The sequence below is a fragment of the Anolis sagrei genome, chromosome 1, assembly GCF_037176765.1.
Source record: "Anolis sagrei isolate rAnoSag1 chromosome 1, rAnoSag1.mat, whole genome shotgun sequence".
Classification (NCBI taxonomy): domain Eukaryota; kingdom Metazoa; phylum Chordata; class Lepidosauria; order Squamata; family Dactyloidae; genus Anolis; species Anolis sagrei.
Genome location: NC_090021.1, coordinates 23,230,573 through 23,362,470, shown reverse-complemented (window position 1 = coordinate 23,362,470; position 131,898 = coordinate 23,230,573). Strand labels below are relative to the sequence as shown.

At 40.5% G+C, this 131,898-nt stretch overlaps 1 protein-coding gene and 1 long non-coding RNA gene across 2 annotated transcripts; both read right to left on the bottom strand.

Annotated features, from left to right (window-relative positions):
- Positions 1-19,530: 19,530 nt before the first annotated feature.
- On the bottom strand, positions 19,531-75,659 carry MRPS5 (mitochondrial ribosomal protein S5). The gene is made up of 11 exons (XM_060754488.2): positions 75,446-75,659; positions 63,525-63,662; positions 60,343-60,468; positions 59,041-59,274; positions 54,153-54,187; positions 35,638-35,728; positions 33,248-33,294; positions 32,624-32,681; positions 29,668-29,730; positions 23,734-23,870; positions 19,531-20,081 (listed from the first exon to the last, which is right to left on the bottom strand). The coding sequence occupies exons 1-11, from the start codon at positions 75,513-75,515 to the stop codon at positions 19,857-19,859; spliced, it is 1,224 nt and encodes a 407-aa protein (XP_060610471.2). The 5' UTR covers positions 75,516-75,659; the 3' UTR covers positions 19,531-19,856.
- A 49,855-nt stretch (positions 75,660-125,514) lies between these two features.
- LOC137095988 (uncharacterized) lies at positions 125,515-126,120 on the bottom strand. The gene is made up of 2 exons (XR_010909118.1): positions 126,039-126,120; positions 125,515-125,808 (listed from the first exon to the last, which is right to left on the bottom strand). It is a non-coding gene; the product is annotated as an uncharacterized lncRNA (long non-coding RNA).
- Positions 126,121-131,898: the final 5,778 nt, after the last annotated feature.

The window sequence follows — 131,898 nt, the reverse complement described above, 5'->3', positions numbered from 1 at the left end:
TTCGAACTGCTAGGTTGGCAGAAGCTGGGCTGAAAGCGGAAGCTCACGCCGCTCCCCGGAATCGAACCTGCGACCTTTCGATCAACAAAATCAGCAGCTCAGTGCTTTAACCCACTGCGCCACCGGGGGCTCCAAGCCACCCCATACAGTATGTATAAACTACAAGGACTCTAATATCTATGGACAAATAATGCCTGAACTTTTAATGAACCAAGATCGGGAGGACCCTTTCTATACATTCCCTCACTTATTAAATGGCTGTCTAGTTACAGATTCATGCAATAAATTCTTACAGAACAAGTGGAACAAAAGATAATCTGGTATCTCGATCTGAGGAGAAGGCCTTGCCCCCCAAAGAGCAGAGCCCAATAAACGATGTGTGCTTTAGCCCCACTTCTGTCAAACAATGAGAAATATGTAGCAAAACTGCTTCGGGGAGAAAATTCTTAGTCAGACCTGGTACCTGTCATGTACACAGTCTGCAGAATGGCAGGTTATTAGAATGTGATGGATGGCTCCTCAGTAAGGTGTGGCCAGGGCTGGCTGAGTGCTTTAAGAGCCAGTTTGAACCAGGAAAAATACAGTTCTCTTGAATTAATCCCGAAATAGCTATAAAAGCATCATTTACTACAAATAGGAAGGATATAAAAAAAGAAATTAAAGCTGGAAAGTTTCTTCACTTACAATGTCAAGGCAATGTCATTTTCTAGCTCTATAGTATATACACAATTATTTGAACTATAATAAGGTGGGTATTATTATTATTATTATTATTATTATTATTATTATTATCAACATCACCCCCCACTTGGATGGTAGTGCAAACTTGTACAGGTTGAGCATAATTTTGAAATCTGAAGTCCTCCAAAATACTATATTCCTAAGATGCCATTGATTGTAATATACACAATAATTTCAGTACCATTAACAGAAAAAAGCTATATTTATATAATAAAGGTTTCCCCTTGACATTAAGTGTAGGTGTGTCCGACTCTGGGGTGTGGTGCTCATCTCTATTTCTAAGCCAAAAAGCTGATGTTGTCCACAGACACCTCCAAGGTCATGTGGCCAGCATGACTGTATGGAGTGCCGTTACTTTCCCGCAGAAGCAGTACCTATTGATCTACTCACATTTGCATGTTTTCAAACTGCTCAGTTGGCAGAAGCTGGACCTAAGAGCAGGAGCTCATCCCACTCCCCGGATTCATACCACCAACCTTTCGGTCAGCAAGTTCAGCAGCCAGAGGCAGCCCTAGGTTATTTTCAACTGTAAGCAAACAGTATTTTGCCCCCCCCCCCCCCAACCAACCAATATATATTTTCTGTTTGTCATGGTAGTTCTGTGTGCCATATTTGGTTCAATTCCATCACTGGTGGAGTTAAGAATGCTCTTTGATTGTAGGTGAACTATGCATCCCAGTAACTACAACTCGCATATGTCAAGGTCTATTTCCCCTCAAGAGTGCCTCAAGAGCGCCCCTGGGCAAGATCAACTATACTGCAAATGCTTACTTTGCTTAATGGGTTGAGCCACCCCTGTGAGCAGCTAAGTGGTTTAACTCACTGCATCACCAGAGGGCCCTTTGTACATGTATTTGTACATATATAAAATCACCTGCCATTCTAAGATGCTCCCCAGTTTTAGTGATGTTTATATTGGGGGGGGGGGGGGGATTGTTTTAGAATCAAAGAGAAAAAGTCACCTATTTAATGAATTTGTAAAATGTATACATTACATTTCTCCCAGAGTGGGACCCAAGGTAGCTTCCAAAAAAAGGTTAAATGTATTTACCACACAATCTAAAAATAATAAAAATTATATCTTAACACATTGTAAAATAAATTAAAAATATTAAAAAGTTTTTAAACGATTTGTAAAACATGCCCAATAAAAAAGGCATCCCTGCTTATGCATTAAAAGCTTGCTTAAAGAAACATGTCTTTGCCAGCTGGCTACAGGATAGTGCCTACTATGATTTCCAATGTATCTACTTAAGCCAGTGGTTTCCAACCTGTGATCCGCAGACCACCAGTGGTCCCCATGAACTAAAATATGGCTCAATACTATGGAGTCATGAGATTTGTAGTTTGGTGAGACACTTTGGCAGAGAAGGTTAAAGATCTTCTAAAACTACAATTCCCATGATACCATAGTACTGTGCCTTGGCAGTTTAAGTGGTGTCAATCTCCATTAATTCTACACTGTAGATCAGGCATGGGCAAACTTCGGCCCTCACTGGCTTTAGGAATTGTGGGATTTGAAGTCCAAAACACCTGGAAGGCCCAAGTTTGCCCATGCCTGTTGTAGATGCATTCTCAGATGTTACTTTACCTCATATGTTCCAGTTTTTTCCTAATTTTTTGTGTCAGGATCAACTTGAGAAACTGCATTTCCTATGTAAAATGCTGAAAGGGATGCCAGCCAAAGATGCTTGCATTGAGGTGACCAATGTGGTAGACCCAGGCCAGTTATCAGCAATTGTATCATTGGATAACTTGATTTTACACTTAATGTTCTACTACAGAGATTCCCTTTTGAGATTTCATTTTACTTCCTTGATTTAATATACCCCCCAACAGAATAACATTTCTTGCTTCAAATGTCTTGTGCCCATACCTCCTTCTGGCAGTAATAATTTTCATTCTACTTAAAAATAAAATAAAATGTGGAGTTACACCATGGGGACTATATTGCTCTTTCATCTAATTGGGCTTCTGGTGCTCTGCTCCACACAGTGCCACTCTGATCCAACTTGCCTGCCAATCTGGACTTAAATCGCAGCTCCCTGGCTTGGAAATAATGGTTGTCAACTAGTGATGCGTTCTGCTCATGTGCTAAACATTAGCAAACTTTAGTGCTATCAAGCTACAGTACCCCCCCACCCTTGAGATTTATAGTTCACCAAGGTCTTAGAAATAAACATATCGGAATTTCTCCTTTAAAAAAAAGACCCTTTCCAGATTCAAAGCATCAGAAGTTCAAGACCAATAAAATAGTGAAGAGTAGAGACATCACACCGGCAAAGAAGGTCAGCATAGTTAAAGCAATGGTATTCCCCATAGTCACCTCTGGATGCGAGAGCTGGACTGTAAGGAAGGCTGGGCGAAGGAAGAACTGTGGTGTTGGAGGAAAATTCAGAGAGCGCCTTGGACTGCAAGAAGATTTAACCAGTCCTCACACCAGGAAACAATGCCCAGCTGCTCACTGGAGGGAAGGATATTAGAGGCAAAGATGAAATACTTTGGCTACATAACTTTAATTTTAACTTTAGCTCTAAATTTGACTACATTCGTTTGAAAAAAGTGTTATTATTCTATGTGCTTGAAAAAAGATTATGCGACACATTTGCCTGACTTATAATTTCTTTCTTGCTGTCTTCTTATCATCACTATACTACTACTAAGATGCTTCAAGGAATTAGCCGCCTTGATTCCCATCTTAAGAAAATTCTAATTCAATCAATCACAGTTTGATTTAAACCAGTCTTCTTCATGCTGAGCATCAAGAGCAACTGGGTGTCACAGTATATACCAGTTTTTAAAAGGCAAATCCTAATTTCCCAGAGAGCAGAAAATTACACTAGTTTTTTTCAGGGTTATGGTTACTTTCCCAGTGGGATAACACCTTATTAGAGTTGCATTTTGAGCTGCATGTAAGGGAATATTTTTTTAGCATCAGCAACTTTTGCATATTATTCTTTGGGAGTTAAGGCATAGCATATGTTTGTTGGAACTTTCTGTTTTTTCAGTTTTCCTCTGCATCACTACCTTCTGCATCACTCTAACCCAGGCATGGGCAAACTTGGCAATCCAGGTGTTTTGTACTTCAACTCCCACAATTGCTAACAGAGTCAGCCCCCTTAAGCGGCTGAGGGGGAAAAGAAAAGGGTCTGAGGCTGTTAGGAATTGTGGGAGTTGAAGTACAAAACACCTGGAGGACCCAAGTTTGCCCATGTCTGCTCTAACCTGTCGACATTTTCTTCTTCGCTCCACAAGGGTGTGCATTTGTTGATTGGCAAGTTCTTGTAAGTAAAGCTGTTTTTATAACCAGCCTCCCACATTCACTGGGACTAGGGGAACAGAACCTCTACGAAAGTGGAAAAACACAAATAAAAATGTTTTTTTTTTAGCCTGAGAGAACAAGATTTTAGGAATCTCTGAGTCCCCCAGCATGATTCCATCTTTTGTCTGCGTAGTCATGGAACCAATTAATGTCTAGCTACTGCCTTGTCAATTTGATAACTCTCCTTGAGTTTGAGCATTGGACTATGATTCTGGACATCAGAATTCAGATCCCTACTCAGCCATGGAGACCCAGTGGGCGACCTTAGGCAAATCACACTTTCTCAGCCTCACTTTGAAGAAATCCTGTCATGGAAACCTTATGATAGGATCACCTTAGGGTCACCATACCTTGGAACCCACTTGAAGACATACAACAACAACAACAACAACAACAACAGCATGGTTATCTTTGGCTTAATAAATCTAAAATTGAAAAAAAATTCAACAATCATTTTATTAGAACAGCCCTACTCAAGACTTGGGAAAAATATAAGCCCAGACTCTACAATAAGACCCCAATGTGGCTATCGCCAATGGAAGCCAGATATAAAAGAGATATGGGAGAAAGAACTTGGTTGACCTACAAGCAAATACTTAAAAAATCTACAAGAGGAGAGCTCACCCTAAAATCCTTCGAAGAAATCAAGCTTATGGATAAGAATCTAACATGGCTCCAATATATACAACTTCAACAAAACTTCAGGGAGGATAACAAATCTGGCTTCTGCCAAGAAGAAAACTTCTGGGACTCAGTATTGCAAAAAGAGAAAAAGCTGATTAAAATCATATACAAAAAATTGTCAGGATGGTTTACGGAAGATGAACAAGTCAAAAATTGCCAAATTCAGTGGGCAAAAGACATAGGCCACAGCATATCGTCGGAACAGTGGGAAACAATCTGGAATAAAAAATTAAAATACACAGTGGCAAACGATATAAAAGAGAACTGGTACAAGATGTTTCACCGCTGGTATTATACCCCCGAAAAATTATCTAAATTTAATAGAGGGATATCGAATTTATGCTGGAAATGCAAGAAAGAAATAGGAACTTTTATACACACATGGTGGACCTGTAAACAAATAAAAAAATACTGGAATGAAATTCACAAAAGATGCCAAACAATTTTAAAAACCAAATTCCCACTAAAACCAGAAACCTATCTATTAGGAATATCAGATGCAAGTCTATCCAAAAACCAAGACAAAATGCTATTTCTGCTCAGCACAACAGCAAGGCTTCAAATTGCAAAAATGTGGAAACGAGAAGAGACACCGACTGCAGACGACTGGACAATTAAAGTTTTTGATATAATACAAATGGACAGTTTAACACAGAGACTGAATAATGCCTGAGAAAAAACTGACTGGTCAGGCTTCAGAGACTTCACCAACAAGAGGAAGATTCCATTCCTAATAGACTTGTCCACCCTCTGAAATCAGAACCCAACGTGAATTCGAGAGGACCTGGGCGAACCCTATATAACCGAGGAAAAATGTTTCATTCCTTTCTCTAATCCTTAGTAGACTTTGGGAAGTTTCAACCATTTTAAGAATTGTGTTGGAGAGGGGGTGGGAACCACCTGTGGTGTCAGGACCTGACACAGGTGCCATGCTAGAAGACTGTACATCTGCATCTCCCACCTACCCCCCCAAATCACCCCTCCCCCATCCTTTTCCCCAATCCCCTCCCCTATACCCCCCCCCATGTACCTCTTGTTTGTATGTATATATGAAAAACTCATAATAAATATATATATATATAAAAAAAACAACAACAACAGCTTGAGGGGAGATCTGGTATCATACCTGGCATTTTCCAATCAATATGACTTGAGTGTATTGCAAAAAGGGACTGTGTAAAACTCATGACAATCATATGCACACCATTGTTTCATTCTTTGTTTCTTAATACTTATGTTGGCGAGAAGTCAGATGGGATCATCCCCTGCATGAACATTTCTCTGTCTTGGTTACCTTCTCTGAGCTCTGCGTGACTTGCCATGACGTCATCACATTTCACTTGGCTAGGTGACCTTCCACCGTTCTCCACCCTTCCTGCAAGAGGACCCTCCTAGGGATGATGCAGCCGGGCCCAGGATGACAACCACAAAGGAATGCTGCTCCTCAGGCACAGAAGTCAAAGTGAGGGTAGCAACTGCAATACTGTCTTTTCCTTACTGAGCATGACATCTCAGGTTTTGTGTGACTCTATCATATAGATAATTGTACGTTGCTCCATAAGAACCATCTCTTACTAAGTCATATTGCGACACAACAAGGGGAACACCTTGCAATGCTTCAACCACCTTCTAGCTGTGAAACAGCTCTGAATGTGAGGACACCACTCAGAACCAACCATCTCTTGTCAATGAAAATCGAACATAATCAAGCTGGTTGATGAGACACTATTGCTGTTAGGTTTGGAACAGAAACGAAGTTCCAAAAGGAATGTCTGGTGGTTGTAGTCTAGCCATATCTCTTTGACAGGTCATGGCAAAGTTACTTTTTGGAACGTATCTCCCAGAATCCCACAGCCACAACATAAGTAAGAAATGACTAGAACTCACTGCACTTCATTGTTGTTGCAGTGAACTTATAGCAACTTATAGCAAATTTAAGGCAATCTATTCCTCAGGGTTTTTTTTTTTTGCAAGATTTTGGTCACAAGAGATTTTGCTTTTGCCTTTCTCTGAGGCTGAGAGAATGTAATTCGCCAATGGTCACCCAGTGGTTTCCATGGCTGAATGCTATAGCTATTAATACAGGAACAACATATGTATATCATCTAATAAGCCGAGTCCTCCACAATGGATTAATTTGAACCTGTAGTCTGCATCAATAGGAGTACAGTGTCTAGATCAGGCATGGGCAAACTTGTTCAGCAGTGGAACTCTCTGCCCTGGAATGTGATGGAGTCTCTTTCTTTGGAGGCTTTTAAATAGAGGCTGGATGGCCATCTGTTGGGGGCACTTTGAATGTGATTTTCCTGCTTCTTGGCAGGAAGTTGGACTGGATGGCTCGCAAGGTCTCTTCCAACTCTAGGATTCTATGATGCCTTACAGACTACAGCAACCATAATTCCAGATCAGTGTTAGCTAAACGATGAGAAGTGTAACAGCAAAGAATACATTTAAAAAATCATCCCAGTAGTCTATCTGTCCCTGTACACTGCCCATTCTGTTTCAAACAAAGCTTTTATCACAGCACTTCTCTGCCTCATTCAATGAACTTCACACAAATATCAGTTGATGCCATCATCTGTTTTTACTTTTTCCACCACTTTCCCCTTGTTTTGTAAAATCCATTCAAGGAAACCAGGTGAAATGGCTTCACAGTGTTTTCTAATTGCTAATTTTACTGGAAAATACCAGAAGCGATGATTTAATAATAATAATAATAATAATAATAATAATAATACAACAACTCATTAAGGAACAGGGTCATAAAATAGACCTTCATACAGGTGGGGAAATATACTCTGGGGACAAATATACTCTTGGGGATTTCATGGAGAACATGGATTTTTCTTTAGGAAAGTGTGGATATTGGTGGAAATTCTACATCACCAATACATCCTGACATTATCTTTCTCTGCCCCAATGGCCAGCTGGACGGACCTCTTTTGCCCAATCTGTCTGCTGAACTGGTCAAATATGTTTGGGAGAGTTCTCTCAATTGAAGTACTAGTGCATTTGTCGTGACAATACATAGTCAGCCCTCTGTATTAATGGATTGAATTATGCATGACTTGAAAATATTGGGTTGTTGTGAGTTTTCCGGGCTGTATAGCCATGCTTCAGAAGCATTCTCTCCTGATGTTCTGCCCACATCTATGGTAGGCATCCTCAGAGGTTGAGAGGTCTGCTGATGTTGTTTCCAATATACCCCTGAACCTCTGAGGATGCCTGTCATAGATGTGGGAGAAACATCAGGAGAGAATGCTTCTGGAACATGGCCATAAAGCCCGGAAAACTCACAGCAACCTAGTGATTCTGGCCATGAAAGCCTTCAACAACACCTTGAAAATATTGTTAAAAATCTAAAAAGCAAACCTTGTTTTTGCCGTTTTATATAAAGCACACAATTTTATTATTCCATTGTATAATAGGATTCCATTATCCATATATTTTAGTATCCACAGGGGTTCCTGGAACCAAACTTCACAAGATTTCAAAAGCCTACTGTGTTTGTGAATATGGATTAGTTACTGATTTGTAAATTAAGGTTGCTCAATCCTAAATTCCAGCCATTTATTCCAAATGTGTGGGAGACAGAGAGGGACAAGATGATTCTAATTTGGATTTCAGTTTGCAGGATGGTTCAGTTTCTGAAAATGCCAATTCAGAAATGCCATTTGGGCTTTTCAGGCTTAACAACTTTTTTTTGCATTTTGATCCTAGTAGACTGGGTGGTCCTCCCTCCCTCCCTTTGATTCTCTCTGGGATCAAAGTCTGAAATGCCCATTATTTCTTTCAGGTTGAGCCTGGAAAATGTTATGTTTCTGGGTGCTTCTCTGACAAAATACTTTGATGCGGATCCTTCTTTTGATGAAGAAAAACAGACGGTGTTCCTGAAGGGGGATCTGTTCTGGCACTTAATTGTCAAGAGACCCCCCTCCCCTTCCCTTCCCTGCCTCTAGATGTTATAGCGGTAGCCGGACCCCAAGGGCCATGACAGAATGGCTCAGTAAACTTCTAACAAGCCCTATTGATATGCCTCGAGGCAAATCTGAAATAGCAAGTTCCCTCATTCTTTAAGCCTGAAGCAGGAAAGAGGTTTGCTATGTGACAAAAGCCAAAATAGGGCATCTTTGTCTCACAAATGATGATATGGGATGGAAGGGGCATGGAAGGGGCACAGATGAAAAATATACACTCATTGAAAGTGAAGCTGAATGTCGCCTTGTGGGAAGAGACTTGAAACTAATGAAGTCCCCCTCTCGCCTCTTTGTGCAACCATTGTCCCTGCCAGATTTGATGTTGTACAACTTCCTTTTCTTTTTGCACCAAATATTAAGAAAGGCAACGGGCTGCTTGGATAGAAATGGTCTGGACTCAACCTATAAACAACTGGCTTTGCATCCATGTTCTCTACACCAATGTAGAGTCAAAGGGGAGTGACATATATACAGACTTAGACGGAATTGACAGAAACTACTCCTGGTACCTTCCTCCTTACCACCTGCCACTTGAGGTGTTTGCTTCAGTTTCCTTCATGGTAAAAGTAGCCCTGCACCAGTACCACCATCAACCTGGATCATGACAGTTAATCTTTAGGTATACATCTTTTGATTAACTGTTCAAAAGAGTAGGAGAACCCAATGTAGACTTGCCATATTGTGGGAAACCAAAAATACCTATATTCTGACAAGGTGTAATCATATGCTGCAGAAATGGGGATGAACCTGGGTCCTCTTGTCATGTAATACTGCCAGCTGGTAGTTAAATGTATACGCTCTTGGAACATGGAAACTGCATTATCAAAATGGAGAGCATTTAACACTTCCCTCCATTTGTTGGGCTAGCAGATGTCTAAATTATTACATCTAAATTTCTGTTCGCAGCTAGAATAGATCCATAGACTCAGGTCAGAGTTTTCCAGATGTATCATGATGGTAACACACGTTTTGGAGATATATCATTTTGCGTCACAGTAATTAGGTTTTATTAATTCTTGTAGTTTGAAACCATTGTTCCGCATCTAGGGAAGCAGAAAACAAGCTTGCTCCCTCCTCCCTGTGGCTTCCTCTCACATATTTATACATGGCTATCATATCTCCTCTCAGCCTTCTCTTCTTCAGGCTAAACATGCCCAGCTCCTTAAGCCGCTCCTCATAGGGCTTGTTCTCCAGACCCTTGATCATTTTAGTCGCCCTCCTCTGGACACATTCCAGCTTGTCTCTCTCTCTTGAATTGTGGTGCCCAGAATTGGACACATACATAAACACGTAATTGTGAAATGTATGGGGACACAAAATATCTCATAAAATCATTCCCCCCTCTCTATATATATATTATTTGTAAGATAATAATGTACATTTCCATGATATGTTTCATTTCTCATTACATCCATGTGCCATATTTACATTCTTTCAGACAACACATTAATGTGTCATGATACACACTTTGGAAAACTCTGACATAAGTAATTTGAGCTTTCTCCAGCTGTGATTTAGGCCCATTTACACAAGGTAGGGTGGGAGTGAACTGACTTTGTGACAGCCATATGGTGCACAAGGCCAATTCACCCAAACGCTAAGCAAGGTCACTTTATGCGGCTTTGGTCCACATTGCTCTGGAGCTTCCTATCACTTTGGATACGTGTAACCAGTTGGTTTTGAGTTGGAACCCTCTGTGGGCATTTCACAGCTATCCTACTTTCCCTAGGAATGGCGGGGGGGGGGGGGGGGGGCAGGGGATGGCACTTACTGTCCCCCTCTTGTCCTTGGATTAGCAGCATCCACTGGACACTGGTGGTCACCAATAATCACATGTACTGGTGCTGGCCAGGGTCATCAAAGAAGGGAAGGAGAAAAGTAGGGGTGATTCGTCCGTTCCTCCCTTCATTATTCCATGTCACTCTGGCACTCCTGCGAGTGTCAGTACTGTCAGTACATGCAGCAATTTTGTGTCTGGTGGTTGCTGCTAAGCAGGGACATAATTGTAACTGCAGAGTGGGATTTACTATATAGCATTACAACTATGCTGTTTTGGCATATGTAAATCCCCAAAAGGGGAAAATCACACCGTATCTATCATTACAAACTGAACTGAAAATCTAAATTAGTGATTGTGTATGTTGCTGGATATGAGAAATTTCAGACAGAAATTAGTTCCTTAATTCTCAGTTCTTTGTGTGACACTCCGAAACAAAGCCACACCATACATACAAACAAAGTCATGGGGTGTTTATACTGCCCAACATTTCAGGGGTAAAATCTTGGGATATGTGTAGGCGAGCAACATCATAGTGTGATCAAGATGGCAAGTGTTATTAATGAGGAAGGATAACAAGCAAGGAGGCTTGCAGCAGTTTGCTTTTGCTAGCGGCCACTGGGAAGGGGAGATTTCCATCTCCTCTCCTTTTTCTCTATCTGAATAAAAAGCAAACTATTTTCCACTCTGAAATCAGTCTGCAGTCAATGAAGTAAGAAGAGGGCAAAGGGGGGCAATTGGAAGAGGAGAATGAAACAAGGACTTATTTAAAAACATCTGAAAAATGGGTTGAAGGAGGATAAATCAGGACTATTCCTACTGAATTGGTACCATTGTAAGATAAGTGAAGTTCGAATTCCCTGCATCCCAAATCCAGTTTTTAAATCCCCCTTGTTGCATATTGCCATAATCAGGAAACTGGGAATTGGGGGAAAACTTTAGTCATGAATGAGGAACCAACTTTTGCTTCAGTGGGTAGAAATCCATGACCTTACAAATATCGGAGTGCCTGAATAACAAACTGGCTAATCAGCAGCGAAGGAACGGATTGCAAAGGGAGCACCTCTTGCACCAATTGTTCTTAATTATTTCTTGAGATCCAATTAGTTATTCCCTTACCTTTACTGTGGGAGGATAACATTTAAAATGCTTTGCAATGAAAATTAAAATTGAGTCTAAATTCTGCTTTATCACTAATTTGTTGGAACTAATTAGCTGAACATAACATAGCTGTTTCCTCTTTTAAAATCCCAGGAATAGTGACTTTACCTGAACTCTGTAAAATGTTTTTCCTTAATGCTGTCTTTCATTCTGTTGAGACTCATTTTCCATGAAAATCTTGTTTAATGCTTCCAATCACCTTAATGGAACAAGCTAGATGGGTTCCTAATAAGAGATGCGAACAACAAATCTTTGAGTCATTCTAGGTGAGGATGTGCCGGTAAAACACCCATTAAAAACAATTAGAATTAATTCCCTTTCTGGTTTGCTTGAGTGGAAATGCAAAGTCCAATTTAGGGCACATCCAAACTGAAGACCAGAAAGTCCTAGATTGTGTTTCTTTTCTTTCTGATTATATTAGGGATATCTGTACATGTTTGGTTTATCCCAGAATATTTTCTGTCCGCTCCAGATACAATCATATACATTTTGGACCAGCTCTCTAAACAATTTGAAGGAAGGGAGGAACGTAGGTGGGTTTAGGCATCAGTTCCTATAGAATAATTTTTCTGTTGAAAAAAATTCTATAGCTAATCACAAAATGACACAAAACAATTTAAAAGTATGCTGTGAAGCTTTCAAAGGCATTCCATTTAAATTACATTATTTTCCACATTCAAAATAATTGTGTAAAGTCAATAACATAGGCTAGACATGCAACTTGAAGGCACACAAACACACAAAATAAATATACAAGTCATTCTGCTATAACAGTCTGAACAGTTAGTAAAATTTAATGAGATATGCAAACTCTCAGCACATTTGTGAAGAAGCTTCCCACTTAAAATTCCTTCAAATATGTCACTCTCACAAGCAAGAGTACTAAATTTGCCTCTCTGTGATTACCGAATATCTATATGCTGCCGGCACGTCTGTCAAAGTTGAGAATGAATTTTCACACATGGTTATAGATGTGGCAAATCAGAGGCTTGAAGCATACAAAGATTCATAGACAGATAAGCTTCCTTGTCATGTACAATATTTTAGTAACTTAGTGAAATGCTAGTATTGGAGGTTTTTTTTTTTTTGCAGGTTTCTACCATATTCTTTCCATCAGAAACCTAAATGGTATCTCTTTAACCTCAGCAGCCTGAAAGCCAAAAGCAAGGTAAGAACAACTTGTTTTATAGAACTTCAGTATGCTGATGATAATGTAGTCTGAGCCCATTCAGAGGAAGACCTACAAGCCAGCTTCAACATCTTCACAGAAGCATACATAAAGCTTGGTCTGTCACTGAACATCAAGAAAACCAAAGTGCTCTACCAGAAGGTACCAACCAATCAGGGGCGGCTCAAGCATTACGCGAAGTAAGCCCTTGCGGAACACTTTATTTTGCCCTGGGGCGCCGCGAGCGAGGGACGCGGGAAGCTAGCAGAGGCCAGAGAGCCTGCTGCTCCTCCTCCTCCTCCCATCCTCCTCCTTCTCCGCCTCCACTAGCAGCAGCAGCAGCAGCAGGGTCCCTCTTCCTCCCCGCCCCCACCGAGCGGCGCAGCCTGCTGCTCTTGCCCTGGCTGCTCTTGCCCTGCCCCTGTGGATGGCCCCTCTCACTGCCGGCGCCCCCTGTCACTCCAGGCTTGAGAGGGAGACAGGGGCGGGGACAGCTCAGCTGGCCACCACCCCCGCCAGTCTCCCTGGTCATGGGGCCTTCCGTTCCTCCTCCCCGCCCCCCCCCCCCCCCATCCTCTGTCCCTTTCTCTTCCTCCTCCTCCTCAGGCCGCTCCGCTCAAAGATGCCGAGGGCGAGGGGGGAGGAAGAGGAGGAGGAGCGGCAGGCTCGGTTATCAGGGAGACCGGTGGGGTGGTGGCCAGCTGAGCTGTCCCTGCCCCCGGCTCCCTCTCAAGCTTGGAGTGACTGGGCAGCGGCGGCAGGAGGGCCCATCCATGGGGGCGGGGCAAGAGCAGCCGAGGGCGACCTCTCCCACCGACCTCCTCACTCCACTCCCAGCCACCCACTCCCCGTGAGTATATGGCAGTGTAGAAGGAGGTTTAGGGCCCTTCTGCACACCTACATAATCCAGAATATCAATGGCAGGGGTTTGGGGGGTGGGGCCTGCAAAAACCCCAGAGTTGAGTTTTTTTTCTTATTTTCTTTTTCATATTATCTGCTTTGAACTGGATTGTCACAGGGCCCTTCCAGGCAGACCTTATATCTCAGGATCTGATCCCAGGTTGTCAGTTTATCCCAGATTATCTGGCAGTGCAGACTCATATAATCCAGTTCAAAGCAGAAAATCTGGGATCAGATCCTAGGATATAGGACCTGTCAGTGACCTTCCACACAAACATATAACCCAGAATATCAAGGCAGAAATCCCAAAATATCTGCTTTGAACTGGGTTATCTGAGTCCACACTCAGATAATGTGGGTTTTTCTGCCTTGATATTCTGAGATATGGGGCTATGTGGAAGGGCCCTGAGTCTACAGTGCCATATAATTCGGTTCAAAGCAGAGAATCTGGATACAGCTGTGTAGAAGGGGTTTTGGACCTACACTGCCCTATAACCCAGGATCTAAACCCAGATTATTTTCTTATCCCACATTAATAAATAAAGCTTATTATTATTATTATTATTATTATTATTATCATCTGGCAGTGTTTAAACCAGTTTAAAGCAAATAATGTCAGTTCAGATCCCAGGGTATAAGGCAGTGTAGAAAGGGTTTTCAGCCCCTTCTATGCTGCCATATAAAATACAGATAGAATCATAGAATCCAAGAGTTGGAAGAGACCTCCTGGGCCATCATCCAGTCCAACCCCATCCTGCCAAGAAGCAGGAATATTGCATTCAAATCACCCCTGACAGATGGCCATCCAGCCTCTGTTTCAAAGCTTCCAGAGAAGGAGCCTCCACCACACTCCCTCCGGGGCAGAGAGTTCCACTGCTGAACGGCTCTCACAGTCAGGAAGTTCTTCCTCATGTTCAGATGGAATCTCCTCTCTTGGAGTTTGAAGCCATTGTTCCATTGCATCCTAGTCTCCAGGGAAGCAGAAAACAAGCTTGCTCCCTCCTCCTCCCTGTGGCTTCCTCTCACATATTTATACATGGCTCTCATCATATCTCCTCTCAGCCTTCTCTTCTTCAGGCTAAATATGCCCAGCTCCTTAAGCCGTTCCTCATAGGGTTTGTTCTCCAGACCCCTGATCATTTTAGTCACCCTCCTCTGGACACATTCCAGCTTAGAGTCAATATCTCTCTTGAATTGTGGTGCCCAGAATTGGACACAATATTCCAGGTGTGGTCTAACCAAAGCAGAATAGAGCATGGGGAGCATGACTTCCTTAGATCTAGACACTAGGCTCCTCTTGATGCAGCCCAAAATCCCATTGGCTTTTTTTGCTGCCACATCACATTGTTGGCTCAAGTTTAACTTCCTCCCCACGAGGACTCCAAGATCTTTTTCACACGTACTGTTCTCGAGCCAGGCATTGCCCCCCATTTTGTATCTTTGCATTTCGTTTTTCCTGCCTAAGTGGAGTCTCTTGCATTTGTCACTGTTAAACTTCATTTTATTAATTTTGGCCATTCATCTCTCTAATCTGTCAAGATCGTTTTGAATTCTGCTCCTGTCCTCTGGACTATTGGCTCTCCCTCCCAATTTGGTGTCGTCTGCAAACTTGATGATCCTGCCTTCTAGCCCTTCATCTGAGTCATTAATAGAGATCCTGAACAGGACTGGGCCCAGGATGGAACCCTGCTGATGGCCCTCCGCTTGTCACTTCTTTCCAGGATGAAGAGGAGGAAGCCTTGGGGAGAATCACCCTCTGGGTTCGTCCTTTTAACCAATTCCAGATCCACCTCACCGTAGTTTTGCCTAGCCCACATTGGACTAGTTTCCTTGCCAGAAGGTCATGGGGGACCTTGTCGAAGGCCTTCCTGAAATCCATTCTCTGCTTTGAACTGGATTATATGGCAGTGTGAACTCAGATAACCCAGTTCAAAGAAGATAATGTGGATTATCTGCCTTGCTATTCTGGGTTACATGGCAATGTTGAAGGGCCCTTTGATACTTGATGAATTGCACTTTGTTATGTTTGCCTTAGGGTACCCATAAATTGGAAATGACTTGAGGGCACACAACAACAACAACAATTTAAAACACTTTAATCTGATCAGAGGATAACCTTGTTAGTCAGATAATGTAACAGAGCTGCTTATTTGTGCTCCAGCTGCATTTACTTAGATGATTGTTAGTTAGGAAATTCTGCCTCAAATGGATATTTTTGTACTGCATGGCCATCCAGACCAACTCCCTTCACCAGAGCAAGAAAACATAATCAAAGCCCTCCTGACAAAGAGCCATCCAGCCATAGATATAGATCTATATGATTCTCTCTCACACACACACATATGGAAGATGTAATATCATAGATTTGAAAGGGATCCCTAAAGAAGAACAATGATATGTTGCATGTTCCAGAGTAGGCAAACCAGACAATCTCCATATCAACACTGACAAAGAAACAAGAAATACTGTTTACCCACAAGCAGAAAGGCATTACATAGATTAGAAACCAACTTTCTCATTACTTTCTTTTCAAGATCACCAGACTGGATCACAGCAACATGTGGCAGGGGACGGCTAGTGTGTGTGTGTGTGTGTGTGTGTGTGTGTGTATGGATGGCATAGGCCAACTTTGGCCCTCCATGTGTTTTGGACTTCAACTCCCACAAATCCAAACAGCCAGTAGGAAGTCCAAAATACCCGGAGGGCCAAAATTTGTCCATGCCCATATGTGTGTGTGTGTGTGTGTGTGTGTGTGTATCGCAGTGATTGGTTTGGGGGGGGGGGGCGCCAAAATATTCTTTGCTTACCATTGAAAATTACCTAGGGCCGCCTCTGCAACCAATCCCTTTGCAATGCCAGCAATAAAACTTAATGGTGTAACGCTAGAAAATGTTAACCACTTCTACTATCTAGGCCACAACTGCTTTACAATTGTTGACATTGACACCAAAATACAACACCATCTGAGCACCAGCATCAAAGCTATGATTCTCTGCCATCAACTTCGCTGGACTGGCCACGTTGTCCAAATGCCCAATCACCTTTCTCCCAAAGAAGTTACTCTACTCTCAGCTCAAGAACATAAAAAGGAATGTCAGTGGACAACAACGGAAATTTAAAGGCAGGCTTAGAAGTAACCTAAAAAATGTGGAATAAACACCAAGAAGTGGGAAGCCTTGGCCTTTGAGCGTTCTGTCAGCTGTTACCCACATTGCTATGGATTTTGAAGAGGCACAAATAGAGGATGAAAAGAAGAAACATGCCAAGAGGAAGGTGTATGTCAAGTAAACCCTTGTTGTGACCACATTCTATCTGGAAATCGATGTCCTCACTGTGAAAGACCATGTGGATCTATCGGTAGTGGTGGTGCAGAATTCTTCTTTGGAAAAAAATGTTCTCATGTCCTTTTCTTTTCTTTTTTTGTGCCATGCAACCAACCCTCTGCTTTTCATATGTGGATGTATAGACATCCAACCTGATCACTTTTGTGCTTCTCAAGATGGACAAGAGTGCCATTAACAATTTAAATTTGAAATGCAAGTCTTTTCTCACATCCTGTCTGGGACCTGGCATTAATGCACAGATTCCCGGTGTTTATGCATACGCTGAATATTAACTGAGTGTTAGCAATCATCTTGGGCAAACTGATTTATGCAAATTCAACTCCCTCCTTTCCTCCATTAACAACTGTCTTTTAATTCACTTTATCACACATCAGGTTGACTTAAATTACTTTGGAAACAGGCAAAAGCATTGAGGGGATTAGTATGCAAAGCGGGCACCTCTGTCTGCAGCCCAGTTCTAGCATAAACATTTATCCTGGCTTCTCCAGAAATGTTCCTTTAGAAATCCGAGCATTGAGAGGACTGCATAAAGGGCAAAGCACACATTGTGCAGTCCTGTCCATAACTGTGACAGCAAGAAGACAGTTGTGCATGTGTGAGTTGGAGTTAAGGACATGGGCATTTCAAACTCAATGACTGAAACAATTTCAGAAGGTGGCTAGTCTTGATATTTTACAGCCCAAACCTGAAACTACCCATGGTGATATCACACAGATGAGCCCTAATGATATCAGTCAGTATGATATATGAAGTTTGATTGCATTGACTATTTGACACTAGTCAAATAAAAAAAAACCAAGTCTAACAAATGAGACAACGGAGCAAGAGGAGGACAGGAGGCTTTTGGAGAAGTTGCAGCAGCTTCAAATTAACCCACAGTAGTGACAGTCAGCAGACATTAAACACATTTTAAAGGCTGGTCTGTCCTGCTAAAATTCCTCTCTTTGTCCTGAGGTAGAAATGAAAAAGCACAGCCAGGTTCTGAGACCTGGGCATGCTAGATTAGTAAAGGAATAAATCAGCATGCAAGAAAAGCTGTGTCCCATTGTGACCTGGTCCTGGAGACCATGCTCAACAATGGAGCCACGAAACTGCTCCAGATGTTGAAATGTTTTGTGAATGCAGCTGTCTATGTTTTGGTCTAAAGGGCTTCTTCCAACTCTATTGTTCCATGAAATTAAATTCTGTACTGGGAAAAGAAAACCCTTTTCCATTCTAAGAGCAAAGTTATATAGCATGTTTTTTCTCCAAATTGCAAGATCGCATCACAGAATATCACTACTGTGGAAGACTGTAAATCCCAGGATTCCAATCCACTTCCTTAAGGAGAGTGGAGGTTACAAGTCAATTATACACATCTAGCTCAATTAATTTTGATGATTGTAATTTGAGAACTAGAACCCATGCCTGTCAATTAGGTCAAGACAGCAAAGGAGAAGAGCACCCCCTGGTGTCTGTAGCAGTAATACTGACTATGTGGTCCTCATGAGCCAGAATTCCTTGGGGTGGAAGTTGCATCCTTCTCAGTGTTGTTATTAAAACCATCAGAAGAGTTATAATCTCTCACAAAATCATAATGATTGAAAGAAGCCCTATGAGCCATCAGTTCCAAGCCACTGCTCGATGCATAATTTCCAATGAAAGCAAGCCTAAACAATTTTGGATTAGAAAGTAACCGAAACTAATTTTCAGTTTCCTACTTACCCATTCTTTTTCTCTATCTCCCTTCCTTCATTTTCTCCCTTCCTCCTTCCCTCCCTCCCAGGGTCATGTGGTGCCAGAAGAAGGCACACAGCAAACGTGTTGGGTGTGCAGTGGTGGCGGGGAGTGTGTGTAGCAGCAACGGTGATGGCGGTGGGCATATATCCTGCAGGATAGAACTAAAACACCCCCAGCAAGTAGATGTTTACCTTCTTTTTGAAGACATTCAAAGGAGACCCCATCACCTCTCTAGGCAATTGTTTCCACTGCTGAATTGCTCTCCTTGTCAAGATGTACCTTCTGTTGAACATCTTGCTAACTCTTTTGTAAGTCGTTATTGTTGTTTGCCTTCTAGTTATTTCCAGCTTATGTTAAGAGGGGGATTGTCGTTGCCTTCCTTAGAGCATGAGTAACTCGTTTTGCCCCATTGAGTTTCTACAGCTGAGTGTGAATTTGGTCTTCAGTCACAGTCCAACACTCAAACCATTACACCGCAAATCAGAGGCTGAAGCAAAAATTATGTTGTGGTCATAGACCAATACATTTAGACTGGTGGCAGCGAAGTGATATCGTCATGTAATTGGCAATCAGCGGGTGAGTTTGACCATTGTACATACCAAGAATGTCAAGGCACCTATTGGCACAAGTCTGTGTAGGTGGGGCCTAACGTCAATGCACAAAACTACCTTTTTTCCTTGGAGTGTATAAAAGGCAGTTTCAAATCGGAACCTATAGAAAGAAACTGAGGCAAAAGGTATTTTATTACAACTTTATTTCTGTCACGTTGTTTGACAGTCTCTCCATGTTATGTATTTATTTATTTTATTTATTTCTTGCATTTGTTAGCCGCCGCTCTCAGCCCTAGGGCGACTGAAAAAAGACCTGCTCATGACGGATTTCTTTTCCTCAGCAGCAAGGAAACCTTCTCCCCAACGCAGCCTATGGGCATATCTGTCATTTGTGTTTTGAACAGAATTGTCAAATGAAGAAGGATGGCTAAGTCATTTTGAGCTCCAATTATTTCTGTATCATGGGATTATGTTGTAGTACTTTTTAAACTGTGTCCACATAAACACCGAGCCTAGCAAACTGTTCTTCTGACATTGGCCCAGACACTTTTCTTCATTCCTTGGGCTGCTTTCACTTCATCCCATTCCAGTTTGATATCAGGAACTTCATCCACAGGTTCGGGATCTTCTCTCACCACCCCATCAGGCTTTGCCACAATGATGGGCAACGGGCCACACTCATCGCGATATTCTACGACATAGAGGCCCTTCTTATTTGCTAGATTTTGGTGAGTTTCCTGTTCAGAAGAAATACAAAGTTAGAATTAATGTAATTTCAAGCCTATCACTTCCAAGGATTGCAAACATTCATTATTGTATTTACAAATTTGTAACCTATAGTTACCAATTTGTAAATGTTCCATATTTAGTGAGAGTATATGGCGTTGCTATCAGACTGAATATATGCCACCCCAGCCCAACTTAAGAACCAGCAGCCAAATCAGGCAAAGGAGGTCTTTTCTGATTTTGATTGTGGTGGAAGGAGGATGTGGTTTCCACTCCCTTCTCACTATGAAATGATGCTGTGACAAACATAAGCAGGACCCTGGTAAGAAGTCCTTGTTGCAGCCTGGCTTGCTGATGGTAGGAATACGGAAACTAAACAGACCTCTCTTGGATAGGAAATTGAACTAACTTCCTTGAGTCCTTATATTGGGAGAATGGTGGGATAAAATAAAAGGAAATAAATAAATGAATATTATGAATAATACAAATAAAATAAGCAAGTAAGAAAGTAAATAAAACTCTTTATTATTTATTTATTTACTTCACTTATATACTGCTTTTCTCATCCAGGAAAAAGGGGGGGGGGGCGGACGACTCAAAGCAGTTTCCAACATATTTATGGCAAAATTTAATGCCTCATATACATATGAAATCTATCATAAAACAACAATAATATATAACTATCAAAATGATCATTAAAATGTAATAACATTTGGACATAAAACGTGGAGTTAAAAACATACTAATATAAACATTAAAATCACATAATTCAAAAATCATAGTCCAGGCCATTCCAAATATCAACTGCACATAATCCCTGATCATTCCTTGTATTGCTTACTGCCCAAAGGCTTGGTTCCATAGCCAATATTTGCTTTTTTCTGGAGGCCAGGAGGGAGGGTGCTGATCTAATTTTGTTGGGGTGGGAGTTCCATAGCCGAGAAGTCATCATCAAGAAGGCCCTGTCTCTTGTCACCACCAGTTGCATCTGCGAGTGAGGTGGGACTGAGAGCAGGACCTCCCCGGACGAACTTAACCTCTGAAGTGGGTCATAGAGGGAGATGTGTTTGGACAGGTAAGCTAGGCTGGAACCGTTTGGGGCTTTATAGGCTAAAGCCAGCACTTTGAATTGTGCTCGGGAGCAGACTGGCAGCCAGAGGAGCTGGTGTAACAGGGGGGTTGTGTGCTCCCTGTACACCGCTTCAGTGAGCAATTTGGCTGCCATCCATTGGACCAATGGAAGCTTCTGAACAGTCTTCAAAGGCAACCCCACAGAGAGCACGTTGCTGTATTCTACTTGGGAAGTAACCAGAGTGTGGACTAATTGTGGGCTTTGCCAAGACTCAGCTTCTGGCTCTTAAGATGGGTTGGGGACCACAATTAGTCCACACTCTGGTCCAGGAGACATTACTGGTCAACACATATGTAACTAAGTAGTTGATGAAGAATATCAGCAAAGTTTTAACAAACGTAGTAAAACAGATATGGCCCCTCCCTAAAAAATGCAAACCATTACTAATTTCCTTGTTTACACATAAATCTATTGCACCAGATTTTAGAATAGTCTGTTTAATGTGTTCAGTGAAAAATATTCTAGACTGCTTTTAATTAAATCTGTATGTTTAGCCAGTAGGACAATTGTAAGGGCTGGAAACCATTTTCAAAAGTAGACGTTTGATTCCAGGGAAGTCTCTACCAGATTGGTTAGTAGTTTTGTGCGTATGTGCAAACCTCAGAACACACCAGTCATTTTCATGCTTCATTGCTTCTAATGGCTGTGTTTTTAAAATTATGACTGAATGCATTCCTTTCTCGTCCATCTGCTTTGCTAACTTGCCATCACCACACAACAGCAGTGCAAATAAAATAAAGAGCAGATTTCCAAAGAACCACAGAAAGGCCTGATTCTCAGTCAGGACTCGAGTCTATAGCCTAATGATTCCAAACATCAAAAATTTATCTTCACAACACTGTCACAATTTGTATGAAAAGCTCCTAGTGTTCTTTCCATCATCGCAAGCCTTCCCTGAATGAACACTGGAGAGAAGGTCACATGAAGATTAGCCTATATCTCAGGCATATTAGAATGCTAATAATGAAAGCAAACAATCTATTCAGTACAGCAACTATACAGAGCACAAATGAGGCAAAGGAAAATGAAGCAACATAATCAAATTTATGGCATTTTAAAATATCCTTGTATTATGAAAAGAGATGAGGGAGGAGTTCAATGGTAGAGCACAGGCTTTGCATGCAGAAAGTCCCGGCTCATAACATATATTGACAGCTTCAGTTAGAATAATCATGAATGGAAAAAAATATTTGACTGCCAAGCTGGAGAGAGATTGCATGTCAGAGGAGAAAACATTGGGCAGAATGGAGGCAAGTCAGATACGAAAAAAGTCAGTTTTAGGTTTTTCCTCCCCCCCCCCCCCCCGCCAGCTCTGGCCGAAGGTGTGAGTAGGTCTCATATCTAACAGTGCTCTTGATTGGTCACCTTGGTGGATGACCTACGAAGACAGGTTGACAGGGGAAGCGTGTCCTGGACCTCTCAGCCGCTTTCGATACCATCGACCATGGTATCTTTCTGGGCTGCCTCTCTGGGATGGGGCTTGGGGGTAATGTTTTGCAGTGGCTCCAGTCCTTCTTGGAGGGACAGACTGAGATGGTGGAGCTGGGGGCCTCCTGTTCGACTCCCTGCTTGTCGGGTCCCTCTGGGTTCAATTCTGCTCCCCATAATGTTTAACATGAAACTGCTGGGAGAGATCATTCGGAGTTTTGGAGTTCGGTGTCAGATTTATGTGGATGACACCCAACTTTCTTACTCCTTTTCACCAAATGCCAAGGATGCCGTTCTGGTCTTGAACTAAATCCTGAACTAAATCCAGACAAGACAGAGGTACTCCTTCACACATCCCATGCTTCAAAATGTAAGTGCTTGTGCTGAGCACGTGGAGCTTTGCTCTGATATTTCAACAACAAATTTTGGGGAATATCTTAGTTGTTTGGAATGGTGACAATGCAGTTTCACCGCCCCTAGCATTTGCGCACCCTTGGACCAATGTGACATGCAGCCTTAACTGGCTGTTCTCATCCAGGTGGAAGGACTGTAATTTAGAGAGAAAAAGGCATTATACTCTTGCCTCTATTTGGCAAGGTCTGCTTTCTGCAGTTGTCTGCCAATCAAACAACCAAATCCAACTGGCAACAGGAAGTGGTAATTCAACAGTACTGGAACTGCCACTGAAATGGGCAACCTGCTGCTCTTTTCTGCTCCCATAATCCTTTTCCAGCCATCTCACTTTGGGCTAGTAAGCCAGCAAATCTTAGATTGGTGCCATGCAGATCTGGTGTCTGTCTGATCACAATAATATTCTTTTATGAAGAAATACAATTTTGGAACCAAGACTTTTAACTACAATCTTGGAGAAAACAGCATCTCCAAGTAGGCCTTCCTTCCTGAATACTTTGCATGATACTTATGGTTGCATAATTCTAGCTGTTTCAATCTATTTTGTATTTTCAATATTTTACATATTTATATCTTCATAATTCCCTACCTCCATCGGTTTCCTTACTATCCCCAAATACTCCCATTTTATTCTGAATTCCCTTTCAACAACTGCCCAGAGGTACTCTGCATTCACCTGCTGTATATTTTACCTGATTTGCCAATCCCTTGAAGACTCCTCGGGTGAGATTCAGTAAATTCCCGGATCCATAAACCTTAGCGTACATGTCTTTAATTCCGATCAGCTTGCAGATGGTAATAATAGCTCGGTGACAGCGAAGGCCATATCCTGGGGAAAGTCATTGGTAAATGTTAAAACAATTTAGAATAATAAATGCTGTAAGCAATTGCTATGAACATGGAATGAGAATAGCAGCTTCAGTAGCATGGAAGCCTACACTCTCAACCCCAGAAAACCCTATGATAACTGTGCTCACTGGCATCCTATGGGGAATATTAATTGTTGTTTATTCATTCAGTCATTTCCAACTCTTCATGATGCCAGTCCATGTCAGAGCTCCCTATTGGCCGTTGCTACCCTCATCTCCTTCAAGGTCAAGCTACTAATTTCAAAGATAACATCTATCCATTTTGACCTTGGTTGGCCTCTCTTCCTTTTTTCTTCCATTTCACCCAATATCATCATATTCTCTAAGCTTTTCATTATGTGGCCAAAGTACAGTAGAATCTTGCTTATCCAACCCCAAATATCAGTTGGTAAAGCATATCTTAACCTATGCTTGGGGTCATAGCAAATCAATTTCAAATCTTCTTAGATGACCCTTTCCTAAAAATCAGAGTGCTATACAATAATCAAAGTTGTTATGGGATTGTAATGTTGAGCAGACTGGAAAGCCTAACACTTCCCTAAGACCCAACTTATTTTTAATTCATGTGATTGATCTGACTTTTTGCCTGTCAGAAGCTACTGGTATGATGCACCTTGTGGCATATGCTGCTGATGCTGATAAGAGTTGATGCCAAAAGATCTCAAAGGTTTAGGTGCGACAATGTGAAACCTCACTCAGATATTGCAAAGAATGGAATTTAACTGTACAGCATAATCTTCTCTTTGTAATTTGTACCAACTGAAGTCTGTGAGATTTACAATGCAGTTTTATAAGCTTCTGATTAAGGGCACTACTCAAAGTCATCAGCCATTTGGAATTCAAAAGGAGGTTTGCCCTTTTGAAATAATTGAGTTTGGGTGGAAGAAACATTCCCATTAAGGAGATCTCTGCAAGAGCCTGAATAGAAGAATGCTGCAGACTCTTCAGGTTGTGAAGAGAGATCAGAGCTTTCAGGAAGCTAAAGAGGTGCCAGGCATCTGACTGACCCTTGTTCCCAGAGTTTGGCATAGAGAAGAAGGTTTCTTACAGGGAAAAGGCAACAGAATCTTGAAAGCAGTGGTTGTTGCTAAGCAAACCTCTGCACTGCTTCCTTTGCCATTGAGATATGCCACTCTCCATCAAGGTTTTTGAAAATTCATTTTGCTAGACATTCAAGCGTACATCTACCTCCATGAATCTGAGAAAGCAGATTATTATTCAGAAAAACCCATGCCATGGAAGATCTGTTGGCCTTGAAGGCATTACATGACTAGATTGTTTTGCTACCACAGCCCAACACCTGTCTCTCTTGGGAAACTGTCCATTAAAAGCATTCCACAAAACAAACAAACAAACAAACAAAAAAACAACAACAACAAAGGATACACATGCATCATGGAACCTTCTGGGTGCATCTATATTATAGAATTTATACAGATTGACACCACTTCAGCGGGGTCACACTCCAAGGAGGTAAAAAAATAATAATAATCCTGGGTTTGGATCAATCCACAATCAGAAAATCTGTGTGGATTGTGTTGCATTTTCCAGCCAGTTCCTGGGATTTCTGTATATGCACTCAGAAACAAATTGAATCTCTATAATTCACAATCTGATCCAAATTACATGACTATGTCAAAACAACCATAGGGCTAATTTTCAAGGATGATCACTGAGTCTGGCTCTATGCTGTAGAACTAATGGAGTTTGACCACACTTTTATCATGGTTCAATGAGATGGAATCCTTGAATTTGAAGTTTGGAGAGATATCAGTACTTTTGGTTAAATACCTTGTAAAACTACACCTTCCATGTTTCCATAGCACTGAGCAAGAGCAATTAAAGTGGTTTCTGTTAGGGAAAACTACTCTAAAATAAGGCAGAGTATCCAAACACAAACAAGAAAGAAAAGTTGGGCATCAGCTCATTAGCAAGCAGAACGTGAAGTGTTGTGTGATGTGGTTGTAAAGTATTAAGAGCTCAGGCAGGCAAAGATGCAGAGTCTAACCTTAAAAATCTCAAAAGGTTTATTTACAATAATAAGAAACAACTGCATTTCTTAATAATCAAGAACTAGGTCTGAGCTACTCTAACACCAATCTCTTCTAAAGTTTCAAAGAGAGGGGAAAAAACACCAATCACTACATCTCTCTGACACACATGCAGAGAGACCTCAAAGCACCACAGCACATACACTGGTGTAAGAAACAAGTCAGATTGCAGTAGAAAAGTATGCATTTCAACAACCAATCAGAATGAGAGCAGAAACAGAGAAAGAGAGAGAGAGAGAACAAAATAGATACATCCCCAACTATCATACATGAGACATGGGGGAAGGAAAACCCTTAATCTATACTGAACTAACTAAACTGTTCCTCATTGAGGACTTGAGACTTGGGCAATGTGGGGTTGAATTCCAAAAGGTCCAAACTATAATAATTCTGTGCAATAAATAAGTTCACACTGCATTCTCCTTGTTCTCTATCATAGCATATTCAGAATACAAAACAGGAAGCCATGCTACAACAGCCCAACACCTGTCTCTCTTGGGAAACTCTCCTTTAAAAGCATTCCACATATTGGTATTGTTTTAGGTCTTCTTGTATGTTTCCACAAACTGCCCCATCACCTTTTTCGCCCATGTCCAGCATTATTTTTAATTTTAATTACATTTGGCTTACCCATAGATTTTAAAGTGTGTTGTCCTATTTGATAATGCTTATGTTATTGTTTTGTTGTTTTAAATTGCTTCTATTGTTGTTGTTATTGCTTGTATTGTTGTATTTTGGGCTTGGCCTCATGTAAGCCGCACCGAGACCCTTGGGGAGATGGTAGCGGGGTATAAATAAATTATTATTATTATTATTATTATTATTATTATTATTATGCTGGCACATTCTAAGTGTTTTTAAGCTAACAAAACAGAAAAGCCGGCATTTGCATGAAGATTTTTTATTGAAATCAACAATAGAAAAAGCAGGAACATCTCAAAAAAGCTGAGGAGATGGTTGTTTATTATGTGAAAATACCCATTTTACCAAATAAAAGACCATCTTGATTCCTTTGCTTTACATGGTGCCTTTTTCTCTCCCACATTTTCAATGGATGCTTCCCTAGGTTCTGGTTTTTATTTCTACTAAAGCTACCATTTAATGTAATGCAGCTTTCTTTGGAGGCGAAGAAAGGTCTTCCTCCAACCATGAACTACACTTCTGTCTCTCGGTGGGTACAACACCCCAATTACTTCTATTCACATTCCAAAGAATAAAATAAAAAATCCAGGGAAGCCACTGATTGTGTGGCATGAAAACTGAGCTATTTCCAGCCGTAGCGAACAGCCTGCAGAAATCCAGTCCATTCAGAGCAGAGCTGGAAAAAATGGCACTTCCAAAATGGGGCATATTAAGCTGTTAGCAAATGAAACCTTTGACAAATAGCCTTTCAGAGATCACTTATGTCAAAACCTGATCCTGTCTCACAGCATGAAATCAATACTTTTTCAAAATGGCAGAAGAAATAGTTTCAGATGGTTTTTACTGCTTTTTTAAAACTATAGCGGATGGTGTATTGAGGGAGAGGTAAGAAAGAGAGGCAATATTAGCACAGCAATGCCTATGGCCTCCTAATAGATTTCTTTCCATCCATTTACCCTGCACCAAGCCTGCCCAGCAGATTGGAATAATCCTGAAAAGCTGTTTTAATGGCTTTTTTTAATAAAATGCATTAGATCACATTTGAGGTTTTGGAAGATTTATAGGCCTGAGTTACACACAGCAATCTTTGTTGGGAAGCAGTTAAGACTGTTGTATTCTCAGTAAAAGGCCTAGTAAAATAGTTTTATTTAAATGAGTAACAGATTGTAATTCTGTTATTGGGGGGAAAAGATTCAATGTAATACTCTAGGAAGAGACCCACAATTGAATTTATATCCAACAAAGCTCAGTTTCATCAGACCCTTTCCCGCTTAACTAAGTTAGGCAGAAGCCTTCTTTTATCAGAGCGAAACATCCCAGCTTCTTAAGCCGTTCCTCATATACTTTGTTTTCCTTCTCTGGACACGTTCTAGCTTGCTGCTAGTCTTTCTGCAGCATGATCCAAGCATTATCCCTACATATAACCATGACAGTGGGGTAAGCTCCTGCTGTCAGCCCTAGCTTCTGCTTACCTAGCAGTTCAAAAAAGGCAATGTGAGTAGATAAATAGGTACCACTGTGGCAGGGAGGTAAAAGGTGCCCCTGAAAACATGCCAACAATTTGATCAGGAAAGCGTCCATGGACAGGCTATTCTTCCACCCCCCCCCCCTTTTATTGTTGTTTTTCCCACTCCCACCCTCCTCCTTTTACGTGCAATTTATACATCAAACTACAGAAGTTGTATTTGAGATATTAATCTCATTCTTAATTTTTCTACTCCACATCTTAACGCATTCTCTAAATAATTCCTAACTGGTTCCCACACCCTCTTAGTTATTGTAACCTTTTCAATTTTATCTATATTATTCCATTTGAAATTTGTTATTTCCACATTTAATATATTAACTATATACTTATACCAATTTAATCAATGTTCATTTAGTTTTATCTTTCCAACCCCTCACTAAAACAATTTGTGCACACGCTATTCATTTGCCAACCAATTTTTCTTTTTGTCTATTCTTCACTTCTGTTATCCGTGCATGTAGTACAATTCTATAAACTATTACTATTTGTAAATTTAACATTCTATTGATTTCTCCTTCAATCATTCTCTAGTATTTTTGCACTCAATCACATTCCCATATCATATGAATAAACACCCTTCTTTGTTCACAACCATGCCAACGCCTATCCTTTATCCCTGGTAAAAAACATTTATATTCCGCCTTTCTCAATCCAAAATGAGTGTTGACCCTCCCAGTAAGATCCATTCTTCTCACCCTGCGTCCCCCCCTCTTCACAACCTCCTCTCTCCCTTTTACTTTTCCCCCTCCCCCGCTCACCACTTCCTACTTTCCTATACACCCGACTGTATGTTTTACTGTATGTTAAAAAAAAATCCTAATAACAAATATTGAAAAAACAAACAAACATAAAAACAAAATGAGCGTTGACCAGTGAAATGCTGCATAAGACTGCCTCCACTGGAACCCCTTCCACAAAGAGAGGTTCTTTCATTTGTCAACACGTGGGTGCAGCAAACTGTAAACTGATCTAAACTCTGGACCTTCAGTATGCACATTTACCTGCCGAATTTAAATTCCGGGCTCTGTTTACCCTGCATCTTTGGCAATAATCAGCTTATATACCCCCAATGAATTTTGTCGGCTCTGGGAAATTGAAGCTTCTGTTTGATGTTTTGTTTTATGTTGATAGGTTATGTATTACCTTAATTTTAGATGTTAAGTTATAATTTGTTTTTACATGTTGGGTTATTATTTTTTGCTATTATGTGTGCATTGGCTGTCGTATTCAGGCATTGAATGTTTGCCTTTTTGTGACTGGAATTTGCCCTTAGTCCCTTTTGGGAGATAGGGTGGAATATAAATAAAGTTTATTATTATTATATTGTTGTTGTTGTTGGTGTTGTTGTTGTTGTTATTATTATTATTATTATTATTATTATTATTATTATTATTTTAATGGTGCATACTGGATTGCACTCTAAATTGAATGCACCCTATTCCCCATTACATGGGAGATTATGTTAAGCGAATACCGGCCAAACTGATTCTGAAGAAAATGTTTATAAGTTCTGCGTTTATCACTTGTTTCACTCACCTTTGTTCTGCTTCTTCATCCGAACAGTTGTTTTCTTAAATGAGGTTGCGATGTCATGATAAACTAGAAGGAGAAAGCATTAACAGAATATGGTTGCCAAATACAATAAGCTGTGTTTATTTTAGCCTGAAGTTATCACTGAGTTCACTTTACAAAACGTAAAGCCAGAATACAATTGATTCCAGTACAGTTTAATCCCACTCGCAGCCTCTTTGCCAGTACACATTTTTAAAGTGGTAAGTCTTTCAGATAAAGAAACAGAAATGTTTCCATTGCTACTGCTCACTGCTTTGAAACCACTCTGAATAGAAGATTATACGAAATGGTACAAATCTTTTAAAAATACAAAATGGGATAAAATAAAATGAATACACATCCTCTATTTTGCATCTGCTGCCTTCAAATTAAGAAATAGTAACAATAACAACCAACAGCATTAAAACATTTCCCGGAAAATAGGTTTTCTTCTGTCTGCAAGGCTATAATGTAGATAACAAGCAATCATCCAGGGAGGAAGATTTCTAACAATGTGCTACATGACCAAAGAGGTCCTCTTTCCAATTCAAGTTGTCATTTCTGTCTGAAAGAAAGTTCATCCATGCTGCTTTATTTGATATGGCTAGCTCACCACATGCTGCAGAGACTTAGCAAATGCCAGATTGGACGTAGGACTAAAGGAACGAGATGCAACAACATGGCTGAACTGGATTGTAGTTTAGATTATGTCAACAGATGGGAGAGGCGATTTCTCGAGGAACTTCCAAATATCCTGCCCTGATTTTCTGTGATGCCCGACTGCACAGCTCCAGCAGATATTTGGCTGTGTACCTTATTGAAATGGACAGCTAATTACAAACTCTAATGGACTTTGCTGAATGTGTGTGAAATGGTACTAACTTATTAACAGGGGTGCACTTAAGTCATTTACAGATTATGGGCAAGGAATTAATCAGCTGTGTAGACAATAATCAGAATGGACTGACAGATTAACCATATATGTGAGGTATTCATGGAGGTTTACTTGGCAGTCTCTGATCATTTCCTTAATGTTCAAAGTGAAATACAATTGATTGACTTCTAGGATAAAAAAACAAACAAAACCAAAATAGGATAAAAATGTAATAACTGCAGAGACATGGGTAACTGAACCAATCCTCAATGGCTTTCAAAAAATACCTGGCAAGAAATTCCAATGTATCAGGAAATACTGGTTTCCTGAAATGTAACTACATTTATCATCAGATTTAATATGTTCTCCTCTTCCTTTTTCAAACTTCTGAGATGAGAAGCCTGCCATATTGAATTGCAGTGCAGTTCATAATAGCCCTACTCAGTGCATGATGGGGAATGGTGATGGGAGCTGCAGTACCCAAAATGACAAATTTTGCTGTGCAAAGAATTGGGGATCAACAATGTTGGCATTCTGTGGCATTGTCACCTGAATTGTGTTTCAGCCACTTTCAATGCAGACTTTTTACATGCAAAACAGAGGAAACAAAAAAAAAATGTCCTGATCAATCTACCTGTCTGGGGACCTCTGAGGTCTCAACTTTCAAGCACCTTCCTCACTGTGTCAAGGAACAATAAGGAATGCCTAGTCCATATGTCAGTGTTATAGCAGCACTGGGGGCTTCTACCCAAACAGGCCTGTCTGCCAAAGCAGAGAACAACCTCAGTTGAGACGTGGTCATGGTCCGTACTGGCTTGATCTCATAGTCGGTCAGAGGCATAGGTGGCGGAGCCTCAACCACTTCTATGGGAGCTTCAACCTCTTCACTTTCAGAGTGTGGCTCATCTGTGTCAGGCCTTCTTTCCACATACGAAGTGGGAGGAATCACTTCAGGGGATGCATTCTGGGCTCCCAGTAACTTAGTGGCTAGAGATGCCTGAGATTATGCAAATGTGAGTAGATCAATAGGTACCGCTCCAGCGGGAAGGTAACGGCACTCCATGCACTCATGCTGGCCACATGACCTTGGAGGTGTCTACGGACAACACTGGCTGTTTGGCTTAGAAATGGAGATGAGCACCACACCCCAGAGTCGGACACGACTGGATTTAATTTCAGGGGAAAACCTTTACCTTTGCCTAACCTTGTTTTATGAAAATTCCCGCTTACAACCTAGTCTAGTATGGCCTCTACGACTCACTTAAAGTGGTGTGAGCAGTATGTGGGTCAACTCCCCAACATGGATGGACATTCTAAGTGCCTTCTTTGCTTAGGTGAAGGACATGCCATCCATTCACGCTTTCATTGCCTGGCCTTTATACCTCAGGCAAGGAAGAATCAGGAGGTGAGGCTAAAAAGGGTGATTTTCGAACTGCTAGGTTGGCAGAAGCTGGGACTGACAGCGGAAGCCCATGCTGCTCCCCGGATTCAAACCTGCGACCTTTTGGTCAACAAGTTCAGCAGCTCAGCGATTTAACCCACTGCGCCACCGGGGGTTCCAAAACAAGGTTGGAATGGATGAAATTCTCATTAGAGAGTAAAGCAGTCCAAATCATTGAAGATACAAGTAACTAGCAAAGTTTCCTGAACCAGATACAATACAGATGAAAGGAACTGAGAGGTTTTGGTGGCAACTGGGCCTTATATAGCCTTGGGATGGTGGACAGGATTACTGCCGAAGCTTTTCTGCCTAGCTCCTGAACAGTGCTCTGCTCAAATTACCGAATTGTGTGACTTACAGAGACCATGAAGAAGAAATCGATAATAATTATTATATTATTATTATTTATACTGACAAATTTCTAATCCTTTCTTTGTAATCACATCAAAGGAATTGAAAATGCATGAGAGTGCAGCATGCCACCAATGTCATAAGTAGTGGAAAATCATAATTTCTCATTAAATTAGGCTATTTTTTCATTTTGTTCCAGACAAAAAGCTTGAAGAAAGGAAGTAACTTGATGATTTTTTTTATTTTAAAAAGAAGTCTAGATATCTAATACTTACTTGTATGATCTTCGTATCTTTCAATATAATGTAAATAATGAACAGCTCTGTTCTTTGCCTGGGGAGGGACAGGAAGATGTTTAAAATTAAGAAATAATTGAGACAACGCACTATTTGAGCTTGACAGCCAAGTCACATTAAAAATCAAAGAAGGTTGGAAACAAGGCAAGTGGGGTTAATATATCTGTGGAATGTCCAGGGTGGGAGAAAGAACTCTTGTCTGTTGGAGGCAAGTGTGAATGTTGCAATATATCACCTTGATATGAACTGAATGGCCTTGCAGCTTCAAGGCTTGGCTGCTTCCTGCCTGGGGGAATCCCTTGTTGGGAGGTGATTAACTGGCCCTGATTGTTTCTTGTCTGGAATCCCCATTTTTGAGTGTTGTTCTTTATTTATTTACTGTCCTGATTTTAGAGTTTTTAAATACTGGTAGACAGATTTTGTTCATTTTCATGGTTTCTTATTTACTGTTGAAATTGTCCACATGCTTGTGGACCTCAATGGTTTCTCTGTGTGGTCTGACATGGTAATTGTTAGCATGGTCCAGCATTTCTGGGTTCTCAAATAATATGCTGTGTCGACAACACTCACACATTAATTACATTTAATTTTGGAGCTACATACTTTTCTTAGTGCCACCATCCTGTCAGAGGCTTTTCCAAGTGCAAAACCTGATAGATAAAAATAATTCAAGTTAGTGAAGGAACATTATAGATGACAACCTTTAAATATTTGCAATAAGTGGAGCCCTCCCCTTGTAAGTGTGTTATTGAGGAGGTCTTCACACTCAAATCTTCTCTCAGTGATCCTAGATCTATCAAGAGCTGCAGGTGTATCAAAGGAACTAGAAGGCACATGCAGGATCCTTAACCTCTTCTTTCCTTCCACGACAGAAAGACTAAAAAAATTTCAACAAGGGGGAGGAAAGCTTTCTGAGTATGTCCCTGACTTCTTGCTTCATTAAGCTTTCTGTTCAATAAAAGTCTAAAACAACACAATGTTTTACTTCCATGGAAGAGAGTGCCTCAGGCAACCACAGAATAATTAACAACAAAGGAATCTATATTAGATTATATTCTGAGATTATGGGTCATGATGTTGGCTTTGGAATGTCAGCAACTGCATTTGATTTTTCTTTGGAAACAAAATAAATTAGTGTTCGATGTGGAATTTTGGTGTAAGAGATAGACATTTCCTTCCTCCACCTTGTATTTAACAATATTTCAAGGGAAATTGCTGACACTTAACAAAAAGTCATCTTATCAGCAGCCTTTTCAAAAGGGCCTAGTCAACTCTGTCTGCTTCAAAGACCAAGAGTGTCTATTCAAGCCAAGAGGTCAAGACCCAGTCTACTACTCTAGGGCAAATGCTTTTCTCTAATCGACTCCTCAGCCTTTCTCAGCTTGAGGCAATGCTGTTTTCCCTTTCTACTTCTATCCTTGCAGAGAACATTTCTCTTTCTATTCCCTGAGTGATGAACATTGAAAATAAGTTGGGTATGATAGACAAAAAGTGAAAGCTAGATCACTCATTCAAGCTCACTACAGAAAGAAACTGAATGACAGCACAGTGCAAAAGCCAAACGGCGATACAAATAAAGGAAATAGAGGCACAGCTGGAATTGAGGCCCATAAAATCTTGAGTAGCAGACAAACAAGGATAGCTACAGATCGTATACACCTAAAGACACACAATTCATCTTTAACTGAGACACTTGTCTGATACAGTCACCATTAGAGTGGCCGTAAGGACCAATTTTTCCTCTTTCTGGAAACTCATGAAGTGAGGATTGTTATGGATTGATATTTCACGGGATGCTGCAAAACGCTCCAGCATCTCCTTATCCAGTTCACACACTTGTTAGGAACTGAATGAGGTTGAGCCCATTTAATAGGCACAAAGGCATAGTTCAATGTGTAGAGGATGGTAGCATCATATAGTCCCTGTAGAGTTCTCCATCTCATCTTGCCCAACACCCTATCAACAGCAGTGGTGCCCTGTTGAAGTCTGTTTTTCGCCCAAAGACATTGCTATATTTTTGATTGATTGAAAACATATAGACTAGGGATGCCAAACTTATTTTCACTGAGGGCCACATCAGCCTTATGGTTGCCTTCATAGGGCTGTTGAATCTATGGACGGAGAATCAATGGATACAGAGTGCCAACTACATTTTTTTATATAGTAGTCGGCGTTGTTTAGCTTTTACCCAGTTTTGATCCCCAAATGTTATTGAATGACAACACCCATCATTTCTGATTATCTGCCATGTGGGATAATGGGAATTGCAACCCAACCGCATTCGTGGCTCTGAAGTTGGCAAAAGGTAAAAGGTCAGACATTATATCCACAAACCTTGTATCTAAATTCAAACCCCACTGTTCTGACTGAAAAGAAACTTCCAGATGTTACTGTATCACAACTCCCATTAGCTCTTAATGCTAAATGATGAAAAAAAAAGTTGTAGTCCAGCATCTGGAGGGTAAAATAAAATGACATGGTGACTGCATTCAGCCTGCAGATCTTGAGTTTGACCTAAGACTTAACATTTACAGAAATGAACATATAATGAAAATTCCATAAAACATTTATAAATCATTTGTATTTCTCGTGTTCAAAGCACTCAATGCATATTGTGTCAGTCTCCCATATAATTTATGCCAACTTTTGCAAGGAAGCATGCATAGAAACATATAATTTTAGATTCTGATTTCAGATATTTGCTAATATAAACCCTTGTGTAGTTCAGAAACCTTGGAACTTATTTTTTGATGGCTGCCTGTGTTCCATTTCTAATAGATAAGAGGACTATAAATCCAAGAAATAAACCAGCTGCAGCATTCCTGGCATATGGTCATCTAGCCTCTCCCAAAATATCTCCAGTGAAGGAGAGCATACAGCTTCCCAAGGAAATTTTGTTCCATTATCAAACCTTAGGACATTTTTTCACAACGTCTAAACAAAATCTGTTTCCCTGGAATTTTTTTCATTTGAATTCAAGCAAACTTGCTTACCAGCAGCCCCTTTTCCATTCCCAACAACCACCAGAGCACTAACAGATCTTTTTCGTCCTTCCTTGGCTGTCATGTTAAATACACTTTTCAACTGAAAGAGAAAACAATGAACATTTAGATTAGCTGCTTCTTAAAAGAAGAAAAAAGAAGAAGTGAGGCAGACAGAAAATTAAAAAAGGTATTTCTTGGATTCATATTTGTACTTTTGTAGTAAGAGTTATCTGATGCAACCAGTTTGCAAATGAACTAAATATTTTAATGCTGTTGGCCTGATCAGCTTGTTCCAACAACTGGTTGTGTGTGGTGGTAAGAGGCGCTGGCAGGGAACACTATAACTCCTTTAGGAATAAATATTTCAGAACTTGTGAGAGTGGAATAAAAATCTATTTGGCATTTTATGTATTGTACTTTATTTCTGATAAGTTATTTATTTATTTCCCACATTTGTATTCTGCCCTTCACACCCAAAGGGACTCAGGGCGGCCTCACAACAGGCAGCAATTTGATGCCGACAATATACAATTCAAAAAATATCAATTGCAATTGAATCCACATAATTAAAACATCAATTATTGAAACATCAATTAAAGTTCAAACCCTAATCCAAGATCTGTCCATTTGTCAGTCACATTAAAATTACTCTCATCATTGCATTGCTAAAATTACTGCTCGAATGCTTGATCCCACAACCATGTCTTAAGTTTTTTTCGTAAAGGACAAGGAGGGAGCTGCTCTGATTTCATTGGAGAGGGAGTTTCACAGATGAAGGGGCGTCCTGTCCCCACCAAGCGTGTGCCTTGGATACTTTTTCTGGGGGAAAGTTGGAGAGTAAATCCAACAAACAAAAAATAATAAATTTGTATTTTTGGGTGCTTATTACACTAGCCCATTGTTTTGCTTTGTCCCATTCAAAAACAGCTTCACCCATACTCAAGAAGAGAAGTGAATGTTGTGCTGTATTTCACACCAAAGGTATATTTGCGCTTTAATAGTGCAACTTTCTTTTACACAATACAAGCTTTCATTTTTGTAATACTTAGTGTATATAATTATGGATGAGTAAAGAATTTTTTGACAAAACATGGTTGACCCCCCCCCCCCCCAAACAAACAAACAAAAAAACCAACCCTGGATCAACTTATCCACATATATAAATTCTGGAAACAGATTTATTTATTTATTTGCTGTATTTATTTCCTGCCCTTCTCAACCCCGAAGGGGACTCAGGGCGACACACACAGAGGCACAATCTGATGCCGTACATCAAGTACAATACAAATCCAGCAATATATATATATATATATATATATATATATATATACACACACACACACACACACACACACATTAAAACATCTGCTAAAAACATGTCAACATTAAAATTCTTAAAATCACATTATCCAATATAATCATCCAGGCCGTTTCATTTATCATTGCACCATTCCATGTTCACATATTGCACCAATCAAGTATCCAAATGCTTGGTCCCATATCCAAGTTTTCGGGTTTTTTCCTAAAGTTCAGGAGGGAGGGGGCTAATCTGGTGTCCCTTGGGAGGGAGTTCCACAGCTGAGGGGCTACCACTGAGAAGGCCCTGTCTCTCATCCCCACCAATCATACCTGTGAGGGAGGTGGGACCGAGAGCAGGGCCTCCCCAGAAGATCTTAATCTCAGAGATGATTCATACAGGGAGATATGTTTGGACAGGTAAGCTGGGCTGGAACTGTTTAGAGCTTTATAGGCTAAAGCTAGCACTTTGAATTCTGCTCGGTAGCAGACTGGAAGCCAGTGGAGCTGGTGTAACAGGGGGGTTGTATGCTTTCTGTACCCTGCTTCAGTGAGCAATCAGTTTGCTGCCTGTTGGATCACTTGAAGCTTCTGTACAGTCTTCAAAGGCAACCCCACATAGAGCACATTGCAGTAGTCTATTCAGATGACAATGATGACAGCTTCATGCTGCCTACCATTTTGGGAGCTTGAGGTGGAATGCAGCATGGCAGCAGCCATTTTTAATAGGTGGTTACTATAAAAACCATGCAAGGCCAGTTTCGTTATTTTTTATACTGTATAGGATCCCCCCACACTGCTGCTGAATACTTTTTGGGTTCAAATAGTTGAGGAAAGAGGGAGAGCTGTCTTTCTTTCTTACCCCAGTAAGCTAGCAGCACTTAAGCAACAACATTAGCTGGGATCACCATAAGGACACCCACCCCATCACATTTGTGCTTATGTGCCTCTATGTTTGAAGTGTGCCCCGAAGTTTTATCCTTGATTTACCCACAGTCATAGCAAAATCTGTCATTTTGTCCCCAAAACCTGTCTTCAATGTATATGTAAGGTTAACTTATACAAGAGTATATTTGGTAATGCTTCACACATCATTTCAGACATTCTGCTGAAGAAATATCACTATATACAAAATGAAGGGGCAGTGGAGTATCAAATGCATGTTTTATTTCACTTTGTATGTTGACAGGTTCATGCAATGTTCTTTGAGTGATGGGTTAATGCACTGAACTATTTGAAGCAGGAGATTTCAATGTATATATCATATTTTTCAGATAGTAGAACATATGGATCTCAACTCCTGCTCAAGTCAGCAATGGTCAGAACATGCTAAATACAAGTGAGGGGGCACAGAAAAAGCTGTCAGAATTACAGAGTATAAAAGTATTTCATCTAGAGAACAGAGCAAAGCAACTGAACAAAACACTGGGCACAGGATGAAGGGAAAACACAGTTTTGTGGAAGCACCAGTTTGGTTGCAAAACCCAGCTCAAGATGCTACAGCAAGTTGCTTCCATGTGGTTCTGTAGAATCTTGACTTCCTAAAGTTTGGGCAGCTAAATGGCAACAGATTACACCGTTGTTGCATGTTTTGAGTTACTGGTAATTCTAATTAATGGTATCTTTGTTGAGGTTTTCTTGGCAAGATTTATTCAGAGGGTTATGCCATTGCCTTTATCTAAGGCTGAATGTAAACAGTATAAGGCCACTCAATAGGGATTTGAACCCTTGTTCCACAAAAATTGCAACCCAACACTACATCACATGTCTTAACTACTATATCACGTTGTCTTTCAAACAGATTAGATACCTTAAATAAAGCACAGTAGATTTTTCTGCACTGCAGCCATTCCCTCCCTAGTCCTGTTTTTGTATGCTTGAAAAGGCACTGATCAAATAAAGGTTAAAATACCTAAATATATGTTAATTGGCTCATCAATGTTTGTGATAGTATTGAACTACTATTGTGAAAAACTACTGTTAAGTTTATGATCATTGTTTGGGCTCCTGCCTCCATTCCAGTTCCCTATGATCTTAATCATTCACCTCCCTTCCATTAAGCATGTGTTTAATAACATTCTGGAAACTGAGGCAACTCAGCATATGATGAAGCTAGCTTATAGCAAATAAAATGTACTTGTCTTTAAGCTGGCACAAGACTTTTGTTTGTGTTTTGATTTGGAAGCAGTGAGATGCATTCTTAATGTGGCATTTGCTTTATACTGCAAAAGTTTGAGGATACAAAAACAGGACTAGGGAGGAATGGCTACAATGCAGAAAAATCTACTGTGCTTTATTTAAGGTATCTAATCTGTTTGAAAGTCAACGTGATGTAGTAGTTAAGACATGTGATGTAGTGTTGGGTTGCAATTTTTGTGGAACAAGGGTTCAAATCCCTATTGAGTGACCTTATAAGATTCACAGTAGCAGGAAGCTAGGACAGTAGCAGGAAGCTAGTTACACTTACCAGTGGTTCTCAACCTGGGGTCCCCAGATATTTTTGGCCTACAACTCCCAGAAATCCTAGCCAGTTTACCAGCTGTTAGGATTTCTGAGAGTTGAAGACCAAACACATCTGGGGACCCCAGGTTGAGCACCACTGACTTAAACCAAGTTAACTAGGGGAAGGTAATATTGCAATTATGGTGCCACTGTAACTGTGGCATACAGCTTGTGTTACACCCTTCACTTTGGAGCCCTGATTGGTGTTAATGATAGCAATATTTCGTCATTAAGTAAAATATATTTTTGCTAGCACCTTTGGTGCCAGGTGATTTAATCTAAATCTGTATGAGTACATTATTTTTAGTTCTTATAGAATCACAGAGTTGGAAGAGACCACAAAGACCATTCAGTTCAACCCCCTGCCATGCAGGAAATTATGACTGAAACACTCCCAACAGGTCAAAGCACTCCCAATAGAGATTTGAAACGGTTTTAACTTATCATATAGTTTAATGTGCTTTAGAAAATTTAAATTACTAGCTTAAATGGTTTTGAACAGAACTGTTGGGTGCCCTCAGATCCTTGTGGATATGCTACAATGGATTTAGATACTTCTCTAGAACTTTCTTTGTGTGTGTGAGAGAGAATGTGCAATTGGTGGGGACAAGAGACAGGGCCTTCTTGGTGGTGGCCCCCTATCTATGGAACGCACTCCCCAATGAGATCTCCTTCAGAAAAAAAGCTTACATCTTGGCTTTGGGACCAAGCATTCGGACAGCTGACTGAGCAGCAATTGCAATGATTCATGAGAATCATCAATGAATAGATCTTGGATTGGAACTCTGGACTATGATTTGGATTTGCAGATTTAGGATTGACTACGTTTTAATATTTTAATGGCCAATATTTTAATGTATTTTATAATCTTGTCTTATTTAATGTTAATTGTTTGTTTTACGATTGTTTGTTTGTTGGTCAGTTTGTAAGCTGCCTCGAGTTTCCCCTCGGGAGTTGAGAAAGAAGGGATACAAATGCTCGAAATAATAAATAAATAAATGTGTCTATCCATCCATTCACCCATCCATCTCTTCCCCGCAGCTGAATTAGGTTCTTTTATTAAAGAAAGTTGAGGCAGTGGGGTAATTATGCATTTTTGTATGAAAGACCTATACTCTTTGGAGGATTCTAGGTGTTGTAGTCCCTTAATATAATCTTTACAAGTTCCAAATCAAAACGTCACTTTAAAAACACAGTGGGAGTCAGTAAACTTTCAATAAATCTCTTTATAGCACATTTTGGATAAAACCTCAGAGGGCTGCCAACAGTGCTTGATAAAACCGCCATGCAGACAAGCACAGGGCCAGAACTGGCCATCCATTTAGGTTTAAATAAAAGAAAGTTTCTTCTTTGAAGAGAGATAATAGTTCCACAGAATTGGGGAATACAAGGGTGGGATGGGCTGTTATAGACCATGGAGTTTGACCAGATGGCCCAGCGGTACCTTTCCAATTCCTAGGGAGTTCTGACAAGAGACTTCTTAATCATCTTTTGAATTTCCTGCACCTCCCACAGTGATCTCTGCCACCAACTGAAGTGATAATATTTTGAGTCTCTTGGAAAATGCCAGAGTCATCTATTTTCAAGTGCAGGGCAAGCGTTGTTCCCCACCTCTTCCAGACCTGAATGCTGTGCTCTTCAGAGACAGTAATGATAGCTGATTATCAGCAATACACAATGTCAAGATCAGAGTCTGCTCACAGCAACAGAAAGCTGTGAGCAATTACTCAATCGCTCAAATGACAAGGGCACGCTCTCGGTTTGAATTATACTGGTCAAAACCCCAGCTGTGTGCTGCAGCAACCATATCTGTAAGTTAACCACTCACCCTGGATACACACCCACACACAGAATACTATGTGATGCCAGGAGCTCATGCTTCTAAGCTTACCTAGATGCAATAAAAATATTGCACAATGCCTAAGCAAACACAAAGATACAAAATAGGTTATCTATGATTTTGTTTTAAGGAGGGAAAGAACTTTTAAAAAGAAAGAAGAAAGATCAACATGAGGGAGGTTCTCAGCAGATACTATCGGTTAATGGTTACGGGTGAAGTTCATTGCACAATTATTACTGTTTCAACAGCAGCACAGCTGAGTCAATAAACATACAATCTACATGAGAGACTTCATTCCATGTTCTCCAATAAGGTATTTGAACAACCCAGATCCATGGGAAGTCTAGGTTTTATTACTAAGATGGCATTCCTCTGTTATTTGCCAGAATTTACTAGTAGGTTTCAGAAGTTCAAATACTCATTTATGGGAAGAAAACAACCCTTGAAGACCAAAGGAAAAAGGTTTATTTAAAGGAAAAAAATTCTGCCTCTAAAGCAGTGGTTTCCAACCTTTTTTAGTCAAGGGACCATTTGACCAGGATCCACACTGACCAACATTAGTACCAAAATTGATCCACATTGACCAACATTAGTACCAAAATTCTCCAACATTAGTACCAAAAGGGTTACAAATCAGTTTTTGGTCAACTTTAGACTCAATTTGATTATGGGGTGCTGATTCAGAAAAGATCATGGCATAGACCACATCAGCGCTGACACAGAACATATGCCATCCAGTAGTCACCATCTGCTTGTCCACCGAAAACTATATTTAATAATCTAGAGCTGATGTGGCAGTAGTAATATTTTGTGTGTAGTCAGCCTCTCCCCTCCCAACATCCCCATTGCCTTGGCATGATAAGAGGGATTCGCGAGACCAGTTGCTTTTGTTGCCACATGGTTTCGAGGCAACAGTGTAGTAACAGTGAGGCTGCTGACCATATTTTCATTCTTGCAGACCACAGGTTGGAACCACTGCACTAGATGTCTCTTGGACAAAATAACCACACCCACAACCTTTTTTATCCCCAGTTTTTTGCCTTTTTCAGCGGCCCTGTAGCCCTAACCCTAGCGAATATGGAGGACTGGCTGTAATAGATTTCCAGTGCATATTCAGTTTGGCTATTTGGAGCACTGATTCAGAAAACTGCATTGGATAGACCACATCAGCTCTAGTTTCTGATACAGAACATATGCCATCCAGTAGTCAACATCTGCTCGCCCACAGAAAACCATCTTCAATAAGCCTTGGCACTATAAGAGGGTTTCACAAGACCAGTTGCTCTTGTTGCAATGGTGTAGTAATGACCATATTTTAGTTCTTGTGGACCACTGGTGGTCCACGGACTAGAGACTGGGAACCACTTCTCTGAAGATAATCTTCTCATATGATAGGAGGGGGAACAAGAAAAACATATTTTCATAAAGTCAAGAACAGACCACAGAACCATGAGCTCCACTGTAGTTAAACTGTAGTCTTAACTGTAGTTAAAACTTCTATCAAAATCAATGTTAATTGTGGTTAATTTCAGTCAGGTTGAAGTAAACCCTACTAAAGAAAAAATCTGGTCAATTGTGAGCTCAATTAAGGCAGATAAGGGAATTCATGTTACAGAAGGACCAGGAGCACACAATTCCATGGCCTGTTCTTGATCTCTTAATCATGGTTTAACCAGTCAATATGTGGCAGGCAACAACAACAATCTAACCAAGCTAAGCTATCCACCCTTTGAATGCCAAAATGATTAGATTTATAAGGGATAAAGATTTCCTTCTTCCAGAAGGTGGCAACAGCAGCACATGGAAGCAGGTCAGCCAAGAAGAGGAGATGCAAGAAAAAACAAAAGCCAGAAGTACCCTTGTCAGCTGTTTCTGTGCGGCTTTGAAGGGAAATGTGCCCAGTCACCCATCACAATCAGAGCTATCACAACTCCCTTTAAAACTTTGTAAAGGCCTTTCAAGCCTGATAATGTGCACAGGCAGCCGTGGACTGCTGCTACTTCAAGAGTCCTGACATCAAACAATGCATTTCCTTTTCACCTAGTGAGTCCTGGCAGTCATTTTCTCTCCCTCTCCCATGTGGGAAAAGAAGAAAGCAACTCAAATGCATAATTGCCTTGCAAAGTAATACAGAATTTGCAAATTCTGTAAATATGGAGTGATGTTTATTTGGCCTCTATTTTAAAATTCAATGCCACCAATTCAAACAAGACTTAGTGCTTGGTAAATTAGCCAAAGACTTCACCTTAAGAGGAGAGCAGAAAGGAAATTGCTTGAAATGTTAGAGCAAAACAAATGTCCACATAATGAGGATGCAATCCTGAGAAATGCAGTTGTTATTTAAGGGGGAGGAGCCCCCCGGTGTTGCAATGGGTTAAGCCAGCATTTCTCAACCTGGGGGTCAGAACTCCTGGGGGGGGGGGTTGTGAGGGGGTGTCAGAGGGGTTGCCAAAGACCATCAGAAAACACAGTATTTTCTGTTGGTCATGGGGGTTCTGTGTGGGAAGTTTGACCCAATTCTATCATTGGTGGGGTTCAGAATGCTCTCTGATTCAAAGTGAACTATAAATCCCAGCAATTACAACTCCCAAATGTCAACCAAACTCCACCAGTGTTCACATTTGAACATATCGAGTGTTTGTGCCAAGTTTGGTCCAGATCCATCAATTTTTGAGTCCACAGTGCTCTCTGGATGTAGGTGAACTATAACTCCAAAACTCAAAGTCAATGACCATCAAACCCTTCCAGTATTTTCTGTTGGTCATGGGAGTTCTGTGTGCCAAGTTTGGTTAAATTCCATCACTGGTGGAGTTCAGAATGCTCTTTGATTGTAGGTGAACTATAAATCCCAGTCACAACAACTCCCACATAACAAAATCAATCCCCCAAACCCCGCCAGTGTTCAAATTTGGCCGTATTATCTATTTGTGCCAAATTTGGTCCAGTGAATGAAAATACATCCTGCATTTCAGATTTTTACATTACGATTCATAACAGTAGCAAAATTACAGTTATGAAGTAGTAATGAAAATAATTTTATGGTTGGAGGTCACCACAACATGAAAAACTGTTTTAAAGGATCACGGCATTGGGAAGGTTGAAATCCACAGGGTTAAACCCTTGTGCTGGCAGGACTGCTGACTGAAAGGTTGGCGATTTGAATCTGGGGAGCAGGGTGAGCATCCGCCTGTCAGCTCCAGCTTCCCATGCAGGGACATGACAGAAGCTTCCCACAGGATGGTAAAACAGCCAGGCGTCCCCTGGGCAATGTCCTTGCAGATGGCCAATTCTCTCATACCAGAAGCGACTTGTAGTTTTTCAAGTTGCTCCTGACACGAAAAAATATTTTTTAAGGGGGAAACCAACCGGATTACATTTCTGTTAGGAAAGTTACTTCCTTCTATCACGAGCTTAACAAGAACACTTCATAGTATGGATGATGGAGCTTGTACTGTCTGCATATCTAATATGAAAATGCACCAGTGCCATCAAGGTTTTCTCTCTTGCTTTCTCTACAAAATGCTATATTTCTGCTGTCCATCCTGAACAGTGTGCATTTTCCACCCTGGGCAGACAAGAAGTAAAATGTGCTCATTCACATGTAGTGGGCAGATAAATGCTAGAATTAGTACTTCATCCTCCTGCTGACAATCCATTCACTCATCTATAGTGATCTAGTAAACAGTTATATAAAAAAAAGGATGGCTGACAACTCCCTCTTACTCCAGCTGCATGCTTACTCCAACATTCATGAGCAAAGGGTTCCTAAGATCATATCTACTTTGATCTTTAGCTGAATTTAGAGGCATGTATTGTGCATTCTTTCTCTGCGATGTGCACACCACTTGAGGTTGTTCTGCACATACAGGTCCTTGCTCTGTTGGCTTCTCCAGCATTTAATGCCTACAAAATTAGGGGTCAAATGAGATGAACTCCTTGGTCACTAAATAAGCAACTGCATCCAAAATTCCCCTTGCAATGGAGTAAGTTTCTCCTGGAGGAAGAAACCCCTTGGATGTGATCTAATTCTGTGGAAAAGCACTGGGACTCTGGGTTAGTTGCTACTTGTTATACTAGTTTTGATGGGTTTTGATGGGTATTAGTCATGGTAGGGGTGTGTGTATTTTAAACTATTGTAGATCAGGGATTTTCATGTCTTGCAAAGCAGTTGGGCTTTCATACATGATGAAAATTTCAGTTCTTTATGTAACTAGGTTTGAAAGGGTTAAAGATGGTTATATGGAAGGAGTTATAGGCAATACTGCCCAACAATTTGTTATCAGAAGGAAAAATGACAAGAACAAACTATTTTCTTCTTGGATTGCTGTCCTTTGGCAAGAGCTACAACAACAAAAAAGAGGGAAAATAAAACATATTAATACTGACACTTAAATCATGTTGCAACTGCTAGCCTGTCAACCCAAAAGAAAGAGACAGAAATTATTCCATTTCTATTTGACAGGGCAAGTTGTACATCGGGAAAAAACCGCAGGCTACATGCTATTTTATGTTATAAGTTTTGTCCGGCTCAAATCCCTGAAACTCTCAAAACCAGGGATATACAGAAAATCATTTTCAACATGTGCCATATCAGGACTGGACATATCAGGACATATTTCGGGGTATGGCTAAAGGAAATTTAAATAATAAATTTAAATAATACTACATGTTAAGAAGATAAGAGTGCACCTTGCCATTTTTGAGCCCATTCTTTACTGTGTAACTGAGAGTCAGTGAGGCATAGAGGTCTGAGGGTTAGACTATAACTTTGGAGTCCAGGATTCAAATCCCCACTTGGCCATGAAAAACACAGTCTGTGACCAAGTCACACTCAGCCTCAAAGGAAGGCAACAGCATTGACAATATGAAGTGATTGGGTCCAGGGGGAGGTAGCTCCCATCTTTATTTATTTTGAGGAGTTTATTTTGTGGATAATATGGTAAAACTGCTAAAAATACAAAATAATAATAATCACAATCTTGTAAATTTGATTCCATGTATTTGCTAGCTTGATTTATATTCTATTGTATTTTTTGTATTTTATCTGGATAATTTGTTTTATCATTGCATGGTACAGTTTTATATTGCATTATTCCTTCTACCCCTTAAAAATAAGATTTTTTAAAAAAGTCATGAAATAATCATGAAATAATTTTTTAAGGGAAGGAATTGCAACCCCCTCTGAACAAATCTTGTCATGAAAACCCTGTGACAAGTTCACCTTAAGGTTGCCATAAGTCGGAAATGACCTAAAGACACACGACAACAACAACAACAACAACAACAACATATAACTATGTCCTCAGAATGTCACTAACAGTAAACCATCACAGTATGGTGAAATCCAAGAAAAAAAATTCAAACATATAAGATGTTTATTAGAAAGGAACTTTCATTAAAGAGAATAACCTACAATCTCAAAACTAAGCCAAAAACAATAGAAATGGCATGTTTCCTCCATGTCTGATGGAACAGCTGAGGAAACCTGGGTGCCAAGGAATGTCAGCTTCAAGTCTGCCACTGGCAAGGGGATAGTCCTTCCATAGCACAGGCAGATCCTACTTTTTTAGGAAACTCCTTTCATCTGTCCTTGAACAAAATCCCCTGAGGCTTGTTAAAAGCTTTCATTCTACATTGGTTTACTCACTATTCATTAAGTCTGGCTCTCTCATTTGGCTGGTGTTTAAATTGCTCGCTCCGCAATTTTGTACACAGCTACTCAGCACAGTTTTACGATACAGGCGGAGAGGGTCAAAAAACATATTTTAGGGACTCAAGGGCAGGCCAAGTACTCTTGGCCATAAACCTCCTACACACAAAGAAAAGTCTACTGGTATAAAATTAGATCCAAGTTCGTAGAGCTATTAAAAATAAATATATACGGCCGCCCTAACAAGAAGAAATGAGTATCTTCTTGCATCAGCAAGACAAGCTAATCAGTGTTTACAGAATGATAGTATTAAAAGTCATTGTTTATAAAATGTTGCACTGGCATTTTTGTTCACAAAGGGGTTTCTCCTATAATGTAATTGTCAGGGAAATGCTGATTAACGTAGGCCAATATGAATGTATTCTTATACTATTCTTTTCCTTGCTAATAGAAAGGAAAACAAGTTGATGAAAGGAAAACACAGAGGGCTAATCACATCCAATACCACCCAGATGTGTTCTACTACATTTGCCATCACAATCTTCCAGTATTGCCAATGAGGACTGGGGAAGATGGCTATTGCAGTCCAATTTGGAGGGCGCCAGGAATGTAATTTTTCCCAAGAAACTTTGCTAGATCTCACGTAAATGAATTCCAAAATACTTGTTGTAGCTTGCAAATATCTTTTTGATACCAATATGATCTTGAAAAGGTGTTTTAATTTTCAATACCATAGACACTTATAGACAATCACATACCTCTTTCTTTGCTGAAAAGAATTGTGCTTATTTAAATCTAACGAAATTGCCACCCATTCCCAAATTGTGGGAGGGCATGGTGTAGTAACCATTATTACTGCTTCATATAATCCTTTTTGGTACTGAATTGCAAACTTAAAAGCTCAATTTTGTGCCATGTGTGAAGACGGAGTGATATTCTCACAGGTACACTTCACAACTAGGTAAGTACCAAACTCTTCCCTCCAAAAAAACCAGTTACTTACATAAAGGTTTTTCTTTAAAAAGCAAATTAACCCCACTAATGGAGGCTTAGCAGAAAGGTGTTTTCTCTGTTTTGATGCATTTTTTTCTTGCAGCTTTTATTTGGGGCAGGAATGGGGGACTTGAAGCTGAGGAAAAGTATTGCCACCCCAAGATTCTGGAACATCATCTGGAGATGTGATGTCCTGAAAACAACCCTGAAATCACTTCAAACTCATTTCCTGGCTGAAAATTAGTCCAAATTCAAGGAAATGACAAACAGAAGCAGACTTCCAGAACCGGTTTCTAGCCAACTGTTATCTGAAAATCAGGATGTACAACCTGCTGCAGAGGCATGTGGGTGAAAATTTACCCACTTCAGATTTAGGGCATGTGTTTATACTATAAATTCAGCCCTGTATAACTGCCAAGACTAACTGGTGCAGGAGTGGGTTGAAAGCAGATCAGGAAAACCTACTAATTTCCTGATGATTTTCAGTAAATGGGCAAAAGATTTTGTTTTGCAATTCCTTAAACACAGTAACAACCATCCCATCCAAATTGTATTTTACAATTTGGCAACTCGCAAGCATTTGGCAATTATCAATGACAAGAATGAGGCTTTTTTTAGATCCTTTGCTTTCTTAAATCAATTTTGAGCTGTTTTTCAACTCAATATTGCTTACATTTTTGTTTAACTGAGCTTTTGGCAGCACCATAATTTACTGTGCTTTTGGCAGTACTTATTTTTTTAATCTTGATTCACAGCTATAGGAGAAAAGCAGGGTATAAATCAAATAATAAATAGACATAATATTGACTAACTAGGACTGAATTTCCACGAAGAAGACCTGTGAACTCAGTTCATTGCCTTTGGTACTGGAAATAAATAACTGTGACAGAGATTTCCACAATTTCAATATATGGTTTTGAAAGGAACTTTCAGTAGGTGGATCTTGGGATTACTGAAGGAAAAAGCAGATCCCACACAGTTTACAGAAAACCTACACGCACAGTTAGATACATACATAAAAACTCCAACCATCACCCAAGTCAAAAAAGAAGCATCAAAGAACTGGTAGACCATGCAAAAAGAATCTATGAACCCCACCTCCAAGACGAACTGAACTACCTAAACTGGGCTTTACAGGCCAATGGATACTCCACCTCAGACATCAGAAGAGCTGCAAGACTGAGAACAAGCCATGAGAGTAAAGACAAAGCTCCACCCAGAGGAAAAGTGTTCTTGCCATACATCAAGGGAACCACTGACTGCATAGGGAAGATGAGGAAACACAACATACAAATTATCTACAGACCCAGTAAGAAAATCCAACAAATGCTACATTCAGCAAAGGACAAGAGGGATCCTCTCACTTCTACAGGAGTCTACTGTATACCATGTAGCTGTGGACAAGTCTACATAGGGACCACCAAATGCAGCATTGCCCAAACACAAATCAGGGAACATGAAAGGCACTGCATGAAAGGCACTTTCCTTCAACCAGGAAAGTCAGCTGTAGCAGAGCACCTGATGAACCAACTTGGACTTTCCCGGGCAGTAATAAGCTACCCCTAAATGCTAATCAAATGCTAATAAGGTGGCCAATTGAAACATTCACACCTAGCTCCGTTCTGGGCTGCTAACCAGAGATGCCAGTTACTTCAAATGTCTACTAACGAAATTGGCAGTGGAAGCAACAGCTCACTCACATTATATATTAGCAGATCTGTTACTTTCCCTATTAGCCTTTCTTATTACTTGAAGTGAAATATTCAGGAACCTAAAAGATGAAGCACTACTGTCCAAAACTTCTCTGGTGCATATTTTTTTTTCAAAATGAGAAGAAAATCCAATCATGAACATGCAATCTAATTCTCTACAAATAAGCACGTACAAACAAAAAAGAGGGCCTCATTGTCCACAGCACAGTGATGCTATGAAAGCTGATTTGCAATAAAATAAGCTCAGCAATTTGTCCTTAAGAGCCTGGTCATTACAGAACTTTGTTGTGAACCTCTACAATTCTAAACCCTTTGAAGGAAAAATTGGGAGGAAACATAGAATCATAGAATCAGAATTGGAAGAGACCTCATGGGCCATCCAGTCCAACCCTCTGCCAAGAAGCAGGAATATTGCATTCAAATCACCCCTGACAGATGGCCATCCACTTTCTTCCTTGCCTGAAACATGAAGTAACAGTTCTTACGTATGCTTTCTGCCTGGCTTTCTACTCTTCACTGCAAAAACAGATTTGTTACACCTCTGCTCTCACTTACTGGCTGGAGGGAACATGTTCATTCATTTGATTCCAAATCGGGACGTTTAATGCCAGGTGAGACCAATTCTACACACACTCTCTAAAGGTCCTCAGCTCTTGGCAATTCCCACACTTCCTCTAAGATCACTCAGATGGTGTCGAAAATCTGACTTTCTCAAAGATCACTCAGATGGTGTCGAAAATGTGACTTTCTGAAATATCACTCAGATGGTTTCAAATATGCTCAAAGCTTACCTTTGTGTATGTTTATTTAGTTGCTATATTTATATTATGCCTTTCCTCTAAGAAGCAGAAGGCTCTCTTCCTCAATATCCTCACAATAGCCCTGTAAAAGTTGGATTAGGATGAAATACATTGACTCTTAGGCCCCTTCTACTCTGCTCTATAAAATCCAGATTATCTGCTTTGAACTGGATTATATGAGTCTATGCTGCCATATAATCCCGTTCAAAGCAGATAATCAGATTTCATATAGCAGTGTAGATATAGGCATGCCCTGTATCTCAAGATCTGATCCCAGGTTTTCTGTTTATCCCAGATTATCTGGCACTGGGGACTCATATAATCCAGGTTAAAGCAGAAAACCTGGGATTAGATTCTGGGATACAGTGCCTGTCTGGAAGGGCATTTAGTATGCTTCACCACCAATTGGGGATTTGAATCCAGGTTTTCCTCAGTTTTAAACTAACCAACTATTGTAGGCTGAGCATTCCTGATCTGAAATGAAATGGATTTTTAAAAGATTTTGGAATGCTTGTACTTGCATATACATACATAATGAGCTATCTTGAAGGACAAAATCCAAATTTAAACATAAAAATCATCCATGCTTCACATAGGTTTTATATACATAGCCTAAAGGAAATTTTACACACAATATTTTAAAATAATGTTGTGCATGAAACAAAGTTCATATACACCAAACCGTCAGAAAAGCACAAGCATTACAATCTCTGCCATTAAGTGGACGATTTGGGAGGAGATTCTTTCAGAGTTTGCAATTTTGGATAAGACATATTCAACCTGGAGACCACGTACTTTCTTAAGATCAATTGCAGCCATTGTTTTCTCATTCTTCAGAGGGTAAGTGAGAAAATGAAGATTTCTCCCCTTTTCACCCTTACAAATAATAATAATAATAATAATAATAATTATTTAGACCCTGCTACCATCTCCCCGAAGGGACTCGGGGCGGCTCACAAACTCACTTCAAAGTCCTGCATATAAAACAGACAATACATAGCATATAAAACAGCAACAGAAGTCTAAAAAAATAATTACACACATAAACCAATATGAAAAAATGTAAAACTCCTAAATTGCAGTAGAACCCACAAATAAGACTGGCTATCTGCAATTAACAAATCAAAGTGCCAAAGTAAGCAGTCGCTGAATCCTCAATCTGACCCTGGATTACACAAGGTCAAAAGCTTGTTCTAAAGAGCCATGTTTTTAAACTAGCTCAAAGGGCTTGTAAGGTGGGGGCTAACCTAATCTCTCTATACATGTCTTTCTCTCTCAGGAAAACAGCTTGGGATGAAGGGAGAAGTACTTAGGAACAAGATTATTTGCCCTGTGGCTGCTTCCATCCCTGATCTCAGGGATGGAAGGTATTTGTGGATTATAGCATCCACCAGTTCTTGCCAGCAGTCAAGAGGGAAGGGTGATGACAGAGAAAATCTAGCAGGAGCGCAAACCCTTTTCGATTTAGTATCACATCTAACTGTGAGACAAATGTTCTGAGCAATAAAGGAGGCAGAAGAAGAGAATGTTGTGGCATCACAGGTCATTCAGATTCAGCTCATCAGCTGTCACCTGCTTGCTGTAACATGGCTTATGATAAAACATTTACATTTAAATCCAATTGCTAGTCCCACTGCAGTAGACAGAATGAGCCAATTACATGATGGGTAGTTTAAAACGTTCCCACTGATTCAGTGGATCTTCTGCAATTGGGATTGGAGAACAGAAATACCATTGAAATGTTAAGCCCTCTTTTATACCCAATATTGGAATTCACTGATATTCCAGAATATTACACTTGATCTTAGCCAAAAGGCCGAGAATATTGCTTTCCCCAGCGATAGTTAAAATACAACTGGAAAACAGTGAATGCTGTTTTAAAATTCAAATTTTAGCCCATATGCAATGGTGATTCAGTTGTTGCTAAGCACTGTCAGTGAGCATATCTATTTTCTCCCACAAACAATAAAACCGACCCGACATTCGAATGGAAATGCTCTAACATTGGAGTCAGTAATTTGCTGACTGCAATTCATAGTTAATTGTGTACAGCATGTAATTTTAAATTGCCCCAGTCGGAGAGAGAAACAAAAAGAAAAACATGCATTTCAAAGCAACCACTTAAAAAAGAACAAGGATGGAAAGATTTTTAAAAAATCTGAAACTTAGTGTATGAAAGTGATATTAAGGACCGATCATTTGGAAACAGAAACATATCAAACATTACATTTTTAGCTGTATAGTTAGCGATTCTGCAAATGGGCATATCATAAAAGAACAAGGATTGGAAGAAGAACATTACTGCCTGTAAACTTAGAAATGACGTTGAATTTGTGTCTGAGCAAAGATATTGTTGCTCATTCGTTCAGTCGTCTCCGACTCTTCGTGACCTCATGGACCAGTCCACGCCAGAGCTCCCTGTCGGCCGTCACCACCCCCAGCTCCTTCAAGGTCAGTCCAGTCACTTCAAAGATATTAAATGACCCACTAAATTATATATATTGTCGAAGGCTTTCATGGCCAGAATCACTGGGTTGTTGTGTGTTTTCCAGGCTGTATGGCCATGTCCCAGAAGCATTCTCTCCTGATGTTTCGCCTGCATCTATGGCAAGCATCCTCAGACCTCACAACCTCTGAGGATGCCTGCCATAGATGCAACATCAGGAAAGAATGATTCTGAAATATGGCCATACAGCCCGGAAAACACACAACAACCCATTAAATTTTACTTTGGAATTCAACAAAGGGACAAACTCAAGGCCTCACCTTGAGTTTGTATTTAGCCGTATGAATATTCTAAGAATAAATATTAAATCAGCATCTCTCAAAAAGTGTCATTAGGCGCTTCTAAGGACATACAAGACATTAGCAAGGAATGTCTGAACCATTCCGCATGAGTGAGAAACTAGTTGTTCCCAGCTCCATCATCCCCAGCAATGTCTGGAAGCTGACAGGACAAGGTCAGTTTCACCATTTTTCAAGGCATTAGTCTAGAAATAAAAACTGACATAATGAGAAGGATGACAGAGAAGGATGCAAAATGAGTGCCAGTCACACATAAGGAGATTAAGAAAGAGAAAAGAAGGATCAGAGAGGCAACAAAATTGCAAACAAATAAGGTCATATGGAAGACGCAAAGATTACTTAATGTTTTGGCTGAAGGAGTGGTGTTTCCATCTATCTGTCTATCACAAAACAAAGGCAAAGGGGGATGGATTGGAATGTTGTATGTGGAAAAAAGAATTCACTTATTGATTTCTTTGAGAATGGCAAGATAAAGTTGTTTTATTCAAAAGCATGGCTTTGTGAGTGGACTGAAAGACAGACAAAACAGGAAACGCATTTAGAAAAAAAAAAACCCTTCTCTTTGAAGTGGTTATAAGGACTGACATCATTCCTTTGGATAATGGAATAGAAGAACCCCTACCATAAAAAGGAAATGTTCACATTTTTTCAATTATTTCCAATGATTTTGCTTTACAAAACCAACTGCAGCTTTCCTTTGAGTCCACTGTTGGCAGCACAGCAGGGAAGAGTGAAAATAATAACACACTTTATAGTACAATTGCAATATAACTAGAACATAAGATTCCTCTGGTCTATTGAATGCCCATTACTTACAGAATTATTATGAGAGAGAGAGAGAGAGAGAGAGAGAGAGAGCAAGAAAGCAAAACTGAACAGCGCCTCTTACATTTCCTTAAAATTATTATCTTCTAAATAAGACTTACCTCAATCACTCTGGAGTCAAACCCTTCATATGTTTCTGTTGGGAAAAAAAGATGTGCATCAGCAGTATCCACATGAAAATATATGGTTTTTCAAAAATAATTTTGTAATACTTAACAGTTTGACGTTGGACCCTGCTGATGACTAAGGTTTGAATTGCTGCTTGGCCATGGGCAAGTCACACTTTCTCACCCTCAGAGGTGTCCCAACTCAACCACGGACCCCTCTGGTGATACTCTTTCTGTGTTTAAGAAGGCAGAAGTAAATCTCCTTTGAATAAATAGATTTGCCTTACAGTTGCCATAAATTGGAAACATTTTGATGGCATACAACAAGAATACAACAAGAATACAACAAGAATACTTATACTGGCTATAATAATATTTCTGAGGTTTATATCAATGACATTACTTATTATTTATTTATTTATTTACATCATTTATATACCGCTTTTCTCAGCCCTTGGGCGACTCAAAGCGGTTAACATAAAAACAGTTAAAAACAATTAAAATAATAACATAATAAACAGTTAAATATCAATATAACATCTCATTAGCTGTATTCTTTTAGTTATGAAACAGCCCTTTAATTCAGCTTACACCAAAAGCGACACATTATCTTTGATTTACAAAAATATACATTTGAATTTCTGATCATGTCCGTCCACATCTCAGCAAGCTGCATAGATTACATTACACAGCTCAGACCTCCTTTTCTGGTCTGCACAGGAAACTCCAAAAGTGACACACCTCTCTATAGTTTTAACTCAAGTATTTCTGAAACCTTCCAGTTTAAACTATTAGCAATTTTCATACCAGAAAATATTACATACTGACAAAAGTCTCCACTCTGAAATAATGCATATAGGAAAACAAATTGCAACGTACTGAGCTGCTTAGGATGAAAACATCAGTAACAAAACTTTGAAAATGGCTTTGTAGATAACAGGCAGCCACTTCTGCTATGCTAAAATTTATTATATTATGACTAGATCTGAATGAAACATGATCAAGCCACATGGGGAAGATTTGCTCATGCAGATGTCCTATCTGAGGTAAAATAAGAAACAACCTCAGGATGCATTTACACTCTAGAGTTAATGCAGTTTTACAGCACTTTAACTGCTATAGCTCAATGCTAAGGAATCCTTGGTGTTTTAGTTTTCTTTGGCAACTGACCAAACTACAGCTTCCATGGTTACACAGCATTGAGCCATGGCAGTTAAAAGTGATGTCAAACTGTATTAATTCTATATTGTAGATGCAGCCTGAGTCAGATAAAAAGCCTATGCTAGAAGTAGACAACAACTGCTATCTGGAAGTTTCTAGAGTATATCTTCCATCACACCTAGCTATTATAATCCATGAGGAGGGATTATTGAAGTTAAAGTCAAAAATACCTGGAGGGACACATTTGATGACCCCATTATTATTTGCCTTCAAGTCAACTCTAACTTTGGCAGGCATACCACAGGGTTTTCTTGGTCAGATTTATTCACAGTTTGCCTTCTTTGAGGCTGAGAGAGTGTCACCAGAAGAATCCATGGTTAAGTAAATCCTTAGAGCAATACTCAAGCCACCATAGAATGCTGGCTCGTGATCATTCATCAACCTCTTCTAAAGTTCTATTTGTTTTGGAAGCCACCGTGGGTCCTACTCTGGGAGAAAGCCAGCGCACAAATGCAATCAATCAATCAATCATGACAGAAACTAATATAAGGAGGATGGCAGGCATTTAAAAAAATATCAAATGGAACTGGTGAGATGGATGAAGTCCAAATGCTGCTCCTTTTCATTTTTGTAAAGTTTGCAATGTATTTTAATGGGCATGCTATGTTATGAAGCAGATTGGTTATGGGGAATGACATTTTTGGCAAAACTTTGAGCTCCTTCCTTGCACACATTGTTGGCCAAAGGAATGCTGTAAGCTGACTGAGCAATAATGCATAGATCACAGAATATTTTGATACTAAAAGGAGCAGCCAGGCTATAAATGGGTTGCTTCTGCCATGTTGAGACTATAGTAGAACATTATTATTTTGAATGACAAACTATCAGTTGGCTGTAAATCAAAGGAAATTAATGGGTACAGGACCAAAAAAACCCCTATGCAACTCGCTAAATGACCAAAAATTGTCTCTCTGCTCCACTCATCATAAAGAATTCAACCAATTTATGTAAGCCACAGGTCACAAAAAGAAACACACTGAAACTTTCAATTTTTGTGATTAGAGAAGAGATGGTAGAGATTTGGGAAACAAGACATTTGCAGATTGCCAAGATAGGGAATCACAATGGTATTACTTGATATTAAATGTTATCAGCTTTTTGAAACCCAAAGGGATTCAATTCAGTGATAGAGCCCAAGATGTGCATGAAGAAAGTCTTGGACTCAATCCTGGGCTATCCAGAAAAGCATCTTATACAGTTACCCCAGGACCCTAGAATAGTCTTCCACAACCTAGTGACCTCCAGATGTTACAGCTCTGGAGCTCATCCAGAGCCTGCATAGTGATGATGAAGTGTGCTGAGCTCCTGACAAACAAAACAAAAGCACTACACGAAGTAATCAATGGTGTAAGTCAATGAAGAATATTTTATGACTCTTTTGCTTGATGATTACATTTTCTTTATGTTTTCCTTTTATCTGCATTTTAATATTCTCCACTATAAATGGCTTTGAGCAACTAGAACAGTGGTATATCATTAATCTTTAATATGCTCGTGAACTACCAACTGACAGTTTTCAGCAGACAAATATAATAAGGTTCCACATTATCTAAAAATTCAATAGTCTGTGTTTAATAAACCATCACCCATCACTTAATTTAAAATGTTTAAGAATGTTCTTTTAAGAAGTATTTTCCTAGTTTCTGCAGATCTGAATTTAAGCATAGTAGCCCAAGATGGAGGATTTGTAAGTAGCAGAAATGCAAATTCCAGCTACTATTCAAACAATTCAATTAATACTATGAACCATATGCATCTGTTAGCCATAATTTCAATGGATCTACAGTATTGTGAAGATGGAGAAAGTACAGCCTGTGAACAGCAAGGGCCATTTTGGTCAATCTCAGGATACAAAAACCTTTGTACATCAGTGTCATTTTCTGTTGTAAAAGAGGTTTACCTAGGGAATAAAACTGAACAAAGAGAGCCAAAAATTGGGGGGCCATTCACTGCAGGGGGATACAGTGGGAGGACAGCTGTATTGATTACATGGCTCTTTTAACGAATTCTATTTATATACCTGGTTTATGTAATGTATTATTGTTTCTATGTTGATGTATTTTATTTTATGCATTATGCATTTTATGTGTGACATCTTTGTGTGCTAGTTTGTAAGCCACCCCGAGTCCCTATGGGAGATGGTGGTGGGGCATAAATAAAGTAGTAGTAGTAGTAATTGTTGTTATTACTACTATTACTACTATTAAGGAACATGACAAGATCCTGAAGTATAAGTATGTATCATTGAATACTAAAGTTGGAATTGCGTATGACACTGTATTTCCCATTTTTTTATATGGTTGTAAAAGCTGGACAATGAAGAAAGTTGACAGAAGGAAAATAAATGTATCTGGAATGTGGTGATGGAGAAGAGACATCAATTGGTTCAAGAGGAAATCAAGCCTGAACTCTTCCTGGAAGCCAATGTGGCTAAAGTGACACTTTGATACTTTGGCCGTATCATAAGAAGATATGACTCACTAGAAAAGACAATAGCATTTGGGATGACTGAGGGCTTTAGGAAAGTGGAGAATGCATTCCAGATGGACAGCAAGACTCAAGGGAGCCATGGCTCTGAATCTGCAAGACAGGGTGTCTACCAGGACTCTCGTTCATAGGTTCACTATAAGTTGAATTTGATTTGATGACATTTAACAACATACTCTCGGCAGGTTTTGGGCCTAGTTCATTGTCTTCCACCTCGTTCTCTTAGATGTTCCTCAAATATGTTGTCCAAGGCTTTCATGGCCAGAATCACTGGGTTGTTGTGAGTTTTCTTTTCTAGAAGCATTCTCTCTAGATGTTTTGCCCACATTTATGGGAGCATTCTCAGAGGTTCCTCAAATGACTTCAACTACTAAAGCATACTATGCCACATATATTTTATTACAGTTCTAGTTAGCCTTTTTCAGTTTGCCCCCCCCCCCCCCAAATGTTTGTTATTACTGGACAAAAGCAAAATATACACAGCAAATCTGCCAACAATAATTGACAATTCTTATAAGACCTAGAACACAAATGGCAGTCCAACTGGGAACGTTATACAATGCCTAATCTGATCTGGAGTACACAATTAACATGGAGAAAAGTAAAGATATCAAAAAGTGATGTAAGTAACATGTGCTCCTGGCCGGTTTGGCACATGATGCCCCTGATGCTGTATATATTGCAATGACAGATGCTGTATATATTGCAATGACCGGGGGGGGGGGGGGGGAGCTTTTGCTTTAAAACAAAATGCATACTTCTCACACACCATATTTACAAATAAACTGATGTTTCTAGACTGAAGTTCCAATGATAAACAATCCTTAGAAGAAGCACATATTTTGCTTCATAAAAATGTGTTTCTATTTCACAACCTTCATAGCACCACACAAATCCTCAAATCTCAGAAAGTGTCCAACCTGATGTAAATTTTAACGCTGCCTTATGTGGAGGTGACATTATCTTGTATATTTCAAATCCATCCCTGATTTTTTTAAATGATAACTGAACTTCTTAGATCAGTCTTCCATATATGTGTGTTTGTCTCTTGGTGCTAGCACTATATAAATATATAAAATATTTTAATAAAAAATAAATAAAATACAACACATCCACAGGAACTTCTTTCCCTTCATTTCACTAGTCTCCCACGGACATTCCATAGTTGCCTTACCTCCATTGGGGCCTGGATCAGGAGGCCCCAAACTGATTCCTCCCCATGAGCTTCCCGTCCAGCCTCTCTCCCGCTTCACTTTAGTTTTTCTCCTCTTCTCCCACTCGTCTCGCTTCTGGATCCTCTCAGCTTGCAGTTTCTCCTGCTCTTCTTTATTGCGCTGGCTAACTGCCTGCATTGTTCCTTGTTTCATCACTGGAGCATTGAGGCCAGGCCAAAGGAAACCTGAACGTCCTGAAGATATCAGTACACAAGATTATCTGTCATTTTATATTCACTCTGCCATCAGTTCCCATGTTAAAATTTTCATGTCAAAATCCAAAAGACCTCTTGTTCCAAGCATTTTGGATAAGAAACTCAACCTGTAATTTTCTTAAATAAGGCAAGGAAATATTAAATGAGAACAAAGGATAATGGCATGCACAAAATCTCTTTACAGTCAAGTTCATTTAGCTGCCTTGAAGGCCTCCACTGGGAATTGAGGGAGGATGTTTTCCCCAGATTGAATCTGAAACTTCCCAGTCCTTGTTTGACACTCCAAGCACTATCCCAGAATGGTTCTTATATAACTGAATGGATGGAATTCATTCCCAAAGAGAGAGAGAAGAGAGAGATGTTACCCTTGCAGTGAGGACAAAATGCTCAGTGAGCTGATAAAGATCCCCAGAGGTTGGATCTCAAAGCACTCCAGCCCCCTCCCTTTGATTCAAATTGGGCTTTTCATCCACACACCACTTGTACCATCAAGTATCAATTTTGCTGGTTCAAAATAGTTATTAAATAAATGTAAAAGCCCCAATAGAAATTGGCGCCCCCATAGTGTGCAGTTTTGATAGAATCGAGGGACAAGTGGGTGGAGAGGGGAGAAGATCCACATGGCTGTCCTGAATCAAACCCAAAAGGCATAAGGATGAGCTTGCCTCCCTTTTGTCAAAGATTGGAAATGTATTAAAGGCAGCCACGGCAGCTAACGATTTTGTCTAGACATTCCAGACATTTGCACACTCACAAGCTTTCCACACTCACACATCCCGCCATTTTATTTTCAAATTAAAACTCATCAGTCTGTGTTCACAACACATATACATCTTTGGGTAGTTTTATGTTCTTGACTCCTGAAAGGATTTGCAAATCTGTTTTTCAAACTTCTATTGAATGTGGGGTTCCCTTTAGCATACCAGTTATCTCTTCCTTTTTTCTCAGTGCACCCACTTTGCTTGCAATACTTGCAATACTTGAGTTCACAATTACAGAGCATGATATAAACGAAGACCTTTCTGCAGTCTTATTTCAAGAATTTACCTTCCCCAATGACCTGGCCTATGTTGAGATCCTTCTTTAGTTTTTTCTTGGTTCTCTTTCCTCTTCCTTTCCTTCCTCCTGCGCCGCTCTCTGCCAAAACTCCTTTCCAGAGTTCATCGGCTGTCACTGTGATAAAATAGAAGACATGCATAATTCATCTGGATGGAAATTCCTATTAACAGCAGCTCAGAGGGAATGGGGGGAAAATAATGTGTTCAGGTGTCATTTAATCTAAGCCTTGTCAACCCAACTGTGTCTGAAAAAAACTGTTAACATGCTGGTTGGGACAAGTTTGCATTTTCTTTGTTTTGTACTGATGCCATTTAAGTGGAAAGAAAACCAAGTTTGTGATCTTATATGGGTCTGCAGGTGACCTACTATTTAGGCCCTGGATACCTAATTGTTATAGGCTCTCACTTCCACAAGAATCCTGAATGGACATAATTTCTACATGGACTCTAATGTATGGAGAACACAGCAGGCAGAGATAGGCCTGTATATTTTAGTGCCTGTGGCAAAGAACAAGCTGGTAACCCTTTTATAACCCTAAACCTATCAGACTAGCAGTTGATTTTTTTTAAAAAAAGTGGCAACAGGACAATGATCTTTACTTCACTTGTAGACACAAGACTTCCCATCCAACACCTTGTGTTTATTTCTAGCATCAACTACTTGAGATAATGCCTAAAGATAAATTATCCCTGATCCCAGTTGAACATGTACTTCTTCATGGCTAGTTTCCCCCTTTAGGTCCTTCTTCCTGCCCTTTCCCTATTGGTTAGGGTTCTAAGCTGTGCTCACATTCCTTCTTAGCCCTATATTTCCCAGTTTTTGTATTTCCAAGTGTCTGCCCCCTTCCCCCCTTCACGCTGCTAGGAATTCATATTATTCAGTCATCTTTTTGGACACTTGCAATCTCAATGATGGAGTGGAAACAAAATTATACCAGCAATACATTCCTGTATCAACTCAGAAGTATAAAGGGCTGCAAAACCGATCGCAAAGTCAGCCATGTACATATTTATTTTCAACAAGCTGTTTTTTCACTATGTGAACAAAATGATGGGAAGCAATCAAGTTTGATGCAAGAATTACAAAAAGAGACATTTCACTTAAAACCAAGAAATATTACCATAAATAATACTGTTCTCTATGAAAACAATGCTGATCCTTTCATGGAGGCCATTTCAACCCTTGAGTGCCACTTAAAATGGTATTTGCCTGCTTGTTTCTAGGTTGAATGGGAAAATAAGAACTGGTGCAGAGCTTCAGAAGTGGAATGGTATTTTCAGGTTGCCATTATGTATGGAGATGATTCCTGAAAAATTCTGATTTAAGACTGTTAGGTCTTAATAAAGGGCAAGGTTAGCATCTTGCATTAAATCCAGGAGTATCTTGATTACCAGAACAACTACTACAAAGAGCATTTTAATTTGAATCTACCAACTATCTCCAGTCCTCCAGTAATGGGTTACACAAAGTAAATCACCATGAGGTAAAGGTGGCTACAGCATGAAGGGCTTAGGGCATTATTATATGAAGACGCAATTCCACAGCAGTTGTATTATCACCAATAGTGGGACATGAGAGAAGCCTCCCACAGGATGGTAACGCAGATGGCCAAGTCTTTCAGACCAGAAGCCGACTTGCTTCAGACACGATAAAAAATCATCAGTACTAACAATGAGCATCCTTGCTATTGCACATCTCTGCATTTCTGTAACTGTACCACTTTGCTAACTTATAGTTCATACTCCTACTTCTGCATAACCTAATAACTCCATTTTGTTAATGTTCTGTAATTTTTAAATATGTTTTTAAAAAGCAATTTCACAATTTCAGCTGTATTTAATTTTAAAAAAATCCAAATAAAACTTATAATGGAAAAAATACTGCCTCAAGAATAGTTCGGTATGGCAGTGGGAGACAAGGAGTATCCCACAATCTTGCTATTACATCAGTACTGGTATGCTGGCACAGAAGAGGAAAAGCTCCATCCTTCCAGGTAAGTGATGGGAACATGGTGTTCTCTGCAACTATTGGTGAGTTTTCACATCAATAGCAGGGGTGGGTTTATCATGGGAAGGAGACAGATGAGCAATGAGATGTGCACTGCTTCAATGCTTGTCTGCCTCTTTTGTGCGATAAAGTCTACAGACTAGATTCATCTAGGATTTCCTCCATATGGCAGGACACAAACAAGGTATGAAGATAGGTTCTTGTGGGTTTTTTCGGGCTATAGGGCCATGTTCTAGAGGCATTTCTCCTGACGTTTCGCCTGCATCTATGGCAAGCATCCTCAGAGGTAGTGACCTCACTACCTCTGAGGATGCTTGCCATAGATGCAGGCGAAACGTCAGGAGAAATGCCTCTAGAACATGGCCCTATAGCCCTAAAAAACCCACAAGAACCTAGTGATTCCAGCCATGAAAGCCTTCGACAATACAAGGTATGAAGATTTTTGCATTGAGATCAATTCATGGCAAAATTACCTCTGATTGGGAGAAAAATCTTCATTTTACTCTAGTGGTCCTTTCTTAGTTTCCTTTTTGATCTGCAACTTTCCTAGGCACTCTAGTTTTCCTTTCCTTTGGCACTCTGAATTCAATATTCAGCTACTTTCCCTCCTCTCCTATCAACGACATGAATCATACCTTCTGAAAAAGCTGTAACTCCCCACTGTCCCTCTTCCAGAGTCAAGGTGAAGAGAAGAGAATCAATTCACAGTTTGTGGTGACGATACTGATAAGTGCTACTTCAAGTCTCTTGCAGCACTTCATGCCGTGACACTGCATAGCCGGCATGAAAGGGAATCGATCATTTCATGTAATTTCCCCAAAAATTGAGTACAGAACTCCTAACTAGCCACAGGCACAGCAGAAGGCTCTAACACAGTTTATCATGGAAACTGAAGGATGCACAAGGCATTTGACTCCTTGCAGTGAATATAACAAGCAGAAGTGTACACAGTTTGTCATGGAAACCGAAGCAAGCACAAGGCATTTGACTCCTTGCAGTGAATACAACAAATAGAAGTGTACACAGATTTTAATCAAGAATGACAGCTTTATTCAAAGCATATAAGCTGCACATAGGATGTTTGACAGACACAGAGGAAAGTTTCACAAAGGTTGCTCCAAGATAGAAGTTAGAAGGTTCAAGCACCGTGTACAAAAACTTACATTTGTTGAAAAAGCTGCTTTGCCTGCAGGGTTGTATCGCGATGTTATAAGGCATAGAAACATAGCAAATTGTCTGTGAAGCACACGCCAAGGTAGTATATTGACAATTGGTTCCATACCATGAAATCAGGGTGCAGCCTGGGGACAAAACCAAAATAGCATTATTCTAAATATCCTTAAGGTTTCAAAAACTAATTACAGGAATAGGAACTAATTAATCAATTAATGAACATGTATATGGCAGTACTTTTCAAGAAAAAAATAAATATTGCTTTGTTTGGGGGATAATAATAATAATAATAATAATAAAAACCTTTTATTTGTATACGGCGCTATCTCCCCAAGGGGACTCAGGGCAGTTTTCAGCATAGGTAAAGAATTAAATTACTGACATACAGAATAACCATTATACAACGTAGACATAATACTTTAGACATAACAGTCTTACATAGTTAAAATTAAACAACCAGTCCCAGAACTAATTTCCATTGGACAAAAGTTCATCTACCAATTTCCAGAATTTCAGAGTGGGGCTACACAACTATGAGAGGGCTGGTACAACGAAGTAGCCTACAGCCAGAGGAGTGGGTAAAGTGAAAGCAGGGTCCTTCCTGATGGTCAGGGTAGAACCTGGGACTATTTATTTCCAAGGCCTGCTGAACAGCTATAAAAGTGCTGGGCCAACAGGGAACCATAGGGCCGGGGAAGTGGATAAAATGCAGAACAGGGCACTAATTAATAGCCAGGGTAGGGCCTGGGGCTATTCATTTCTCAGGCCTGCTGAATAGTTGTAGTAGAGCTAGTACAGCGAGGTGGCAAAGGGAAGTGGGTAAAGTGCCAAGCAGGGACCTAACTAATGGACAGGGTAGAGCCTGGGGCTAATAATTCCCAAAAGCCTGCTGGAACCACCACATTTTCAGGTACTTGTGGAAGGAGGATAGTGACGGGGCTTGTCTTATCTCTTTGGGGAAGGCGTTGCAGAGGTGGGGGGCCACCACCGAGAAGGCCCGCTCCCTCGTCCCCACCAACTGTACTTGAGACAGTGATGGGAATGAGAAGAGGGCCTCTCTGGTAGATCTAAGAGTCCATGCTGGTTCATGGGGGGGGGGGGGGGGAGATGCGATTACGGATATAGGCAGGGCCCAAAGTGTTTAGGGCTTTATAGGTCATAACCTACACCCTGAATTGGGCCCAGCAACTTATCAGCAGCCAATGTGTATACAATTCATTATTAGAAAAGGCATTTCTGGAAAGGGAGGAACAATGAGGAGTGGTCTTTAAAAAGGACCCTGTGTTCTTTGATTTAAAATAATCAAACAATTTAAACCTTTGCAGTCCAATTGATCAGGCATATATTCATAATGTTAAAAGACCTTAAATCTATTCATCAGTTCATCCAAAGATTAAATTGATTCATAATCATTTTAGGCTATCTTTAGAGGGAAAACCCTCTCAGGCAACCATACACGGTATAAATACAAAAACAACCAAATTTGTTAAATCAACATTCAGTTAAACGCAAACAAAACAATAATATTGGAAACCCATCAGCTACAGAAAAAGCAAACAAAATATCTTCTTTCTGAGCATTAGATCTTCCCCAAAAACCTACAGAGAATGGGGCTAGTGGCCTCTATTCCCCAGAAGCCAATTTTAGTACAGGGTCATCCCTCAAAAGCCACCTTCTCTTGTATCTGCCATTTAATAGGCTATACAGCTCATGGTTAAAATTTGAATATCATTAAGAAATTATCCACATATTGTATAAGACATTTTGCACAGAAAAGCACACAACCATCAACAAAAGGCTCCTTTATCTGTGATGTGTGAATTTTCAGATAAACCAACGGTTTTTCAAATCTGCCATAAAATTACTCACACTTCTGGTGCCATATTACCAGGGCCGTCCACTGAAGAACTAAGTTTAGTGGAGGACCTTGTTCCCATGGCTACAGTTCTTCTAGGCAGAATCCCCCAACAAGAACGACCGAATTCTGCTGTAGATATATAATCACTGAATGAGAGCTGGAAAACCCCCAAAGGGCAATCCAGTTCAATTGCTGCTATGGAGCAAAACACAATCAAAGCTCTCCAGACTGTTTAAAAACCTCCAGAGAAGGAGACTCTACCACCCTCTTAGGCAGAGTATTCCACTGTCAAACAACTTTTACTGTCAAGAAGTTTTTAACAAATGTTTAAATTGAGTCTTTTTCCCTGTAGTTTGAATCTGTTGTTGCATATCTTAAGTCTCTAGAACAGGATAAAGCAAGCTTGCTCCCTTATCAATCTATCATCCTTTCAAATATTTAAACATGGCTGTCATATCACCTCGTAATGTTCTCTTCAGGCTAAACATCCCAGCTCTCTAAGCCACTCCTCGGAGCTTGGTGCGTGGACCTTTTACCATTTTGGTTGCCCCTTTCTGTATACATTTTAGCTTGTCAATATTCTTCTTGAATTATTATGTCTAAAACTGAACATGTTATTCTTCCAAGTGAGGTCTGATCAAAGAAGAATAGGATAGTATAATTACTTCCCTTGTAGTAAATACTATAGTCCTATCTATCTATCTATCTATCTATCTATCTATCTTAGAATCACATTGGGGATTATCTGCTGCATCACATTGTGGACTTTTGTTCAGCTTGTGGTTTACTAGGACTCCTAGATCACTTACATACGCAGCGTTGTTACTTATCCTTTATTGATGCATTTCATTTTTTTCTGCCTAAGTGAAGCATCTTATAATTCTCCCTGCTGAAATTCATTTTGTTAGTTTTGGCCCAGCTCTCTAATCTGTGAAAAGTCATTTTGAATTCTGATCATTTGGAATATTATTTACTCCTGTCATCTGAAAATTTGATAGCATGGCTTCTATTCCATCATCCAAGTCATTCATAAAACTGTTGAATAGCACTTGGCCCAGGATAGATCTCTGTGGCACACATTGGTCAGGTTAGTCAGCACCCTTTGGGTTTGGCCAGTAAGCCAATAATAATAATAATAATAATAATAATAATAATAATAATAATAATAATAATAATCCAATATTGCTGTGACATACTGTGCTTTTGTGTCAGTAAAATAATAATAATAATAATAATGAATAAAAACTTTATTTGTATTCCATCCTATCTCCCTGAGGGGTCTCAGGGCGGATTCCAACAGAACAATGGCAAACATTAAATGCCTACATAAAATACTAGGTAATAACATAAAATCCTACATATAAAAGTAACATTAAAACCTATCATCAAATTAAAATCTAACATCAGTACATTAAACCTGACAGCAATAAATTAAACTATGTGTAGTAGACAAAATTCTAAAATAACATAAATCTAAACAAAATATTCACATTAGTGTACAACAGCCAGCAAGGGTTCACAAAATGGTTATGTAGTCAGATGAGGTCATTGGGATGGTGTGGATCAAAAAAGCCCAAATACAAATAGTTCCCAAGCCAGTTCCCAATCTATCTAACAGTAGCATTATATGTTCTACTTTTATTATATTATTTGCATATTCTTACAATAACCTCTAAAACAGGTTAGACAACAGATAGTTACTTGCAGCATGCTGTTTAATGTACTCCATTAGTGATGATCTGATACTCATGTGTCCAAATATAGACAAGCAATGCCGAGCAGGACTACAGGTTGGAGGTCTTTATTTTCAGAAAGCATGACTGTGTCCTTCCATGACATGAGGTCACTCTGAGCCTTAAGCCTTTATTTTATTTCTACTGCCTTATGTAAAGAAATTTAAACATGTGTTGTCATATGCCTTCAAAACATTTCTGACTTATGGCAACCCTAAGGGTTTTGTTGGCAGGACTTGTTGCTTTAGCCTTCCTGTCTGAGGTTGAGTGTGACTTGCCCAAGGTCATCCAATAGGTTTCTATGGCCCAGTGAGAATTTGAAACCTGGCTTCTCGGTGTCCTAGTCTAACATTCAAACCACTACACTACACTGAGTCTAAGACATCCTTTCCAAACAAGTGTCTTGAGGGATTAAGAAATAACATGACCAGAGTAAGTAAAGGAACTGTTTGCATACACATGAAGAACTATCCAAATTCTGGCACTTTATCTTCTCTGCTACAAGACTTCAGTTCCAAAGTAATCTTGACAAAATGCATCCTTTGGTTCAAGAGTATCAGCCGACCTGAACATTACTGACTTATCCCTTCCCATCAGGTCTTACGAACCCATTTCTTCAGTGCTCAATTTCCAAACTAAGAAATGTCTCTGGTTACTTCCATTACTGCCTTCAGGAGCTTGAAAACTGTCTAATATTCAACAGATACCTTTATTTTATCCTTCTTGGCAGTATAGACCAACATGGGCTGATAGCAAGCTCATGCTCAGATTTCAAACCTGAATATCTTGACTTATATTGACACCTGCAAAAGGGAAACCAGGATTTGCTGAAAACTATTCCAAGAAAATTATCACAAAACATAAAAAGAGCCAATTTTAGGGAAGAGTTTCACAGCGGAATAACAAAGAAGAGACAAAGACAATGGTGTACAACAGTTGTTCAATACAGAAATTGATTTCAGCTGGATCAGCACAGGTACCTGCACAGAAAAGCAATTATAAAGCGAAGTGGTTGAACGAAGAATTATAGCACTAGTAGGTAACCCATTTCAGCACTGTTTACACAGCAATAACCACAATCATCAACATTATCATTACTGTTAACTAGAGGTGTCAATAATTTTTTTTAAAAAAATGTTAATCAAGATCTTGTCTTTTAAATAAGTAGTTCAGTTTATATGTGTGTTTGCATCACAATAATCTTATCTGGAGTGTTATTTTGTATGGATCTATGGTGCTGGTTCTGTGAATAACTACTCATGCTTAAGTGTATTGATTTCAGCAGGCTCAGTCATGTCTAAATATGAATAGATTGGACTGCGACACAATCAAGAGTCACCTAATCTTTGATGACTTCCACTTGCAGGATTACACACAATCTCATAATCACTGATAACGTTAGTGAGTGGTTTTGTGAAATATTGTACAATCCACAAGTACATTATTTCTGTGATTAAAACACTTTAAAGTATCAAATTAAGTGCCAGAGTCTACTAGTTATCAAAACATTTCAAGAAGTTCTTAATATTCTTAATAGCTCCTTTTCAAATCTTTTCCTTTATTATTAGTTAGTTATAAAAGGTAGAAAAATTACATTTCGGCTCACAATGGATATAAATTCTCCTATTATGCATGGTCACTAACCATACTAGCTGATTCTGGGAATAGTAATCCAAAAACATTAACCAATATACTCGTGTGAGTCTATAAATTTTAGTCAAAAACAAAGCAACTTGCAGTTTCTCAAGTCACTCCTGACACGACAAAAAAAAAAAGAAGTAAAAAATTACCTAAAAAGATTATCCATGGATCAGAGTGAGTACTGTACTCTTATATATACAAAAGGAACCACCTGGCTTTCTGTGCAGAGTGATGAAAGGCAAGAACTCCATCTTGGAAGAACCCAAGGGAAGCACTGGGATCCTCTTTCCTCCATCATGGTGCTGCTGGTCTTTCTGAAGGCGTATATGTGGAAATAGCAGTGGCCAGGGGTGGGTGGTCCCTGAGGTGGCAGGTCATAAACATCTCAAAACCTGACCTTTAATTATATATGAGGTTGACCTGAGTATATATGCATGCCAGGATGGAGCCAAGTTAGGAGAGGTGAATTTTTTTAAAAAGCAAGATTTGCAAAAATTGTGATTAAACTGCAAAGAAATATTCACCCCAAATTTCTCTGCAGCATCAACCTGGAGGGGGAGATTGACAAGATGGCAAGCTGTCATTGAAGAAACCTAGCTCATTATTACTGATCTCATTACTGGAGGAGCCATAGACAAATTCTCAAGAAACGTTATGATTTCTTCAACTGCATATAATTTGTTTATATCAGTAGCTCCTCAAAAACTAGAAAAAATGAGATTGCCATAGAAATAGTTATGGCTTATGAATAGTAATGTTGAGGAATTTTCTTGGTCTGCCCCTAAATAGCATAAATTTGAATGGAAAACCTCAGGCTAAATGAACAACAATGCTCTCAAAAGTTAATGGAAGTTAATGGAAACAGAAACTTGATTAAACTGCAAGCTTACAGCTTTAAAACATCCAGTTCTATTTATTTTATCTTCTAGCAAGACATAACCTTTTTCACCTTAGGTTTTCTGAATCTTTTAGCCGAACAGAATCTAAACAAGCAAAAAGTAAACTGTACTGCAAATAAAACAAATGCATTAAACAAGAACCCCAAGGGAATATATGGTTTGCATTTGTTTCAGAATAATGTATAATGTGTTGTCTCACTTCAGAAACACAATAGCTTAAATGTCCCCCAGTGCAAAATATGACATCTCAGGACAGAATGATTATCCTTTATAATTATTATTATTGTTTTTGTGGAAAATCCTAGCGTTGGGATGTTTTATTTGAAATGAGTAGCTAGAGAAGAGTTCTAGCTGCTAAAAAGACAAACAAATGGGTCCTAGAGCAAACTGATCCCAAAATGTCTCTAGAAGTCAAGATGACTAACTGAGACTATGGTACTTTGGACATATCACGAGAAGGCATGACTCATTACAAAACAAAATAATGCTTGGTAAAGTCACAGGTAGTACGAATGGAAGAAGACCACTTTACAGATGAATAGACTCCACCAGGGATGCCATAGCTCTGAGTCTGCAGATGTTTTAATGGTAGGATGACTTGAAATCTCTTATTCATAGATTCATCATAAGTCAAAGTTGACTTGACAGAGGTTAACAACAGACTCTTATATCTGGTCTCCCCATGGGAAGAAAGAAGTTATATCTCTTCAAATGCAACCTCTTTTTACTCCCTTTGATTTAAGGCAAACAAATGAAATATAAAGGATCTGGGCCACAAGAATTTCAGGCATGGTTTAATAATTTTAGACAAGGAATGTGAGCAAAAGTCAGGCAGTTTTCTAATGAAAACAAGAGGCAACTAATGGTCTTTGAGCAAATCTCCCCAGCTGTACAAATTTAAGTCCAAAGAGCCACCTCTGCATTTACTGTGTACCAATCTACTTTTTAGCAGAGATTTCAGAGAGCAGTTAAAGTACTCATGAATCCCTTTTCCTATTTGATGCACATTTGTGACTGTCACTGGGCTTCTTGTAAAAATAGGAAGATTTTTTTTCTCACCTTGTTCCCAATAATCCAAATGTTTTTAAAGAAAGAATATAACTTGACCCAATGCAATGCCATCTCTATGCTGAAACTACATAAACTAGTTTCACTGATGTCAATTTCTTTGTTTGCAAAGGTTTTATCTCTTTTAATGTTTAGTGTTTTCAAAATCACATTGAGTTCCAGATTTGGTGGAAACGCAACATGCATAGGGAATATATAATCTCCAATGCTGAGAAGGGATACAAGAAATGGAAAAGGGAGAAATCAGCAAAGAAGAATTTGGTGCAAACTGAGCTCAGGCTTACTAAAGAGATTTTAAAAAGGAAGAGATTTTTTTGTTATGTCTATAGGAAAACATGGAAAATGTAGAAGCGATAGTGAAAGGCTAAGAAGAGACAAAGGCCCCTTCCACACTGCCCTATATTATCTGTTTATCCCATTTTATCTGGCAGTGTAGACTCATATAATCCAAGTCAAAGTAGATAATATGGGATCAGATCCTGGGTTATAAGGTAGTGTAGAAGGGGGCACAGAAAAGGGAGAACTGTTCAACACCTTCTTTTGCCTCAGGGCCCTTCCACACAGCCATATAACCCAAAATATCAAGGCAGAAAATCCCACAATATCTGCTTTGAATTGGAGCCCCTTCCAGACAGGCCCTATATCCCAGGATCTAATCCCAGGTTTTTTGCTTTAAACTTGATTATATAAGTCCACAGTGCCAGATAATCTGGGATAAAAAAAACATTGGGATCAGGTCCTGGGATATAGGGCCTGTTTGGAAGGGCTCTCAGTCTTCTCCCAAAAGTTTAATAGTGTTTAACTTGGGGAAGATGGAACAGCGGATGCAGCACAGAATAAATAAAGAGGAAGTACAGAAATATTTGACTAACCTAAATGAATTAAAATCTCCAGAACCAGGTCAACTACATTTAAGGATATTAAACAACCTGAAAGAAGTAATTTTAGAATTCCTGGAGACCAGGAGAAGTTCCAGAAGACTGGAAGAAGGCAAATGTTGTCTTCATCTTAAAAAAAGGGGGGGGGGGGAAGAGAGCCCAAAGAATTACCATCCAGTCAGCCTGACATCAATACCAGGAAAGATTCTGGAGCAGATCATTTGAGGGACAAGAAAGGAATGCCATACTTACAAAAAGTCAACATGGGTGTCTCAAAAACAATTCCCAGGTGAACTTTGTCTCTTTTTAAGCTCAATAGATGAAGGGAATGCTGTAGATATAAAATGTTGGAAACCGCCCTAGGGGCCCTTCCACACAGCCACATATCCCAGAATATCAAGGCAGATTGCCCACATTATCTGAGCGTTGACTCAGATAACCCAGTTCAAAGCAGATATGTAGGGCTGTGTGGAAGGGTCCTGGGTTATCTAAGTCCACACTGCCATATATTCCAGTTCAAAGGTGAAAAGATTTTAGTCAGTTGTGTGAAAGGGGCCTTAGTTGATAAACATCGCTCGGGCTGTAGCATTTGCCTGTGTGGTTCCCTTGGATATCCTAACATAATAGTTGTAGCCAGTGACTCTCAAGCCAATGGTACAGTGAATTGCTCTTGGGTTTCAGTTTGACATTTAAATGAGAAAGAACTAGACCTGAACTCATGTCACTATTCAGTGCCAGGGATTCTTCAATGTTTGGATTAAAAAAATGGAGCAGATTCTGGGCCCTTCCACACAACCATATAACATGGGGGCCCTTCCACACAGCCCTATATCCCAGAATATCAAGGCAGAAAATTCCACATTATCTGAGTGTGGACTCAGATAACTCAGTTCAAAGCAGATGTTGTGGAATTTTCTGTTTTGATATTCTGGGTTATATGGCCGTGTGGAAGGGCCCTCAGAATATCAAGGCTGATTATCCACAATATCTGCTTTGAACTGGGTTATCTGAGGTCCCTTCCACATAGCTCAATAAAATCCCACATTTTTCACTTTGAACTAGGTTATATGGCAATATGGACTCAGATAACCCAGTTCAAAGTAGATATTTTGGATAATCTGCTTTATAATCTGCTTTATACAGCTCTGGCCCAGTTTACCTGTCTGAATGTATCTCCCTCTATGTTCCGCCTCATAGTTTAAGATCCACTGGGGAGGCCCTGCTCGCAGTCCCAACAACCTCACAAACGCGTCTGGTGGGAATGAGGGGCAGGGCCTTCTCAGTGGTGGCCCCCGCTTGTGGAATTCGCTCCCCAGTGAGATTAGATCGGCGTCCTCTCTCCTTTCCTTTAGTAAAAATTGGAATCGTGGGTTTGGAACCAGGCATTTGGCTAGCAGGCACAGAGGCACTTTGGACATTGAACTGGACCATGATTGTTACAATAATGGAAATGGCTATGTGATTGCATAAGTAATCTATTGCATATTTACGATTTTATATTGTTGTTATATTGTTATATTGATATTGCGGCATCAAATTGTTGCCAGTATTAGCTGCTCTGAGTCCCCTCTCGGGGGTTGAGAAGGGCGGGGTAGAAATATTGTACATACATAAATAAATAATAAATATATGGCTGTGTGGAAGAGCCCTGAGTCTCTTCTCTGTGACTTTGCTGGCGTCTAGGAAGGCCCCCATTGTGTCCCAAATGCCTCCTGTGTTTGGTGTTACAGTTATCTGCAAGTGAGTCCACAATCCCATGAATCTCCTCCGTGATCTGCACGTGCAAGGCTATCTGATCAGGATTCAGGAGAACCCACTCTTCCAGGGAGAAATGGACAGCCATGCAAGTTCACCCTGCCATATAACCCAGTTCAAAGCAAATAATATGGGATTTTATACAGCTGTGTGGAAGGGCCATCTCTTACCTGGAAGCTGCTAGTCTGTACTAAAAGTGGTAGTCCCATATTTCAAAATTTCATTGGTTGTTATTGATTTGAAAACATGCAGAGCTGCAGTATTTTTATTTATTTATTTATTTGTGACATTTATATCCCACCCTTCTCACCCTGAAAGGGACTCAGGGTGGCTTATATGAATTATTATTCCATGCCCCAATAACAACAATTAAAAGCAATTAAACAACAATTTAAAACAACATTAAACAACATATGTAAACATTATACTATTGTGCATAGATCCAAAGCCAGATAATCAAATAATCATAGTCATCAATCCAGGGTCAATTCCAACTGTATTGCACAGGTAATTATGCTGGGCCAAATGCTTGCTCCCAATTGAAAGCATCCTCTTAATATTTTCCTCAAATTTTCACACATTTAGATAAATTTTACGTTTTTGTTTCAAGGAGTAATTCAACAATACTTGGAGTCATCTTGGAGATACTGAACTATTCCTTCAGCAATGTAATGAACTTCAATGAGTTGTAATAAAACAACTTTGCAACAAGGATGCAACTTATGAAGAAATAATTATTCCACCAAATGACAACAGAATCTGAAAAAAAAATTCTTCCCAACTGTTTTTCTTTTTCACTAACAGGTGTTGACTGGCTTCCACAGGATCAGCCAGCTTGCAAGAGAGGAGGTTCACTCTCAGTCCAGTTATTATATTCTGTGAGAAGACAGGAGCAGTACATGGGCCAACAGTGTGATGCAGCAGTTTAAAAAGCCAATGTGATTCTGGGCTGCACCAACAGGAGGACAGTGTTGAGATCAAAGGAAGCCATAGTCCCCTCTCTTCCGCATTGGTTAGACCTCACCTGGAGTACTGTGTCCAGTTCTGGGCATCACAATTTAAGGAGATAAGCTCCTTGGAGACTAGGACATGGAACAATGGCTTCAAACTACAAGAGAGGAGATTCCATCTGAACATGAGGAAGAACTTCCTGACTGTGAGAGCCGTTCAGCAGCGGAACTCTCTGCCCCGGAGTGTGGTGGAGACTCCTTCTTTGGAAGCTTTTAAACAGGGGCTGGATGGCCATCTGTCAGGGGTGATTTGAATGCAATATTCCTGCTTCTTGGCAGGGGGTTGGACTGGATGGCCCATGAGGTCTCTTCCAACTCTATGATTCTATGATTCTAAGAAAAAAGCAAACGGCCTACAATTGACTCAGGGCCCTTCCATAGAATCATAGAATTGGAAGAGACCTCATGGGCCATCCAGTCCAACCCCCTGCCAAGAAGCAGGAATGCTGCATTCAAATCACCCCTGACAAATGGCATCCAGCCTCTGTTTAAAAACCTCCAAAGAAGGAGCCTCCACCACATTCCAGGGCAGAGAGTTCCACTGCTGAACGGCTCTCACAGTCAAGAAGTTCTTCCTCATGTTCAGATGGAATCTCCTTTTTTTGTAGTTTGAAGCCACTGTTTCACGTCCTAGTCTCCAAGGAAGCAGAAAACAAGCTTGCTCCCTCCTCCCTGTGGCTTCCTCTCACATATTTATACATGACTATCATGTCTCCTCTCAGCCTTCTCTTCTTCAGGCTAAACATACCCAGCTCCTTAAGCCGCTCCTCATAGGGCTTGTTCTACAGACCCTTGATCATTTGTCACCCTCCTCTGGACACATTCAGAGCCATATAACCCAGAATATAAAGGCAGGAAATCCCCACTGATATTCTGGCAATGTGGCAGATATATTTCAGTTCAAAGCAGAAAATGTCGGGTTTTATTCAGCTGTGTGGAAGGGGCCTTAGGCCCAACCTACACTGACTTAGAATTTGGGGCTAGTGAGGGTGCATCTATACTTTAGAATTAACGCAGATCGAAACCACGTCAACAATCCTTCATACAATCCTGGGCAATGAAGTCTCACCTCTCCGCGCCGCCCTCAAAACGCCCGAACTGCAAGCTTTCTGCACCACAGAGGCTACGGCGGCCGCCATGTTGGAAAGGGTCCTTCGCGGCCACCGTACTGAGTCAAAAGGAAAATAGTCTGAACACGCTGCACAGGAGTCTGTTCAGTTTGACAGGCGATATCGTAGACAGCTTTCCTGTAGGAGCCTTCTCGTGAGGACCCCGGCTCGGCTCTTTGCAACTGTGCGAATTGAAGGCGCTCAAAGAGTTTGAGCCTCTAGGTTTTCAACGACACTTCCGGGGTTTCATTGGAAGGCAGTTAGGATTTGCTATAGGCGGGGTTTTGAATGGCAGTTCTAAAAGTGCATCTCATTCAGGCCTTGGCAAACTTGGGCCCTCCAGGTGTTTTGGACTTCAACTCCCACAATTCCTAACAGCCTACCGGCTGTTAGGAATTGTGGGAGTTGAAGTCCAAAACACCTGAAGGGCCCAAGTTTGCCCAGGCCTGATCTATATTGTTGAATAAATGCAATTTGACTCTACCATGGCTTAATGCTATGGAGTCCTGGGAGTTGTAGTTTGGAATATTGGTGGGCAGGAAAAGAGATGTAAAGATAGGCTCAAAGCCAACCTTAAAAACTCTGGCATAGACACTGAGAACTGGGAAGCCCTGGCCCTTGAGCGCTCCAGCTGGAGGTCAGCTGTGCCCAGCAGTGCTGTAGAATTTGAAGAGGCACAATGGAGGGCGAAAGAGAAAAACGTGTCAAGAGGAAGGTGCATCAAGCCAACGCCAACCGGGACCGACTTCCACCTGGACACTGATGCCCCCACTGCGGAAAAACATGTAGAGCAAGAATAGGGCTCCACAGCCACATACGGACCCACAAGGAAATCCATAATGGAAGACCATCTTACTCGTCCAACGAGGGATCGCCTAAGTAAGTAAGTAAGTAAGTAACATACCGCCAGTACACCGATCTTGGAAGACTATCCTACTCGGACAACGAGGGATCGCCTAAGTAAGTTTGGTGAGACAGCAGTATTCTTCGGCAGGCAGGGCTAAACTTAGGAAACTGCAACTCCCAGGATTCCATAGCACTGTGCCATGGCAGTTAAAGTGGTGTCAAACTGCATTCATTCTACAGTGTGGATTCCGTCTTAGTAAAGGAAATGCATGTCAATAATTAGATCTTTGAGCTAGAGGCAACAATTGTCATTGCGCTGGTGCTTTACCAAACTACAACTCCCATGACTCTGTAGCACTGAGCCTTGGCAGTTAAAATGCTATCAAACTGCATTTATTCTACACTAGCTTTTCCCTGCCACGCATTGCTGTGGCCGTGTGTATATGTGTTTTATGCGTGTATACATGTTGTTATGTGTGTTTATGTGTTCATGAAGAATCGGAAATGACTGAACAAATGAACAACAACATACATGTGTTTGTATATATATGTGTGTATATGTTTGTGTATTTATATGTGTACATGCATATTGTGTATGTGTGGCTCGTCTATATCCATATTTGTGTTTATATATGTGTGTATGTATGTGTATATGTATATATGTGTATGTATATGTATGTGTATATGTCTATATTTGTGTTTGTGCATATATATACGTGCGTGTGTTTGAATGTGTACATGTGTATATGTATTTGAGTGTATGTGTATATGAATATATGATGTATTTTTTGGGTTTTTAAGTCTGTTCCGCTGAGGTTTTGTGTGTATGTGTGTCTAGGGGTGATAGACACTCGTTGGACTGTTAGGTGTATTGTGTCCAAATTTCATGTCAAATCATCCAGTGGTTTTTGAGTTATGTTAATCCCACAAACGAACATTACATTTTTATTTATATAGATTGTAGATGCACCCATAGTCAAAGTACTGAAGTGTTTATCCATATTACGCTTCTTCAACATCAGGATAATTTTGTTTAATGCTTGCATTCCTCATACCCTTGCTTGATCCCTGTTGAATTTGTGTCCTGGAAACAATTGCTGTGTTTATCAACAATTTTAACAAATACAAACAATGTAGAAACACACAAGGCAAGTGCAGATATGTTTCCATTTGGATAATTCTATGTTAATTTAAAATGCCTTGGAGATTGGGAATGCGAAAATTTAGCTGCGATAGGAACTCTCAGGAAATACTTCGGAAATAAGTCATTGTCATGTGGATCTCCAACATAAAATGGGAGAACTGATATTAAACCTGGGGGTTCCAGGATACAGTAAAAGTAAAGGTTCCCCCTTGACATTAAGTCCAGTCATGACCGACTCTGGTGCTCATCTCCATTTCTAAGCTGAAGAGCCGGCGTTGTCCGTAGACACCTCCAAGGTCATGTGGCCAGCATGACTGCATGGAGCACCATTACCTTCCAGCTGGAGCAGTACCTATTGATCTACTCTCATTTGCATGTTTTCGAACTTCTAGGTTGGCAGAAGCTGGAGCTAACAGCAGAAGCTCACACCGCTCCCCAAATTTGATCCTGCAATCTTTCAATCAACATTAGGAAGAACTTTCTAACTGTGGGAACCGTTCAACAGTGGAATTCTCTGCCTCAGAGTATGGTAGAAGCTCCTTCCTTGGAGGCTTTTAAACAGAGGCTGGATGGACATCTGTCAGGGATACTTTGAATGTGCTTTTCCTGCATGGCAGAGGGTTGGTCTGGATGGCCCATGTGGTCTCTTCCAACTCTATTATTATATTCTATGAAATTTGTTTTGTACCTGCTGTGCCTTTAGAGATAATAACAGTAATACATTATAATAATACTTTTATTACCCACCTCTCCCTGTTGTCTCAAATAACCAATTGTTATAACAATGAGTTGTTTTGACAGATTATAAAACCGAACTGGGACTTGTATCTTTAATTGCTGCATAGATAAGAGAGTTTCAGATGAAGGGATTTCTGCATCTGGAGTGCTCTATTTTCTAAGGCTAACTGTTGTGTCCCTTTGATAGGAGGGACTATAAAAACATCTCCTTTTCATGGAAGCTTCAGACAATAATTGGGGGGGGGGGGGGGGGGCATCAGAAATTCACAACATGACACGGTTGTATAATAGAAGCCATTTGTAGCAAAAATACGGAATCTTTTGATTCCTAGTTTGACTTCAGTGGGAATTAAATCCTTTTAGTACTCTCCTTCTACTGAACCCAAGTCCTGCCATGTTTGCTGTAAATCCACCAAGATTTTGCACTGGAACTTGAATGCTGATTCCCTTGTCCCACTTTAGAAAGAAAATGTGCTGATGTTAGTGGTAAGCTTAACTAGAATGGCTCTCAGCGGTCTTGTTCCTCTCTTCATGTAACCGTTTAAGCACATAATGAATTTTCTAATGTGCTACTTCTGTGACCAACATGATCACACCATTATTAATGGCCAGGAAGGAGACCTTCAACTGTAACATTTCAGTGGACAGAAAAGTGTGAAAAAATAAAGGTTTGCACATTTCCTTTAAACATTAGGAAGAACTTCCTGATGGTAAAAACTGTTTGACATTGCTATTCATAACTATTTGGGAAAACTAGGAATCTTTTAGTCAATCTTAATAGTCCAAAATTTAAAGCATCCCACTGTTCAAGAATGTGATGCGGCAGTAAAAAAAGCCAATGGGATTTTGGTCTGTATCAATAGGAGTATGGTGTCTAGATCCAGGGAAGTCATGCTACCTCTCTATTCTGCCTTGGTTAGATCATATCTGGAATATTGTGCCCAATGCTGGGCACCACAATTGAAGAGAGATAGTGACAAGCTGGAATGTGTCCAGAGGAGGGCGACTGAAATGATCAAGGGTCTGGAGAACAAGCCCTATGAGGAGCAGCTTAAAGAGCTGGGCATGTTTAGCCTGAAGAAGAGAAAGCTGAGAGCAGACATGATAGCCATGTATAAATATGTGAACATTAGGAAGAACTTCTTGACTGTGAGAGCTGTTCAGCAGTGGAACTCTCTTCCCTGGAGGCTCCTTCTTTGGAAGCTTTTAAACAAAAGGTGTCTGCCCATCTGTCGGGGGTGCTTTGATTGCAATTTTCCCACTTCTTCATTGGGGGTTGGACTGGATGGCCCATGAGGTCTCGTCCAACTCTATGATTCTATGATTCTAACTCTTATGATTCTATGCAATCGCTTGCTACATCTTCCTGAGGAGAATGGAGCTGCAAAGAGGAGACCAGTGGCAAGAGATATTACATATCTAGGAAGAAGTCAACTTCTTTCTTCTGGTACATATGGGCATGCAAAGGACACCCTTGAGCAGATCACATTGGATATGAATCCCTAGGAAGGAAAGTGAATAATTTAGAGACACAGGAATGCTACTGGAAGATAAGAGCAGGAAGATATTGGCTACGCGGGGGAATTTTGGCTTCTGGAACTATCATTTTTCTTTGATGAAGCACTACTTGTTGCAGATGGACTACACTTCACAAAGACTGGAAAGAATGTCTTTGGGAAAAGCATGGAGAATCTGAACAAGACTTTAAATCTTTGGGGATTGGGCATGATAGCTGATACATCTGTTCAAGAGCCCAGAGACCTAGCATGGTGTGTCATGAAGAAGGAACAGCTAAAGGCACAATCACAAACAAATTCATGAAAGAAGAAAAATGAAAAAGCCAATCTGGCTTCTCTGTAAACTCTGGGGAGGAAATAAAAAGACGAAAAGTGAATGCGTAAAGAATGGAAGGAAGGATGTGTCACCAAGAAAGAACAGAGATGTGTAGCCCAAATTTGGAAGTATAGTGTAAGAAAAGTCAAGGTCAAAACAAGCAATGTCTGGCTAGGCAACCAAGAAGCCAAATAAATAAATAAAACAATAATAAAAAGGTCTTTTGCCCAAATTATGGGTCTCATCACACTTGAGCATTTGAAGAATTCTGGTGTTTATCGTTTTGGGAGGTCCAGGGCTTCTCTGGATGAGCAGTTTAAAAGTCTCTCATAAACTACAATCCCCAGAATTTTGCAGGAGGCAGTCACAACATTTAAAATGGATGAAAGTGAATAAACGTTCAAGTGTGATGAGGTGTTTGAAGTCAGCGAATGACAAAGGAGATGGTGGGACCATGACTCTGTAAGGATGGTGAAATACAAACAGATCACAGTGAGACTGTAGAATTGTCCAATACCTATTTTTCTTAAGTTTTATCTCCCAAAGAGGATTTTGTATTTCCAAGCATCAACAGATTGTTACAAGGAATCCAGGCTGCAATTCAGGGTTGATAAGGAGTTAGTCAGGAATCACCTAACTAACCTAAACATGCTCAGATCTGCAGAGTAAGATAAATTGCATCCTAGAATATTGAAGGAACGTGCTGACATACTTGCAGAATCATTTGCCTTCATTTCTGAGGAACCTTGGAGAACAGCTGAAGTGCCAGAGAACTGGAAACATACAAACATGGCCAGTATCTTCAAAAAAGTAAAAAAAAACAACATAGTATTGAAGTCTGCCTGACCTCAATACCAGCAAAAGGATTGGAATGAATTATGCAGGGGACTGTCTGCAAGTATATTGAGGACAACACTGTGATTAGTAGAAGCTAATGCGGGCTTGTTAAGGACAAATCTTGCCCAATTAATTTCTATCTTTTTTATATCAAATCATTAGTTTAATAGATGGCAGGAATATTATGATGCCATTTATTGGGATTTCAGCAAAACATTTGATAAGCCCCCCCCCCCCCCCCCCGGTGACATTCTGATTAGCAAACTGACTAAATATGGGAAACATTATCATATGGATCTGTAATTGATTGGAAAATCAAACACAAAGAATTGTCATCATGCAGGTTTTGTCCTAGAGTGAACACTCCTCATTATTTCTATCAACAAGTTAGATGATAGGGTAGAGATGGAAATCTTATCAAATTTGCAGGTGACACAAAACTGGAGGGGTAGCTAACATACTGAGAAATAGTTGCAGCATCCAAAAGGACCTTGATAAACTAGAAAACACGAAAAGACCTTGGGATTATTGTTAATGAACATGAGACAGCAGCAAAGAAGGCACGTGCTATCTAGCCTGCATTAATTGGAGTGTAGTTTCCAAGTTGAAGGAAGTAATAGTCCTCTGCACTCTGCTGTAGTTGGGCCTCATCTGAAGTGATGTGTGTAGTTCTTGGTGCCTCCTTTTAAGAAGGATATAGATAAGTTGGATGGGCAACAGGGGTGCTAAGAGGTATGAAGAACCAAACTTATGGGGAAAGGTTGAAGGAACTGGTCATGTTGAGCTTGGTGTAGAGCAGGGGTCCTCAAACTAAAGCCTGGGGGCTAGATACGGCCCTCCAAGGTCATTTACCTGGCCCACGCTCAGGGTCAACCTAAGTCTGAAATGACTTGAAAGCACACAACAACAATCCTATCTCATCAGCCAAAATCAGGCCCACAATTCCCATTGAAATGCTAATATGTTTATATTTGTTAAAATTGTTCTTCATTTTAATTATTGTATTGTTTTTAAGTGTTTTTTGCACTACAAATAAGATGTGCAGTGTGCATAGAAATTCATTCATTTTTTTTTCAAATTATAATCCGGCCCTCCAACAGTCTGAGGGACTGTGACCTGGCCCTCTGTTTAAAAGGTTTGAGGACTCCTGGTGTAGAGTGTGTGGGTTGGTAAATGGGTATAAGCAGAATAAGTAGAAGCTTTACCACAGTATTTAAATCAAGGTATAAAGGTCTTTTAAAATAGTCTTTAAAATAAGCATCATGACTTAAAATGATCAGTCTTTAAGATAGTTGGCAGCCAGCACTTTCTCTTCACTGTCCAAAGTGAGAACAAATGGCAGAGATGACAGTTAGAACCTTTGGTCTCAGCAGCCAGCCAGAGGCAGCAGCCAATTAGAACCCTGGCCCCTGGCACACTCATCCAATCGGCTGCTGACACATCTCTCTCCAGTTAACCTACCATATCATGGCATTCTTTTTCAAGTCCTAACATAGAGAAGAACGAGGGATGATATACAGGCAGACTCATAGTTAAGAACGGAGGAGAGACAACACGAAGTGTGAGAAATCTACTCCTAGGAAGATAAACTCACTCCTGAAAGGGTTATCATGGGGGAAAGGGGTCTCCACGGAAGCTTTCTTACCAATCCTTCTTTTCACAACATGCCAAGTTTTTCAAAATCCAATTATCACAGGGATAGAAAGTGAGGCGAAATCTTCTGAACAAGGGCACAGACAGCAAAACAAACACCACAGGGGTGTTAACCCTTCCCTATGCTATCGAAAGCTTTACACACACACACACACCCCAATTCAACTTAAGAACAAACCTACAGAACTAGATCTAATGTTTTTAAGTTACAGGAGAACATATTTTGGGGTGGATATGATGGCTCATAGAGTTCCTTCCAACTCTATGATTCTATAACTCTGGTATCCCACCATAGTGTGCCCCATGGGATTAGCCAGTACACGGCCTTCCGTGTACTGGCTATGATAGCACCCACCAACTAGATATAGCCTGCTTCCCTCGCCTCTCTTCTGAGATAGTCGCCATCATAGAAAGGTTTGTCCCTTGGAAAACTGCATTAAAGTAGTGAGGAAGGGGAGGCAACTTTGTCATTTCTTGTCTGTGTGCAAAAAACTCCACAAGGCACATAAAAGCAAGACACATAATTCCCTCATTGTCCTCCAAATGATAAAGGCAAATCCTAACTTAACTGCCTCTTGTGTTCTCTGCCACGCCACAAATTTTAGTTGATGTATATGAGAGACTCTGCCTGAAGGGGATTAAGGAAATCAGCTGTCGCTTGCTCATGGTATTTTACATAATGGCATGAAGTTTAACCAGAAAAAGAATCAAGAGGCAGTAATGAGACTCTAGCAAAAGTAATAATTTCCCAGATTTGTCTGCTGTAGGAAATTACCCACAGATTAAAGGAAAGAAAAGAAGAATGTGAATGCAGAATGTGATGGCAGCAGGTTTATCAAATATCTGAAAAAAGGTTCTCAAAACCAAGCATACAAGGACTCTTAACTTAATTGGTTGTGTACAGAATTCTTCAATGGTGCTGATAGCTCTGATATCAGTGAGATGACAGATATATTATGGGTTTTAGACCGAACTGTAAAGATCTGGTGCTGAAGCTGTCCCTAAAATAGGTTGATGTCCTTGGATAGCTTCTGTAAGATTTGCACTAAAACCTGAAGTGGGCCTGGTGCCTCTAGTGCCAATGTTGCCCCATTGACACTGAAGGCATCAGTTGTCATTTTCATTCTTGTCATAATTGATCTCCTTTGCCTTCATCATTTCTTACATAAATCTACTGGTTGGTTTCTCTGCCCTCACCTACCACTGTCTCTCTGTGTTGTGACCTGTCGTGCCACCTACCCAAGGTTTTATTTCTAGTTTTATTTCTACTCACTGCCCTATTGAAAAATACAAGTATGCCTAATATACACAAAGCTTAAATAAGAACAGGATTCAATGCAGACTCATAGAATCATAGAGTTGGAAGAAACCTCATGGGCCATCCAGTCCAACCCCCTGCCAAGAAGCAGGAAAACTGCATTCAAAGCACCCCCAACAGATGGCCATCCAGGCTCTGTTGAAAAGCCTCCAAAGAAAGAGCATCCACCACACTCTGGGACAGAGAGTTCCACTGTTGAACAGCTCTCACAGTCAGGAAGTTCTTCCTAATGTTCAGATGGAATCTCTTTTCTTGTAGTCTGAAGCCATTGTTCCGCGTCCTAGTCTCCAGGACAGCAGAAAACAAGCAACAGCTAAACCTCAGATTGCTTTGTCCTAACCATTGCAACCTCTGGCATTCAGAATCCAGCCCTTTACAGCCCTCCAGGCCTTACAATAACACACTGGATATTAGAATCCTCTGAGCTTTTCATATTTGCTTCTAAGTTAATAGTTTCCCATGCCGAAGTAACTGTTATATTAAATAGCTGTTTTTGTGTGTTATTGTTTGCCATTTATAAAGTTCTTTCATAATACTTGCTATTCTCTAATGGAAGTGGATATATTTTTGTATCTGAAGTGTAAAATAAAACCCCACTTTGAACAGCTCTTTGTGTATGTGTATGTTTCGTGCCCAGTCTGCTTAAGAGTCCCTACTGCCAAGTATATGCAGGCACTATAATACGCATGAGTTCATACATTACTTTGAGAGCATACTAATAACAGTATTGGCTACTTCCTCAGGGGAAGTAAAGTATCGTATGTTATTCCTTGCGGCTGACCTCTCATTTTGAGGATAGGTTCCCAGCAGAATCTCATGCTTGCAGAATTTGAACATACAAAAATCATGTGTGCCATAACCCACCTCAAGTCACGTGGAGAGGCGAGTAAGATTAATAATAATAATAATAATAATGACTTTTAGCAGACTAGACAGCTCCCCCCCCCCCCCATCTATCTATCTATCTATCTATCTATCTATCTATCTATCTATCCGACAGGTCGCAGGTTCAAATTCAGGGAGAGGCGGATGAGCTCCCTCTATCAGCTCCAGCTCCTCATGTGGGGACATGAGAGGAGCCTCCCACAAGGATGATAAAAACATCAAAATCATTCAGGCGTCCCCTGGGCAACATCCTTGCAGACGGCCAATTCTCCCACACCAGAAGCGACTTGCAGTTTCTCCTGACACGACAAAAAAATCTTAAATGTATAAGCCACCTATTTCCAAGGCTGGGATCCAAGCTGAATGGAATTGTTACATTGGTCTTGTCCGTCTATTTAAAGTTTCATTGATCTTTAGTTCCCCATACCTTCCAATACGGTTCTTGTGGTTCCAACTAACAGTTTTGATCTGGAGCTTTCTAATAACTAGTTTTCTTCTTCCCTATGTGGAGGAAAGCTTTGGCATTGATCTTGTCTACTTTGATCAGACTCTGTGTACTGTGATTGGACATCATCAGATGCTAGCCTCACAATCCCATAATATAGAATTATTATCATGAAGTAGGCATTTGTTGTGGCAATTGTAGTTTGGGTTTCCATTTTTGAAACATCCTGGAATTCCAGCTGTTCCTGATGCGTTTGGGGATGGAGCCCTATTTACTCACCAAACAACTAGAGTGGGACCCTATAGTTGTGGTTAGGCAGGCATAGTAGTGTCTGCATAACCTAGAACTGAGTATGTGTTGCCAGGAGAAGAGAAAATTAAGAGGGGACATTTTAAAGGATATCATAGTGAAGATGGTGCAAACTTGTTTTCTACTGCATCAGAGACAAGGATACAAAGCAATAGATTCAAACTATAGGAAAAGTGACCCCAACTAAATATTAGGAAGATATTCCGGACAGTGAAAGCTGTTCAATAGTAGATACATGATGTGGTAGCTTCCTTCCCTGGAGGTTTTTACACTAAGCCCAGATGGCCATCTATCAGGAGTGTTTTGATTATGTACTCCTGCATGGCAGAAAGGGGTTGGACTGGATGGCCCTTGGACTCTCTTCCAACTTTTTTTTGAAACTCATCAAACATCATTTTCACTCTTGGTTGGCAACCATGAATTTTGTTCCTCTTCTTGTTGTGTCTAGCTGACTTAGCCTTAATGCTTCATAGCAGAATGTCTCATTATGGCACAGCTTAGAGGCAACGAAAACATAACTGGAATTTCTCAAGTCTTAATACAAAGTGTATGTGTGCAGAAGAGAGATAAAGGGTGGCATGTAGTTGCTAAACATTGAAACGTATGGGAGGAGTTGATCTCCTCCTCCTCCTCTTATTTTTAGCCTATAATTGGTGCACTTCACACACTTTTCTTTCTGTACATTTCATATCCAAGCAAGGATCCTTACCAGAACAAGAAAGCAATGAGTGGGAACGTGTGGGCCTGTGCCAATTTTGTCCTATTTTGCTCGTATCTATACTGAATTCAGAACTTTCTGACAGTAGTTTGCTGCCATGTCAGGTTGAAATGTTGGCACCATTTTGCTCCAGCAGTTTTAACACCTTTTTCTGGCACTTGGGTGCTGTCTATTAGGGCTGGGCGGTTTCGTTTCGTTAATTCGTAATTCGTTAAAATTCGTTATTTTTTTGATAATGAACCATTCTGGAGCAACTTAAAAATGAAACGAATTTTTCAATTCGTTTCGTAAATGCTTCGTATTTCGTTATGTATTCGTTTCGTTATTGGTTTGAGGTCGTTTTGTTATTATTTCCGCATGTCTGGGGCAAGTTTTATAGTTGTTTTTTGTTTAATTAGTGAAAAAAAATTATAATATCACACCAACAGTCAACAACAGAGGGAGAGGGAAGCTTCAGAAGTTTTTTTAGCGTATTGCGCGATCGCGGCCGCCATTAACGAATCGATTTGTTATTGTTTCATTATTGTTTTGTAATTTTTTTACCATTTACGAAATTTCGTAAATATCGAACTTTTTTAAAGGAAAATTTCGGAATTCTTTTAAATATCGAAACGCAAAAAACCCCAAAAAACGAATCGATTTTAGAAACAAATTTTTCCGTTGTTACCCAGGCCTACTGTCTATATACATGTTACCATTGTACCCAAACATTGTTGATTTCATCTGATTTTGATAGCAAGGCTAGAATGACAACCCACCAGGCAGATGGAAGATTAAGAGGCAGCAGCCATGATTTCTTTGAAGGGCCAAGAAAAAAATTCTGTGGAGAGTCACTATCAGTTGGAATTGACAATATTAGTAGAAGATGGCTTCCTATCACCTATCCTATAGAGAATTAAAAAATGATCTGATTTATCATACAGTTTAACTTATTACCACTTAAATAATAAATCTGGATATCCAACCAGGTAAATGCAGATAAAACATTCTTTAAAATCAAATCAAAACAATTTTAAGAGCTGTTGGAAAATACTGCTCAACCAGGTGTTCTCTTTACATCCCATTCTCCCATATGCTATTAATGCAATGGTCTTTTAGATGGAATACAAGTTTCATACATGACTCTACACCAGGCATGGGCAAACTTTGGCCCTCCAGGTGTTTTGGACTTCAACTCCCACAATTCCTAACAGCTTCAGGCCCTTTCCTTTCTCCCTGAATGTCTTTCTGAAGGTCAGGAGAGAGAGAGCTGATCTGATTTCACTGGAGACGGAGTTCCACAGCTGAGGGGCCACCACTGAGAAGGCTCTGTCTCTCGTCTCCACCAACCACATCTGCGAAGGAGGCAGGACCGAGAGCAGGGCCTCCCCAGGAGATCTTCACCTCTGAGGTGGTTCATAGAGGGAGATACGTTTGGACAGGGAACCTGGAAGTTGTGTTGTATTCCCATACATTTCATTATTACAGTTTACATATGTGTCCCTATCTCTCATAAGAGGCTGGTTTAACCTCTGTAAATCTGAATTACCCTGTTGTGAAATGTTGCATGTCTAAAGTGCACATTATAAACATGAAATGTTTGGAAAGCTCTGATTTAAGGTATCTATGAGCCCTTCTGAACAGGCCCTATATCCCAGGATCTGATCCCAGTTTTTCTGTTTATCCCAGATTATCTGGCAGTGTGGACTCATAACATCAGATCCTGGGATATAGGGCCTGTCTGGAAGCCCCCTAAGGCCCCTTCCACATAGCCGTATAAAATCCACATTGAACAGGATTATATGGCAGTGTAGACTCAGATAAACCAGTTTAAAGCAGATATTGTGGATTAACTGCCTTGATATTCTGGGTTATATGGCTATGTGGAAGGACCCCTAGCAACTAAATCAGGAGAGTATAGAAACCTTCAAGTGCTTCACTGAAAATATCAAATTCTGGCCAGAATGATAGTGGAGTATATCATGATTCCTATCATGTAGAGATTTTTTTTGGCAAACCCAGCATCTTGAATTAGATTTGGAAGCAAATTGACAAAAGTGCAATTGGTATAATGTCAGGGATATGTGGTTTTTAAAACTCACACCAGACAGCAGTTTGACTGCTATATTTTGCACTCCTTGTAGGTAGACAGAGCATTTTGCATTGGCTGTAGAAAAAAGAAGCAAAACAAAAGCATCCGATGGAATCTACAGAGGAAACATGGGACACTTCTTCAGATGATTTTTTCATTCATTGAACACTCAACTTATTACTTTCAGACTGTTTTTTATTCTTACATTCTTTTTGGTGGAGCTGCTAAGATTCAAACACCAGAAATTTATGAACCAGGAACTCTTGCACCATTTACTAGATATGTGAATTTAAAAGAGAAACCTGCAAAGTGAAATTTTGGACCACATTGGGCTTTTCTTCGAACAAAACAGACATCTTCTAAGCATCTTGAGAAACGTGTCTTGTTTTGTTCTGTGACAGTCAAAGATGAAAGTGTGCTGTTGGCTGTACGTACAAGTTTTACATTTTGCCTATGATCCTTCCAAAGCCTTGTAAGAAATCATTCGTCATTCGTCACTGAGCTGCCTCAGTTGTTGTATTGTTTTACAAACACAATAACTCTTGCAACAATTCTTTCCAAAAACAAAATAAGGAATGCCTGTCCATTGCTTTGAGAACAATTGGCAACCTGTAACAAAAAAATCACAATATTCATCTCTGGGTTTTCATTTGAATAGTCTTTTTGAACCAGGAGTCTGAATAGTTGCAGAATTCTTTGTGATTAAAAATAAAACATTTGAGTATAGCTTCTATTCAACCAGAAGACTCTCTATGCTACTTGCACAAAGAACAGTTCAGTTCTTGAAAAGCTTTGAGAAGTTGCACAGAATGAGAAATAAAGACAACGGGGAAAGAATGATAGCAACTGTTGCCAACATGCATTGTTATCAAAGGCCTTAAGAAGGCTGGCTAGAGAAATTCCTCCTAGAGCGAGTTATAGAATTTAAAAACAGTTGTACTCCTATCCATTTATTGGGTAATTTGCTCTTGCAGTCCCTTAAAAACAAGGTGGGGGAGTATTTAGGTATGCTTGAGCTCTATAACAAGATCATGGGATTTTTAACATGCAGCCTATATCTTACTTACTTAGGTGATCCCTCGTTGTCCGAGTAGGATAATCCTCCAGGGTGGGTCCGTAGGTGACTATGGAGCCCTATTTTTGATCTGCATTGTCTCCCGCAGTGAGGCATCGGTTTCTAGGTGGAAGGTGGTCCCGATTGGGGTTGGCTTGACATGCCTTCCTCTTGGCACGTTTCTCTCTTTCGCACTCCATTCATGCCTCTTCAAATTCTTCAGCACTGCTGGTCACAGCTGACCTCCAGCTGGAGCACTCACAGACCAGGGCTTCCCAGTTCTTAGTGTCTATGCCAGAGTTTTTGAGGTGGGCATAAACTCAAAATAACCTTTAAATCTCTTTTCCTCCCTGCCAACATTCCATTTTCCATTTTTGAGTTCGGAGTAGAGCAACTGCTTTGGGAGATGGTGGTCAGGCATCTGGACAATGTAACCAGTCTAGCGGAGTTGATGGTGGAGTACCATCACTTCAATGCTGGTGGTCTTTGTTTCTTCCAGCATGCTGACATTTGTCCAGTTGTCTTCCCAAGAGATTTGCAGGATTTTCCGGAGGCAGCGCTGATGGAATCGTTCCAGGAGTTGCATGTGACATCTGTAGACAGTCCATGTCTCGCAGGCATACAGCAGAGTTGGGAGGACAATAGCTTTATAAACAAGCATCTTGGTATCCCTACGGTCGTCAAACACTCTCTGCTTCAAATGGAAAAATGCTGCAATCGCAGAGCTCAGACGGTGTTGTATTTTGGTGTTGATATTGACTTTGAGAGGTGGCTGCCAAGGTAGCAGAAATGGTCAACATTTTATAGTGTTACACCATTAAGTCTATATGTTACTCATCCAACTATTCCAGTTTGGCAAGGAAGGCCCAGTCAATTTTCTGCTCTTCCTTTATTTTAGATGCCTTTCAAACATTCAATTTTCTCTGTGTATCAGTTGTTGGGGTATCATTCCCCAACAACTGATACACAGAAGCAGCATTCCCTCTGAAAAAAGGCATGATATTGCACAACCTGCATTATATGTCTAGGTGACCTTCCACACAGACATATAACCCAGAATATCAAATCCCACAAAATTTTCTTTGAACTGGGTTATCTGAGTCCACACTACCATATCTTCCAGTTCAAAGCAGAAAATGTGGTATTTTATTCAACCGTGTGGAAGGGACCTAGGTTATAGCCTGAAAGAGGCCAAAAGGTCGCCCAGTGTACTTCATGGCTCAGAAGAGATCTGAGTCCTGGTTTTTCTAATTCTCATCTAATATACTAGTCACTACATCACAGCACTACTGGATTAATGAAGAAATGAGCAGAAGTCATTTCAGAACCACTGGCAATAATCTTTGAGAATTCTTGGAGAACATGCTAAGTCCCAGCAGACTAGAGGAGGGCAAATGTTTTCCCTAACTTCAAGAAGGGGAGAAAAGAAGACCCAAACAATTACTGTCCTGATATCAATAGCCGGAAAAATTCTAGAACTCATCATTAAGGAGGCAGTCTGCAGTCACTTGGAAAAGAATGTTGTGATTAGGTTGTTGTAGGTTTTTCGGGCTATATCGCCATGTTCTAGAAGCATTCTCTCCTGACGTTTTGCCTACATCTATGGTATACATCCTCAGAGGTTGTGAGATTCTGTTGGAACCAGGAAATCTGGGTTTATATATCTGTGGAATGTCCAGGGAAAACATCAGGAGATAATGCTTCTAGAACATGGACATATAGCCCGAAAAACCTACAACAACCCAGTGATTTCAGCCATGGAAGCCTTCGACAGTGCTGTGATTGCTAAGAGTCAACATGGATTTCTCAAAAACAAATGCCAGACTAATGTGATCTCTTTTTTCAATAGGATTACAAGCTTAGTAGATGCAGGGAATGCTATGGATGTAGCATATCTTGATTTCAGTAAGGCCTTCAACAAAGTCCCCCATGACCTTCTTGCAAGCAAACTAGTCAAATGTGGCCTAGACAATACTACTATTGGGTGGATCTGTAATTGGTTAAGCGACCAAACCCAAAGGGTGCTTACCAATGTTTCCTCTTCATCCTGGAAAGAACTAACTAGTGGAGTGCCGCAAGGTTTAGTCCTGGGCTTAGTTCTGCCCAACATCTTTATTAATGACTTAGATGAAGGTTTAGAAGGCATACTTATTAAGTTTGCAGGTGACACCAAATTAGGAGGGATAACAAATACTTTATGTTCTTGCTGCGAAAATAAACAGAAGCTATTTGAATATTATTCCTTAGTTAATTAAACAGATCAGTATATGGCATCATGCAAAACCCATTACTTACAATGAAAACCAAGACAAATCTAATGCTAACTAATGTATGCTAATTATGCTCAATATATATTGAATTCATAAATAGAAGTGCTTTTTTGGCTGCTGTTTTAAAAACCTAATGCTTTTCGTTCTGGCCAAAGTCACTATTCTTTACATAACTAGGAGTAGATAATTATTATTTGCCCCTGGATTCATTACTTATGGATGGAATTCAAAGATAGCAGCCAAGGAACTCAAGACGCTGTTTTCGTTCCCTTAACCAGTTTACTGTGTCTGCTTTCAGCAATTTTACAATCCACATTTGGAATCCTTAGACTCATTTTAGCAGCTTGATATGCAACCACCAATAGAACCCAATGGTGCATCAATGCTAATGAACACAAATCTCTTAATGTTCCAGTTATTAAGGACTTATTAGCTTCACTAGCGGGCATGCTGTGTGTGTTGGTGCAGAAGAAAAACACTGTCAGTATGGTCTCACGGGCAGATCAAGCTGCAAGTTTCATTTTAACCAGGATTTGATATGGATGGTTACATCTTAGCCCCAGAATTTGTTTCCCCCAGTTATTGGGCACAAATTCTACAGTGTTTAGATTAATATTAAAAGGAAGAGAATTGTTAGGAACTCTGAAACCTGAATGAAGAGCCCCAAAAGTCAGAATTTTATCTTTGGTAGACATATTATCAGGAGTTGTTGGATCTCTGGTGGCTGTGAAGCACTGGACTCAGCAAAGTGAAGAAAAGTTGCTTTTGGGACTACATTTCTCAGAACCCACAGTGAACAAGGCAGTCACCGTATTGGCTGGAACGTTCTGGGAATTGTGGCTCAAATATATAGTACTGTATGTGTCAACATCTTAGAGTGCATCTGCCCTGTAGAGTTAATGCAGTTTGACACAACTTTTACTGTCATGGCTCAGTGCTATGGAATAGGGAAGCCTCAGCACTCTTTGGCACAGAAAGCTAAAACTACAGCTCCAGTGATTCCATAGAATTGAACCATGGGCATTAAAGTGGAATCAAACTGCATTAATTCTAGAAAGCTTATCATTTGATCCAACCAGGCAGGAAAAAAGTATACTCTAGTTGAGCCATATTTCTTTCACAGGATTAAGTGGCTGGAGAGTTCTGAAACTGGTAAAATGAACTTTTCTAAGCTTCGATCCTGGGACTTCTATATCATCAGACTATTAGGAAAATATTTTATATGCTAGGAGGATATGCTTATAATGTTCTCTGCTCTACATCACTGAAGTTAATATCAAATATGCCATAAAAACCCCAGAATCCCCACTTCACAACTCATATGTCTTGCATGTGTAAGAAGGACCTGCAAGTTCTTGAATCTGTTCAAGCTGCTCAAGATCAAGGTGTCTAGAAAACGACCCCCCCCACCCCAAATGTGATCTCTAAGATAGTATGGTGAAAAAAACTCACTGAAAATTCTAGATCAAACCATAAAATCTGTCAAAGCTCTCCTGTGTATTGATACTGCATACAGGATGAAGCTGAGTGACAAATGCAGAGAACTCACGTAGACAGGGCTAGCACTGCAGCGGCTGGAGTGAAAAAACAGATACACAGCTCCGTCAGAAGGTAAACAACTTCCCTTGGGAAGAAAACCACTGCATTCCATTGAAAATGCTTGATTGCTGATTCTTTCCTTGCTGTGCTCTACTAAGGTGCTGAGAAGCTGTAGGTGGTGGTGGAAAACCATGGATTGGCTTGATCCGCATTCAGGGGATATTTGTGGCCACTGTCTCAGCTTCCATCTGATTCATTAAGTGCCTATGTAGGTGCTCTGAAGCCAACTGGATCTCTTTAATCCATTTTCCAATCTGGATTACTGTATATACTTGAGTATAAGCCTAGTTTTGCAGCCTATCTTTTAGGCTGAAAAAGCTCCCCTTGGCTTATACTTGAGTCAAGGTTATTTATTATTTTACTCTATTTATAATTGTTGATATTACATTTATAATTTAACATTATTATTATTGCTTTTATTACATTTATTATTTTACTTTATTATTACTGTTATTATTACATTTCCATTATTTTATTCTATTATTATTGGAAGTATACGTAAGCACATTTACATAGAAGAAGGTTAGAATAATGGTTTAATCAGAGTTGGACAATCTTATCTTAAAGTACAGTTTTATATAAATATTCAAAAACATTGAACCTACTGATGCCTCGATTAATGTAATTTTATTGGTATCTATTTTTATTTTGAAATTTACCTGTAGCTGCTGCATTTCCCACCCTCGGCTTATACTTGAGTCAATATGTTTTCCCAATTTTTCTGTGGTAAAATTAGGTGGCTCAGCTTATATTCGGGTTGGCTTATACTTGAGTATATACAGTAATTGGCTCTGGAGAAGCAGCCAAAGTTGACTATGTGCTGCAATGTCTTATTTATTTATTTACCGTATTTATATACTGCCCTTCTCAGCCCAAAGGCGACTCAAGGTGGTCAGTCTTAGGGATTGTCTGTATAAGGACTTCTTAAATGTTTTCCCCTTGCGGCCCCTTTCCACACAAGACATGTTTTGCATGACCCAGATATATAAAATAGGTATAAAAACCAAACATTTATGGATAATAAATAAGCAAGACTTGCTAAACAGGCTGATTTTTCTTTTAGAGGAGTAGAGCTGAAGCATTTTCTGCAAATGTCACTGCAAATGCTGCACATTGTTGCTAACAGATTTGTGTAAATGGATGGCATCCAGAATGTTTTTTTCTGTCGCCAAAGTTTTCATGAGCCCAACATTGAGTTAAGGGGACCCGACTTGGGTTTGTGAGCCACTATTTAAGAAGCTTTGGTCTACACCAGTAAAAAAAATATCCAGTTTTAATTCAGAATATTCTGTTCTGAAGCTGCCATGAACCCCCATCTTAGCTCTATAGCTACTAATAATACCCTTTACTGGCATTGTATTACACACTTTTCCTCTAGCCAAATTGAGACAGGGGCCATTTTTTTCTCCTCTTCAGGGACACAACCTGCTGCTTAGCAATGAATGAAACCAATAGTGAGGGGATAGATTGGCACTCTCACTGCTGAAAATGCAAAATAAACGGTGTCTTTCTCTTTGGGGTTACCAAAGTATCTCTAGTGCCTTCTTTGCCAAGCACTGTCTCAGCAAAGCCCTGCTTGTGAAGCCACTTGCTCTGAGGTCAAATCCAGGCATCTAGCCACTGTTTTGATTCACTACTGACACTATAAAGAAAGAAAGAAAGAAAGAAAGAAAGAAAGAAAGAAATCTAGCCATGAAATCAATGGGAAGGAGTCCTGTTAGTGCCTTCATAAGGTTTGTGATAGAACTGCAATGTAATAAGAAGTCCCAAATGCTTGAAAAGCCCCAATTGCCTTTCAATGGAAAGACAGTAAAGACACTGAAGCCTCAGAGGTAATGGTTAAGTATCGATTATACTTCAGCTGAGATAAGTCTTAATTAAATTAGACTGGTATTCCTATGGCATCCTCCACCATTAAAAATAGATTCCCAGAAGAAAAGCCTTGTTCTGCTCAAGAGGGGGTCATAAATGTGCATCAATTATTTAAGAGGGAGACATTTTGCTTGGAAATTACTGCTGCATTATTTTTAAAGTGTGAATCCAAGACGATTCATCATTAATTTGACACACTTAAAAACCAAGACATTGCAGTAAATTGAAAAAAACTTAGTCCTAGAATGGGTGTTCTCCACAGCTTATTAGAAATTGAGTCAGTTTTAAACCTTGGGAGAGTTAATTCTTTTGTGCCAAACTGCATTACTTCTGCAGTGTAGATGCACTCTAAATCTGAACACGTATAAAATGGATCTTCTTAACAGATAAAAAGGGGCTGTGGTGGTACAATGGGTTGAACTGTTGAGCTGCTGAACTTGCTGACTGGAAGGTTGGCAGTTCAAATCTGTGGAATGGGATGAGCTCCTGCTGTTAGCCCCAGCTCCTGCCAACCTAGCAGTTCAAAAACATGCACATGTAAATTGATCAAAAGGTACCACTTCGGCAAGAAGGTAAATGGTGCTCCTTGTAGTTTCAAAAGAATCTGGAAGAGAGATTCCTCTCCCCCACCGCATCAAACTTAAGCAGTGCAAAAGTAAATTAGATATCAAGGTTCATTTGTAAGTATTTATTGATTTTTTTTTAAAAAAAGATTAGAAATAGCTGCCAAGACTGCTGATAACTCCTCACAAGGCTCAAGATTATGAAACCAAATATAAATGTCATTTTCTCTGCACAGTTACACCAACAATGATCTGTTCGCAGAGGTTTTATCGGTGCCTGTTGTTGGCATGGAGATTGCCTAACCTCAATGCATATTTGGACATTTTGATATCATGGATGATGTCACAAGAAAAAAAGCCTAGAGTCCCCTCCAGGGTTGAGAAAGGCAGGGTAGAAATGAAATAAATAAACAAAAGCTCAATATTCTTCATGAGTGACACTTTGTAAGACGGGATACATATATTGGAAGGCTATATTACTTTTTGCCATAAAGAAGAGCTTGAGATTGTTTCGTATTTGACAAAAAATATCCCCCAGAATTTCTTGCCTAAGAGAAACATATGAAACATATGAAATCAATGGTGTCAGGAAACTTGAAGACACAAAGACACAATGTATGTCCTTTTATTCACACTACAAACTAAGTTTTGCACGTTTTCCCTCGAAATTTATACTTCTTCAAATTCTTGTTCTCAGAGATTATATTAGGTACTAATTTGGGGACCCGGCGGTGCCCGGGTTATTTGGGAAAGGCATTGTTTGTCTGTGCTCCAAGTTTAATCTAGATCCAATGTTGGCTGGGTTCAGTGGGTGCAGGTGAACTATAGCTCTCATATGCAAGTCCCATCATCCATAGTCCATCCTCCTCCAAACCGCACCAAGATGTAGAATGGGTCATGGGGGCTCTGGGTGCCTAATTTGGTCTTGGTCATTCACTGGTGTGGGTCGCAATGGTCTCAGGAAGTGAGTGATGGAACTGCAAGTCCCATCATCCATAGTCTATCTTCCTTCAAACCACAACAGGATTTGGAGTGGGTCATGTTAGCTCTGTGTGCGAAGTTTGGTCTGAGGGTCGCAGTGGATTCAGGAAGTGAGTGAAGGTACTGTGAGTCCCATTATCCTTGGTACATCCTCTTCCAAACAGCACCAGGATGTAGAATGGGTCTGGGGACCAAACCCTATGAAGAGCAGCTAAAAAAGCTGGCCATGTTTAGCCTGAAGAAGAGAAGGCTGAGAGAAGATATGATAGCCATGCATAAATATGTGAGAGGAAGTCACAGGGAGGAGGGAGCAAGCTTGTTTTCTGCTTCCCTGGAGACTAGGACGCAGAACAATGGCTTCAAACTACAAGAAAGGAGATTCCATCTGAACATTAGAAAGAACTTCCTGACTGTGAGAGCTGTTCAGCAGTGGAACTCTCTGCCCCGGAATGTGGTGGAGGCTCCTTCTTTGGAAGCTTTTAAACAGAGGCTGGATGGCCATCTGTCAGGGGTGCTTTGAATGCAATATTCCTGCTTCTTGGCGGGGGGTTGGACTGGATGGCCCATGAGGTCTCTTCCAACTCTATGATTCTATGAGTCTATGATTCTAAGTTTGGTCTGTATTGGTAATTGGATGAGGGTTGCAGTGGTCTCAGAAAGTGAGTGAAGGTACTTCAAGTCCCATCAACCGTGGTCCATCCTCCTCCAAACTGCACCAGGATGTAGAATGGGCCTACATGGTCCGCAGTCTCACCATTACTACACCGTTGCTTCAAAACCATGTGGCAACAAGAGCAGCTGGTTTCATGAAACCCTCTTATAGTGCCAAGGCAAAGGGGATGTTGGGAGGGGAGTGGCTGCCTACCCACCAAAGATTGCTATTAGCACATCAGATTAAATATGGTCTGTGGGTGAGTTGATGGCGACTACTGGATGGCATATGTTCTGTATCAGAAACTAGAGCTGATGTGGTCTATCTAATGCAGTTTTCTGAATCAGCACCTCACATAACCAAACCAAATCTAAAGTTGACCAAAAACTAATTTGTAATCCTTTTGGTACTAATGTTGGGGAGTGGTCCCTGGTCAAGTGTTCCCTGGTAAAAAAAGAAAGACAGGAACCACTGTATTATGGGAAAGAGACACACAAAAATGCAGATATTGGTAAAAATAGTGTTTTAAAATGCATCAGGTCAGGACATTGCCTGTAAAAATACACATGTGGGGCAAAACAGTGTACAAAATGCATTCACCTGGACAAATACATCTAATTATATAAATACATTTTGATGGAAATGATTAAAGTGATCAAAAGTTTGGAAAAACTAAATTTAAGTTTGGAAATTTTGCCAAGTTCAGAGAAAATGGAATTCAAAATTGTAAAAGAAGAAGAAGAAGAGGAGGAGGAGGAGGAGGAGGAGGAGAAATCAAAGCAGACAGATTCAACTACTCCTATTCAAAGATATAAAGAACTACAACAATGGCTCCATCTCCCACAAATCACAAGGGCTGTGCTAGATGGAATGACATCTGAAAAGAATAACACCAATCTATTAAATGGTAGTCCACATTTCCTCACAATTTGCAGAATACCTTATAATGCAGTATATTATTTGGCTTTGTGGGATAGTCTTTACAAGGCAGGATTTGGCAACTACTAAAGGCTAGGACACTCTAATTATTGCAGCCTCCATTTTCCCTGCAACCTTTTCCTAGCAAATATGGTTATAGCAGTCTAAGGGGCTGCAATTAGTTATTTGGCCAGAGATTTAATGAAGAGATGGATGTTATTGGCCTTTTGGGGCTAAATTGAACCATTTTGGGGTATGTGTGCCTTTGTGACAGACTAGGGACCCTTTGGAGGCACCAAAACAGCCTGGGGAGTTGTGTGTGGCCCATGACCACCCTTTGCCCATCCCTTCTTTAGCATATGGCTGTGTGTAATTTCACTGGACTATCCTTCCAAAATTATAACAGTGGGAACTGCAACCAGGGCACCTATAAATATAAGTCTTTGATTTAACACCAAACAGATGTCCGCTGTGTATTCCAGCTTTTGTTACAAGCAGGAGGCCTGGCCTACTTTTCTAAGATGGAGGGTTCTTTAATTTTATTTGACACCAACTTTGTAAGGAAACTGTAAAGTTAGAACATTGCAAATCTCTCTAACTGTCTGTGTTCTCCGAGAAATTTCAAGTGATGGATTAGGAACACTGTCTCTGTTGTGTTTATCGATATGGCTATAAATACAAACAAGAGGACACAACTGGCCATTGCAATTTGCATTAGGGTTAAGCTAACAATAAAATCCTATCCCAACTGTGCCATTTCTTTTATAAGCTGCATGACTGAATGAAGCAATTCAGTAGGCAGGTTCCTTCCTACCCAGGAGATGCCAAAAACCCAGCAGGGCAATCCCTGTTGTTTGCAGACCAAGGTGTTCCATATTGGCCTATTCATCTTGAGTGTCATGAAAGGGCAAAAATGCTTGCTGTTTCAATGTATTTCTCACATCCAGGGAAAGGCACTCGCCACAAGTGCTAAGATCAGCCTTGAGTACTATGCACTTTGACTTCAGTAGGAGCCGGGACAGGGAGAGAGATGCTATTTGCCGCTCTGCCTCAGGAACCCAAATGTCTTTGGCTATCCCTGCTTTGACCTCAGTTTGATTTAGCTTCAGGATGATGCCCTCAGAGATAGGGACAGAAGAAGGTCACAGTATTTTCTGGGTAGGAACAGAAAAAGCAGCGAGAAAGGACATGGTAGCAGTGGGTGCGTGAGTATTGTGGTTAGGGACACAGGACCTCTGCAAGCATGAGTATCTCTCAATAGCATTATTATACCAGAGAGACCACTTTTCTATCTTTAGCACAACAGTTATTGTAAATGTCCACCAGATGTTGACCACAGAGTCACACTGGAGGACTCAGAAATTCTTAGAACATTTAGATCAAATCTGCAAATAATCAAATCCACAAAAGACAAACCTGCAAATGGGGAAGGGCCTATTGTACTGCAGCAGGCAATAAAGTGGGTCAGGGCAATGATCTAGGGCAGCGTTCCTCAACCTGGGGGTCGGGACCCCTGGGGGGGGGGGTAATGAGGGGGTGTCAGAGGAGTTGCCAAAGACCATAAGAAAACGCGGTATTTTCTGTTGGTCATGGGGGTTCTTTGTGGGAAGTTTTGCCCATTTCTATCTTTGGTGGGGTTCAGAATGCTCTTTGATTGTAGGTGAACTATAAATCCCAGCAACTATCAAATGTTAAGGTCTATTTTCCCCAAACTTCACCAGTGTTCATATTTGGGCATATTGAGTATTCCTGCCTTTTTTTGGTCCGGTTCCATCATTGTTTGAGTCCACAGTGCTCTCTGGAGGTAGGTGAACTACAACTCCAAAACTCAAGGTCAATGCCCACCAAACTCTTCTAGTATTGTTTTTGTTGGTCATGGGAGTTCTGTGTGCCAAGTTTGGTTCAATTCCATTGTTCAGAATGCTCTTTGATTGTAGGTGAACTATAAATACCAGAAACTACAACTCCCAAAGGACAAACTCAGTACCCCCAACCTCATCAGTATTCAACTTCAGACATATGGGGTATTTGTGCCAAATTTGGTCCAGTGAATGAAAATACATCCTGCATATCAGATATTTACATTACGATTCATAACAGTAGCAAAATTACAGTTATGAAGTAGCAACAAAAAAAATAATGTTATGGTTGGGGGTCACCACAACATGAGGAACTATATTAAGGGGTCGCAGCATTAGGAAGGTTGAGAAACACTGATCTAGGAAATTCCTTTAGTCCCATGGCCTTCACAAATAGAAACTGAAACAATTCTTTGCTTGGGTTCTCTATTCTCCAGTTTTGGATGAGTCTATGTCAAAAGGTAGAAAGTGGGCATTATATATATATATATATATATAGTCAAAAATTCAGAATTTACTATCTGGAATGGCATCTAACAAATTGCTGCCCTGATCTTTTGTTGGGTATAGACTTTCACGTTGATCTCGACTTAGGACAATCCTGATATAGGGCCTTCCTGGTGGGATTTATCCAAGATATTTGCCATTGTAGTCCTCTAAGGCAGAAAATGTGTGATTTGCCCAAGGTCACCCAGTGGGTTTCTATGGCTGAGTGTCCCAGATTTCTAGGACTTTATCACACTGGCCTGCTACAACTATCATGTTGTTGGAACAAACAGGAACATACTGGTGACATACCGATTTGAAAACGATCACTATCACACCTATCTGCAATTGTGCTAATGCTCCTCCATCTTTTGCTTTCCCTCTCCATTCTTGGTCTTCTATTTTGCAGTCTTGGCTGCTAGGTCCTGGTATTCAAACCCCAGTCATCTAGATTCCTTATCCAGTATTCAAATCACTTGACTATTATGACTCTCAAGCCGATTTAGAGCTTAATTTAGATTTGGTCTTGGATTTGTTAGCTTTTAATTGAATTTTAAAATGTATTGTTAATTAGTGTTTTAATTGTGATTTTATTGCTATTGTTTTTGTGGTATCTAATGAGTGCCGATTGTAAGCTGCTCTGAGTCCCCCTACGGGGGTGAGAAGGGCAGGATATAAATGTTCAAAATAAATAATAAATAAATATTAATAAATTTCTATTTTTAAAAACAATATTATTAAAAGTGTCCAATGCAATGCTGGAACATATTTACACAAGAACAAGGTTTTCCTAACTGAACTGTGTAGCTATTTAAATTAGTAACACTGGGGAGCCATTTTAATAATATTATACAATCTATTGCTTCAGTCTTCGCAAATAATTAAAAAGTATGCTTCCTTTAACACTGTGTTCACTCATAAATATTCACAGCAATTATCCCGATCATTCAGTTCCTTTCCTGATACAAATGCATACAAACTAATCAACTCCATTAAATCTAAAGACAGATTTCTCTGTCCTCATCACTAACTTTTTGAAAATCAGCAGGACCAATTTCTGATGATTTCTTGAAGAAGACAGAAAAATCAGCTTCATTAGTCTTGGATACAACAAACTTTTATGAACTTATAATTGTTGAACTTTTATGAACTTATTTATACACAATGAGAAGACAGGAAAGCTTGGAGAAGATAATGATGATAGGGAAAATGGAAGGAAAAAGGAAGAGAGGCTGACCAAGGACAAGATTTTTGATTTGTCGTGTCAGGAGCGACTTGTCGTGCAAGTCGCTTCTGGTGTGAGAGAATGGGCCGTCTGCAAGGACATTGCCCAGGGGATGCCCGGATGATTTGATGTTTTATCATCCTCATGGGAGGCTTCTCTCATGTCCCCGCATGAGGAGCTGGAGCTGATAGAGGGAGCTCATCCGCCTCTCCCCGGATTCGAACCTGCGACCTGTCGGTCTTTGGTCCTGCCGGCACAGGGGTTTAACCCACTGCGCCACCGGGGGCTCCTCAAGGACAAGATGGATGCATGTTATCCTTGTGACTGGCTTGAGTTTGAAGGAGCTGGGGGTGGCCACGGCCGACAGGGAGCTCTGGCGTGGGCTGGTCCATGAGGTTATGAAGAGGGGGACGTGCCTGAATGGATAAACAACAACAAATAATTGTATTAGCTTTTTGATGACCATTCTGGTTACTGGACACGTAATATGAGAAATACCAGAAGTAGTAATCCAAAAAGTAATTTCCCCAAGCTCCACATGAATATAGAGTCTACATTTTCTCTCTAAGTTTTTCTTGCTGTTAACAATGTAATTTTTGAACTTTGCCTTAGGGAACCAGCAACCTCGCTTAAAGCTACTCAGGCTTCCAATATTTGGTTGCTATGCTAGTTAGACTTTTCATAAATGTAATTTCTCAGCATTCTGTCTTGCCCAGGGATGGATCTTTCTGATGGGCCTGGGGGCCAAATTTGTCATCTTTCAGACTTTGATAGGTTGTACCCACTCATCTTTAAAAGCCCCAGTCCCAAATAACCTACTCTTCATGCCATAACCAGGAAAAATGGGATAATAATTCGAGATTTCTCTTGTTTTCCAATAATTGTCAAAGAACACAGACATGGGCTTTAAGATCCCATCTGCAGGTTCCTTTGGTATCCTTGAATACAATTCATTTGGTTCTGGAGACTCGGATTAGTTAAAGTAGAAAAATGTTTCTATACCATCACTTCACCTATTTTGAGCTCAACCATCATCCTGTCCCATTTATTCATTTTCACCCAGTTGAGTACAATTTTCTTTTTTCTGAGAAGATGAAGACACAGCAGGTCCTGAGCAGACCCACCTTCTCCTTGCAGCAACTTTACTGCTTCCTTGTTCTTCCTTTTGCTCCATATATAACTCAAAATAACATGTTATGATTTTAACCTCTTTTGCAAGTGGAAGTTCTTTCTGAACTTGAACCCTCCTGACTTTCTCCTTAGAAATGTGGACTACTTCCTTGCAATCTTCCTTGGTGACTGGACCCTTCTTGTATTTCCTATGCATGTCTATTTAGAATCTCAAGTCATTGGAGAGCTCCTTAGGCAACCAGACCATGAGTTCATCTACACCAGTGTTTCTCAACCTTAATACAGTTCCTCATATCATGGTGACCCCCAACCATAAAATTATTTTCATTACTACTTCATAACTGTAATTTTGCTACTCTTATGAATTGTAATGTAGATATCTGATATGCAGGATGTATTTTCATTCACTGGACCAAATTTAGCACAAATACCCAATATGCCCAAATTTGAATACTGGTGCGGTTGGAGGCGGGGGGGGGGGGGGGGGGGAGAGGGGAAGGATTGATTTTGTCATTTGGGAGTTGTAGTTGCTGGGATTTATAGTTAACCTACAATCAAAGAGCATTCTGAACTCCACCAACAATGGAATTGAACCAAACTGGCACACAGAACTTCCATGACCAATAGAAAATACTGGAAGGATTTGTTTTGGAGTTGTAGTTCACCTACATCCAGAGAGCACTGTGGACTCAAACAATGATGGATCTGGACCAAACTTGGTACGAATACTCAATATGCCCAAATGTGAACACAGTTGGAGTTTGGTAAAATAGACCTTGACATTTGGGAGTTTTTGTTACTGGGATTTATAGTTCACCTACCATCAAGGAGAATTCTAATTTCGTTCTCTTTGAGTGTTTTTGAACTTGTGATCTCACCCGATATTTCCTTAAGCATATTGAAATCTACTTTTACATGTCTGGCTACCTTTAGCTTCCCCCTTCTTCTGTGGGGCATTTTTACTGTTATCCAAAGTTCGCACTGCTTCCCACTCTTCTCTGCTTTGTCACATTCCAGGCTTGACTTACTACCAGTGCTGTGCTTGAAATACGAAATGAATTTCTAGCACAGTGTCGACACTTGCATTGTTAATGCGCCATTTTTAGTGTTATCCAAAGTTCCCACTGCTTCCTTCTTACTGTTTAATTTGATGAGCTTTGGAACATCAGATTCAAGATAGTTCATCTTGTTTCATCTGAAAATGACAATGAAATTGTCAACAAGGCAAGTTAAATATTTATTAGATCTTACATAAAGAGATTGAACCTCAGGGTAGTTGGAATCTCCCATTGTGCTTTTAAATTTTGTCCTAGGAAGACGAACTCCCATCAGCCCAAGCAAGTATAGCTGATGGATGATGGGAATAATAGTTCATTAACCTTGGGAGGGCTATTCATTTCATACTATTGGACTATGGAAGATAATTTCATTCTGGTATAATTGGGCGATACCACCAAGGTGGTTTGAACTTTGTGCTATGACTCTGGAGGCCAAGTTTTGATTCCTTTCTTTGCCATGAAAACCTACTGGGTGACTTTGGGTGACTCACACACTCTCAGCCCCAGAAAATTCCATAATAGGCTCACCTTGGGATCACCATAAGTCAGAAATGCATTGAAGGCACACAGCAACAACAAATGATCAATCTATTGGGTTGCTGTGAGTTTTCCCCCAGGCAGTAAACACCCAGGCTTTGAATCTGCAAGGCCATTCAATGCTAATCAAGGTGGCCAATTTTATTTATTAATTATTTATTTACAGCATTTATTTTCCACTCTTCTCACCCCGCAGGGGACTCAGGGTGGATTATAGTGTACACATATATGGCAAACATTCAATGCCAATTTTTAACATACAACATATACAGACATACACAGAGGCTATTTAACTTTTTCTGGCTGCCAGGGGAGCTGTCGCTTTCATCGTCCATCTGCGACACTGATGAAGTACTTCCGCATTCCCCGCATGCTTTTTTGCTGGAGTGCTTTGCTGGAGTCTTTTTTATGGCCTCATAAATTAGTTAATTTAGCCTCCCCACACTTTAAGGTGCTACCTAATTTTCCTACTTGACAGATGCAACTGTCTTTTGGGTTGCAAAGGTCGACAACAGGCTACACGATTGGTTGGAAACCCACTCCAACCTGGGCTGGCTTCGAACTCATGACCTTTTGGTCAGAGTGGTCTTAATGCAGCTGACACTCAGTCAGCTGCGCCACAATCCCAATTGCAACATTCACACTTGCCTCAAGCAGACAAGAGTTCTTTGTCCCACCCTGGACATTCCACAGATATATATAAACCTCACTTGCCTAGTTTCCAAAAGACCTCACAATATCTGAGGATGCCTGCCACAGATGTGGGCAAAACACCAGGAGAGAATGCTCCGGGAACATGGCCATACAGCCCGGAAAGCTCACAGCAACCTAGTGATTCCAGTCATGAAAGCCTTTGACAACACATCAATCTGTTCTGCAGAATTGCAATAACAAGTGTTGTCTTGGCAGCATTTTAGAAACTCAAAAAGTAGCACAGGTTTGTTAAGAGCCATGATGAAACCACATACAAAAGTTGACCGGTCTGCTGGTAATATTATCTATTTCTCTAGAGATTGCCTAATTTAAAGTGAAATTCTGTGCACATTTATTCAAAGGTAGGTTTAGTGGATTTAATGGAACTTACATCTACATTCCAAAACCTGCAGCCTGACTTATTCTTCAATGTATTATTTACCAATCAATATCAATTTATAGGCTCAGTTTTGTAGCCAAGAGACTTGCTTGATAAGAGTGCATTCCAGTGGTGTTTTTGTTCTGACATTGGATGTTTTCCATGCCTTCAACCTATTCACTAGTGTATGCCTCTCTCTCTCTCCTTCTTTTCTTTTATGAAAACAAAAACACAATGCAATTTATGTGAGTTATTATTCTATCCAGTACAATCCTTTGAGACCTGTTCTATCTCCAAGGCAGCTGGCCAGGTTTTATTTACAGTCACTGCCAGATGAACAAGCAGCATTCAAGGTTATCTGCTGTTGCTTCCTATTATGTTTATGTACAGGCATTTTCTTAAAGGAGGGAAGAACATATTTATTTATTTATTTACTCCATTTATATACCGCTTTTCTCAGCCCTCAACTCAATGCTTGAACATCATAAAACAGATTAAAACAATTAAAAACCATAGCATCAATATACAAACATTACAAAGTCAATACTACATAACTCATGGTGTCTCTTAGTTAAAATCAAGATCCAATCTCGTCATCCAGTTGTTTCATTTTCCAATATTTGTTACACTGCCTTTTTGAATGCCTGCTCGAATAACCAAGTCTTAACCTTCCTACAAAATGCTAACAGAGAACGGGCCCATCTAATATCTCTGGCAAGGGCTTTCCATAACCAATGGGCCACCATTGAGAAGGCCCTGTCTCTCATCCCTGCCAAATGTATTTGTGACGCAGGCAGGATCGAGAGCAGGGCCTCCCCAGATGATCTTAACGCCCTAGTTGGTTCATAGGAGGAGATACGTTTGGACAGGTAAGTTGGGTCAGAACCATTTAGGGCTTTATAGATTAAAGCCAACACTTTGAATTGTGGTCAGTAGCAAACTGGCAGCCAGTGGAGCTGGTGCAACAGAGGAGTTGTATGCTCCCTGAGTGCTGCACTTGTTAGTATACCTGGCTGCCACCCGTTGTTGGACCATTTGAAGCTTCCGGGCAGTCTTCAAAGGCAACCCCACGTAGAGCACATTGCAGTAGTCTATCCTAGATGTTCCCAGAGCATGGACTACTGTGGCCAAGTCAGGCTTCCCAAGGTATGGGCACAGCTAGTGCACGAGTTTTAACTGTACAAAAGCTCCCCTGGCCACCGCCGAAACCTGGGGTTCCAGGCTCAGCAATGAATCCAGGATCACTCCCAAGCTGCGAACCTGCGTCTTCAGGGGGAGTGTAACCCCATCCAACCCAGGCTGTAACCCTATGCCCTGTTTGGCCTTTCGACTGACCAGGAGAACCTCTGTCTTGTCTGGATTCAATTTTTCATTTGTTAGCCCTCATCCAGTCTGACACAGCAGCCAAGCACCGGTTCAAGGTCTGAACAGCCTCCTTAGTAACAGGTGGGAAGGAGTAACAGATTTGGATGTCATCTGGATGTCATCTGCGTACAGGTGACACTGCTCTGGATGATCATGTAGATCATGTAGCTTCATGTAGATGTTAAATAACATTGGGGACAGTACTGAACCCTGAGGGACTCCACACGACAAAGGTTGTGGAGTCAAACAGGTGTCACCCAGTAACACCTTCTGAGACTGACTCTCTAGGAAGGACTGGAGCCACTGCAGAGCAGTACCTCCAAGTCCCATTTCTGTGAGGTGTCCCAGAAGGATACTCTTCCCCACACTTGCATGTTGCAGACTCCACTTTGTGGCCCCATTTCTTAAGGTTGCATCCCCCATTCTTAAGGTTGCACCCCCCATTCTGTATGTTTCTGTAACTTCCCCATCACAATTAAAACTCCAGCCCTTCCTCATATAGTGAAAACTTTCTTCTCATGTCACTTAACATCACACCACAGTCTTGATATATTCCAGATGTTTTGGACTCCAATTCTCACCATCTCCACCCAACATGGCCATTAGTGTACATCAGTGTGTGTCTGCATGTACAGAGTGGAAAATCAGAAATTAGAAGGAGGTATCATGGAAATGGCCTTAAACATGATTTTCACATTGTTATCTTTTTATTGCAAGTTCCTCTTGCTTTATGTTAATTTTAGAATGAAGACCTACGTCATAAACCTGAACTCAGTAGATTCTTAACAGCTTTTGAAAGTTTTTAAAACTTTGGCAAGAAGCATGATTTCTTCTCTTCACGTTCTTTGATGTGCGTATGTGCATATAACCAGAATTAACTGGGTTTCTGGGTTTCCATAGTTACACAGGACATTTAACAAGAAAAAAAATCTCAGCACAGAAACAAATGATGTTTATTATAGTCATAAAATAAACCCAGTCTACTCATAATCAAATCTATTGAAATATAATTGACTGTTTAGTTAGCTTCAGCTGCAAATGGCAATTTCTTTGTTGCTATCTGCATACTTGATTTGAATTCGGAGGATATTATTTCTAAAAGTAAAGATTGCTGCAGCAATATTCAGATGGGGAAAAAGTCAAGAAAGGTAATGGCACACTTATTTTGCTCATTAATGCCCACTAGAATGTTAAACTAATATCTAATGACTGAATTCATTCGGAACCAGTCTTCTGAGATCACATTGCAATGCAACATTGTCATGAAGGATACTCAATCAATCCATCAAACAGCAAGATTTCCTGGATATTAGAAACCCAATGATATTAAAGTCCTGTACCATAATGCCATTGAGAATTGTGGAGGCCTTATTGCATTTAACTCTCCAAAAAAATCATCATGACATATATTCCATAGAGACAGTAATAAAAGCTGAGGAAGTATTTAAGTGATTATCATCAACAATAGAAGATCAAATACAATGTCCTGTAGATCACTGCTTTAAAAACTGGTGAAAAATAGATGGGTGCCAACCTAGTAGCCATTGGCTGTTGCTCTGTGGTGAGTTTCCAGGAAAGAAAGAAGCAAATATAGCATAGATATGATACTAGTCTCTTGCACATTAGGAAAACAACAACAACCCTAGTTCTTCACATCAAATCACTGTAGATTGTTGTTCATTCATTCAGTCATCTCCGACTCTTCGTGACCTCATGGACCAGCCCACGCCAGAGCTCCCTGTCGGCCGTTACCACCCCCAGCTCCCTCAAGGTCAGTCCAGTCACTTCAAGGATGCCATCCATCCATCTTGCCCTTGGTCGGCCCCTCTTCCTTTTGCCTTCCACTTTCCCCAGCATAATTGTCTTCTCTAGGCTTTCCTGTCTCCTCATTATGTGGCCAAAGTATTTCAACTTTGTCTCTAGTATCTTTCCCTCCAGTGAGCAGTCGGGCTTTATTTCCTGGAGGATGGACTGGTTGGATCTTCTCGCAGTCCAAGGCACTCTCAGAACTTTCCTCCAACACCAGAGCTCAAAAGCATCTATCTTCCTTCGCTCAGCCTTCCCTAAGGTCCAGCTCTCACATCCGTAGGTTACTACTGGGCTTTGACTACATGGCTTTGACTAGGCGGATCTTTGTTGCCAGTCTGATGTCTCTACTCTTTACTATTTTATCGAGATTGGACATTGCTCTCCTCCCAAGAAGTAAGCGTCTTCTGATTTCCTGGCTACAGTCTGCATCTGCAGTAATCTTTGCACCTAGAAATACAAAGTCTGTCACGGCCTCCACGGTTTCTCCCTCTATTTTCCAGTTGTCAATCATTCTTGTTGCCATAATCTTGGTTTTTTTGACGTTTAGCTGCATCCCGGCTTTTGCACTTTCTTCTTTCACCTTGATTAGAAGGCTCCTCAGCTCCTCCTCGCTTTCGGCCATCAGAGTGGTGTCATCTGCATATCTGAGGTTGTTAATGTTTCTTCCAGCAATTTTCACCCCAGCTTTGCATTCATCCAGCCCCGCACATCGCATGATGTGTTCTGCATACAAGTTAAAAAGGTTGGGTGAGAGTATGCAGCCTTGCCGTACGCCTTTCCCAATCTTGAACCAGTCTGTTGTTCCGTGGTCAGTTCTTACTGTTGCTACTTGGTCCTTGTACAGATTCCTCAGGAGAGAGACAAGGTGGCTTGGGATGCCCATCCCACTAAGAACTTGCCACAATTTATTATGATCCACACAGTCAAAGGCTTTAGAATAGTCAATGAAGCAGAAGTAGATGTTTTTCTGAAACTGCCTGCCTTTCTCCATTATCCAGCGGATATTGGCAATCTGGTCTCTCGTTCCTCTGCCTTTTCTAAACCCAGCTTGAACATCTGGCAACTCTCGCTCCATGTATTGCTGGAGTCTTCCTTGCAGGATCTTGAGCATTACCTTACTGGCATGAGAAATAAGGGCCACTGTACGGAAGTTTGAGCAGTCTTTCGCATTTCCTATTTTGTTATGGGGATATAAGTTCTGCTGGTGAAAATTTCAGAACTCTAGCAAAACTTTCAGAATTTCATTATAAGTGGCAGTTCCTGATTGGTTCTGTCATAAAAATTGCCAATAACGAAATAATGAACTTTTGAAAGTTTTGTTAGAGTTCTGAAATTTTCACCACCAGAACTTTAACAAGACTGTAGAAGCAAAGCCTAGTTTCCAAAAGAACTTTAACAAGACTGTAGAAGCAAAGCACCAGCACCCCCTAGTTCTGTAAGTACTTTAGAACCATTTAGAACCATGGATTGCCCATGCCTAGTAAGGAGTAGTTTATGGAAATTCTAGCTGTTTCCAACTTGTAATTGTCCAAATGTGTTGGAATACAACTCTTATATTCAGCACTAATGGAGGCTTCTTTCTGGGACCAATAGATGTTCTATTCTAACAGAGCTGGAGGAAGACTGTGCTTTGTGCTGCCTTTCTTTAGCATCCCGTGCCATCTTTAGCAACTCATACAAAGGAACTGGATACCACCCAGGACTTTTCTTCTACTTCCTTCTCCCCCTCTTTACTTGGCAGTTGGAATTTCCCTTCCCACCTTTCTCTCAGATCTCCTTTTCTCTACAGATAAAAGTCTTACAAAGAAAAAGCAGTTTCCAGCCAGTCTCCTTTTTTCCTCTCACTGGTTAAGGAGGCTGGTAGGCACCATGCATACACACAGCTTTACATCATCCACTTAAAACTAGAATACCTCTGAAACGCATACCACTCCAAAACTCTCTTAGTACCAGTGCCAAATTTTGGATTTCATAGTCTTGGAGCTAAGACAGAGAGAGATACATACATATAAAGAGGCAATTTTCATTTTTACTATTATTTGTTGCTGTGATATGTTATTATATGCTGTGATATGCTATTATATTATATGCTCTTGCTCTGATTTTGCTGACCCACCATTACTATAGCAGTATGGTATAGCCATACAGAAGTGAATTGTGCTGAAAAGGGTCATAGCTAAAGTTCAATTACATATCCCACCGTGATGGGAAATAGTCTTTGCAACCGTGATGAGTTCAATAAGATCAAACAAAGTATTTTCTGCCTTGGGTTTAAAAAAGAAAAAGAAAATATTTTCTCACCCATTGCCATGGTGACAGATGCATTGGTTTCTGGGAAAACAATTTCAGTTAAATGTCATTTCTTCCCTGCCAACATTCATGTTACCAGTGAGTGGGATACTGTAATGACAGATCTAGTTTAAAATGACTGACCAGCATCCTCAAGGATGCAGCTTCATTGTCCTGAGGTGAAGCTGTAATTAAGAGACAATGATCTCTGCATGGAAACCCAGCAACGAATGATTTACTCTTCGAAGTGCTGGAAGGATCTCATAATATAAATGCCACCCTTTCTGCAGCGGGCTTCTTCTCATTGTTGACCATATACACTTGTGTATAAGTTGATCTCATGTAGTGGTTGAGGGCCATTCTACAGAAAGTGCCAGTATGCTTCAGGAGGCCAACCATCCCTCGCTTCTGCCATTTTTCTACCCAAGCATTCAAAAAGGGCAGAAGTGTAGAGAATAGAAGGAGCTGGAACTTCTTTTAGTTCCTCCCAGGAGGGACTAAGGTTTTCTTTTTCACAACTCTGCTCAGAGAAGGGAATTAAAAAGTTAAGGCACGGTACTTAGATTGACCTGTGGATACATTGATGTAGGTTTTTTGGGTTGATTTTTTTTACTAAAATGTGTGAGTTATACATGAGTATAGTCATCTACTGCCTCGTGTGCTTCCCTGCGTTTAATTAGTCAATTTAAAGACAGGTCCTCTTGGTCAGTCGGAAGGCTGAACAGGGTCAGGGTGGCCTTTTGCAACTGGCAGATGGTAAATTTTGTCAGTGCCAATTGTGTTTAAGTGCAGGCCAAGGTCTTTAGGCACTGCACCCAGTGTGCCAATCACCACTGGGACCACCTTTACTGGCTTGTGCCAGAGTCTTTGCAGTTCAAAATAACAACAACAACCACCACCACCACCACAACAAGTTATTTCCTTCTTTCTTTTTCAGAATAACTAGAACCATAGTCCCTTCTGCTGATTGATGGATGATTCAGGGCAGATAAAAGGAAGTACTCTCACAAAGCACGTTGCAAACTGTTGTAGCCATTTCTGTAAGAAGTAGAGGTAGCTGCCATTTTGGACATATTTTGAAGTCTTGGATAACATCGTGACTGCCAGTGGCCTCAAGACAGGATGGCTATATATTAACTCTAGCATCAGATGTTCTATGTCCCTGTAATGCAGTGGTTCTCAACCTGTGGGTCCCCAGGTGTTTTGGCCTACAACTCCCCAAAATCCCTAACCAGCTGTTAGGATTTGTAGGAGTTGAAGGCCAAAACATCTGGGACCCACAGGTTGAGAACCACTGCTGTAATGGTTGCTGGGGACCAAAAGAGGAAGGCACTGTTGGTCTCAAAGTCTTGCCCATGGTCATCTGGTTCACCACTGTGGGAGCAGAATGCTGGGCTAGATGATCCTAAAATTGGTCCAGTGGGAAGAGGAAGAGAGAACACAAGCCAATGTATGTGCCCCTAATACCAAATAATAATTATAATTCATAATGGGTGTAACTCACCAGGATTTAACTTCTTAATGCATGACAGGCATACAGCTTGCTCACTTTCAGCTTCAATTAGCATTCACATTAAAAATACATGATTTCCATCAAATTTCTATGGACCAGTAGTCTCCTTAGAAGGAGCATTGAATATATAACTTATCAGTGGTTTCTGAAAGGATATACACCAGCAAACCACAGTTAGCTCCAGTTCTGGGGCTCTTCCACACAACCATATAACCCAGAACATCAAGGCAGAAAATCCCACAATATCTGCTTTGAACTGGGTTATCTGAGTCCACGCTGCCATATAACTCAGTTCAAAGCAGATAATGTGGCATTTTATTCAGCTGTGTGGAATGGGCCCTGGTTAGCAAAGAAGTCTGATATTGTATTGTCGAAGGCTTTCATGACCGGAATCACTGGGTTGTTGTAGATTTTTTTTTTGAGCTATATGGCCATATTTTAGAGGCATTCTCTCCTGACGTTTCGCCTGCATCTATGGCAAGCATCCTCAGAGGTAGTGAGGTCACTACCTCACTACCTCTGAGGATGCTTGACATAGATGCAGGCGAAACGTCAGGAGAGAATGCTTCTAGAACATGGCCATATAGCCCGAAAAAACCTACAACAACCCAGTCTGATATTCCCTTGTAAGCAGGTTCAGACATAACACCAAATCAAATCACTGTTGTGTCTGAATATACTGCAGGCCTTCTACATCCATGGATTCAGCCATCCTTAGCTTGAAAATATGAAAAATTCCAAAAAGCACACCTTGATTTTGCCATTTTATATGATGGGCACCATTTTACTATGCCATTCATTTTACTATGCCATTCTGTATACCGAGGTCTGGACCCAAACCTCAATGGATGCCAGGAGCCCACTATAGTTCACATATTAATATTCACCAGGAAATGACCAGATGCACAGTTTAGAGAAGAGACTTTTATCCATTTGAGTAATATTAGAGCAAAAAAGTCCTTATCATAAATTTGGTTAATTGCTGAATGAATTGCTTTAATACTGCAAAAAAAAAATGCAGCTGTGTTTAATGAGGTGCTAAAATATTCTCAGGGCCAATGCTCCCCCCTTCCTTCTTTTGGATGGGAAGAGATGGCTGGTGGTAGGTTCTTTCCTAAAATACTCTGAATGACAGCTTGATGTCTATTATCTTCAAGACCTGCAGCACTTAGTTTCATTAATGTGAAATGTTAACACTCTTCATGCTTATCAGTGGCTTGCAGCTTCCTGTGAAACTGTGTCAGCTGATGGCTGAGAAATCTGTTCACCTACACCGAATACAGAACTAAAAATTACAACTGTAATTTCAGGTCCCAGCCTTCCGCAATGCAATTAAAAGGCTGGAGTCTGCAAGAAGGATGGGATGAACAGTGGAGCACTCTTTGAAGTGAGGCTCCAGGGGTGGCGAATCTGGATTGATTAAACCATATGGTCAAATAGCCAGTTTGGGTTTACAAATCTAGCTGGGAAAAATGGGAGGGTGTAGAGTTGTAGAGAAAATCATTGTATGAAGAGGTTTTGGTTGCTATGTGTGCTGTTTTTCATTATACTGGTCTGCTTGGCCTTTACACCTCTGAGCTTGGTTGTTTTGCTCATAGTTATACAGTATAATCTGAAAGCTGAATGTTTATTGTGTTGTCGAAAGCTTTCATGGCTGGAATCAATGGACTGCTGTGAGTATTCTGGGCTGTATGGCCATGCTCCAGAAGCATTCTCTCCTGACGTTTCACCCACATCTATGGTAGGCATACTCAGTGGTGAGGACCTACAACCTCTGAGGCAATACCAAATTGCAGATTTTAGTCAGGGGCAAAAAACAACAAAACAAAAAACCTCAGGACCTGAGAAGAGTTCTACATACAGACCTGTTGGTCCTGGGATTTCTGCCTCTGTCACCCACACTTACTGCTTTGCCCTAGGATTTTGCAGCCCCCAAGATGACTGCCACATATGTGAATATGTGAATATGCGACTCATTGTATAAGTTCCGTTCCTGGGTTATAGAGGCTGTATGGCCATCTGTGCAGACAAGTTTGGCCTTCTACTTGTGCCAGGGGACTACGGGGTGCTGTTCCTGGGTTATAAATGTTGGTTCCACATTGCTTTTATCATAAAAACATGGAGAAAATTGATTATATGGCAAAACCTTTGTTTGTATGTAACAAACTTAATTAAACATGTGGAGGATGAAGTTTCTCTTGTCAGGATAAAGTTTTCACCTTCTAGTCAACTGTTGCCATGTTTTTCGGATACAACCAATCAGGAACTGACATGTATCACCCAGAAACAAATCAACATAAAAAATCCTGTATTTTCAGAGTATAGGCACATACAGAGATTTGAATGTCTGCATTTTCCAGCCAGAACTAGGATATTCCCACACCTGCAAATCTTGTGTTTTTTGTTGTTTGTAGCTATTGCTCCCATGTTTTCAGGGAATGGCATTTGGTCCTCTTCATTTTGATGTGGGAGCTCCTCGGATAAAGGTACTGTCTGGATGAGCCCTCACTCTATGATTATAATAATAGAATCAGACTGTATAACTACAACCATAGAGTCAGAAGGCAAGCACTGTGTAGTGATTTTACTATATTAGACTATAGCTCCAAAGACCACAGTTTGAATCCCAGCTTAGCCATGAATTCTACTGGGAATCATAGAGTTGGAAGAGACCTTGTGGGCTGTCCAGTTCAGCCTCCTGCCAAGAAGCAGGAAAATCATATTCAAAGCAGATGGCCATCCACCCTCTGTTTAAAAGCCTCCAAAGAAGGAGCCTTCACCACACTCTGGGGCAGAGAGTTCCACTGCTGAATAGCTCTCATAGTCAGGAAGTTCTTCCTAATGTTCAGATGGAATCTCCTTTCTTGTAGTTTGAAGCCATTGTTCCGCATCCTAGTTGCCAGGGCAGCAGAAAACAAGCTTGCTCTCTCCTCCCTATGACTTCCTCTCACATATTTATACATGGCTATCATGTCTTCTTTCTGCCTTCTCTTCCTCAAGCTAAACATGCCCAGCTCTTTAACCTGCTCCTCATAGGGCTTGTTCTCCAGACCTTTGACCAGTTTAGTCACCCTCCTCTGGACACATTCCAGCTTGTCAACATCTCCCTTCAATTGTGGTGCCCAGAATTGGACACAATATTCCAGGTGTGTAACCAAGGCAGAATAGAGGGGTAGCATGACTTCCCTGGATCTAGACACTATACTCCAATTGATGCAGATAAAAAATGTACCTTCAGATTTACTTTAGGTAAGTCACACTCTCTCAGCCTCCAAGCAAGGCAACAAAAAAACCCCTCTGAACAAATTTTGCCAATAACAACCCTCTGATAGGGTCACCTTAGGGTGGAGACGACCTGACAGCACACAACAACAAGAATGCAAAGTTAGAAGAAGGGTTTTTATACCCCCCCCATTTTATACCCCCCCCCCAAATTTAGAAAGTAGTGCTTATGCAAATATAACTTAGTTATGGGAGCTGGGATTAGCACATTTCATTCAGTGTCAAACGAGCAAATACTTTTCTAAGGAGAGCATCTCCCAGCCTTTTCAAGTGATGTCAGAGGGTTTTCAGCTGGAGAAGCAGCTGTGCAGATATATTTTGCATGCCCCTCTATCCCTCTCTTTTGTTCTTCCACAAAGTAAACATTGTGCAACTCTCCCCCTCCACACATGAAGGTTTTTACTCTCTCCATCCTCTCCTTCATTGCAGAAGCCACTTATGGCTTGAACATGCACCACAATTTATGCATATTAGTTTTCCACGCTTTGGAAAAAAAAGAAAAGAAAAGCCTTCTGGTAGAAAAATGTACTGAGGATGTAACAGATGGCATATCCTGACGTTTAAAAAGACAGCACATGCTACGATGAACACACTTTGTTGTTCCTGAGCTATGAATGAGCCCTACATTTTTACCAACTCAAATGCTGCCAACTTGAATTTTCTTTAGATACGGCTGCAGTTGCAATGGAAGCAGATAGTTGGTGGCTATCTTTCTCAACACTGCCAGAATTATCACATTCCAAAAGGGACTGGTATTTATTTACATATTTGCAGAGCTTGGAGCTTGGGTGGAACAAGTTTCTCCTAGAGTTTTCAGATTTTTTTGGTCGTGTCGGGAGCTACTTGAGAAACTGCAAGTCGCTTTTGCTGTGAGAGAATTGGCCGTCTGCAAGGACGTTGCCCAGGGGACGCCTGGATATTTTGATGTTTTTATCATCCTTGTGGGAGGCTTCTCTCATGTCCCCGCATGAGGAGCTGGAGCTGATAGAGGGAGCTCATCCGCCTCTCCCCGGATTTGAATCCGAGTTTTCAGATGAAGTCGATGTGATAATATTACATCCCAAAAGTAATCAATGAGAGTGTAGCAACTTTAATGCTCTTTTGTTACTTTTCAAAAATATTTTCAAAGGCATTTGATGAAACATTTCAACATGATTTATTTTAGAAAGGAATAGTGTGTATGTGTGTTTATGTATAATTGTTCCGAAAATACAAAGGATATACATCTCTGGCTTCACAACATGCCACTTATTGAGGGACCTCCAGATATGGTGCTACCAAAATTTATGGATGCTCATGCTCCATTATATACAATTGGTGGTGTCCTTATATAAAATTGCAGAATCAAGCTTTGCTTTTTGGAATTTATTCTGAATATTTTCAAGCCATGGATGGTAGAATCTGTGGATACAGAAGATTGACCATACAGTAAAGGTACCAGTTCTGTCTAATTTTGGACACTAAACAAAGTCAATCACAGGAGTCTTCTACACTTCCCTAAAACCTGGGACAAAGCAGGTTAAAATAACCCGCTTTCACCCGGATTTCTGTTCCCAACCCCAAACCAAACCCCGGGCTTTGAGGAGTTGCTACTATGCCAGGTTGACCTCTGGAAGCAGTCTCAGGAATCAATTCCCATCTTAGCTTAAGGGTTGGATCTTTCCAGGTGTCAAATTAATGCAGAACAAACTCCACATTAATTCATTTTCACCTGAGGCATCATTTGGACATCTCAGGTAGAAGTGAGACAAGTCCCGCATTTTGAGCCTGTCTGGGAGGGCCCACAATTTGTACTTAGATGATGAAGCACCAAAGAATACCAGGAGCTGTAGGCTACATTTCAGAGGAGGGCAGTGGCAAACTACTTCTGAGTGTTCTGTGCCTGAAGCTGAATCTATAATCTAGAATTAGTGCAATTTGACACCACTTTAATTACCATGGCCCAATGCTATGGGATCATAGGAACTGTAGTTGTATAAGGTCTTTAGCCTTCTCTACCAAAGAGTATTGGTGACCCAACAAACCGCAACTCCCATGAATCTATAGCATTAAGCTATTACACTTGGTGATGTAAAACTGCATTGATTCTACAGCATAGATGCACCCAGAGAAGAGAGTTCATATCATTCAATAGTAAAGCAGAGGACTATGTTCTGAATCCAAATGGTAGTTTTGACTAGAGTAGGCTAGGCATACAGAATCAACTGTTGGTGAGTCAATACTTGTGTATGTCCAATCATCTACTCTTGCTGAATCTGCTAATGGGATTTAGCGCTATGTTTCCATCATTCTTAATTCACATTGTAAATCATAAAAGAGATGGATAAACAAATGTCAAGATAATGAAAATGGCAGATCCTGTGATTCTGAGTAAGGGTTATGTCTGTGCTGAATGTTCTTCTTTACTTCTCACTAAAGAAACAATATGTTAGGGCTTCATCTGTTTGACTCTGTGAGTAGTGTATATCCTCTTGGGTTGCTATAAAAATCCAGAACAGCAATAGTTTTTGGATTTGGGCCATATCTGAACACCTAATTTCAGAAGGTTTGCCACTTCTCTAAACTCTGGGGGCCAAGTTGCTCCCAACCAATTTTCTGTAAACTTCTGTCAGATTCCAATTTGCTAACCGCTTGAGGAGTCAGGTCTAACTATTGCTTTTATTTGCAATGACTTGTTTTGGCTTGAAGCCAGGATGGAGCCCATCACATGACATAGGGTGTCTTCCGGTGGGGCACCATCCTGGCACAGTCCTGGAAGTGTCCTAGGATGGAACCCTGAGAACATGGATGTTTACCCATGTTCTTATTCGGTAAGACAAGGACAGTGTGGAGGAAAGTCGAGCAGTGATGTTTTCCCTCGTGTGATGGGGAATTTGGTGATGTAGGTGATGAAGGGGTTCTGGACAGTAGTTTCACCCATTCCCTACCAGATTTGCCCCGCTGCCCCATGGATACTCCTGCTATTTCTCCGGCTTGATGACCTCAATCAAGCCGGAGGTTCTGAGTGATCATGAGCACCTCCATTTTGACAACAGCTGATGTCTCCAAATGTTTCAATATTTTAAAGGATGTCCCATTGAGGAGTTGGAAAGCTTGTTTTCTGCTGGTCTGGAGGCTAGGACATGAAGCAATGGATTTAAATTGCAGAAAAATAGATTCTACCTAAACATTAGGAAGAAGTCCTTAACAGTAAGAGCTGTTCAGAAGTAGAATATGCTTCTTTGGAGGTTTTCAAGCAGAGGTTGGATGTCCTTTGGGGTACTTTGATTGTGTTTAATTTGGTTATTCATAGGTTTATTTCAGATGTTCTCCCTAGGAATCCCTAGGTCCTCCAACATGACTCTGTTCAACCTTTAGCAGGTTTTTCCACTTTTGTGGGGGTGCTTGCAAAAGTGAAAAACCCCAGCAAATATCCATTGCATTCTTGTGAATTACTGTTGGTGGTACTTTGGTGGTACTTGGGGGTTGGGGATACTTTGATTGTGTTTTCCTGCATGGCAGGGGGTTGAACTGGATAGCTGGGGTCTCTTCCAAATCTAGCATTCTGTGACCATACTTAATAGCCCTGCTGCTGAATGTTGCACACATGCTGTGACCCCTCCCTCTGATTTCCATTCCTGCAGCACAAATGTGTGCATGGAAGCAGCCATCCTTGTTAACGCAATTGCGTTGTTATTTTTTGAAGTGCAGGTGATTTTTATAATAGCCTTCCCATAGCCACTATCCCAGTGGTTCTCAACCTGGGGTTCCCAGATGTTTTTGGCCTTCAACTCCCAGAAATCCTAACAGCTAGTAAACTGGCTGGAATTTCTGGTAGTTGAAGGCCAAAAACACCTGGGGACCCCTGGTTGAGAATCACTGCACTATCCCAAGGAGAGACCACTGTGTTGAACTTGTTCAGTAAGTCAGTTTTCCTCTCTTTCAGGAGCAGGGTTTTTTTTTTTAAAAAAATAAAGCTAATGAGTCACAATTGCTCCTTCAAAAAACCAATTTGCACCAACAGTAATTCACAAGAATGCAATGGATATTTGCTGGGGTTTTTCACTTTTGCAAGCACCCCCACAAAAGTGGAAAAACCTGCTAAAGGTTGAACATAGAGTCACGTTGGAGGACCTAGGGATTCCTAGGGAGAACATCGGAAGTAAACCTATGAATAACCAAATCTGCAAAAGTCAATCCCTCAAATGTGATGAGTACACTGTTCCACCATTTTTCTTATATATATCTTCTACCTGTCTGTCTTTGATGCATTTAAAATAAATCTTTTAAATGTTATCAATTCTTGCTTCAATCTCCTTGCTTCCTCACCACTAAAATCTTGGCAGAGCATCAGTAAGTAAATCCAAATATTGCAAAATAGGAATAAATCTTCAATGACTTCCTTCCCAAGGAAACGAAACCCACGTAAGTGCCGGGTTCATGGAATGTTATGCAATGCAAAGAAATTAGGTGCACGCTATATTAATCCCTTGTCTCTTAATCTTTTAATCACATACCTAAGGAAACTGATTTCCAATCCTTACCTATAGGGGAGATTTGCAGATATATGGATGTATTTTCCGCAGCTCAAAAAACATTTAGCTTTTTGTTCTTTGCATTTTTGAATCTTTATTCCTTTGGTTCTTGTATTTTGTTCTCCAGCCTTCAGGTCTAAGGTCAAATTTCATTTCTGTGTTTGAGTTATCCATAAATATCTGAGCTTGTCAAATTGTACTTCTCTGACAAAGCACCTTGCCATGTATTTAATGGAAGTCATTGTCAACATCAAGCGTGCATTGAGTGATTAATTATGTACACTTGCTGCTTTGTGGGACAATGACATTTATAGTACAGATTCCTTTGGTTTCTCAGGCTGTTTAATTATATCTCTACAGGGACAGGCAAGAGCCTACATACCAAAAATTAGCTTGACCACATTTTGTGCCTCTCCTAAAAGAAACATCTTGAGTGTTATCAAACTATTGCTACTCTTTCTCTGTCTTCTCTTTTCCACATCTTCTCTAGAGGCGATAAGAATTATTTCCTTTATCAACACACCATTAGTTAACAAAAAAATACACTTCTTCTATTTGACCAAATCTATTATTTATTTATTTGACCAGTCATATGACCATTTCAAAATACAATACAGGTAAAAGACAAGGCAAAAAGGAAAGGACAACAGCTGACCTTCTATTTACAGTCAAACTCTTATTTTCCGGGTTCTTCTTTCGGGAAATGTGCTCTTTTCTTGATAGCTTTCAGAGTAAAAAAGCTTACTCTGATTATGGTAGATCTTTCCTGTTCTTGCAAGAGGAATGTCAGAAGATCATTTCATTTTTCACTAATGTAAGCATCCCTTCTCCTGCTCTCCTTCCTTATCTCTTTCCTCCTCCCACTTGAATGAGTGAATGACTGAAGGTGTGCACCCTCCTTCCTCCTACTGGCCATCTCACCTCTTCCCCATCTCAGGTGAGTGAGTGAGTGAGTGAGTGAGAAAAAATGCATATCCCTTGGCTTTCCCTGCTTCCACCCAAGTGAATGAGTGATGGAACACATCTGCTTTCTATTCTCCCATTCCTCCATTCAACCCTGTTTCATCCTCATCCTTATATAATATATAATAAATAAAACTTTATTTATATACCACTCTTTTTCCCTGAGGAGGACTCAGGGCGCTTTCCAAGCAACATCACCAAAACATACAGAGTAAGTGGCATAACATAAAATTAACAAATCAACATAAGCATAAGCATAAAATTATCACAATAACACATATATATTAAAAATAATACTGCCTGTTCAGAGTAATTAAAAGGTCAGGCTGAGGCTAGTGCAAACTCAAAATATGAGGGGACCGGGAATTAAGTACAGAGCTATAACAGGCTAACAACAATAGCAGGTACGACTCTGTGGCTGCTTATTTCCAGGGCCTATCATCATCATCATCATCATCATCATCATCATCTTTACTTATTAATCGCCCTCCATCTGAGATGCTCTAGGCCAGGGGTCCCCAAACTTTTTGAACAGAGGGCCGGGTCACAGTCCCGCAAACTGTTGGGGGGGCCGGATTATAATTTGAAAAAAAATGAATTCCTATGCACTCTGCACATATATTATTTGCAGTGCAACCCCCCCCCCCAATCAAAAAACAAAGACCCACACTTCTATATAAATAAAAATGTAATGTTTGTTTGTGGGATTAACAGAACTCAAAAACCACTGGATGAATTGACACCAATTTTAGACACAAGACATCTAACAACCCAATGTATATCCTTCACTCAAAAAAAATGATTTTGTCATTTGGGAGTTGTAGTTGCTGGGATTTATAGTTCACCTACAAGCAAAGAGCATTCTGAACTCCAATGGTGGGATTGAACCAAACTTGGCACACAGTTCTCCCATGACCAACAGAAAACACTGGAAGGGTTTGGTGGGCAGTGTCCTTTGGTTTTGGAGTTGTAGTTCACCTGCCTCCATCAATCACTGTGGACTCAATGATAGATCTGGACCAAACTTGGCACTGATACTCAATACGTCCAAATGTGAACACTTGTGGAGTATGGGGGAAATAGAATCTTGACGTTTGAGAGTTGTAGTTGCTGGGATTTATAGTTCACCTACAATCAAAGAGCATTCTGAACCCCATCAACGGTGGAATTGAACCAAACTTGGCACACAGTTCTCCCATGACCAACGGAAAATACTGGAAGGGTTTGGTGGGCAGTGTCCTTTGGTTTTGGAGTTGTAGTTTACCTGCCTCCTTGGAGACCAGAGCGGCCAGAGCAGCGGGTTCCAGCGATGGTTGGAGCGGCGCCGGGTGGGCGTGGCCAGAGAACGCCAGCATTCCCTGGCCACGCCCACCCGGCGCCGCTGGCCACGCCCACCCGGCGCCTCTCCGGGCTTCGCAGGAACCCTCTACTCCGGCCGCTCTGGTCTCCAAGGAGGGAGGTAAACTACAAAAGGCTTCTCCCGCCCACATGAGCATAAGGGCGGGAGCAAAGGGTTCCTGCAATGGGTGGAGTGGCGCCTCCTGCACCCCACCTCCTCCTTCCCAGCCTCCCAGATGAGTAAGGCAGCAAGCACACATAAGTTTGTGTCTATACTATACACTTTACTTGAGAGGAAGACCCATTGAGCACAGTAGGATCCACTTCCGAATAAACATTCTTAAGATTCTACTTTAAATTCCTTAGAAACTACACTAACTGCCCACAACCCCTTGGCTGCAGTTTAATCTCATTTGACCATATTGAAAAATCAAAGAAATCTTGATTATGACTGCATTGATCCTTAGGGAAGGCACTTTGCTGATGAAGAGGCAAACGTTCAGCTTTGAGGCATCATCATGGTTTTATATGGAAACCTGTTCAATCAGTTTGCAGAGATGGTCCTGTCTTTAAGATTGATAAAACTCTATAGTGATCCATCTCCCTCCAGAACTTCTTTTGGTGCTGGCCATTAAACTCCAGGAGTATATTAGAAATGTTGAACTATATGGCTTTCAAATCCATCCTCAAAATGAAGAAGCAATCATCTGAATTTTCCTCTGGTAGGAAATCTCTCTCTCTGTATCATGATGCAGGTCAAACCTACTGAATACAAACACATCCCTAAATTTCTGCACGAATCAATGCCTCAATTGAGAGTCTTCATAATGATGCAGGGCTATGTTGGTGTTTTAATGAATGTTTTTGGAAGAAATAATCTATGGTAAATACCATTTGCTTATCTGTAAAAGCACTTTTCAAAAAACTATTAATATGCTGAGGACAGGATCATGTTTTACTCTGACAACCTATCTCCGTAAATTCTACTTCTCCCATCTTCTCACAGAATATAATACTGCAGCCCTGCATGCTTTCAAATCAATAATACTGATGAAATTTTGAAATATGTGACTACCACTATAGTACTGACTAGCAGCTTCCAAGTAAGGGAATCTGCTCCAGGCGTTAGTCCAAACATTGAAAGATCCCTGGCACTGAATAGTGACATGGGTTCAGGTCCTGGTCTTTCTCCTTTAAAGGCCAAACTAAAACCCAGAGCAATTCTCTGCACCATTGGCTTGCAAGAGACTGGCTACTAGGGCTGGGAGGTTTCGTTTCGTTAATTCGTAATTTGTTAATAATTCGTTAATTTTTCCAATTACAAAACTATAACGAACCATTCTGGAGCAATTTTTTAAAAAAACGAATTTTTAAAAAGTTTTGTAAATGCTTCGTATTTCGTTATTGTATTCGTTTCGTTATTGTTTTGAGGTCGTTTCGTTATTATTTCCGCATGTCTGGGGCAAGTTTTATGGTTGTTTTTTGTTTAATTAGTGAAAAAAAATTATAATATCACACCAACAGTCAACAACAGAGGGAGAGGGAAGCTTCAGAAGTTTTTGGAGGTTTTTTAGCGTATTTTGCGGTCGCGTCCGCCATTAACGAATCGATTCGTTATTGTTTCGGAAATCGATTCGTTAATGTTTTGTAATTTTTTTCGCATTTACGAAATTTCGTAAATATCGAACTTTTTTAAAGGAAAATTTTGTAATTATTTTAAATAACGAAACGCAAAAAACCCCAAAAAACGAATCAATTTTAGAAACAAATTTTTCCGTTGTTACCCAGGCCTACTGGCTACTATTGTCATGTTAGGATATCCAAGGGAACCACATAGGCAAATGTTACAGCCAGAGCTATTTTTATCAATGACATCTCCAACCTAGAATGATTGGAAGAGCATTCTTTTCTTAAAACTCTAACATGTGGCCCATCTGGCTCATTCCGCTTCTATGCAGAAATACACAACTAAAGCACTCCCCAAGGATGGCCATCCTACCTCTGTTTGAAAATCTCCAAATAAAAAGAGCCCACCACCCTAATACAATCTGTGCAAGTGATCTTACCATCAGAAGGTAGTAGTAGCTTTTTTTTCCTAACAAGTTGAATCCAATTCATGTTCAGAATGAATGCTGTGTCTACTAGGCCAAACAAAACAGCCCTAATTTGTAACAGCTACAACTAGTTCACACAACGTATAGCTGGTTTTGCAGCAGAAGCACTTCTTATAGCTGTTAATCCAGCATGAAGGGAACTGCAATTTACTTCTGAGCTTCTTGTTAGGGCCCTTCCACACAGGCCCGTAGCGAGGGGGGGGGGGGTTTAGGGGTTCAACCCCCCCCCCGAAATTTTTCAGGTTAAAAAAATAAACCTGGTTTACTCATGAATTTTAACTGGTTTACTAATGAACCTGGGCCCAGCTGGCTCTTCTCCTGCCGCCTCCCTGGGCCAAGCCGGCTTTTCTGCCTTAAGGGAAGGGGCCACGAGCTGCGTGCATCCGCAGAGCAAAGCCAGGCGGAGCAGCAGCCGCGTCCCGGACATGGTGCGCCTCCCGAGCCTCTGCCTGTCAGGGCGGGGACTCCATGGGCTTCCATGCAAGGGAGGGAGCGAGCGAGGGGTCTCCTTCCACCAGGGAAGCATCCTTCTCCTTCGCGCGCGCGCGCGCGCGCACACACACACACACAGAGACAGAGAGAGAGAGAGACAGAGAGAGAGATCATCTTTGATTTTGGGCTGCATGGCTGTGTTCCAGAAGCATTCTCTCCTGATGTTCTCTCTTTGGTTCCATCCTTCCTTGTCTTTTTCCTTCCCTCCCTCCCTCTTTCTCTTTTTCGTTCCTTCTTTCCTTCCTTCCCTCTTTCACTTTTTTATTTCCTTCTCTCCTTTCTTTCCTTTTCTCCTTCCCTCCTTCTTTCCCTCTCTCCCTCCTTCTCTCCTTCCTTCAGTCCCTACCCTTCTTTCTTTCTTTCCTTATTTCTCTCCTTCCCTCCTTTCCCCCTTCTTCTTTCCCTTTTTTCCCTATCTTTCTCTCCCTCCTTCTCTCCTTCCTTCCTTCTCTACCCTTCTCTCTTTCCTTCTTTCTCTCCTTCCCCCCTTCTTTCCCTTCTTCTTTCCCTCTTTCTCTCTCTTTCTCTCCTTCCTTCTCTCCTTCCTTCATTCTCTACCCTTCTTTCTTTCTTTCTTTCTTTCCCTCCTTCTTTCCCTTCTTCTTTCCTTCTCTCCTTCCTTCCTTCTCTACCTTTCTTTCTTTCTTTCCTTCCTTCCCCTTCTTTCCCCCCTCTTTCCCTCTTTCTTTCTCTCTTTCTCTCCCTCCTTCTCACCTTCCTTCATTCTCTACCCTTCTTTCCTTTCCTCCTTCTTCCCTTCTTCTTTCCCTCTTTCCTTCTCTCCTTCCTTCCTTCTCTACCCTTCTTTCTTTCCTTCTTTCTCTCCCTTCTTCTCCCTCCTTCTCCCCTTCCTTCATTCTCTACCCTTCTTTCTTTCTTTCCTTCCCCCTTCTTCCCTTCTTCTTTCCCTCTTTATTTCTCTCCTTTCTTCTCTACCCTTCTTTCTTTCCTTCTTTCTCTCCTTCCCCCTTCTTTCCCTCTTTCTTTCTATTTCTCTCCCTCCTTCTCGCCTTCCTTCTCTACTCTTCTTTCTTTCCTTCTTTCTCTCCTTCCCTCCTTTGCCTCCTTCTCTCCCTCCTTCTTTCTTTCCTTCCTTCTTTCCCCCTTTCTGTGTATATGTTTTGTGTGTGTGTGTGTGTGTGTGTATATATATATATATATATGGTTTTGCGCATGTATTGTAATGTATTTTTGGGGGGAGGTTGCTTTTTAAGTCTCTTCCACTGTGTTTTTCAGTGTTTTTATGAGTGATAGTCACTTGTTGGCCTGTTAGGTGTATTGTGTCCAAATTTGGTGTCAATTCGTCCAGTGGTTTTTGAGTTATGTTAATCCCACAAACGAACATTACATTTTTATTTATATAGATTTTTCAAATTATAATCCGGCCCTCCAACAGTTTGAGGGACCGTGACCTGGCCCTCTGTTTAAAAAGTTTGAGGACCCCTGACCTAGAGCTTCGGAGAGCTTCTGTTCAACCATCTCAAAGCTCCCTGCTTGAGCAGTAATGGCAGGATCATCAGCATAGATGAAACTTTCTGTCCCTTCTGGCAGTGGCTTATCCCCATGCTAAGTCTATGAGACGCAAAAAATTAAGAGTCCCTCCACAACTGCAAGCACAATCTCAAGCAAATATTGACAATTTATTCACACTGTCATTACTTGCAGCAATAGCCGATGTAGCAAAGCAACCATGTTGGGGGGGGGGGGGGGGGAGGTGTTGAATGCTCTCATTAAGGAGGCCAGACTTGGTGGAGGTGGTTGACAGGGGCGGAGCTGCAGGCTATTGAAGGCTGCTCTGCCCCCTGATGTGCTCTTTGCTTCAGCGTTTCAACTCCCCCCCCCCCCGAAATTTTCAACCCCCCCCCTGTGAAATTTTCAAAACTCCCCCCCCCCGAAATTTTCAAAACCCCCCCCCGAAATTTTTTTCTGGCTACGGCCCTGCTTCCACACAATCATATAACCAAGAATATCAAGGCAGATGCTCCACAATATCAGCTTGGAACTGGATTATCTGAGTCCACACTGCCATATAATCCAGTTCAATGTGGATTTTATGCAGCTACATGGAAGGGGCCTTGGAAGCTCCAGAATGAGCCAGATTTTTTTTTATACAAGGACAGCTGGACCAGGTTGGATCTTGTCTGATCCAACGTCCACCCATCAAACAAGATGATCTACCATATTATTGCCAGCAAGAAACGACTCCCCAGCATAGCTTTGCTGGAGATGTTGCTCCTGGTGATGGCATGGCTGGGCACTCTGCTGTGACCTTTCCCTGAACAATGTTGCCAGCAAGGCCCTGCTTGGGATGTGCTTTTGGCTGACAAAACTACAGCAGCCCCAGTGCACTGTTGGCCTCCCTGGCTATCTGGACTCAAAAAGGACTTTGGGAAGCTCCTGAATGGTTTGCTCCGGAGTAGCAATATGTGTAGATGCAGCTTTAGGGCCCTTCCACACATCCCTATATCCCAGAATATCAAGGCAGAAAATCCCACAATATCTGCTTTGAACTGGGTTATCTGAGTCCACACTCAGATAATGGGGGATTTTCTGCCTTAATATTCTGGGATATAGGGCTGTGAGGAAGGGTCCCCAGTTCAAAGCAGATATTGTGGGATTTTCTGCCTTGATATAGGGTCCTTAGGGCCCTTCCACACAGTCATAAAACCCAGAATATCAAGACAGAAATCCCCACAATATCTGCTTTGAACTGAATGTGGACTCCGCCATATATTTCATTTCAAAGCAGATAATGTGGGATTTTATTCAGCTGTGTGGAAAGGGTCTTAGTCTCTGAAACAGAAGAAAACAAGCTTGCTCCATTTTCTACACGATGTTTCTTTAAATATTTCAAGACAGATATCATATCACCTCTCAACTTTCTCTTCTTCAGGTTAAAACTACCCAGCTCCATAAACTATTCCTCATAGGACTTGGTTTCAAGAACTTTTGCCATCCTTTTTTGGTCAAGGATGAGAAAATGGATGGGTATTCTTTCCCTCTCTATCAAGGATCAATGATGCTATTGGTGGGCCAACACTCTCCGATGTCATCTGACTTGCAGAAGTCTCTTAAAGGAGGAGAAATCCAGTCCTCCCCTCTGGTTATGCTTCTCCATCCCAACTCTAAGGCCTTAGAAAGAAAGCAAAAAGCACGAACAGAAGGCTGCTTTTTTTTTAAAAAAAAAACTGGATGTTGCCTGTGTTATATTGAAGAACTTTGCCAACGAACCAGAGGTGGAAATTAAAAGTCCTCAAGGCACAGCAATGATGAGAAAGAGAACCATAGCAGCTTGTTGTTCCTAATTCATTTGTAGGAAAGAGTTCTTCTGTGCCTGTCTGTTCTGTTGCCTTGCTCCCCCGCCTTCTTTTTGCACTCCTCGTTTTAATTGGCACATGTGCTTCTATTACAGGGAGAAAACAATCTACAATGTCTGAAATCCTGGCATGAAATCCAGACCCAGACAATGTTAGTTCATAACCATATGCTGTGATTATTACTCTCCTCTGAAAAACAAATAGCCTGTCTGTCTGCAGACATAAAAGACTGAGCAGAGTCCCAAGAAGGCAGCATATGAGGAAATATTTTCAGAGATTTTAAAAAGCTTTCCTAGTGTATCTTTGTTTTGGCTGTCTCACCACGAATCCTGGTTAAATTGGTCTTGCCGTTTAAACCGGGATTTGGAAGCCTGCTTAGCCATGGAAACCCACTGGGTAATCTTGAATAACTACCTCATCATACCTTTGTTGGAGGCTCTCAGCAGCACTCCAGCTTGCAGCCGGGTGTCAGAAAGCCTCCCGTGTTGCTAGAGCAATGGCGGCATGCTGGTTCCACTCTCCTTCATCCACGGAGCCAGCACAACATCTTGTGATCAGAGATGGCTGACTCCGTGGGTGACCGGGGCTAGATTGGCATTTGCAGAAAATCCAGACAAAATGTGTTACAGAACTCCTGTGCAATTAGCTCACATAACCAGAACCTCCCCAAAACAATGTTGGCACAACTGCAGGAAAAAAATAAAAACAAAAAAAAGGAACATACACTCACATGTGGTGGGATTGTGAAGAAATACAAAAGTTCCATAAAATAATTAAAAAGGAAATTGAGGAGCTATTAGGGATAAAAATAGATTGGAATAAGACACAATTTTTCCTCCAGAAAACTGAAGGTGAAGGGGGATCTAAAGACTGCACCAGGATTGTGGCGCAGCTGGCTGAGTGTCAGCTGCATTAAGATCACTCTGATCAAAAGGTCATGAGTTCGAAGTCGGCGCGGGTTGGAGTGGGCTTCCAACCAATTGTGTAGCCTGTTGTTGACCTTTGCAACCCGAAAGACAGTTGCATCTGTCAAGTAGGAAAATTAGGTACCACCTTGTGTGGGGAGGCTAAATCAACTAATTTATGAGGCCATAAAAAAGACTCCAGCAAAGCACTCCAGCAAACGCATGCGGGGAATGCGGAAGTACTTCATCAGTGTCACAGATGGACGATGAAAGCGACAACACCCCTGGTGGCCAGAAAAAAGTTAAATAGCCTCTGTATACGTTGTATGTCAAATTGGCATTGAATGTTTGCCATATATGTGTACATTGTAATCTGCCCTGAGTCCCCTGCGGGGTGAGAAGGGCGGACTATAAATACTGTAAATAAATAAATAAATAAATAAATAAATAAAAATTACATGCTAGATGCAATTAAAGTCTCAGTCGCTTTAGGCTGGAAGGACCAAAAGAAATGGGACACAAAAACATTTAGTGGACTACCTCCTCCAAGACTACATTAGCGGAAGAAAAACTTACTACAGCATAGGCCAAATCAGAAATTCATGGGAGGCAAAATGGAAAGGCTTAATTTACAGAATAAAGAGGAAAGATAAATATAAGAAATTAAACATAATTATCCTCATGACTGAACAATCGTAATAAGTACAACAAAATTTGTAAACAGTTCCCGGGGAGGGGAGGGAGGCAGGGAGAAATGAGCAGTGAGTGGACCTTTTGAAAAGGCAGATGTATGTTGGTTGGGAGTGTCAGAATAATCTGTCAGGATTAGGAATTAGTGAATGAGAGTTTGGGGATTTGAATGGTTAAGGGAATTAGACTCAAGGTCAGATATAGAGAAGAGTTAGAATTAGGATCGGAAGTAGAGGAGAATTAAAATCAGAGTAAGAGTTAGAGTTAAGGTCAGAGATAAAAGAATATGCCAAGGCTAGAGACAGAGGAGAATTAGTGTCAGGTTTACTCTACTTTAGATGTACAGTAGAATGTCGCTTATCCAACCTTCACTCATCCAACATTCTGTATTATCCAACACAGTCTGCCTCCCACCGGGATCCACAGCTGTTTCAATACATTGCAATGTTTTGGTGCTAAATTCATAAATACAATAATTACTACATAATGTTACTGTGAATTGAATTGCGTTTTCTGTCGATTTGTTGTAAAACATGATGTTTTGGTGCTTAATTTGCAAAATCATAATGTAATTTGACGTTTAATAGGCCTTCCCTTAATCCCTCCTTATTATCCAACTTTTTTGCTTATCCAAGATTCTGCCAGCCTGTTTAAGCAAGACTCTACTGTATTTAATAAGTATGTGATGTTGTGTTCCAATTTTGTTTATTACAGTATTATTTTTTATCATAGCTTTTTTTTTTGCCTCTGTGAGCGCTACCTGTTGGAAAGCTTGAGTTCAGACATGGTGTCTGTGGTGGCAGTAGTTAATGTAGGGTGGTGACATCCAGTGAGGCTATAAGATTAAAATCTAGGAGGTCCTCATAAATGGTGGTGGGATAGAAGGATGTCCTCAAGTTGGTGGCAGATGGAGGGATAAGACTAAAGCTGTCACTTGTGATGGCAGCAGTGCATTTTCTGGAAATCCTCACATTTTGGTGGCTGTGAATGAATAGACAGAACCACATACGAAACTTGTCAAGAAAACTCTTGGACAGGGTTATTATAAGTTTAAGTTGACTTGGAGACACTTAGCAACAACTACAACACTTCTAGCAGGAAGGTAGTGATTTCTTCCTTCATGGGAGATTTTTTAAAGCTTTGAGGACCATCTGTTTTTAAGCTAAGAATTCCTGCACTGACAGAGATTGGACTAGATAGCCTTGGGATCTATCTTAACTCTATGATTCTGTACTTGGGGCAACCACAAACGTATTCTCAAAGTTTCAGTTGGAAAAAATCCATATGTCTTCTGCAGTTGGGGACTCCTACTGGATAATAACCATGTTATTGTTGGTGATGCACAACATATTTGATTTCAGACCTCACTGTACACCGGGCATATGTTTTTCTCAATAGCAACCATTAGACAATGTAAGTATGTGTGTGTGTGTGTGTGTGTGTGTATATATATATATATATATATATATATATATATATATATATATGAGAATGTATGAAGGATGACTGTTGTTGTATTTATTATTATTATTATCATATATATTTCTATATTGCTTTATGCATTGAAGATCTATGATTTCCTTGGTGCACACAGCCCTTCCACTGATGCAGGTCACAATTATTTCACTTGGTCACTATGTTCATTGTGAGGAGTTGAAATAATATTTAAAAATATTCAACAAATGGTTTAAAACATTGTTTTTTTGAGCATAAAGAAATCTTGATTAGAACAATCCTGGATAGATAAG

Excerpts from the sequence above, each read along its gene's own strand:
- MRPS5 (XM_060754488.2), bottom strand. The coding sequence starts at position 75,515 with ATGGCGGCCGCCGTAGCCTCTGTGGTGCAGAAAGCTTGCAGTTCGGGC. Across the intron at positions 35,729-54,152 it reads TTGACTCCAGAGTGATTGAG|TTGAAAAGTGTATTTAACAT; the intron begins GTAAGTCTTATT and ends TTTCTCTTTCAG. Across the intron at positions 20,082-23,733 it reads TCAAGGGATTGGCAAATCAG|GAAACTCACCAAAATCTAGC; the intron begins GTAAAATATACA and ends TCTTCTGAACAG.